This window comes from Choloepus didactylus, chromosome 12 (assembly GCF_015220235.1).
Source record: "Choloepus didactylus isolate mChoDid1 chromosome 12, mChoDid1.pri, whole genome shotgun sequence".
In the NCBI taxonomy this organism is placed as follows: Eukaryota; Metazoa; Chordata; class Mammalia; order Pilosa; family Megalonychidae; genus Choloepus; species Choloepus didactylus.
The window spans coordinates 84,981,056-85,125,234 of NC_051318.1; the positions used below are offsets into that span (position 1 = coordinate 84,981,056).

General features: G+C 35.5%; 1 protein-coding gene across 1 annotated transcript; it reads left to right on the forward strand.

The window, feature by feature from the left end:
- The first annotated feature begins 2,248 nt into the window (after positions 1 to 2,248).
- On the forward strand, positions 2,249 to 118,856 carry LOC119506903 (Golgi apparatus membrane protein TVP23 homolog B-like). The gene is made up of 2 exons (XM_037799924.1): positions 2,249 to 2,345; positions 117,651 to 118,856. Exons 1-2 carry the CDS (start codon positions 2,249 to 2,251, stop codon positions 118,571 to 118,573), a joined length of 1,020 nt encoding a protein of 339 aa, XP_037655852.1. The 3' UTR covers positions 118,574 to 118,856.
- Positions 118,857 to 144,179: the final 25,323 nt, after the last annotated feature.

Here is a 144,179-nt window from a genome sequence, read left to right on the forward strand (position 1 = left end):
CTGTAAGGATTAAATATGATCTTGAATGGAGGGCATTTGATGCAGGACATGGTACACGTAAACACTTGATATGTGTTAGTGCACACATATGCACACACCTATGCCATCAATGTGTTAAAAATAACTATATCAGTTGGAAAGTCCAGTAGCATTTGCTCTTGCAGTTTAATGGAAAAATGTTCAAGAGAGTTTTCAAGTCTATGGAAATAGCCTCTGAGTGTGTTCAGTGAAAAGACGAAAATCCCAGAAAATAATGAGACTCTATTAATGTTATGTAACTTATTATGGATAATGGAAGATAATCTAGGGCAAAGACCATCAAATAGGCCATTTTACAACAAGTCATATGATGGAATTACCAAGCATCTAGGTGTTTTCAAGTTTACATTAATTCAGTGGTACACAATCAATAGAAAGAACATTTGAATTGTGTTGGTATTTTGGATAAAAATAAAACAGTTGAAGAAAAGTTTCATAAATCAACAAAATCAATGACCTCCCATATACCTTTAATATATAATAGAAAGAAGAGGTAAGAATAAAAAAGAAAGAAAAGAAAAATCCCTCATATATTTATTTTATCTTGCAGTAAAAGAAATGAAATTTATTGGGGAACACAAATTTCATGAACCATGAAGGCTTAGAATAAACAATATTATCAATAACAAATAATAGTACATTGCATTTTTCTTTTTTATGTTCATAATTCCTCATTAATATTGTAGTGAAGTATAACATAGTAGTGCTTTCTTTTTATACAAAACCTTTTAACATTCTGAAAAATGTCTCAGTAAATGCCAGAATAAACACCCTCAAGTCTTTCTGTGTTATAGCAGTCTTGAAATACAAAATAATAATGGCTAACTTTACTGAAAGCCTGCTGTGTTCAAGAGATTATGCTAAAATCTTTGCCCATATTTTCCCATTTAAACTTTCAGTATTTCTACATGGCAAATACTATTGTTGCCCTAATTTCTCAAATGAGAAAACTGACACACGGAATTGTATGTGATTTGCGCAAATTAGTGGTAGAACACATATTGAAATCTTGGGACTTCCAATTCCAGAGATAGTGAAAATCTTCTTTTTTTCTTTTTTGTTTCTTTTAGATATCCTTTTTCTTTTCCTCTGGGACCTACAGTATTTGTAGAAGAGTAGTTAAGGGGAAAAAAAAAACCTAGAAAGATAATTTGAATGTTCTGACTCACAAAATGGAAGTTCAAAATTAGGTTAGTAGGCAATGAGAATTTGTGAAGACTTTTGGATAAGGAAGTGATATAAGAAAACACATGAGGTAAGTTGTCAACAAGGATGTATTAAAGGCTGATTTAGATTTGGAAGAAGGACAAAGAAACTATTTAATAATCTTTTATAAAACCAGAAATAAATAGAGAGGCTTATAATAGAAAAGTTATAGGCAGAAATTGAACAAGAATTATGAGAGTAGATTTTAGAAGGGTTAGCAACTGATAATGGAGAAACATCCAGACAGAGATCTTAAAAAACAAAACAAAACAAAACAAAATAAAAAAAACTGATGAAAATGTGTAACCAGAATTATATGAAAGAGGTCAGTAAGATTTAGCTACTAAAGAGTAAAGGGAGGTTATGGAGAAGGATGAAACTAACAAAGGAAATCATTGTGAGTAGAAAGTATAAACCTGAGAACAGAATCATAATTTATAGGAGACATAAGGAACAAGTAAATAAAAGTCAGTAAAAGGTACAAAGTATGTTATACATGAGGAAAAAAAAATTGAAAAACATGAGTCATTGAAGATCAAGAAGTTAAAAACAAGAGCAGCAATATAGCACAATGTAAAATTCAGAGAGAGCTCAGAGAAGATGAGATAACTTGAAGTCAATGCCTTAATGAGTTATTTAGAGGCGTTAAGTAGAGACAGGGTCATCAAATAAATACATATATATTGTAGAGAGTCATGAATCAATCAATTTAAGATGAATAAAAATATAAAGAATCAGTGAATATAAGTGATTTTATGATCTTTCTTGTGCTAGTCAGTAGATGTGGTGAAAGAAGATAAAATGGGAAATGGATATTAATGAGGACCAGGAATTGGCCAGTTAAAACGTAGATTTTCAGTTCTGGTGATATGATCTAGGCTATTTGTGACCTTATTGTTGAAATGGCTGACACTGAGTCCAAATACGACATGCAGGTAAGTGAAATCACAAAGGAAATGAAGGACTGGGTAACTGTTAAGGGTTTGACATTTTGTTGATAATGATGAGGGTGAAGAAGCAAATCAGTGGAAAAGAAAAAAAGAAACAGGTTGAAGACAAGGACTTTGAATTTGGAAGAAGTTTGAATCTGGGTAAGGAAGGTAAGGGCAATTTTAAATGGTAATGTTGAAACCATTGTGGTTAGTCAAAGTGCGATGAATAGGAAAGTCAAAGGCCTAATGGTACAGGAAAACAATGAGTGATAAAAGTGGGTTAGAAAAGTAAAATTGGAAGGTATCGATTTAGAGAAAAATGATAAAGAAGCAAAAATAGGAGAGGGTAAAAGGAAAGGCCCTATAAGAGCTAAAAAAAATGTTATGTTGTAAAAGAATAAGTCTTCATTTATAGTTGCAGTAATCAAGACAGCATGGTACTGCGGAAGGGTGGACACATAGATGAACAGGATAGAATAAAAAACCAAGAAATAGATCCTCAATAATATGCCCAATTAAATTTTCAAAGTGGCAAATGTGATCAAATAGCGGATGGATAGCTTTTTCAACAAATGGTGTTGGAGCACAGGACATCCATAATTTAAAAAAAAAAAAAAAAAAAAGAATCCTGTCCTAAATCCCATACCTTATACAAACATTAAATCAAATGAATCATGGACTTAAGTGTAAAACATAAAACTATAAAACTTACAGAAAAGTACATAGGAGAAAAATCTTTTGGAACAAGCACTAGGAAGAGTTCTTAGATTTGACACCAAAAGCATAATCGATTAAAAGAAAAAAATGACAAATTAGAACTCATCAAAATGAAAAAAATAAATTGCTCTATGAAAGATACTATTTAAAGGATGAAAGACAAATTACGGAGTGGGAGGTAGTATTTGCAAATCACATCTCTGACTAAGGCCTTGTATTTAGAATATATAAAGAACTCTTGAAGCCCTGCAAACAAATCAATTAAAAAAGAGCAAGGGAAAAAAAAAAAAAAAAAAAAAAACATGCACAGACATTTCACTGATGAGGATCCAGAGATGGGAAATAAGTACATGAAAAGATATTCAACATCATTAGTCATTGCAGAAATAAAATTAAAATGACAATGAGGTATCAAGACACATCTATCAGAATGGCCAAAATGAAAAATAATAATAATACCACATGGTGGCAATGATGTGGAGAAAGTTAATAACTCATAAGTTGCCAGTGGAAATGCAAAATGTAAAATGTTTCCAGTCACTCTACCAGCTGTTTAAATTTAATAGCTGCTTTTCATGATATGACCAAACTGGAAACTTTTTAAATACCCTTCAACAGGCAAATGATTGAACAAATTGTAGTGTCTCCATACCATGGAATACTATTCAACAATTAAAAAACGAATGAAATATTAATACATGCAATAACTTGGATGAACCTCAAAGAAATTAAATTGAGAGAGAAAAGATGATATCAAAATATATATACTGCATGATTCCATTTATATAACACTTGTGAAATAACATGATTGTAGAAATGGAGAACAGATTGGTGGTTGATAGGGATTTCAGGAGGGGATGGATGTGGCTATAAAGAGGTAACAAAATAGTCTTGGGGTGATGATACAGTTGAGTATCTTGATTGTTGTGGTGGTAATGCAAAACTACATATGTGATAAAATTAAATAGAGCTATACACACACATGATGCATGTAAAACCGGTGAAATCTGAATAAGCTGTATATACTTGATATTGTACAATAATTGTATAAGCAATTAGCATTGTAGGATGATAGGAGAAGGTTAATTGGAACCTGCAACTTCCTGTGAATCTGTTTTTTTTTTTTATTTTTCAAAATAAAAAGTTAAAAAAAAAACATAGAAGTTAAGAAAATATTGACAAAAAGAGGCTGGGAGCTTTGGACAAAGCAGGAAGGTTTTGAATGTTGGTACTTTCCTCTAAGGTAAAAGTAGAATAGATTGAAACAATGGACAGGATAAATTTTGGAAGAATAGAGAGTATAGGAATTTTTTAACAAAGGCAGTTAAGAATAGTTTCGAGGATTCTTATTTGGAGGATTGCTATGTGCATTTTTCTTTTCAGTAACAGGAACTGAAAAGGATAGCCACTTTTCAAGAAGATAGTGTTTTCAGGGGAAATCAAAATCAACAGAGAGTCATGCCTGTAGAAAGAATGAGAACATGAGAAAATCCTCGTAGGAACTTTATATCGCAGCATTAAATAACATGGCACTATTTTAAGCAAGTAAATGGACTTAAGTTAGCCAATGCCCTGATATTCAGTAGAAGATTGACAATTCAAGTTGCTACACTTTGTAACAAAAAAAGAATGTCCTGCTTTTTCCTATTGGTCTTGCAAGGAAGCAGGCAATATTTCTAAATGAATTAATTTTAATAAACATGAATTTAAGTAGAACATGTTATTACATGATGTGTTTGTGTATTGGCAGATCAAGGAAAATTTTGTTGGTAGACAAAAAGATAATGAAGATTGATAAAGAATATATTTTCAGATAGTTTTAGTAATATAAACTAATTCTATAATAATAATTGATATCAAAATAAGTTGTCTGATCACTGATGATAATAGCAAAATACTGGAATATGAGAGATTGTAGTTTAATATGTTAATTATGAGTTTAGATTGATTTTCTAGTGGAAACAAGTTATTAAGGCAAAAAATATAAGTGCAAAATGGAGTTAAATTCTCAACATATCAAATGATAAAATAAACTATACAACTCATTTTTGCTTGGGAAGTTGTAAATATAGAAAAATACAATAGATTTTTCATTTGACACGTTTTTCTCCAAATGATTTGGTGGGAACCATCAAACTGTCACTTTTTGTTGCAAGATTATCACTACCGTCTAAAAGTTATTAGAAGTGCTTTAATACACAAGAAAGCATGATCTCCATTTATTATAAATAATGCTTTTCTAGAAGCACAGTTTTCTGAATTACGAGTAAAGTAACTACAGTTCATTTGAAACATTTCAGAAACATTTGACTGCTACCTTATAAGAGGGAGAAAGTGCGAAGCATTTTTGAGATGCATGCATCTTCATGGGTAAAGAAACAAACATTTTATAGCAGAGAATTATATATATTTTAATATTAGAAACTATTTGAAAATCTTACTATATTTTATTCCTTGGGAGTAAATTGTGTCTAAAGCTTTGGTGTATTTAATGGGTGGAATATGTTGAATACATTTTATCATCTTAGTGCACATGTATATTTGCATTTTTCTGGTTTGCTTAGGAATATTCCTCAATTTATTACACTATAGACAAATTTCTTCATCAACGTAGCCTTTTCAAATGGTGGGCTATATAGCTATGCTATATGTAGAGGGTAAAGCAGCTTTAATTAAATATAGATCCTAATGGGAAATACAAGAAAAAAACCACAAAATATTGTGGTTGATTCAGTACAGAGTATTTAATAAACATAAAGTTAGCTATTCATGGTTTTTGTCCTCCTTTGCTAAAATCCTAGTTAGAAATTTTATCTGTAATAGAAGTTCACTATTTTCTCTCTGAAGCTGTAGGATGAAATATGATTCTAGAAAAAATGACTGATTTCATTTATGTATATACACATATATATGTATTTTTTTTTGATCAGGATAAAGGTCTAAGGAAGCAATGGGAACAAATGACCTATGTTTAAATTTCAATTCATTTGCTAACTACAGGTAGACCTGTAGAAAGAAATGAATAAGTAAATAGTTGGATACATGCATGAAGACATACATCCATACTTCCAAAGAGATAAACATATATTCATATACATAGAAAGAACGAGAGAGAGCAGGACATCAATTTGTATTACCTCAATATTCTTTTATTCATGTGACACACACAGTTTTTTTCCTTGAATATCTAAATAATGTGTATTTAGTTAATTTTGTTTTTGTGGCACCCCTCCATCCCCCAGCCTTGCACACAATGCTTTCGTTTTTCATCTTCTTCTAATCCAGGTTAACTTTGAAAATCAATTCCAATTTTTTCTTGATGTGACATATGGCTCATTCCCTTTGACTCTAATCCCTTCCATAGCTTCTTGCTGATATGAAACCTCCATATAAACTTCAGTTTTGCACAACATACTGTCAGAGCCTTAACAACCTTTCCACCCTAAAAGCTAATCCAGGTATCACTCTATTCCATCTTATTTTCCTGATCTGAGACATGTCTAACACTTTGGGCAATGGAGTTAATATTTACCCTATTAGTCACATGATAAAAATGTTAATGTTAACATGCATGAGTTAAGGGCTCTAATCTCTTATAAAATCTAGGTGTCAGTATTATCCAACTGCCATTTCATAACCTGTCATAAACTGAAGACAAGACCAGAGAAGATAAAAAATGTTATGACACCAGCAGGGAAAGCAACCTACAGTTCCTTCCACATTGTTTTTCTACTACCTAGCAAAGAATCAACAAGTATCTTAATTTTCTTAGGTAAATATATACTCTAAAGCATTTATTCACAGAGATTATTTTATTTTAAAAGAAAATTCCAAGTAAAAGAAAATCCCATTTTGATATTGTTGGCATTTTATAGTCTAGATATATTATCTAATATTCCTTCCAGTTCCAGAAACTATTAAAATATTTTGTAAGATACGTAATACATCATTTATATACATAATTATAAGCTGTTAAAAGTATCCATTATAATAGCATAATTCAACATATCTTGTGTTAAGAGTTACAATATGCATGTTTAATACAAAGTTATTAGAAACCATGGTACATTGTTAAACTGTTCTTCTGAAATATCTTTTGTCAAAAAACAAGGATTTTGCTATTAATGACAGTATATTTAAATCATTATATTATATAAATATGCAGTATTCCTTGTTAAACCACACATTTTCCAAATCATCCCAAGCTTCTCATAACTACTGGTTCCCAGGGAAAAGGAACAAAGTATAGGCCCATAGCAAGACAAGTAGTTCATTTATGCACTTTAGGGAAAAGTGGATAAAATTAGATAAGAATGATTTTCTTTAGCAGCATACATCAATGTGTAGAAAATAATCAATCAAATATCAGAATACTGGTCAAGAAGAGTAGGGAAAATGAGAGAGAAATCAGTCAGGGAGCTAATTTTCAGTGTTAGCTGTCAGCAGCACCAGAAGAAAACTATTGTAATTTAGGGCATTAGAACATAAAAATAGGTATAATCTAAAATGAAGAGTTAATAATATAATGACACTGAAATATCTAAACAAAAAATACTACTATGTAAGGATTTTCGGGACCAAGAATAGTGGGATGGAATAAGAGGTCTTTACCAGGTCTGTGTTTTGTTTTGTTTTGTTTTATAGGGAGGAATAGCAAAAAACACAAGAGAACCTAGAAAAGTTGTTTTTAAACTATTTTAGGTCATGGATTCTTCTGAAAATCATATGAAAGCTATGCATCTCCTCCCTAAAAAAGATCATATATGCCCATAATGACAGAGTTTCTCTAACTGTCTCAGGGAGGTATAGAGTCTATGAATCACCTTATGCTGCTTGATAAATATTATAGTTTTATAATGTATGAAAAATAATTTTAACTAATATAAGAAGAAATTAACAATTTTTGGATACCACAGGACTGTACTCTTGATTTCTATCAAATAACATAATGGGAAAATCAAAAAATTAGAGTCATAATTTCATATCTTAACAATTATAGAAATATATTATTTCCAAATGCCACTAAAAGGACTATAAAAAGTGATCAGATATTAGGAAATAAAGAAAGTCACAATGAATTCCAAGAAGCAGGGGCTATATATGTCAGATTCTCTGATCACACTGATTCAACTAGAAATACATTACACAAATAGAAACCATGAAGGAAAATAGTCATTTTTGATAATACAAGTTAATGCTTTAAACAATTAGGCAAATGGTAGAGTTGAAAACTATTTGCAGCATTTATGTCAGAGAAGGATTAACCCTGACATGGAAACAGTTACTTTAAAATCAAAAATCAAAGCCAAACAATCTAACTAAAAATACCTAAATTAAATGAAAAAGCAATTCACAGAATAAAAAATACAAATGGCCATCAAACCATCAAATATAAACTCAAAACTAAAAAGTAAACTCAAAATATGCAGGATAAAAAGGACGATGAATATAATAAGATAAATAGAAAGATGATAGCCAGCCAACTAGATAGATAGATAGATAGATAGATAGATAGATAGATAGATAGATAGAAAAGTAGAACTTTAAAAAAAAGACGCCTATCACAATTAAAAATCCTTTGTCAAATGCAATAATAAAAGGTAAAAAAAAAATTTTTAAATAAATAAATGCAACATTTTTAAAAGAGGAAAGTAGTATCAAGGAAAATTAAAGTTGTAGAAAAAATGATACACATATTTTACATTTCCAAACTTAAAATTTTTAATTGTATGAAAAATTATCAAATAATTAGAAGATTTGACATAGCAAATATAGGTACAAACGGTGACTCATCCACTCCTCGGTACTGCTGACTCACCAGGGGCTGTGGAGAGATGAGAGGGAGTAGGGGCATCTCAGTTCAGGACTCCCAGAAGCAGGGCTTTTGAATGAATTTCATGTAACAATGATCTGTGGAAAGAATGCCCTTAGTAGAGTCCCATAAGGAAGTGAAGGAAGCAGGACCATATGGAGGGAAGGGAATGCAAATGTGGTTTCCACTGAAGTCTAGCTTCCGCCTAATCCCATTGGGACTCTAGACTGTGAATGACAAAATTGTAGAGTTAGCTCCCCTGGGTGTAAGAGGACTGGCCTTTCATAGATCAGTCATTGGCTGTGATATACCCTCTAGAGGGGTTGTAACCTCCCAGGAATATCCAGGTGAGACTACACCTGTTGGTCCTCGGAAATTCTCTGTGATGAGTACAGCTGTGAGCTCTTAGCAGTCAGTGTGGACAGCAGCAGGAGGATGTGGGAACCTCACTAGAGAAGGGGATCTGGGTGGTATCATGTTAGATAGATGATAGATCAGCATCAATTACTGGCCACAACTAGAAGAGATACTGTTACCATTTTTCTTTTCTTTTTTTTTTTTTCTTTTTGAGCATCTACTTTAAAGTATCAGAATAATGAGAACATTTTTTGCCAAATTTCAAAAATTAACAACAATCATCATTTAGAACAATATATTTTCACTCTTCATTTAACCCCAGGCATGCTTTACTTTAGAGTTAGAAGAGAGACTAAACTGAAGAAAGATGTATCTTAGCTTAAAATAGAGAGGTTGGGAAAGAGTTAAAATGAAAGTGTAATGAAAACTAAAAGCAAGTCAAGCAGAATCAGTGACTGAAAATAAGTGGAGAAGGTTATGGATATGAAAAATGATGGAAGTTGAAAGGAAGAACTTTCAGAATTGAAAATGCCAACAGCAGCATCTCTGAACTGCCTGAGATAAAACTGAATATTAACAGTTTACCCAATATAGAGATGGAGAACATCATTCTGTGTAACTGAAGCAATAAAACTGAACAATTTCTAAATGGCAGGGGTAGAAAGTCTATAATAATAAAAAAGGATAAAAGACATCATGCTGCTGTATGATTCCAGTTATATGATGCTCTAGAAAGAGCAAAAGTTGGATATGATGGAAAAAATCAGAGCAGTTGTTGCATGTAATGAGTGGGGACAGGGATTGATGGGGAAGGAGTATAAGAATCACTCAAGGGTGATAGAAATGTTCTATATTCTATGTAGGGTTTGGGTTACATAGATGCATGTGTTATCCAGTTATACATTTGTCAAAGGATGTATGTTTATAAAATGTGGACATTGCATTGTATGTAAAATATAATAGGGAAGTTTGCTGAAATATTTAGGGGAAGTGTAGGGAAGCCTACAATTTTCTTTAAAGTTCATCAAAAAGTGAAATGGATTACGGAGGGATAAAGGAATGGGTAGAGGGAAAACCTGAGAAAAGCCAAATATAATAAAACATTGAAGGCAAAATTATGATGCTGGGTATATGTGGGTTGTAAAATTCTCAACTTATAGGTTTAAAAATATCCATAAGGGGATGTTGAGGAAAAATGCTTTAAAATTGTTGAAAATTCATTTTACATTTTCAAAGGCAATTTTAATTTTGTTTAATTTCATATTCTCATGAAAGAGAAGAAAAGCGATCATTCATCCTTGCCCCATATTTTCTGCCTAACAAGTGATGCATATTATAATACTAATGGATTAAAAAAAAAAACAGGACTCACCCATGAATGATCTCTCTAATGTATTTGGAGCATTACTAGAAGAAGGAATTCATATTTAATCATCAAGGCCACTAGCAGCCGAACATTGGGACTTTTGTCCCCTTAGATATCTTTTGGTGCACTGTGGATTGATATAATATGCTGAATTTGACAATTATGAAATGCACAGACCAGAAAGCTGATTTCATATACATAATTGTGTAATATTTGAACTTCAAAACTGTTCCTGCCATTTCGACAATCCTGGTATTTAAACATACCCGAAATACCAGAAGGCTTCATGATGTAGTGGAAAATCTGGTTTAGATTCTCTTCTCTTTGGAAAGCAAGATTTGTTGAACTTTTAACCTGTAGTCTAAGCTTTCTGATCATCAGTTCATTCATCTGTGAAAAGTAGTTTCCAAATCTTCCCCTACATGGCCCTTCAAGTATTAGAGTATATAAAGCCCTTGGTATATCATAGGTTTTCAACAACTGTTTACTTATTTTTCCATTCTATTGATATTAAGCAATAAAACACAATATTAATTAATTAACATTTAACATAACATTAATGTTTAACAATATTGATTAACTGATCGACATTTCCCCAAAACTTTGCATGACCCTTTCTATTCACTAATTTAAGACCTGAGGTTTGATAGTGCCTCTGTCCCTTAGGACAGTCATGTGATTTCTTTGAGCAAGTGGAGTTACATTTTCTGAGTATTAAAACCACATTTGAGATTTTACCATAGCAATATTCTGAGATGCACATAAAAGTGTCCAAGTGACATTATCAGCCACTCCAAATTCACATCTTAATCTTGACAATTATATTATGAAAATTGTCAGGATTTGTACACTGTCTTTGAACCAAATTTTATAAAGGGAAAACACATACATGTGCTTATGCACACACACAAAGAAACAATAAACAAACACAAAGAAGATGCTGGGAAAAAATCTGTCCTCAAAAGACATTTCCAATTCATCTGTTGTGAGTATGTGAGGTTTTTCTCTTTACCACACCCAAATTAAAGCATATTTTAAAGGAGAGATATAATGAAAAATTTATCAGCTTACTTGTCCCTATTTTGGGAAACAGACAAAAAGGTGGCAACCCACTAAGCCAAGCAGTATGAAAGTGCTTATTTGCATAGCATGGAAGTAACACACTTCAGTCACAGCTAATGAGTTTAAAATGCCTGGCGGTACTCACCTTTTCCTAGTGTCTATACGAGTCGGATCTCTCAGTGAAATATTTATCTATTTGGTAACTCATAGAGAATAAGAACAATGTAAACTAAAAGAGTTATTTTGTAGCCTTGCTAATTAAGGAGGAGAAATAATATAAAATAAAACAATGAACATAAATATAGGCATAAAAATGCTTTTTCTTAGATTAAAAGAAATAAAATATAAGAGGAAGTTTCTAGCCTTAGTTGTAAAATGAAGTCACGCTAACCATGGGGTGAGAATAATCGTGAAACTCAGCTGTGAGTTGCCATTTATTTTTTTAAGGATTTTTCATCACAGTTCAATATTTGTAAAAGTCTATTAATGAAAATATAAAATGTAATATAATGAAAATAAAGGAGAATGAGTATGGTTAAAATTATTTGGGAAATATGAAACAACCCAAAACTTGAAAAACATTATAATAATAAATAAGATATGCCAAACAAAACCTGTTTTATTTTTGCTTGTTTGTTTTTGTTTTTTTCTCACCTATGTATTTGCTAGCTGTCTCCAGCTCTTCATTCCCCTTTGGACCATAAGGAACTTTTATATCTTGATCAAAAGTTTCCTGTTATACCATTATCCATGACTATCAATTTGGGTGTTGTACTCTCAGACAATAAACCTTCTTCATTCTTTTAAGGAAATATCTTTCATTTTTGGTGATCTTTACCGATATTCTGCCTTAGCAACTCAATCTGGTAAGCACATCAGGAACTTGGTGCCAACTAGATCTCTCACCTTTCTACAATTTTATGACCTAGTATCTCAATTTCTGACCTCATATTCATAGTCTTCATTTTGTTCCTCATTCCTACTCCACTTATATTTGATCTTTGCCTTTATCATGCCATTTTCTCTTGGTTTAGCAGCATATTCTGAAATTTATTTCCTTCAATTTGAGGCCTAAGACACAGGGTCCATTACGTTAATCACAGCTTTTCTAGAACCCTTTGTTGTTTTCATACCTTTTCTTCCAGATACTCTCCATGAAAAACTCAAAATTTTAAATCTTCTCAGATAACATGTTTTTCTATTTCTACCAGTAGAATAGTATGTGCTACCAAACAAACATAATTATTGCCGCAACTTGTACTCGATGTTTTCTAAATCCAACCAGAATGTTGATGTTGTTTATTAATCCATTTTCTTATACCTGATCAATGTTTTATGTTTCTGGACATATCTGCCACCTAAGATCCTTAACTTTACTGCAGTCTCTTCTCCTTCTCAACAAAGAGAGAGCGTTTCTTCAAGTCCCCATCATTTCTGCTTATAAATCCCTTTCTGCAGTTCTTCTTCCTTTTCCTCCCTGTCTCATAGAAAAAGGGGTTCCTCCTCCAACCGAGCTTGATTCCTCATGCTATGCCATGGATACATCTGTCCTTCCTCCACTGAGACCCCAAAGCAAAATTTCTCCCCTCCCTATCTTTTATCTTCATCATCTCAATCTCCCCTGTCTTCCAAGACATGGTTTCCTCTGTGGGCTGTCGTCGTTTCTCATTCATATTATCCCATAGAGGTTTTCCTAACTTTTACATTTTTAATCTTTCTAAAAGTAGAAATTAAGTACATCTTGCTAAATCATCAGATGACTGTATAGCAATAGTACCTATAACACATAAACCCATGTGCAACATATTTATAGAGATATAAAATTGTTTTAAGACATATGGTATGATCAGTAATACTCTGGGAGGTGTATACAAGAAAGAATAATCAGAATTTAATTATATTTTTAAATTGAAAGGGAGAAATAAAAAAGAAAAAATTAGAAAGAAGAAGAAATTCAAAATATTTAAAGTATGATAATGAGTTTCTAAAAGATTGGTGTAAGGTGAAATACAATGAGTCAAACATTAAGTAACCAAAGCGTTCTTCAACAGATGAGTGGATAAACAAAATCTGGTATATACATGCAATGGATTATTATTTGGCCATAAAGAGAAACGAAGTTCTGATTCATGCTACAGCATGTATTAATCTTGAAGACATCAAGTTGCGTGAAATAAACCAGACACAAAAGGACAAATACTGTATGATTTCTCAAACATGAAATAATTAGAATATGCAAATACATAAAGTTAGAAACTAGAATATAAGTTTCCAGTGGCAGGGGTGGGGATGGGGAATTGGGAGTTAAGGCTTAATTGGTGTGGAGTTTCTGTTTGGGGTGATGGAAAAGTATGGTGGTGATGGTGACACAGTATTGTAAATGTAATTAATACCACTGAATTGTATACTTGAAAGTAGATAAAATGGGAAATTTTAGGTTGTATCTATATTATCGGAATAAACATTTAAAAATATCCATATAACTATACAATGAAAAGAGTGACCAATAAGGTGAGCTATGAACTACAGTTAATATAATTATCCTGGTTCAGCAATTGTAACAAATGTACCAAGCTAATGCAAAATGTTAATAATATGGAAAACTGTCCATGTTGGGGATGTATATGGAAACCTGTACTATCTGTATGATTTTTCTGTTAACCTACAACTGCTATTTAAAAAGCCCATATTTAAAAAAAAACATGAGAAATGTCATGTAAAATGATAGAGAGATAAAACCAACATTCTCCTTACTGCTGTTTTAAATTAACACATCTATTAAATAATTGGTGGAGAAAGGGACTGAAATTTATACCACTGGTTCTGCAAGCTATGTGCATAAGTCACAGACCTAAAATTAAAGACCCTATGTCAACATTATACAATGTCATACTCAGTGTAATTAAAGTTGTAAAGAATAATTATACCAAAGCCTTTGATAGAGCTTTGAATGAAATTATAAATGTGTATTGAGGAAAAAGTACAACTATTCAGTAATGCACAGTTTTCAATATCAGCTATTCAACTTGAACCTATTTGTAAAATGCTATTGTGTTTCTGACTTCTTACTTCATCGAATTAATTCTAGAGACTGAGCACTAAGTACGAAGCTCTGTGAATCTTTGCCAACAGTTAATTCTGGCAAAATCTGCAAAGATTGTTATTGTTATTGAGCATTTTCAGGACTGAAATTAGTATGTTGAACAAGACAGAGATAATTAACCTAAAAAGTAAAGACTGTCTTGAAATTCGTGTGTTGTCTGTAATTTACAATTTGTCGGCAACTTGCAGGAATTGTTCAACTCCATAAATATCTTCCACTCTTCAATGTGTTACTTTTGTTCTATGATACACTGACAATGTGACTATGGAAGAACCAATGAGAAGCTAACTTATTTTGATCCCTACTAAGAGCATCTAATTGGATTTTTCTCTTTCTTTCATTTTTGAAACGTGTTAGTTATTCATTTCTCACTTACTCAGCATGAGCATCTCTGCTTTTCTAATCTTGTCTATAAGAGATAATGAATTATTAGTTAATGACTGTAGTTGAAGGTGGTATTCACTCTAGAGCAATGCAAGGTAAGGACACCAGTGTCAACAAACAGAAAAAAACAATTAAAAGAATATGCCCTTTATAAATGTATCATATAAAGACATAGCAGGTTGAAGATATGCAGGGCCAAGTAGCAAAAATGCATGAAATGTTCAAGGTGGGTCTTAATAGCTTTGCTGGTGTCCTCTGTGAGAGGATAAAAGGCAGACATTTTGGAGAGAGCTCAGAGAAGCTAAGATATGTAGTCCAGAGTTTGCTCCCGGGAGGAGCTAAGAGAGAAGCTAAGACAGAAGCCCAGGACACTTTGGAGAAAACCACAGAAATCAGAAGCTAAACCTGGGAGAGAACCAGCAGACTCCAGCCATATATGTCTTCCCATGTGACAGAGAAATCCCAGATGCCATCGGCCTTTCTTCAGAGAAGGTATTATTCTGTTGATGTCTTAATTTAGACATTTTCATGGTCTTACAACAGTAAATTTGTGAACTAATAAACCTCCATTGCAAAAGCCAAAAAAAAAAAAAAAAAAAAAATGCATGAAATGGCCTTGTTGCCCTTAATTGTAGAAGAAAAGTAGAGACGTAAAAACAAAATTGATCAAATCATTTTCAGAATTGAGGATTCCAAGAAAACATGAAAAGGACAAACTCATCTCTTTAAAAGGTGTTCTTAAAAGTATATGTATGTTTGAAAGTCAAATGAGGAAACAAACATGTATATATGTTGCATTATTTTAGAGTTGTTGACCTTTCTATTTGGATGATTGTAATTTGAAGGAAGCAGGTGGAAAAAATATCTCATTCTGAAAACTTTAGAACATACAAGGACATAATTCAATAAAGAAGCCCAAATGAAAGAATCATATCCCTGCTTTACATCCCACTGACTAGTGATATTCAGGAATATGAATGATCCTAGTTTTTTTAAGTACATAGGAAGCCTGTTCATTGTAAAGCTATTCTATCTTGTAAGACTTCTTTCTCATTTTACTTCTATTCTTTATTAAATTCCTATATTCAGGCACTATTAGAAGGTGAATTTTGTGCATTTGTTTGTCCTTGTTGTAAAGGTGTGATTTTGAGACCTTATAAAAATCTGGAGCACTTAGCTTTAATGTATTCATGTTTTGTGAGGGTTTCTTTTTCTTGCTTTGCATCCTTTGCCACTTAGTTTATATTCTTAACTTCTCACGTTCACACACATATTGCTTTTGATGTAGAGGGATGTCTGCACCTTGCCATCTACATTGAGTCAGTATATGTGATCCGAAAACTGAAGAAAACCCAAGACAATATACCCAGTCTCATTGCCAGGACCTATTTATATGCTGTTCCAGTTTGCTAAAGCTGCCATTATGCAAAATACCAGAAATGGATTGGCTTTTATAAAAAGGGGTTTATTAGGTTATAAATTTACAGTTCTAAGACCAAAAATTGTCCTGACCAAGGCATCAATAAGAGGATACCTTCACTGAGGAGAGGCTGAGGGTGTCCAGAACTCCTCTGTTAGCTGGGAAGGCACGTGGCTGGCCACTGCTGGTCCTTTGCTTCCAGGTTGCATTGCTTTCAGCTTCTGATTCCAGTGGCCCTCCCTTTAAGCATCTGCAGATTCTCACTTAGCTCCTTGGGGCAAACTCTGGGCTTCATCTCTTAGCATCTCCAAACATCTGGTTTCAAAATGTCTCTGAGCATTTTCTCTCTAAGTGTGTCTATCTGTGTCATCTCTTGTGGGTTCTCCTTGCTTCTCCCTGGGACAAACTCTTGATTACATATCTTAGCTTCTCTCCAAAATGTCTCACTCAGCTTCTTTGAGCTCTTTCTCTCTGGGAGCTTGCTTAGAGAAATCCAGTGAGCTAATTAAGAACTACCCAGAATGGGCAGGGTCTCACCTCCATGGAAATGATCCAATCAAGAAGTTTCACTTACAGTTGGGTGGATCACATTCCATGGAAATAACCTAATCAAAAGGTCCCACCCTAATCAAAAGACCAATAAGTCTGCCTCCACAAGATTGCATTAAAGAGCATAGCTTTTGTGCGGTCATAATAGATTCAAATCAGCACATATGCCTTGCCATATTGTGAATGATAGTTTATTCCTAGATCAGTTTAAATACCTAACCATTTGCTCCACAGAGGATCCAATAGTAGAAACAAAGGGCAAAGGACTTTAATTGTCAGATTGGAGGAGAATCTAAAAATGGTGTATCAAGTTTCATTCATTTTATAGATGAGAAAATATACACTTTTGTGAATTCTTAAGTGTGGACATTGCAAATGAGAAGGTCCCTTAGGAATGCAGGCTAATTAATTCTGAACAACCCAAACATATCATAATAAACAATTTAGATATAGCAGATAGGTAGGTAGGTAGATAGATAGATAGATAGATAGATAGATAGATAGATAGATAGATAGAACCAGCATATAAATATTGAACTTTCTCCCTGTCTCAGTTTTGGATGAGGCATTGTCACAAATGATATTGAATATATACATTCACTATGTAAATACTGATATTGAATATATACATTCACTATGTAAATACTGATATTTAGCAGGGAATGATTAGGGAAAGGATCTGTGTAGACTATTTCTTTGGAGAGGGCTGTGCTGTGAGAACCAGCCTTCTAGTGGGAAAAAATGGGGTCACTCTATTTTCACTTCTTCAAGAAAAAGGCTACAGGGACCAAATGGAAACTTTGACAAATATCTTCACTACATTGAGAGGGACACATTAGACGTGTGCCTACCTCCCACCTAGGAAATCCAGGGGGACAGGAAACAGGAAAGGAGAAAACATGTGGCCAGAGGTTTTGGCAGATGATTGGAAAAGAGATGATGCTCTTTGAAATGGCCAACACTCCCAGAGTTTGTGCAATCGAAGTGTATGTTTCTCGTCAGTCAATTTTAAACGCTTGGTAGGCTCCGAATCTGCTAAGCCAGATTGTGACAGGATAAGGTAACAACTTTCCTGTTTCCTGTAATTCATCTCTCTGCACCTGTCTTAACCTGGCTATGGTCACAAACCTTAGTGAGGTAGATGCAAGAGACATGAAGGCCTAAGGGAAAAGACACCACCACTCTTTCCTCCTCCAAGATACCAGCTAGCAGCCTGTCCCAAAACAAACAAGTGAAAGTTCTCATTTTAGATAAAGCGTGATGTTTTGATTACTATGTGAACTAGACACATGTAATTACTACATTGAAAATGTGTGGTGACAATGCAACTATAAGTCATTTTATAATTCAACCAAGAATAAGGGAAGAACTTCATCACTGAACAAATTTTTAAAAGACAGCTGGAGAGATAAAGATGTTTTCTAATTATAGCCACGAGCACTGGTTGCTCGATGCCTCGTGACTATATATAATGTACAAACCATTGTGTGTCAACAACAAAAATGTAGAAATAAGTATGTTCAGAGGGGATAAAATTTAAAGGCCTCCATTAGATTCAGGTGTGTAGTGAAATCGCTATTGTTTTACTGTTCAAATCTTTAACTCAGCCCTTGCTCTCTAAAAGGTTGGACAACATATTCTAGTTGATTTTATGTGCCTTCTCTCTCCCAACCACATTCTCAGGCAACCCAGGACATATAATTCAGTCTTTTAAAGTAAATAGCCACTTCAGGGTTCTTTCCCTTCATCTGACCCTCTCCTTGGGGTGATTTCAGTTCCTAGGAATTGAAGCGAGGGTTGGCTTGGGATGAGGTGTAACTCACCTTGTCTCATCTTTGGGTGTATGGCGCTCATCCCTTTGCATCTGCTGCTGAAGTATCTACAGGACCCATTGTACCCTCCAGCAGCTGGCTCTACACGCCCTTGGAGTCCTTCCCCCTGGGGCTGTGAGTCTACGTTCAGGACAGCGAGTCTACTCCCAGTCAATTTCCACAGCTCACTCCGTGAGACCCAGGGACCCTCTCAGTGCTTTCCTCTCCATGCCAGGGCCACAGAGGTGGCCTTTGCAGGCCTCCTACCCAACTGGAGGTTGGCTTTCTACTTCACCAAGTACCAAGCAGAAAGTTGGGCACATCTCAAAATGATGCCAGGGTCTCCTGTATCTCACTTGAGGTTTTATTTTCAAGATGGAACAAAAGAGAAGTATTTTCAGGGAGTTGCAAGAAGGACACCATCCCTGACACCCTTTTCAAAATATCATTCAACTATATTCCTTTTTATTTCAATTTTTTTATTTTTTTATTTTGAGATATATTCACACACCATATATGCCAAAGTATAAAGTCAATGGTTCACTGTATCATCACATAGTTGTGCATTCACTACCACAATCAATTTTAGAACAATTTCATTATTCAACAACAACAACAACAAAAAAAACAAAACAGAAAAAAAACCCATCCCAAACGGTTATCCCATTATTGACACTTAACATTGATGTGGTTCATTTGTTACTGTTGATGAAAGAATATTAAAATATTCTTTTTCACTGTAGTTCGTACTTTGCAATAGGTGCATTTCCCCCCATATAGCAATCTGTTATTAACTTCTTGTAATAGTGACATATATTTGTTCTGGTTCATGAACTATTGGTACTGTTCAACACAGTCATCATCCTCCACAGGGTTCACTGTGTTATACAGTCTCATATTTTAGCCTCTAGTTTTCTTTCTAATGACATGCATGACTCCAAACTTCCCCTTTCAACCACAATCACACGCATAATTCATTGCTGCTATTTACACATAACGTGCTTCCATCACCTGTATTTATTTCCAAATGTTTAAATTCAAGCTAGTTAACAATTCTGCACACATTAAGTATCCACTCCTCATTCTCTACTCTCATTCTATCTCCTGGTAACCTATATTCTAGATTTTAACTCTATGAGCTTATTATAATTAGTTTGTATTAGTGAGATCACGCAGTATTTGTCCTTTTCTGTCTGACTTATTTTGTTCAACATAATTTCCTCAAGGTTCATCTGTATTGTCATATGCATCAGAACTTCATTCCTTCCTACTGCTGAATAATATTCCATTGCATGCCTATACCACATTTTTGTTTATCTGTTCATCAGATAATGGACACTTGGGTTGTTTCCATCTTTTGGCGATTGTGAATAATGCTGCTATGAACCTCAGTGTGCAAACGTTTTCTGCATCCCTGCTTTCCGTTCTGAGTATGTACCTAGTTGTGTGTTTGCCGGTTCACATGGCAGTTCTATCGACTATATTTTTGTTTTTATCAAATAAAAATACAAAATGCATGGAGATAATTTCTGAGTAATAAACATGAAATTATTATATTTTAAGGTAGCAATGTAGTATAAAGTTACAGAAATCATGTGATATTTGAATATACACTAATATGGGTAATTTTACTGTCATCCAAGAATTTAAACTGCTGTAGAAAATCATATATATGTATAAATACATCCACATATACACATACAGTATTACTTTAGGATAATATGTCTTATTGTTTGGTCATTTCTTTCTGCAAATAAGCAGGCTGTTCTGGATTTCACAAATATATATATTTATACATATATTTATATTTACATTTAAATTTATATTTATCATATATATGTATATATAGTTTCAATTTGTCAATATTACAGTAACCAAAGAAATGGACCAAAATTCAGTAAAATGAAAACCCTACTAACACCATCACTGAGATGCAAGTAATTAAAACTTTATGGTAAATGCAAGAAAAAAATGTGATCACAAAATTAGCATTAATCAAAAGACAAAAATGTTTTTTAGTTTGCAAACAACATATTAGGCCTCATATAAACCAAATAGATATCAACTATGTTCCATTTAACTGTGTGCGTATTTAAGCATCAATTTCATAAATGTATATGAAATGATTACACATAATAATGTAGGCAGGATCCCCATGTTCCAGCCCCTTTCCTTACCATTCTCAGTTACTCTGGGGTCTCTTACTCCCTCCAACTCTCTTTTCCTATCACTAGCTTGCTGTGCATCATCTTCTCTTTTCTAATCCTAGGGAATACTTAGCTGCTTTGCTTAGATTGTATATTTATCCTCAAAAGCAAGGAAATGGATGATCTGACATCAATGTGTGTGATGGATGTCTAGGGGACAAGGAGTGGAAGGTAGAAAGCTGCAGGGAAATGCTCAGCAATAGACCTTCAATCCCTTCTCTCAGTTTTTAGGGTTGAAACCTTAGGGAAAGAAAGCAGGAAGGTAGTCTGGTCACACCCCTTGTAAACATGCTAATGACAGTCTTCTTGGAAAGCACGCTAATGCTATTTACTAGGAAAGACTCTTTATTTAGGAAGGCTTTCAGCAGGATGTATCTATTTGTCCAGATGGCTTCTGGTGAACAAATCTGAAATGTGTGAGTTAAAGAGCATAGCTCCCTGGAAAATGTCACATAAGCTAGGTAACAATCAGAGTATAAAATAAAGATGCTTCAGAACTGCAACATTTCCATTTTGTGTATGTAATACAGACACATTTATTACTTAAAAATCTAATATATTAATCTGGGCAGAGCATATCCTAACATGGCAGGAAAATATACATGGAGGTGTGTTGGTAGTCTCAGACTTCCCAAGTTACATGTGGCTTGTAATTACTATGTACTGGAAATGATTATCTTATCCAATGATATTGGGTAATATCTCTGATTCATATGAATCTAATTTTACCATTTGATCCCTTCTGTTATCTTGGATAACACATTCACTTCCCAGATACAGAAGCAATAGTCTATAAGATTTACTTTGACTTCAGTACCTACAGCATCATAAAACAAACAAAAAACTGTGATTATAGTGATTTAGTTAAGTTTTAATTATAATGGTGAGTCAACGATCTTACGCTTTACAAAAATTGAAAAGGAACGTGTTTTGATAAGCATCTAATATGGAGCAATATGCTACTCGGCTATTTTTGCTATTTTATGTTTTCCCAATAAATTTTATACAAAAATGTCAAACCTACTTAATAGTCAGTGAACACATATATACCCTTCATCCATATTCACTGTTAACATTTTACCATGTTTGTTTTATTTCTCTATGTAAATACATACTTCATTTTGCTGATCCATTTGAAAGAAAAAGTTGCAACATGTACTTCATAAGAACATTATTTTACATAATCAATTAATTTAATTTGTATACTACATTATCTTATATAAAATTCACATTAAGATTTTCTCAATTTTCCCAGTATCTTTATAGCTATTTTCACATCCTACAAGCAAATTTTTGAGGAGTCTCTCACTTGTGGGTGACACACACCTAATTCAATGAATGAAATGTATTGTATTGGTATGAAAATGAAATGTATTGGCTCAACAACTGATGAGATGGGGATAGATTTTTGACAGAGCTCTATAGAAAGGCTCAATATCATCATCAAGTCTCTCCATATTTAATTTTTACTTTCTTCTTTGTTTTTGTCTTTCTCAGACAGGATTTTTCAATATGGTGCAAATATAGCCTATGTCATTCTTATAGTTTGCAGTCCAAAAAAAAAGGGTTCCTCTCACCTGAAAACTCCAGTCATGGTCTTGAGAATTTATTTTCACTAGCCAAGTCCACTTTTGGGTCATGGACACAGTCATGAACTTATTATGTTCAGGCCTTGGGCACAGGCCCACTCCTTGCATCAAGTATTGAAGTTAATTTCAACCTGAAGCATGGGACTGAGGAAGGAGAGGAGTGATTATCCAAAAGGGATAACATTTCAGACTGGTTGCAAAACAGTGGGAGGTGTCAATACAACCATGCACTGAGAATTACTAATGGATAAACCAAGTCCTGGGCCAAGGAACTCACACCCTAGTAGGGGAGCCAAACATGCAAATACAAACTCAGCCAATATTGCATACCAAGTCCCATAATAAAGATACAATTCAAAGTGAAGTCAAAACACATATGATGTTACCTGTGTTGAGCTGAGAGAGGGCTAAGCTAAACTGCCAGGTATGAAAGAGAGCTGATTAAGACCATCAAGCCAAAATGGAAGTAAAAGCCAAACTGTTGATCACTTACCGCAATGGTGTAAGCAATAGGCTAACCCAGAGGAAAAGCACTGGATCCCAATATTTTCTATTTTCGCCAATAGAATAATGCCACCAAGCAAGGGTCAGATAGATCAACACAGATGTGGGGAGCATCTCTCTACTGAAGGAGCCCTGGACTAAAGTCGACTGCACTTTTATGGACCCAGAGGCTGGGAGGAGGGAGGGGTGTGTTCTAGAAGTATAAACTTTCTGCGAACTTATTCAGTATGGGGAGTGTCTTCAAGGATACTCTCTCCTTCCCCCTATAATGAGATCTCAGCAAAAGCAAGTAAAAAAGACCTCAGCTTAAGAATGCAGATATGTGTTAGAGCATGACCAGCCACGGGGGTCTGAGTCCTTGACTGCAACACCTTCAGAGACTGTGCTGGCTGTGAACCAAGTCTGGTATGTGGAGGGTCTGGGGCCACCAGGAAAGCTTTGTAATGGCTTATGGTTGGTACTAAAAGGTGACACATAGGGTTTTGGCCAGGAGCCAGACTTCTCAACCAAAATATTCACTTAGATGTTTAGCAATCCAAGATATCTACCTTCATGTATAGAAAAAATACTCATTGCTGCTCCTCATTCAGAGAAAATTCAACTATGTCATTATCATTTATTTTGATTTGGAAATTACTTTTGACATTAAGTGTCTAAAAGTCTTCCACACAGGCTTCCTTGGACTTAAAGGGTAAAAAAGTCCATTCCTCCAATTCTAATTTTGAACACCTATTATTTCCACCCATTCTACCAATCATGGAATAAAAGACGGTCATTGCTCTTGAAAGGCTTATGGTTTAGTAAGGCTGCAATAGCAAATTGCCTCAGTGGTGATGCCTTTCCTTGTTTATGAGTGCCAAGGGATTATTCTTCTACTTGACTTCACCTATTTCTCATTTATTGCTGATACTCTGCATGTTATCAGTACCTATTTTTCTCTGATTCCTAACTGATATGTATCTTTTTCACTGTGTACCTAAATTCTGACCCGCTGGCTTTCTTGACCCCAATTTCTCATGTGTTTACTCTGTTCTGTTTCCCCAATCCAAGAAAGTTGTTCTCTTGACTTGCTTGCATGAACACCTTTGTGTGTCTAGGTTTTGAAAAGCTCAAATCAGGACTGATGTGACTGATGTCTAACTTTGCACCTCCACAGCAATGACAACAAAAAGTAATATTATAATGTCTTTAACTATGACAACTTTACGTAAGTGAATTGGTTCTAGATGTAAACTATTTTTCTGACCAAATTTTTACTGAAAACCCCATTACTTAAAAAAAAATTATCATGTTAAGAGTTGTTTCATTAGAAATAGCATTATTTTGCAGACTCATGTATATGTTTTAATGTCCAATAAATTATTCAAAAAAGTAGGACAAAATACATAAAAATTTTAAGGACTTTCATTAATCTTGGCAAATAGCTCTTCAAAAGATGGACTAAATTTTCATTCTCGCCAGTAGTACATTAGAATGTCTTTGTCCTGGAACCTCATTATTTATGTTATAAATTATTTCAAATCTTAGCAAACTTGAAAAGAAAAGATGTATTAACTAGTTTCAATTTACATTTATTTGATTATTTATGGCAGTGAGCATTTATAGATACATTGATTAGATATTTCGATATTTTCAGTCATTAATTGTTTATTTTTCCATTGTCTAAATTTATGTTAGAATATTAGTGCTGATCTTATGAATTTAAATATACATTGGGAGGCACATAAAAACTAACCTATTGTCTAACATGTTCCTGATACATAGTTCTCCATTTTACTTTTTTGACTTTCAAACTTAGCACTTTTGCACCTATCATTTGACAGCTACTTTATATCTTGCATGGAACTTTTGGTTTACTAATATTTCATATACAGTTATTGATGGTTGGATTCTTGCATAATTCATTTTGTAACAGACTGCTACTCATAGGAAACATACTAATACTATTCCATTAAACAAAAATATATTCATATCACAGTAAATAATGGAAATTATTTTTTTTTATATGTGACAAAAATATGGTTGGCTTTACTGCAGATAGAGCTAATGGCAAACACTGACAAGGAGACCCCAATGGTTTTGGATGGTAAAGGCACTTGCCTATCCCTTTTCATCTACTATTGAATTGTCTAATTTGTATTTTGGCCAACATGAAGGACAAGGTGTATAGTTAATGTGGATATCATATCATTTTTTAAAATTCATTACAGCATAGAGATGTGATTGGGTTGACTTGACATTTCTTTCATAATCCTTGTCATTTATTCTCATAATGTCTTTAGTTATTAAAATCTCTTTCACACAATTGCTTCCTAATAATTTTAAATTTGACATTATCCATATTAATAGCGCATTAACACTGATTAGGTGGATAATCCACCTGGGCGTTTTTTCTTCCTTCCAATTCAACCTTGGAGTCCTATAAACAGTTACCAAATAATAAGAGATGAAGAGAAATTGACAACTACCTTGTAACTTATGAATACCCACTCAGTGTTTTCCCTTGTACCTTTAAGACCTAGTGGGATATCTAATATGTAAGTATGGAAGATGGTTAAACAAAAGGCATTTCTTTTCCTTAAAAGTGAAGAATAGCCTTATTGTATTCCTGAATTGTTGTTCCTAGACCTGTCAACTTCTATTCAACTTAGCTTGGCAGACAGATAGCTACAAAATCAATTTTCATGTCTAGTACTGGCTGTCACTCCTTGCTGTGAGTACTTAAGGAAAGATGAGACAGAGTTTAGATAGAGAATTCTAGTAAATCCCAAATTTCACTGGACAAGGAGAGGAGAATGAGTAACTCCTCTCCGTTGGAGAAAGTAGTTGTGCTGGTTTGAATGTATTATGTCCCCCAGAAAAAGTCATATTCTTTGATGCAATCTTGTGGGGCAGACATACTAGTGGCGATTAAGTTGGAACGTTTGGATTAGATTGTTTGCATGGAAATGTGCTCCACCCATGTGGATGATAACTCTGATTGGATAATTTCCATGGAGATGTGGCCCCGCCCATTCAGTGTGGGCCTTGATTAGTTTACTAGAGCACTACATAAGCTCAGACAGAAGGAGCAAGCTTGCTACAGCCAACAGGGACACTTTGAAGAATGCACAGGAGCTGAGAAGAGGAGCTGCAGATGAAAGACAGTTTGAAGACAATGGTTGAAAGCAGACTTTTGCTCCAGAGAAGCTAACAGAGGAAAACACCCCAAGAGCAACCAAGAGTGACATTTTGAATAGGAGCTGTGGCCTAGAGAAGAATGTCCTGGGAGAAAGCTATTTTGAAACCAGAACTTAGAGCAGACGCCAGCCATGTGCCTTCCCAGCTAACAGAGGTTTTCCGGACGCCACTGGCCAACCCCCAGTGAAGGTACCTGATTGTTGATGCCTTACCTTGGACACTTGATGGCCTTAAGACTGTAACTGTGTAACCAAATAAACCCCCTTTATAAAAGCCAATCCATCTCTGGTGTTCTGTATCCTGGCAGCATTAGCAAAGCAGAACAGTAGTGATGGCAGAAGAGGCACTAAGACACACAGTACCAGGTAGCTGAGGTGGAGTCTATAAGAGAGTGAGTACAACAAGGTTTCTGCTGAATAGTGGGTCCCTGGGAAGGTAAAGGCTATGAATTGAGTAGCTTATCCAAAGTGTGGAGAATCTTTCCTCAAGCATATTATCTCAGACACTGAAACCATCAGTCATGCCACAATAGATTGTTCTCTGGGTCAAACTGACACATTATTTTTACTTCACAGGATAGAAATAGAAGGTACCTATAGCTCTAATCATCCATTTGAAAATGGAAAGGCTCCATTTTTTTGGCTACAAATGCAGGCTTTGTAGTAATGCCAGAAAGCAATTTCTCAAGCAAACTCTATAGAGCCTCCTTTGAAAATCCATCCAGTAATAACTAATGCCTTTAGAAATCCAAATTGCATCAAAGGAGACATGTGTTTACTATAAACTCTCCTCATGATACACTCTTAGCTGACACCATCTTTACGGTCAAAGACTCTTTGAAGTGCCAATTGTTAAGCCAGAGGCTTTCGGGCTTTGGAAATTTGCTACAGTGTTTCTTATCAACTCCATTCTTTCTGAAAGAGAAAAGCATCTATACATATAGAGTGTTCATATATTGTAGATATTGAAAAAAATTACTTAGCTTATTACTGTTTTATTCCACAACTAATATCTAACAGGGCATACTGTAAAAATATTTACATAAATATACTACATACTTTTCTTACAGAACACATATGAAAAACTGAAAATTATGTTAAGGGGAAAAACTTCAAATATTCGTGTCTTTTGAAGAAAACAGTATCGTAAATGGAATACATTGAAAAGGGTGTCAGAGAATTGAACTTAACTCTGATTTGGAATGGCGTTTAAACATCATAAAAATAGTATGCATTTATAAGACACAAAGTAGAACTTGCAATTACTTTCCCTCATTAAAATGCAATCAAGGATTTGGTCCCTTTTATTGAAATGTCACTGAGGATATGTCACCTTTAAAAAGATACAAGATCACTAAATGGGTTTCTGGACAGATTTTAGGTACATGCTCAAGTTTATTTCCAAATACAGATTTTGGCTTCACACTACTGATTGGAAATGTGGCTTTCATGGTTTCCTGTAGGTTGTTCAAACTGTTAAACTGTTCCAGGAGTTACCATATGTGTTGGCATCTTTCTCCAATCTGGTTTTGAAGGACAAACTAAATCTAATGTGGAACCTGTGAATATGAGACTGTAGATCCTTATAAAAATAAAATTAAAAATAAATAAGACAAACAAATTTAACAAAGTTTATTGCAACATCAAAAGCTGGAAAGAAGGGGAAAGAGAGAGTCAGAAACAGAAAGAGAGAGAAGTTCCTTAAACACTTGTTTTCCTAAATTGGTAACAATGAAATTGAGGCAATAGAAGAAGTTATCATAATGCAATAATAGATAAGCAGCACCCAATTTTGACTATGGTTTGTTTTCTTAATTAAATGCTAGATTGCTTTACCTGGTGCTTAAGGGTGACAATATGAACCTTATTTGTTTTATATCAATGATTGTAATTCCTGGATGGAAGATCTCGTTCAAGGAAAATTAAACAAACATATTCTACTACTATGTATTATCCATGACATTTGGAAAAATTAACTTTTCTAAAACAATTTCAGAAATCTCTTATGAAATTCCAGAGTAATGAAAATTTACAATCTATGTTGTACACCAGCCAGAAAACCATGTAAAATGCAGAATGAGCCTGGATATGAATAAGCAAGATGTTATTCGGCATTTGAATCTGGGTAGGATACTGACCAATACAATGTAACATCCACCTCCCCCCAATTCTCATTAAATAAGCAAGGATACTGTGCTAGTAATCTAAGGAAGGCAGATTAAAAGGCAGAATGAGTCATTAATTAAGCTGAAAGGAATGTAAAACACAAGGGACCAACCAAGAGGCTCTAACAAGTTAATCAACTGTTAAATTCCTAATTTCTGTGTGATGAAAAGCAAATGCTTGCCCCTCCCTTTCTCCTTGTCCTACTTCTTTGACTTTGACACAATGCTCCTCCCACTTCCTCTCCAAGAAAATAAAACAGAAGAATTAGAATTTCAAAAGCGAACTACTGTAAAAAAAAATTTGCCACTATAAAAACAACAACATTTTAAACACATAGAAGCCAAATACAGCACAGGTTTTAAAGAGACAAAGGCAACTTCCAATGGCTGAAAGAGAAAAAAAAACACATTGCTAATTTTTTGTTTTCATGACGGTGATGTAGGTCATTCCTAATAGTATTTAGGGTATATTGGTGAAAAATATCATCAGTTTATCAAAATTTTACCAAAAGATTAGAAGTTAAGATCATGGTATTTGAAAAACCACGGATCTACATCTGCATTCAAATCCAGAATTTTTTAATTCAACACCTTCACATCTATATGCTTCATTTTTCCCATGCTTTAATGAGAATAAAACCTATTACCCACCCTGATTTAAGGTTTATATAAATAGAATAGTTAGGCACATGTGGTAGACTATTCTAGTTTTCACACCTATTGGACATCCCTTGCCTTAGGGAGGGTTTAGTTCCCTTCCCCAAGGACATCAGGATTTGCTTTGGTCTGCAATATTTGAGCAGAAGTCTTGTGCATCACTTCTGAGCAGAAGCTTTGAGAAAAGAGTGAGATTTTTCCATCATATCCCTTTTACTCTTCCACAAGATTCATGGTGCTCTGGACAGGGTGCTTGATCAGCCTGGGTTCCAAAGTGGAGATGATGTGGAGCAGAGCTGCAGCCAACCGATGGAGGGATACGTGGCATGAGCAAGATACACACTTTTGATCTTGCAAGACAGTGAGATTTCAGGGTTGTTTTTGCAACATGAAATAGACCATCCTGAAATGTATATTCATTTAGCACTGTGCTGGTGCATAGGAAACCTGGGAACTATGATACTTAATAACAAGGAACTTCAATCATCAGACATTTGTGTCCTTCAAAATTTCATGAGAAGGTAGGAAATTTAAAATAGAAAGGTGTCCAGATTACAGAAAGCTGTTAAAAAAAACCAATCACCCAAAAATTAGTTCTAGAGTGAGTCTTGAATTTAGCACAGATTAATCCTAATACCATGCAGTGAATTTTGTATCTGTGCAGCACTTACAAGTTGATTTAAAATTCTTTACCTATCTCATTTTATAGATAAGAAAACGTATACCTATTGTTTTATAGCAAGGGGATTTCCTAATATCACTCAGCTAGTATAAAATCCGTATCTAGAATCCAGGTCAAATGATTCTAAGATGCAAATCATTATCACTGAACTACAATTAAAATATAACACTGTGCCATATATTTCATGGTTGAGAGAGAGAGAGAAAGAGAGAGTGAGGGAGACTGAAATGCCTCCTATTTTGCATCAAGATAGGGTTAATACTTTTAATGTCTTCTTTCTAAGGTAGCAAAGTGGGAAACATAGTTTATTTATGTTTCTATGTATGTTTATATGTTTTATGTACATTGTATTAGTTAGGGTTCTCCAGGGAAACAGAACCAACAGGAGATATCTGTAAATATGAGATTTTATAAAAGGGTCTCAAGCAACTGTGGGGATGCACGAGGCCAAATTCCGTAGAGCAGGCAGCCAACTGGCAACTCCGATGAAAGTGTTCAACCACCTCCCCAGGAGACTGGCTAGCTGAAGAAGAAGTGAAGGTCCTCTCTCTCCCTTAAAAGTCTTCAACTGATTGGATTAAATCCAGCTGACTGAATTCTCTCATTGTGGAAGCCATGTCCTTTGTTGATGTAATCAGTCACAGGTGGTCAACTAACTAATGATTTAATAAACCAGCCTTCTGATTTATTAACCAGCCACAATTGTCCTTGCAGCAATGGTTATGCCAGTGCTTGCTTGACCAGACACCCGGGCACCATCACCTGACCAAGGTGACGCATGAACCTAACCGTCACATACATGTTTACACAAATTTTGTACATATTAGGTTTTTTTCAAAGTGGCTTCATACCATGACATAACATACTACTAGAGAATCATGCATGTGATGATACTGGGAATAAAGGATAATTAAATTAGTTGTTTAATTTCAAAACCAAAGAAACTTTTGTGAGGTCTCCTGGCCAGTGCTGGGCTCCAGACTTTACTAGAAAGACATGACCAAAGGTGGAGATTTATGGTACAGATGGAAAACCTTGCTGCAGATTTATTCTCCCACTAAAATAAGAAAATCCAGAAAACATGCATAAAACATCTACTTTATGGCAACAGAAAAAAGAGGAAACAGGACTAAAGGATTCAACATTCCAGTGTAGAAGAATCTTAGGGAGGTGGGAAGATGACTTGTAGTCAAATACATGAGGTATGTTTATGGATTTCAAGCCTGGCCACAGGGCTAGGAATCCTGATTTGGCATGAGAAAGGACAACTGCTTAGGGATAGGGGAAGCAGTAGAGTGGAATGACAAAATTGAAGACTTGAGGGTCCTCAAACCCATGATCAATTACCTTTTCAACACAAATGCTTATTTCTGAATCTTCACAGGTTGAGAGCATAAAGAGCAAAACTGAGTATCTCAGAAGAGCAGAACAAAATTTTGCGTAGATGAGACAAATATTAGTATTCATTATGCACCAAAGTGTGAGAGGGAGGTCTCTTCTGTAACTCCTAGAGGGCTGAAATAAAAGAATTGGGTAAACCAGAGGAAAACTAGGCCTTATCAAAAATATAGCACTGACTCAACACAGCTCAGTCTCTGATAGGATTGAGGTGATCAGGATGGGAAGCTTTCTCTGGAGCAAAAGGCCTTGTTGAAGCCTTTATAATTTCAAAAAATCTTTATTGAGATATAATTTATATGCCATGAGCCCCACCTTATATAAGTGTAAAATTCAGTAATTTTAATGAATTTCTAGGTTTATGCAACCATCAACAAAACTCAGGTTTCAAACATTTCCATTACCCAACAAATTCCCTCATCATCCATTATATAAAATCTTGTACAAAGAACATTTTGGTCCAGATGGCTTCACCAGTACAGTGTTCCAAATAGTTAAAGATGAAAAGTAACACCAATCTTACACAACCTATTCCTGAGACCAGTTTAGAACATAACATAAGGGAATATTTCTCTTTATGACCTTGAGTTAGCAAAAGTTTCTTAAACAGGACTCAAATTCTTTTACCATAAATGAGAAAACTGATAAAGTGTGCTGCTTTAAAATAAATAAGTTCTTTCATCATAGTTGATAATTAAGACAGTAAAAAGGAAACCATATCATGTAGGAAATTACTTGTAGTAGGAATACCAGACTACATGAAGTATGCCATTAATCCATTTTTAAAAGGCAGACAACTTCATAGAAAAATGGCCAGTCTTCAACAGGCATTTTTCTAATGGATTTATCTGTGAACCCTTCTTTTTCCACATGCCACCACTGAGGCAGAGTGGAGTCAGGCATTTTTGTTCACAACTAATTTATTTTGATACTTTCTCCTTATGTATGCACTTAATATCCATATTAAAGTTGTTTTTATTTCTGTGTGAAAATTTTGGAAAATACTGTGATTTATCTCCAGCCCCACAATATCTTAGGGCCATCCAAGAAACCTAATGATTGACTAATAAACATATGATCGGTTGTTCAACTTCATTCATCATCATGAAAATGCAAAATTGAAACAAATTGTGAATCTATGATACATCAACCAGAATAGCTCAAATGACAAAATATATAGGCAATGCCAAGTATTGGCAACATTGTGGAATAATTTGTTTTCTCAAATACTGCTGATAGGAGTATAAACTGGTACCAAAAAATTGGAAACTTTAGATTTTATTTACTAAAGCTGAACATAGTCACACTTTATTATCCAGAAATCCAACGGTTAGACATATACGCAGTGGAAATAAAGACAGGTACTAGAGTATACTGAGTCAATATATTTTTAATATTCCAAAATGGGAAGAACTTAAATGCCTATCAACAATAGAATGGATAAATATTTTGTTACAAATTCATACAATAGAATAATATTCAATAATGAGAATGAACAAACTATAACTACATACAACTTCCTGGATGAATCTCAGAAACATAATGTTGAGTATAATGTTAAGAGACAAAAAAGTACACATTGATTCAAAAAGACCAAACACAGACAAAGCTTATATAAGGAGTTAGAAGTCAGGATAGCTGTATTAGTCAGGGCTCTCTAGGGAAACAGAACCAACGGAAGATATCTGTAAATATTTTGAGATTTTATTAAAGTGTCTCACACAACTGTGGGGATGCATGAATCCAAATTCCATAGGGCAGGCTTCAAACTGGCAACTCTGATGAAGGTTTTTGATGAATTCCCCAGAAGCTGGCTAGTAGAAATAAAGATGAAAATTCTCTCTTCTGACTCCTGAAGTCGTCATTTCTCCTTTTAAAGCCTTCACCTGATTGGATTAAACGTCTCCTATTGCTTGAAGATACTCTCCTTAGTTGATTGTAGATGTAATCAACCCATAGATGCAATCAATGATGATTTAAGTCCATGAAATGTCCTCTCAGTAACAATTAGGCCAGTGCTTACTTACAAACAACTGGGCACCACTACTTGGCCAAGTTGACACAAGAACCTAACCATCACAATAGTCATTATCGTTGAAAGAAGAAGTAGAAATTAGAAGGTGCCAGGGAGGAACTTCTTGGGTCCTGGCAATGTTTGATGCCTTATTAGGTCCTAATTAATTTGGTATCTTCACTTTGTGCTTTACTCATGATTTCATGAACTTGCCTTTATCTATATAATTAAATTAAATGTTTACTTAAAATAATTCAATATAAGTAACTTATTTACAAAATTTAATTTAAATTTTCAACTCTAAGATATTTAAAGAGACTTAAAGTATCCTAATCACAAAATCATATACCCAGGGGAATAACTGGCATTTGACATACATTAATCATGGATTCACAATCAGTGTGGATAGTTAGTGCTATAGTTACTCTAATCAGAATTTCCCACCCAAAAAATAACAAAGTATTTCTAATGAAATTTGTATTGTCCTAAAATTGGCATATGATGACATCACTGCCAGCAAAAACCATTGGTGAAATTAGTGGTGTTCCAGATTTATGCTTGGATAGGAACATTTTATAAACAGTCTTGAACACGAGTGAGTTTTAAGAGGCAAGCAATAACAGTCAGTGCTCTCACTCTAAAGTCCTGTTAAGTTCTGTGTTACCCTCACTTCACAGAAGTGAAGAGTATTGGCTGATTCTGCTATGAAAATATTTTGGATATCTCTAGTGAGCCATTTGTCTAAGGTGTTTGTCAAAATGCCTAAGGGCAGCTTACAAGAACAGTCTGAGGGACTGCTTATGTGCTTTCCTGCTAATAAATTTTGCAAATTTGGTCTAAGGTTAATTTTCATTGTAACCTATTACTTGGTAATGAGGTTTTGGTTTAGGGGACCTGTAAGCTAATGCTAGTTGCTGTAAAGGATAAACCCCAAATCTAAGTGGGTAGCATAGAAGAATTTTATTCAAAACCAAATCTAATGGCATTTCTACCACCTTCCCCAAAAGGCTTTCAAGATGACTGAGTTATTAACATCAAGTTGACTCAGTGGAAAGGAGAGTGTGTGATGGATGGTGCAGAAGAAGGCTGCTAGGAGTGAAGCTTAGAAGTAGAATACATCAATTCTACCAACACTCCATTGACCATAATGTAGTCATATGGTCCCATATAGAATAAAAATATAATAGAAGGTATATTCTCATGCTGTATATATATATGGAACTATATATTGTGTATCACTCTGCTATGGTCCCTCCTTAAGGCATCAAATACTCCTTCCAATATCCACTTCACAATCTCTCCTCAAGAGGAAAATGGAAAATATCATCCAAAAGTACCATCTAGTTCTGTTTCCAGTTGTGCAAGTATAGAAGGCCAAACTTTTGTTTTGACACTCAGGTACTCAAAGACTTTTACAATTTTCTTTTGTAAGATTTATGGTGTCTTTCATAATACAATTTCCTCAAAAATTTAGTGGGTTTTTAATCAATTTTCTTCCTATTAAATTCATGTGCCAACATGACACCAAAAGTTTTATCTAAGACATAATTCTCAAGTCTTATATGTTCCATTGCCTTCTCATCCTTAGTATCTTAAGACTTAACAGTGGCTATTGTTAAACTATCTGAAATGATAGATTGCAAGAACCACATCCTTAATGTGATTTTTGCCACAGGGCTGAGTTGTACTGGGCCTTGCAGCTCAGATATTTTATGTGTTTATAATGTATACTTTAGAGATTAGAATTACTTAATACCGGACTTCTCAACTTGCAAAAGTACAAATTTCTGGATTTTTCTCTATTTTGATTTAATTTGGCTTGCAAACTAACTGAATTTTTAAAGTATATCTCTTTTTCAAACATCTTTTTAATTGCTACCAGTAATAATCAATACATATTATTAACAATCTGTTTTTCAATATCTTTCAACAGAGCTACAGGCTCAGTTGGCATATGGTCTGCTTTCCAAGTTATCTCAGTCAGTTTTACCAAATATTTTGCTACTAAATAATTTGCAGCAGTTTCTGGTATTACAGTACCACAATTCAAGTTGCCAATTTCAGTACTAGTTAAGGTGAATCTAGCTGGTGCAACAGTTCAGCCCTAAATATTTAGTGACTTGTCACAACCATTTATATCTTGCTCATCTAAATTTCATTGGGGGGTGGGGGGTGGTAGTGGGAAGGTGGAGAAGAAGTACAATATTCAAAGCAGACATTCAGGCACCCAAGATGACAATGGGTCTGGTATCTTCAATGTGTAGCTCTCAAAGACACCCTGAATTTCTTCTCAAAGCAATAAGAAGAGAGATTATAGAATCACTTTTGGGTCCAGGTTTCAAAATAGCTCACTTCATTTCTGCAGACTGTTCTTTGGCTGGAATGTAGCCATATGGCCCACCAGATACCAGGAGACAAGAAATGTAGAACAACAACCCTACACTAAGCAAGGGGAGCACATATCCTTGCTGTAAGGCCCAATATTTTTCCCCAAACCCAATGCTCATCCTGAACTGCCAGAGATTACTGATATTTGCCATAAATACCTTGACAATTCCTCTTCAGTCAATTAAGTTGAAACTAATGAAAATGTAAGTGCCTGAAATGAGTGTTGTGTATTCTTACGGGGTAGGGCTGACAAATGGCAAGATACATTTGCCTCAAGGCTTTCTATGTCGTTAAACAAAAGGGTATACAAGCAGCAATGTTTCAAGTCATACACAAGATAAAAACAAATGCATTGCTTATAAGTAAAACTATTTCTAATTCAGAGATTGCCCGAAATTTTATCATAAGGACTTTTGAAAGAAGACTCCTACAGTAAATAGGAGCTTCATTTCATGTTTTTATAGTGTCTCTCAATGTGGGCTGACTGCAGGATTGCATTACTAAAAGCACTGAAAAATAAGTAATATAAATGCTGCCTGCTAATGTCCTGGCTTTATGCACCGGGAATGATTTGACGCTCTAGAGTTGGAATGTAGACCTGTCAGGAATCCTCCATATATTTTATTTCTTTCAGTTGGATGTTATTAGTGGCAGTGCATTTATGATGATCACCCTGAGAAAGAACTGAAGTACAGACAGCCAATCTTACATTTAAGTCCAGATACATATGGTTTAAAAGTCAGCTGAGCGTGGAGAGAATTAACATTTTCTTTCAGTTGAGGATTCTAAGGCAGACACTATTTGAAAGGAAAATCTAACCATTTCCGGAGGAAATTGGGCCAAGGAAATTCTACAGTCAAGGAAAATATTTTCCTAAAAGATGACACTCTCCTGTGCCCACCAAAGAATAGAAAAATTAACACCAAACAGTTTCTGCCATGAAGTTTGACTGTAGAAGTATTAGCTTAAAAAATCTCAAAGTGCATCTTATCATAGAGCATCACTGTCTATACTAAGTTCTTACAATTTTAGTCCAATGAGTTTTCTAGTCCACTGAATCAAAATATTTGAAAATAGCTAGGGTTTTTAAATATCCATGCCTTAAGCCACAAACAGATTCACAGTCCAAAGAAAATCCGTTTTAATGTTGGTGAAACAGTTAAGGAATTTTTTGCAAAATACAGCCTATAGAACTAAAGGAACTGGTTTCCTCCAAAGTTTTTTATGTTTACATTTTTTCATTTAAATATTAGAGAACTTATTTCAAAATGATGCCATTATCCCATTACTCTGCCCATAATTAGATAGTGAAGCTAATTGTCTGAGGTGGCAAGGTGTTTCGTCTTTTAATTTTTATTCTGGTAACAATGATCACCATATCATTTTTGTATGGAAAGATAAATAATAGATAAATGGGTAGATAGATATACAACATACATATGTACATAGATTATAGAGAGAAGGGGGTGTTTTACTATGTTGGAAGCAATGGGAAAGTAAGGAAAGCAAGCAAAATTGCAACAAACTACTGAAATACAAGGAAATTCTAAAGCCTTAGAGGGATATAAATGGAATCTCTGTTTTGCCTTTTGGGAATTTTACTTGATTCATCTTGAGGATTTTAATCCTGATTGTAACTGTCCTGAAGATTTTAGATGCAGTCCTATAGAAGTGTCAATGTCTACACTGAGATCTTATGGTTAAAAAAATATAGGCAAGATGGTGACATAGAGAGATGTGCAATTTAGTTAGTCCTCCAGAGCAACTGGTAAATAGCCAGGAACAACTAGTAAATAGTCTGGAACAACTGTTGGGGGACATCTGTGAGTGGACGCACATCATACACCAGCCTGGAATGGGTGGAACAGCTGAGATTGCAGCATAAAAACTATAAGTAAAGCTCCCCAACTGTGGAGCTGGTGCCTGTCCCCACTGGCGTGGCAGGCTGAGCTGAAACACTTCACTGTAGGAACAAAAACCAATTACATGGAATGAGGGAAAGTAATTCAATCAAGCTCCAACTGTGGTTTTAATTAACAAATTTGGATTATTGAATACAAGCTACAAGCACAGATAAACCTGGAGCAAGCAGGAAAGGTACCTGAGGTTCTTCCGGGCAGTGAGGGGACAGGGCTGATGGGAAAAAAAATGCATAAATATAAAAACAGAGGCTTTTGGAGACAGCTGATCTCAGAATAAGGGAAAATGGCTGCATCCCAAGAAAAGGGGCACAAAGAACTGGGTACCAACACCAGTCAGCTGGCAAAACTGGGGGGCTGGAGACAGGCTCTGAAAAGGGGCTTTCTCTCTTTTTTTTTAATTTTTTTTTGCTTACTCTAAGTAGCTCACTGGAGAAAGCCTCAGGCATTTTCAATTTTCAGTGCTGACCCAGGAAAGGGTAGGGTTAACAGAGTCAGAGAGATAAATGAGGATTTCAAGTGTAGAAGATAATTCCCTAAAGGGTGTATCTTCCCTAAGAAAATGGTGGTGGGGGCCCAGCTCGAGTGGCTGCCTTCCCTCAGAGAATTCAGACCCCAGGGCCTGGGGGTGGGGGGAACACAAGAAACAACATAAGCTTGGCTTCTGACACCCTTGACCCTGGCCATGACAGGGTCCACTGAAAATTAAAGGGACCACACTTCTTTACACCAGTGGGGAGCTGTGGGTTGACAAGTGCCACCTGCTGGGCAGGACAGGAAAAGCACAGAGACTAGAGACCTCACAGGAAAGTCTGACAATCTGCTGGGTCTCATCCTTAGGGAAACCAGATACTGAATACAGCCTCTTCCTGAGACCTAGTCCCATCTGGCCTGGGAAAATCTGACTGGGGTAATCAAGGAAATGAGATGCCTAGACAACAAAAAATTGCAAATCACACTAGGAAAAATGAAGATATGGCCCAGTTAAAGGAACAAACTTACAATTCAACTGAGATACAGGAATTGAGACAACTAATTATTAATCAAATTTCCTAAATCAATTAAAAAATTAAATCAATGAATTAAGGGAAGATATGGTGAAAGAGATGAAGGATATAAAGAAGATACTGGGCAAACTTAAGGAAAAACTCTGAAGTTTGAAAAAACAATTAGCAGAACTTATGGGAATGAAAGCCACAATACAAGAGATGAAAAACACAATGGAGACATACAAGAGCAGATTTGAAGAGTCAGAAGAAAAGATTCATGAACAGGATGACAGGACATCTGAAATTCTACACACAAAAGAACAGATAGGAAAAAGAATGGAAAAATATGAGTAGCAGCTCAGGAAATTGAATTACAACTTAAAGCACACAAATAAATGTGTCATGGGTGTTCCAGAAGGAGAAAAGAAAGGAAAAAGGGCAGAAACCATAACAAAGGAAATAATCACTGAAAATTTCCCATCTCTTATGAAAGACAAAATTACAGATCCAAGAAGCACCACATACCCCAAACAGAATAGATCCAAAAAGACCTATGCCAAGGTACTTAATAATCAGATTACCAAATGTCAAAGAGAATTCTGAAAGCAGCAAGAGAAAAGGGATTCATCACATACAAGGGAAGCTTGAAAAACGATGTGCAGATTTTTTAGTAGAAACCATGGAGGCAAGAAGGCAGTGGTATGATATATTTAATATACTGAAAGAGAAAAATGGCCAACCAAGAATTCTATACCTGACAAATCTGTCCTTCAAAAATGAAAGAAAGTTTAAAATTTTTTCAGACAGACACTGAGAAAGTTTGTGAACAGATACCTGCTCTACAGGAAATACTAAAGGGAGCACTACAGATAGATAGGAAAAGACAGGAGTGAGAGGTTTGGATGCACAGTATTGGAGCACAGTATTAGATGATGGAAGCACAATAATGTAAGTACATTGAACAAAGATGACTGAGTATGGTTGAAAGAGGAAGGTTAGGGGCATGTATGACACCAGAAGGAAAGATAGAAGATAAAGACTGGGACTGTTTAACTTAGTGAAACCTAGAGTGGTCAGTGATTATGATTAAATGTACAAATATGTTTTTACATGTGGGAGAACAAATGAATATCAACTTTGAAAGGTGTTAAAAAAGGGGTAGTATAGAGGAAAAAAACACAATCAATGCAAACTAGAGTCTATACTTAACAGTAACACGGTAATATGCTTACATTAATTGTAATAAAGGAAATATACCGAAGCTAAATGTCTATATGAGTGGGAAAAAAGGAGGGGTGTGGGATTCTTGGCACTGGTGGTGTTGTCTGACTTTTTTACTGTATCTTATTTTAATTTTATTTTTTCTGTTGTGGCTTTTTAGTTGCTATTTTTTTCTTTTTCTTTTTACTTTTTTTTCCTCTTCCTCTTTCATGTGGAAGAAATGGAAATGTCCTTATATAGATAGCAGTGGTGAATGCATAACTATGTGATTATACAGGAAACCGTTAATTGTTTACTTAGGCTGGAATGTATGGCGTGTGAATAAAACCATCTAAAAAATAAACAGATACAAATGCTGGAGAAAATGTGGAGAAAGGGATGTACCTAATCACTATTGGTGGGGAAGTAGAATGGAGCAGCCTATCTGGAGGGCAGTGTGGTGGTTCCACAGGAAGCTAAGCATTGGGTTGACATATAGTCCTGCAACTCGGTTATTGGGTGGTCTATACTTGGAAGAACTGAAAAGAGGAACATGAATGGACATTTGCACAGTGGGGTTTTTGGTGTCAGTATTCACAATTTGCAGGCGGATGGGGTAAGGGTGGTGGCTTAAGGGTAAATTATCTGATGAATGGAATGGCAAACTATAGCGTATACATACAATGGAATATAGATCAGTCACAAGAAGGAATGAACTTGTAAGGTGAATGGACATTGAAGACAGTATGTTGAGTGAAATAAACCAGCAGTGGAAAGAAAAACATTATAACGCCTCACTAATATGGACTAACTATAATGCGCAAACTCTGAGAATTGAGTCTGAGAACATAGGTTATTAGGGGAAGGCTTATTGAAAAGTTTCCTAGATTGTAAGCTCTTACAGCAATTACATCTATTCCTGAGTTGTAATCGCTATTTCTAAATTCTGAGATGCTGAGCTCTTTGTGTATAACCTGGTCAGTCCCTGGAACTTTGGGTATGTGTATGACACCTGAGACTCAGAGTGGGGGTCTGGCTGCTGTGAATGTCAGCATTACCACATACAGCAAATGTTAAGGAGTCTGAAAAAAGACATCAGACTTTAATTAGAGATATGATTGAAATGGACTTGGTTAGGACAAAGGTAAATCAGACTAAAGGGTAAAGGACAATAGTGACAGTGTTTTTAAAATTTCAACTTCTGTGCCAGCCAGACCAAAGGAAGAGATGTTCATTAGGTCAAAAATCTATATTTTTGTAACACAATATATAATTTAACTTGCATGGTCAGTTTATTCAAACAACATAATTACATGGAACGTTGAACAGGGAGCGAAATCTGGTTGGTTTGTACAGGTTTGTGTTAATTCCCAATACATCCAAGAGTAATTTGGGCAGAGAATAAAAATGTATTTGCAAAGTCCCCTTGAGGAACTGGGGGAAAATGTGGAAATAGTAAATTTCCTCACCTGAAAAATGAATGATATTCTCACAACATTGGGGGCTACCAATTTAGAAGACTTGCTCTTATGAAGTTTGTTACTGCAAAGGAGAGGCTAAGCCTACTTACAATTGTGCCCAAGACTTGCCCTAGAGAACCTCTTTCGTGGCCTTTCTCTCTAAGCCACCTCTGCAGGAAAACTCACTACCCTCCCCCATATGTAGGACAAGACTCCCAGGGGTGTAAATCTCCCTGGCAAAGTGGGACATAGCTTGGCCTTGGCATCATGGGATTGAGAAAGGCTTCTGGGACCCAAAGTGGGAAGAGAAATGAAACAAAATAAAGTTTCAGTGGCTGAGAGATTTCAAATAGTCTAGAGGTCATTCTGGAGGTTATTCTTATGCATTGTATAGATACCCCTTTTTAGTTTTTAGTGTATTGGAATAGCTAGAAGGAAATACCTGAAACTGTTGAATTGCTATCCAGTAGCCTTTATTCTTGAAGATGACTGTATAACTATATAACTTACACTGTGTGACCATGTGGTGGTGAAAACTTTGTGGCTCCTATTCCCTTTATACTTTTATAAGGATACTTTTATCCTTTATGAGGACAAAAGTAAATGAATAATAGAGAGAGAAGAAGGGTATGGGATGTTTTGGGTGCTCTTTTTTTACTTTAACTCTTATTCTTATTCTTTTTGTGTGTGGTAATGAAAATGTTCAAAAATTGATTGTGGTGGTGAATGCACAACTATATAATGTTACTGTGAACAACTGATTGTACATCATGGATGATTGTATGGTATGTGAATATATCTTAGTAAAACTGAATTTAAAAAAAATATAGAAGTCAAAGGTTTGCAGAAAAATCATGTAAAAACTGCAGCATCCTCAGACACCCCCCCCCCATTATGAACATTTTGCATTAGTTAGGTACCTCTTTTCACATTTGTTGAAAGAATATTAGAATTGTAGTATTAATTATAGTCCATAGTTGACATTATGGTGTGTTCTTCCCCCATATACCACCCTATTATTAACACCTTGCATTAGTATGGCTCATTTGTTATAACTCATGAATGAACATTTTTATTACTGTACTAATAACTATAGCCCATCCTTTACACTAGGGTTTGCTGTAATGTACAGGTCTATGTTTTATCTTTTTTTTTAATTCTAGTAACATATCTATGATCTATAATGTCCCCCTTTAACCACAATCACATATATAAGTGCTGTTAATTATACTGAAAATGTGCTACCATCACCACCATCCATTCCCAAAACTTTCCTTTCAACCTGTTCCAGTTTGCTAATGTTACTGGAATGCCAAACAACAGAATTGAACTGGCTTTTATAAAGGGGGTTTATTTAATTACAAATTTACAGTCCTAAGATCATAAAAGTGTCCAAACTAAGGCATCAATAAGAGGATACCTTCACTGAAGATCAGCCAAAGGCATCTGGAACACCTCTGTTAGCTGGGAAGGCATGTGGCTGGCATCTGCTAGTCCTTTGCTCCTGGGTTGCATTTCAAAATGGCGTTCTCCAAAATGTCTCTGGGTCTGTCTTTGCTCCTCTCTCTCAGCTCCTGTGTGTCCTTGCTTCTTTCTAAGTTTCTTTCTAAGTATTTGGGGATCCTCTCTTAACTTCTCCAGGGCAAACTCTGGGCTTTATCTCTTAGCTTAGCATCTCCAAAAGTCCTTCTGTCTGCATCTCCAAGCATCTCTAAGCATCTATGTTGGCACCCAAGTGTCTCAATCTGTGTCAGATCTTACCTCTTTCAGGACTCTAGTGATCTAATTTAGATCCATCCGGAACAGTTGGGGTCACACCTCCCAGAAATAATCTAATCAAAAGGTGTCACCTATGGTTGGATGAGTCATATCTCCATGGAACCAACCTGATCAAAAGATTCATAAGTCTGCCTCCATAAGATTGCATTAAAGTACATGGCTTTTGTGGGGGACAAAATATATACAAACCAGCACACAACCCAAATAGAAATTCTCTACAAATTAAGCATTAACTTCTCATTCCCTACCCTTTAGCCAGTCCCCGGTAACTTATATTCTAGATTCTAACTCTCTGAGTTTGCTCATTCTAATTATTTCATGTCAGTGAGATCATACAACATAGTCCTTTTGTGTCTAGCTTATGTCATTCAATATAATGTCTTCAAGGTTCATCTTTGTTGCCACATGAACCAGAAATTCATTCCTTTTTAATGCTGAATAATATTTCTTTGTATGTATATACAACACTTTTTTTATCCATTCAACAGATGATGGACACTTGGGCTGCTTCCTGTAATTCCTAAAACCTTGCCTGGAACTTAGCAAAATTTTTTTTGGTTGTGTTATTGTTGAATGATTGGATAAATGAATAAATGAAACATCATCAAAAATGCCTAGTAGGAGTGATTATAAATTAAATAACTGATAAAAACATAGATTCATAATTATTAAATATAATAAATGATATAAAAGAAAGTTAAAGGGACTATAATAAGGGCAGTCTGATTTATATTGATAAGGGAAGGTTTAGCAAAAGTTATCTTGAAGAGGAGATATCGAAACAATACTATGAAGAATAAGTGTGAATTATCCAACAAGAGTAGAAAGAATAGCATTTCAGAAAGAAGTAGAAATGAGGCTAGCCTGGTATCTGCAAAATTTGGGGGTAAATTAAAAAAAGTCTTAGTATCACATATTATTAAAATACAACAGATTACTTGTAAATATTTGTTGATGAGTTAGAGGATTTAGACCAAATTTATATGTTTGTAATTGAGTTTAAGCATCATGGGATTAAAGATCAGATACTAGATTCATTGAATATTAAAATATATCTCCTTCAGTTTTGACAAGAAAGTAAGAATTAGATAAGAAATATTAATCCTTTTGAGGGAGTACATCCCCCAATATTATTCATATGCATTTATTTCTAACCAAACCAAAAGTAATAGATGCCTATTTTAAAATATGTCAGAATAGCACAGAAAATGAATGCTTCCTATAATTCAGTCTATATTCAAGGAGTTGAAATTTTGATATGAATTTTCCCACTCTCTTACTATGTATTTTCTCTAAATATCTATCATATAATTATACAAAGAAATACATATACAAATAAATATAAATTAAAATAATATGAATGAATATTTCTGTTTTAAAATATTTTTTGTATTTTTCAATATATTGTAAGCATTTTCATATATCAATAAGTATTCTCACAAAAATAAAATTGAATGGTTGTTCAGTAGTCTATCAGATTGCACAACACATCATAACTGTAACAATTGCACTCTTCTTGAAGATTTATTTTATTCCCAGTATCAAGCTTATAGGAAGAGTGTGTTCAAATACATTAAACTCTACAGTAAACTTTTTGTGTACCTATTTTATTATATCCTTAGCCTTAATACTTAGAACCATTTAATCCAAATATATGAACAATGTAAAATTTTTCAATGCAGGCTTTCTCCTCAGCAACAAGTTTTCACAATAAAGTGGACATAAGATTGATTAAGTAATACAGTATGCATTTTACACACTTTTGTTATAGCAAAAATGTGATATAGATCTAGCAACCATGAGAAACTAACACTGTAGAAAAATGGTTGTCCCAATATCATGTGAGCCTTCTTTTTGCATTGTGTATTATAACCATATGGGATATGGCTATTAACATCTAAAGAATGGATATTATGAGTCCTGACTGATAATGTTGAAAATAATAAGAAAAGACATATTTGAATAAAAAATAAAATGTTATACTCTGGTGTTTAGACTTATAGTGGTGTTTAGACTTATAACAATAAATGTATAAACATTAAAAGTGCATTTATTGATGAAATTCCCAGAAGAATAATTGTGCTTATTATATTGCATCATGAAAATAATAATTACACTGGGTAAAAAAGGTTAGGAACTGAAAAATCTAACTCTCTAGTTCTTAACACATTTTTACCCATTTACTTTTTTACATCAGATTTTTTGATAATAGGAAATTTCTTATAAATATAAAATTATGTCATAAAACAGCAAGATTATACATATTCCCAAATTGGCTTTCTGAATGGAGGAACTAAGTTATACTCTTACTAGTCATACTGAGATGGGCCATTTATCTGCTTGCTTATTGACTTGAATAATGCCATTTTGAAAATATAAAATGGAGAAAATATTTCATTGATCTAATTTGAATTTCTTTAATTTGTGAGGTCCAACTTTTTTCCTTACTTGCATTGTACATTGTCTTTTGTGCTTTTGTAAATACAATGCTGTAGTCATATCATTTATCCATTTCTCTGTTCAATGGCTACTTTTTAAAATAGATCTTATGTATACCTTTTAATTGGATACAAGAACAGAAATGAGAAAGACTAGAAAACTAAATATATATAATTGAAAAGTATGGATGTACCCAAGGTAAACAGTATAGATAAGAAGCCCAATTTTATAGGATATGTGTTTGACTCTAAATTATAATTTGTTAGATGATAAACATTTACTCTTAACAAAATGAAGAAACAATGATGTTATGTGGGTGTATATTTGTTCTGTCTGATGTTCAGACATGATTCAGTATACCTCCTCTAGCAATTGAAACAACCTTGAACTCAACTGGTCTTTTCCATCAGCTCTGGAGTTATGGGTTTCATAAACACCTTGTCCCATTTTGCATTTGTGCCTCTCTATAAGCAAAACAAAAAGAAAGAATGTTTCTTTATTCAATGCAGTCATTCCATTCTAATGGCTTTACAACATCCACAGCTTTTATTTCTCATTAATTACATGTTTCTATTGGTATATAGTAACACAAATATAATTATAAATTCATTAGCTGTTAATTCATGCATAGTGTTCCCCATTTTTCAACAGCCAATCCAATTTCCAATTACTAACATTCTTTGCCTCCACAATGTATCATAGTTGTTGAACTAATTTGAAGTTAGTGCAGCTTATATATTTATCAATATTTGAAAAACTGTGTCACTTCTATTAAATTCAGGACTGAACCAGAGTATAAAAACGAAACAGTTGCACTGTAATGTATTTGAAAAGATGTTATACATATTTTTTTTTGTAAAATAAACCAGAAATATGTTTTGATGGAACAATTACCAAGGGCTACAAAACGCACATGGTTAATTAATGATTAATAATAAACCAAATACCCTAAGATATTCTCATGTGTTTCAGATTCATAGAGACCCATAATTGTGTTCTAGTTGGAGGTAGGGTCATAGATGAATGAATGATGCTGGTGATAATCTTTACAAACCTAAATTTGTATTTAGATAACAAAGATTTAAAACAAATACTAGGGAGAAATGTGAAAGGAAAATGACATCTAAAAGGATAGAATAAAAGGAGAAAGATCACCTACATTTTTCAAGGTGAGGTCTTGGGAAGATGGAGTACCTCAGATTCCTGCACCATATTAGCATACTGTCCTGGCTGAATTTTCGTCATTTCCCTCAACGTCACCTGAATCCCATGTGCAGCTGCCTCTGAATGGGGACAGGACTACCTGAAGCCAGCAAGGTTCTTTAATGGAGGCTTAGAAATAATGAAACAAAGAAACAAACATTTCAAAGCTCACAAGATCACGTTCCGAAAAAGAAAAAAAAAGTATAAAACTAGATTTCCTAATGATATGGTACAGTTAGAGATCTCTCTTGGAATATGGTTACCTCCAACCTGTTCTCCATAGCTGAGTCATCCTAGACTTCATTTCTACTTGCTCAGCTCTGCACATACTTCTGCCCCAAGAGAAAGGATCTGCTTTTGGATTCCTATTCAAATTTATATTGTTTGAATTGGATTTTTTTTTTTGACACTGCCATCCAGGATACATTCAAAATAAATGAGTTGTATTGATATATAATTGGCAAACATTAAATTGAACATATGAAAGTATGCATATTCACCCATGAAATCATCACTGCAATCCAGATGTTGTCCCTTCCCCTTTGGAATCTCCTTCCCATTCCACTTAGCATCCCTCTACTGCATCCTAAGGCAACAACTGGTCTGCTTTCTGTCACTATAGATTAGTTGGCATTTTGTGTAGTTTTATTTATATGAACTTACATGTGTTTTATAAATATGTATTTATATAAAAAGTCTATGAACTCTTTTTATTGACTTCTTTCACCCAGCATAATTAATGTAGCATATACATACATTTCTTTTTGCTGTGGAGTGATATTCCATCGTATGAATGTAACACAGCTTGTATATACATTTACCTGTTGGTGTATATTTGGGTTATTTCCAGTTTCAAGCTATACAAATAAAGTTGCTATAACAAAAAGCCTTTGCATGGATATATGGACATATGGAGTGACTGGGTCATACGCTAGTTGTAGGAAAACTTTTTAAGTAACTGCCGAACTTCTTCTAAAGTAGTTTTATCATTTTATGTTCCCACCAGGACTTAACTAGCTTCTCCATATCCTTGCAAACAGGTCGTATGATGAGTGTTTTTAATTTTAGCCAGGTCCTTAGGTATATATTGTAATTTCATTGTTGCTTTAATTAACATGTCCATAATGACCATTGATACTGAAGATTGTTTCCTCTGCTTATTTGCCATCTGTGTATCTTCTTTGATGATGTGTATATTCAAGTCTTTTGTCCAGTTTTGAGTGGTTTCATTTGTTATTATGGAGTTTTGAAAAAGATTTTGGATTAAAATCTTTATCAGATATAAAATTTGAAAATATTTTCTGCCAATTGTTACTTTTTTTTTCATTCTCTGAATTGGGTCTTTAGAAGAACGGAAGTTCTTAGTTTCAGCGGAATCCAGTTTATCAATTTCTTTTCTTAAGGTTCGTGCTTTCTTGTGATGTACCTAAAAATCTTTTTTTTTTTAAATCCAGATGTTTTCCCTTCTTATTCTAGCAGATATAAAGTTTTATATTTTACATTTAGATCCATGATCCATTTTGAGTTAAGTTTTTATACAACGTGAAATATACATTTAAGTTCAATTTTTGCTTTAGAATATTCAACTGCTTGAGAACCATTTGCTGAAAAATGTGTTCCTTCTCCCTTGATTTGCCTTTCTACCTCTGTCAAAAATCAATTGTCTTTGTATATGTGGGTCTATTTTGTTCCAATTATCTATTTGGTTATTTAACATCAATAATGCACTGTCATTATAGTCATTTTAAAATAATTCTTGAAATCAGGTAGTTAATTCTCTAATTTTGTTTGTCTTATTCAAAGATTTTTTTGGCTAGACTAATACTTTTGCATTTCTGTAGAACTTTAGAATCAATTTGTCAACTTTTACAAATGTCTATTATATAACTCTCCCTTATTTATATCTTTACTTTCTCTCAAAAATGTTTTGTAGTTTTGAATTATGCTTTTGGATGTACTTTGTCAGTTACAACTAATTCTTTTACATTTTTGATGATATTGTAAAGAGTATTTTAATTTCAATTTCTCATTATTTGTTTCTAGTAAAATAGACATGCAATTGATTTTTGTATGTTGATTTAACATCCTGCAATTGTGATAAACTCACTTATTATTTCTAGTTGAAATTTTATAAATTCCATCATTTTTCTATAGTTACATTATCTGTGATTAAATTATTTCTTCTTTTACAAAATGTATACTTTTATTTCTTTTTCTTCCCTTATTGCAATGACTGGAAACTCCAGAATTGAAATTATGTGAGTGGATATCTTTTCCTTGTCTTTTAAATTAGTGGAAGAACATTCAGTTTTTCACATTAAGGATAATGCTTTGTGTAGATTATTCATAAAATCTCATCTATCAGATTGAAGTTCCCTTCTATGGCTAGTTTGTTGAGAGTTATTTTAATCAGTAATGAATGTTGGATTTCCTATATGTTTTCTCTACATCTTTTGAGAAGATCATGATTTTGTTTTTGTTTTTTTTTTTGTTTTTTTTTGTTTTTTTTGTTCTAGTATGTTAATAAGGTGAATTACATTGGTTTTTTTGTTTGTTTGTTTGTTCGTTTTAATGTCAAACTAATCTTGTATTCCTGGGATAAATCACATTGCCCATGATGCATTATTTTTTTAGTACATTGTTGGATTCAATTTGCTGAGATCTCTTCAAATTTTTACATCTATGTTCATAAGGGATATTGATCTTCTTGTAATTTCTTTTTCTGTTTTTTTTTAATAGTGAGGTAATTCTGAATTCATAGAAGGAGTTACAATTTATTCCTTCTTTTTGATTATTGTGGGATAGTTTTTGTTTAATTGGTTTCCCTTCTTCCTTAAATATTTGGTGTATATACCAGTAAAGCCATCTAGATGCAGAGTTTTCTTTGTAGGGAGTTTTTACTACAAAATAAGTTTCTTTAATAGATACAGGACTCCTCTATCTTTTTCTTCTTAAGTAAACCTTGGTAGTTTGTGTCTTTCAGAGAATTTTTTCCATTTTATCTGTGTTTTCAAATTTATTGGCAATATCTGTAGATTCTGTCTCCTATCTCATTCCTGATATTGATTTGGTGTTTCTCCCCTTTTTGGTGAAGTGTCTGATGGGAGCTGTATTAATTTTATGATGTTCTCAAACAATCACCTTTCAGTTTTATTGATTTCTTCAATTTTATCCTGCTTTCTATTCAATTGCTTTCAAACCAGATCTGTATTATTTCCTTTCTTCTATTTTGGGTTTATTTACTTTTCTTATTTTTTCTTAAGATGGAAGCTGAGGTCACTGATTTAAAACTGTCCACTTTTCTAACATAGGTGTTTAGTGCTGTAAACATCCTTCAAAGGAATGCTTTAGTGGCAGCCTACAAATTCTGATATTCATTTTTATGGACTTTTCAAACTTTTGGATTTTCCTTTGGATTTCATATTTAATCATTTGTTATTTAGAGATATGCTATTTTATTTCCAAATATTTGGAGATCTTCCAGATATCTTTGTATTTCTGATTTCTAATTAAATTCCACTGTGGTCAGATAACATACTCTCTATGATTTGAATCATTTTAAATTTATTTTGTCTTTTTATTAATATAGCTTGTTTGATTTAATATAGCCACCCAGCTCTCTTGATTATTGTTAGCATGGTATATTTTATTGTTAACTTATTTGGATCTCTTTATTTAAAGTTGGTCATTTTAGGCAACATATGTCTTGCTGTTTTGTCTAGTCAGACAATCTCTGCCTTTTAATCTGACATATTTAGACATTTTACATTTGATATGAATATTGATGTGGTTAGGTTTAAATCCATCATATTGCTATGTAGTTTCTACTTGAGCCATCTGTTCTTTCTCCCATTTTTTCTTATTTTTCCTCTTTTGGATTGATTCATTGCAATTTTTTATGATTCCATTTCATCTACTGTGTTGGCTTATTAAATATTTAGGAATTTGGCAAGCACATTGTAAAATCATATGTAGTTTGAAATAGACCACCCATTGGGGGTATTAATGCCACAGAAATTGGCAAATGATAAAAATCAATTTTCTGAGAGAACTAGTTTAAAACAGTATACCAGTTGAATACCATACCACCAAACATACTGTAATATGTATAAGTAATTTCTCTAATTCCAAACACTGAAAACCCGGTTAGATTATCTCAGTGAGATAAAAATTATATAGCAAATTTCACAAACTGGCAGACAAATTATTGGCTCTTATACGGAGAACAGGCAGCAGAAGAGGCTGTTGTTCTTGAAATCACTTTCTGTAGTTAGCTGACCTTGCAATACAAAGTTGTATGCTGATGTTCTCACAGCAAGTCCAAGGGTATTCACCACATTACATCTAGCAGATAACTTAATATGTGAAATATAATGCATGTTTCTTCCTTGGAGCTTTTTCATGTCATCATTTCAAGTGTTTCTTTGGATAATGAAAACATGCTTTTCAACTCCACTGCTCACATATAAACCTAATTAAAATATGCAATATCATGTCAAAATTGTTCATAAATTCAATCAATCACTTCTTCAGTTACTGACAGATTAATAAAGTATCCTATGAGCATAAAAGGGAATCTTAGGTATAAGGGAATCTTAGGGATAAAAAAAGTTTATAATAGGAATTAATAATGCTGAGGGACAAATAATGAAAATGCATGAAATAATCCAAAAAGAGTAGAGAACATACTATCCAGATGTAGAGTACAAGAAGTGAGCTAGTGATTAGTCCAACTGAGCAAGCCATCATTGTGAAATTGTGATGACTGTGAACTAGAATTTTTTTAGCTGTATAGTTATTTAATGCCTGCCCTCAACATTCTCAGAAATGTCTACAATAGTTGGTAAACCAATCTTTTGGGTGATACATCATATATGTGAAACATACTGACTAGAACTCCACAAACAATTCCTTCTGAGAAATGAAAGGAGGGGTTCTTTTATAATTAGGAGTTCTTTTATAATTAGGAGAGTCATTTTCCAGTTTTAAAAATCCTGTTTTCTCTCTTCTGCTATTTTTTAAAAAATATTTCCTGATAGCTACAAATTTTGCTTGTGAGCAGATAGCATTTCCATCTTTTTCTCCCTTGCTTACTGCCACAGTAAGAAATGCCACTCATTTTCCTCACCTCCCTCATGTTAGGAATTGTTTGTGACAAAGTTCTGCCCAATGAGAGCCTGTCTTGGTTTCCAAAAGCTGCCCAACAAAGTACCACAGTCTAACTGGCTTACACAACAGGAATTTACTCTCACTGTTTTGGAGGCAAGAAGTCCAAAATCAAGGTTTCAATTGGATCATGTTTTCTCTGAAGTCTGTGATGTTCTGGTGGTGACTTGCCACCATCTTACCTCCATCACGTGGTTGTTTGCCTTTTATCTGCTCCTGTCTGTGTCCAAATTTTCTCTGATAAGAGTTACAGTCATGTTGGGTTAAGGCCCACCCTGATCGGTTTGGCCTCACCTTAACTAATAATATTCAAGGACACTACTTACAAATGCGTTCACAGCCACAGCACTGGGATTAAACCCAATCTTTTTTTTTTTTTTTTTTTTTTTTTGGAGGGCATGATTCAATCCACAACAGTCCCAATGGAAATCCATGTTAAGACTTGGGAAAATATTTGCTTCTTTATGAATGGGATTGCAATGCTCTAACCCCTTTCTCCTGCCCCAAATGCAGATATGATGCCCCACCCTATGGAAGTCATAGGGTCACCAGCCACAAAAAGTTTAAGGACAAAATGCCAACCTGCTAAGGATAGCAGAGGATAAAAATAGAAATAACTGAGTTCTTTTAATGGTGATATTACTCTGCTGAGCAAGTTCTGGACCACATTAATCAAGATTCCTTCTTAAGTAACTTTAGGGTTTAAGGCACTATCTAGGTTCTCTGTTCTTCCAACTGTACCATTTCTAACAAAACAGTAGTTACAGGTTAAGATCTGCCTAAACAGGTGATGGGAAATATAAATCTAAAGAAACAAGGCCCCTGTTCTTACTTCCCCACTCCCTCGGCCCTCTCAATTCTTCAATTTCTTTCAAAGCTCAAGTTTGGGAAAGGGTAATTTATGTAATTAGTCTCTACTTTCCCAGCTCCCACACCATCCTCTACTCACTCCAATCTGGTTTCCATCTGTAGCTCTCCTTGAAAGCTTATCAAGTCCTGTGGAGTCTTTTATGTCCTTATCTTTCCCTACTTCACTGAAATACCTGAATAGTCATTCATGTATTCCTTTTTAAGGCAATCTTCTCTTTTACACTACATTAAACCATATCTCATTGTTTTTTTGTCAATCTTCTTTGCTTGCTTCTGCTCCGTAACTGAAATCTAAATATTGGTGTTCAACAAAAAGTTGTCCTGACACTTTTCTCATTGTTCTCTATACTCTTTCCCTAAGTGATATTATACTTCTCTTGCTAATAAAAATATCAATACACTAATGACTCACAAATTTATATCTCAAGCTCAGACATTTTTGCTGCACTTCAGACATGTATAACCAATCCTTCACTTGACATTTCTACTTGAATATCCTACAATCCCTCAAATTTATTATTTTCACTAGTTGCTTCACACTCTTCCTGTCTATTCCTTCCAAATTCTTCCCATTTAAAAAAGGCACTCTTTATTCGAAATCCAGCTATTTGTTCAAGCTTGAAATCTGGGGATTCCTGATGTCTTCCCCCATGTCAAACTTCCTATCAAATCCATCAATATTTTCCGTTGATTCTACCACAATCACTATTTTCTACCTCTATCACTGATGTCTCTGCTAAATTACTGCAGTGACAACTTAACATGTTTCCCTTCTTTCTATCATTGTTCACCCCCAGTCAATTTTCTATCATACAAAAGTCAAAAGAATATTTTTTGTAGTTAAAAAATATAAAATAGTAAATTCAATCATTTCCCTGCATCAACACTTTAATGTCTTCGTATTACACTTGGCATAAAACTCAAACATCATGCCATGGTTTACAAGGCCCTGGATATTTCATTTATTTGGCCAAACCCAATTGCCCCATCCTTAGCATGCTTCATTTCTGTATTCTTTAGTGAGTACTTAAATGGTCGGAGAATAAGCCCATGCTGTTTCCTCCCCCAGTAAGATTTTATGTAGGTGGCTGGCCCCTTCTTATTCTTCAGCTATTAATATGAATTCTTCAGAGATTTCTTCCCTCTTTACTCTAATTAAAATAGACTCCTCCTCCATTCTCTATTATAGCACTCTACATGTTAACTTTGTTGCACTTTCCACAATGAATAAATATTTGTATATATATGTGTATGTATGCATGTATGTATGTATATATGCAACTATCTATCTATCTATCTATCTATCTATCTATCTATCTATCTAATCTATCAATCTATCCTATCTGACTGTAAGCTTCACCTCTAACTTAATCACCAACATATTTTCATTGCTATCACAGGTGCCTAACACAAAATTGACCATGTATTCAACAAACGTTCATTGAACACCTGCTATATTCCAAGAACAGTTCTTGGTGTTAGTAATATAATGGAGAATAAGAAAACTTACTGGTTTTCATTAATTTGTGTTCTGCTTGGAGGAATACAAAACATAAACAAATAAACCAGGGAGTAAAAAAGGTAATTTGAGACAGTGATAACTGACAATAAAATAGAGTTCTGTGCAAGTGACTAATTGAAGCTGGGAGAACTTCTCTTAAGAGTGCAAATAAAGAAAGCCTCTGTGAGAAGTTAAACTGTAAATTGAGACCTACCTTTGGTGGCAGGGGCAGGGGGTGTGCTGTTAGGTGTATTGAAGGCCAACATAATACAAAAATGGAAAGCCCTGAGTTACATTTGTTAGGAAGATGAAAAGAAGACCATATGGCTGGAAATCCTGACGTCGCAAATCACAGTTCGTAGCTAATGCTGTGGAGTTAGGCAGGGTCAGCTTGTGAGGAGGTTATAAACAAGGGGTTGATGCTTGGAAGGAAAGAAGGAAGTTCTGGAAGGCAGTAGAGAGGGAAGGAGTGAAGGAAGGAACAGAGAGAGGAAGGAAGGGAGGGTGAGAGGGAGAGGGGAGGAAGGAAGAAGGGGAGGAAAAGAAGGAGGGGAGAAAAGAAAATATTGGCACTGTGCTGATGATATTACCTGCTGATTGAGAATATGGCTAAAAGATAGTTAAGTAGTCTCCTGCTACTGCCTCACGTGACGTGATTTCATGGCATTCTATAGGTTTATTGAACCTGCCACTTCTTGTTAACCGACATCTGAGCAAGGGGAATTTCCTAAACTCTAGCAGCTCTAATATCCTCATATAATTCTGGAGCTTCATTTTAGTAACTTGATGCTTCAGCGAAATGACTTCTCTACGCATGTTGTTTTGACAGAAAAGGTCAATGTCAGGCAGCTCTGGAAAGACAGCTGCTGTGTAGTGCTTTGCTGGTGAGAGGAGCTCAGGCAGGAGCCATTATCATGTCCAGAAGCAAATCCCTCAGGACAGCCTGTAAACCCATGGGCTCCAGGGACTTGGTGAGCTCGGGAAGTTTGTCCCTTTGCTAGACACTCCATAGTCTCCCCACTCCATGTCATTTCAGCCTAATTGAATCAGAAACCTTTACTAAAGATTTTTTAGCCAATTGTGCTTTCCTATTCCCCACCATGCTGGATACTACTTTGAAGTTGCTTTTTTTTGTTTGTTTGTTTGTTTGTTTTGTTTTGTTTTTCAATAAAGACTGATAATTTGAGAACCAATTGTCATTTTCAGCCACTAAAGCACCAGCCAATAGTTTGCAAACAGAAAATCTGTTTGCTAATTCTTCAAAAAATACTGTTTTTGCAGTCTGGGCTATATACTTTCATCCTAAATATTTTGCTAGTGAAGACAAAAGATTTTTAATAGATTTCTCTATAATTTGCCTTTGTTTTTTTGGATTTGAGTTTACGTATTTTCTAAATAACTATTTTTTTTAAGAAAATGTATTAGCTACAATTTCCCTATTCTAGTACACTTTTTTTTTAATCTCTTTGTTTCTTCCTTCCATTTCAGAGAATATTTGCAAGCATGTTTATTTTAGTGTGCCTGCATTCATAATGTAACTTCTATTATAATAAATGCTATGATATATTTAATACTTGTTATGTGCTAAACATGGGTTTAACACAGTTTCAGTTTTCCTCACTTAATCCTCAAAAGAACTCTATGAGTTTGCTTTTATCAATCAAGCGGAAAGACACTAAGTAACTTTATCAAAGACTTATACTTAATAAATGATCAAGCCAAGACCAGGATTTGACCCCAAGCAGTCTGATTCCAGATTCACCAATAAATGGGGAAAATTTGGCCTTTGGGTTTAAAGAATCTTACTATGAACTCAGCACAAGAATAACAGAATTTTAAAGATGGAAAGGAACTCAGAAATAATCTAAACTAACCCATACTGTTTGTAGAAGAAAACACTGAGCATATAGATGTACCTTTGCTTGTCCAAAGTCACTTGGTTAATGGAAGACTTAAGACCATGACTAACTCCTATATTCTTATCTTTACCCTATTTTTGCCTCTTCAAAGTGGATTATTTATGTTATCCTAACATATAACAAATTGAATACTCTATAAATGCAGAATAACACCACACATAATAGATAAAATTTACTATAGAATTCCCAATAAACATTGACATTATTTGCTTTAGATTGCTCTTCTTTTACCCATTTGTTCTCAGCTAAAAAAAATCTATTACTAAGTTTACTAACAAATAACATATTTGTTGTTTAAATTGGAATTGACTATGTAGCAATAAAGGATCTTTAAATGTCAAATGGGAATCTATGGAAATAGATTGGAATTCCAATCTCTGCACTAAAGGTCTTCTATGGAGCTATAAATGAAAAACAGTGTGTGGAAACATTGTTTTAGCACCTGTTTTATTGCCTGCACTTGATGTAATTAGTGTATTTAAAGACAGCCCTATTGGTTACACCATATGGTTTGTAATCATTAGTATAATAATAGATGTACCATTTAAAATGGAGCACAACAACTGAGCACTATTGTTCCTTTATGCTACCCTATTAGAGTGTTTTCAGACAGTTGACTGAGCCCCTCTTCTGAATCTCTGATGCAGGTTTGCCATGAGAAGAAATTTTAGGTGATGAAAAAACATATTTGATACTGTTATTTGATTTAGATATTAGTGAGTATTTTTACGGTTTTGACATATCTGACCCCAAAGTAATATTTTAAATAAACTATTATTTTAAACAAACTATTATTAATGATGACAAAGAATCTCATTAACATTTTCAAATATGAAAATGTGTTATCTTTTGCTATACTAAAACTGTTTTCAGTGTAAAGGTGTAATTAGCTTATTATTCACACTAAATTCAGTTGTTATTAAAACAAGAAAGATGTAAAAAGTTCAGCAGGAGGTAGGAAGGTGATATAAGTCTTTATAAACTATAGAAAAAAAGACATTTAAAAGACTAGAAAACATCCTTTGTGTTTACAGTTTGCTCCTACATGACAACACCTAGAAGCTAATCAGTGATTCTATTTTCTCACTTAGTAAAAGCTACAAGAGGTGACAAAGGAAACAAGAATCCCATTGGAGATAAAATTTTAAGCAAAATAAGTGACACTCTTTTCCAGTGCTGTTAACCAATACTTCATATGTGCATACACACAAATTTGCAGACGTAAGCAGGCAATGAACCTATATTTGTGGCATATATTTATGTATATATAAAAGACAAAAATTTTGAGAGCATACATTACTTGCAAACAAAGATGAGATTAACGTCCATGCTGAAATTCCAAGATTGACTGGAAAAAGAAAGAAGTTTATACTTAAAAAGGGAAGCCTAAAGCCTGTTTTCTTCCAACATATAAAACATATTTATGTAAATTACCATGTCCAGATTACATACCTGAATACATATTTGTTCTCCAACATTCTGAGCATGAAAATTTCTTTGCATTAACAAAGACAAACAATACTGCCCTGTGGCACAATATTCATATTCAGCGTTTTCTAATTAATAACATCCCATCAAAAGAAAAGCAGGAGCTTAGTACCACCTTCCATTCTCTGCCACCCCTTCCCTACCTGTGCTGTTTTGTGTTTTGTTCTTCAATCTCATATCCACAGAGGCCAATTGTGCCACAACATATTTGCTAATTAACAGACCTTGATTTTACTAGTCCCAAAGCAGCTGTCCCTTGCTTCTGATTTACAGTTGTGTTGATCTTGGGTATGTATTTATCATTTGGCTTTAGTCAAAACTTCCACCACTAGTGGGAAATTGGACATACGCACGAGAACATACCTACACTATCTAATAGTTCCTCTGCTTAGACTGACAATAGCTGCCCCAGTTGTTCCCTTATTGCCCACTCCAAAAGGAATAAGTAATGCTTCCCTTCCATGAGTTTGGCTTATTTATAGAGGCATATAATGGGGGGTTGTTTCTTAAATTGTCAAAATTCTATGAATTTTACACAACCTTGGTAAGGTGAACTACGTAAGAGCCATCTATTGTCCAATACATTGCTATGATTTTCTTTATGCCTTATTATAACTCCCAACTCGTCTTCCCTGACCACCACTCCCTTCTCCTAGAAGTGCTTCTACTGTGCCTCCAACTCCTACCTATTCCATTATACAGGGACACCGTACTGCACAATAGCAGTGGAAACCAGGAATTTTTTTGTATATGTCAGTTGATGCAAACACATGAGTTAGGAAGACTAATTAATTGCTTAGTGTTCTAGTTTACTAATGCTGCCAGAATGCAAAACACCAGAAATGGATTGGCTTTTTCAAAAGAGGGTTTATTTGGTTACAAAGTTACAGTATCAACAATCAGGTACCTTCACTGGAAGATGGCCAATGGCGTCCGGAAAACCTCTGTTAGCTGGGAAGGCACATGGCCGGCATCTGCTCCAAGTTCTGGTTTCAAAATGTCTACCTCCCAGGACGTTCCTCTCTAGGCTGCAGTTCCTCAAAAATATCACTCTTACTTGTTCTTGGGGTGTCTGTCCTCTCTTAGTTTCTCTGGAGCAAGAGTCTGCTTTCAATGACCATCTTCAAACTGTCTCTCATCTGCAGCTACTCTCTCAGCTTCTGTGCATTCTTCAAAGTGTCCCTCTTGGCTGCAGCTCCTCTTCAAAACATCACTCTCAGCTGCACTGAGTTTCTTCTGTTTGTCAGCTCATTTATATGGCTCCAGTGATTTAATTTAGACCCACCCTGAATGGGTGGGGCAACACCTCCACGGGAATCATCCAATCAGAGTCATCACCCACAGCTGGGTGGGGCATATCTCCATTGAAACACTCAGAGAATTACAATCTAATCAACACTGATAGGTCTTCCCACACAAGATTACATCAAAGATAATGGCGTTTGGGAGGACACAACACATCCAAACCGGCACACTTAGCTTAAAAGAGCTAACTCAACTGAGAAACAGCTAGGATATTCTGTCCCATGAGCAGCTTAAATGCCCTAAATAGGGAAATGAGTAAGTAAATGTGGAAATTTTGACTAAATGGACTATTATGCAGATATTAAAATCACAATGCTAATACATATGTGAAAGAAAAAAATGTAAGTTATTTGATTGCATAAAATTTAAAATTTATGTTCAAATATTTTTAAATCTCTCATAATACTGCTTGAAAATATGATTACTTTCAGGTCAGCTCCGCCCACCTGCCAGGCCCCGTGGTCCCTCACATCGCACGTGCCCCCCATGCCAGCCACGGCTCTGGCTCTTGCGCCCTGATGGAAGCCTGTGGGCGCTGAGACCCGGGCCACAGTGGCCGGGAGATGTCGATGTGAAAATCAACCTTAACGCATAGATGAGAGGTAACCAATACATACACAGGTGTAACCACATGCCAATTAACATACAGAATATTTCCATTAACCCACTAAGTTCCCTTATGCCCCTTCAAATCAATTAACACAACCCACAAATAAAACCACTAGACTAATTTCTGGAATTTAGCTTAACCTCTTACATAATTTAAGATTACTGAACTCAAGTAGTATATTTTCTTTTGTTTGTTTTCTTTTGCTCAACATAGTCAGTGTAAGATACACTTTCCATGTTTTCCAAAGTGTTTTATCATTCATTTATTTTCATCTTATCATAACTATGTGAGCATCCTCACATTTGGAGTTTTCACTCTTTGGGATTTTATCCATTGTAGTAGGAATGAAGTAGAACTATATGCCAATATTTGTGAATTTATAAGTCCTTAAGTGGATTTTAATTTTAATAAATTCCAATTTAACAATTTTTTTTCTTTTATTGTATGTAGTTTTCATGTCCTAAGAAGTCTTTGCCTACCCTAAAGTCAAAAATGTTTCCCTGATTTTTCCCTGGGAAGTTCTATTGTTTTAAATGTTGTGTTTAAGTCTATCATCCATCACAATTTTTGTATATAATGAGGTTTATCAATATTCCATATGGATATCTAGTTGTTCCAGCACCATTTGTTGAAAAGACTATCTTTTGAATTAATTCAGTTGAATTATCTTGTACCTTTCTGGAAATCAATTGACTCTTTTTTGTTCTGTTAATCAATTTGTTGATGCTTATGCCAAATCAGTACTATGACTCTGTAACTATATAGTAATTTTAAAAACCAGGCAGTAAATATTTCTAATTTTGTTCTTCTTCAAGTTTATTTTGGCTAGTCCATTATCCTTGCTTTTTCACATGACTTTTAAAACAAACGTCAATTTTCATGAAATTCAGAAAAGCATATGCTTGGGTCCTGCCTATTTATCCAATATGATATGATTCCATTTTAATTTGAATTTTTAGTTCATTTACATTTAATGTAATCAGGACTGTATATTTTTTAATCTGTTTTTTTGTTTAACTCTTGCATTTTTTCCCATCATTCCACCTTTTCTATTTTGCATTAGTTGAGTACTTTTTACATTTCCATTCACCTTATTTATTAACTTTTAGCATATATTTCCTTATGTTATTTTATTCCTTGTGGTCTGTTTATGGATTACAATATGCATCTCTAAATATGGATTATTTTTTATATAATTTGACATGTAATATAAGCGACTTACAATATTATGTACCCATTTACACACCTTTCCACACTCAGCGCTATTGCTTTAAAAATAGTTTATGTATATTAAAAAGCCCTCATAATCCTCCTTTAGTTTTGCTTAAAGCAGATAATTTTGTAAATTTCACTTAATAAAAGAAAGAAATATAGTATTTTATATTTGCTATCCACTTATTTATCATTTCAAGTTCTTTCCTTCTATAAATCCAAATTTCCTTCTGATGTCAATTCCTTTTACAATTAAGAACTTTTTTTTCATTTCTTCCAATGTGGGGCCACTGGTGACAAATTATCTCAATTTTAAAATACTTGAATATGCCTTTACTTTTATTTCATTTTAGGAAGATATTCAATCACATATTACATATTGTGTTACTATTTACATATCTTGAGAACCTGAGGTTCTAATATATGAAGGTACTTAACCATAAATACCATCAGGGTTTAAGAGATAGAGTTGGAATCATATGCAGGTTTATTTGACTCCAAATACTATCTCTAAAAATATAAAGAGAGGGAAACAAAACTTCAAGAGAAAGTAACATATTTATTCCATACTAATGCAATACATTTCTGTTATTTTCAGCCACCCAGTTTTGGGTACTTTGTTATGATGGTAGTAAGAAACCAAGACAACAGGTATCCATTAAATATAAACTATGTAGAGCAAAAGATATATTTAGCTATTACAGGTACAAGAAAAAATTTGTACAGATAGGAGAACTTTAATCATTACAAGCATACATTCATGTTAAATTATCTGTGAAAAGGTCAGACTGTCACTCATTAGTTGTGTGAATTAGTTCAACTACCTTAACCTATATGATCCTCAATTTCCTCACATAGAAACTAGTGCAATAAGAAAACAAGATGTAGTATACACAAGCTAGTGGGAAAATAGACAACTACAATAGTGTATGAAAAGAGTGACACATATATTGCTGATTTAGGGGTCAGAAAAGTTAACACAGAGGAAGTGCTATCTAAACTGATGTTGGAAAATGTATAAGCATTAGCAGAGAAAAGAGAAAAAGAAAGTGTTAAAGATAGAAAAAAAAACATGTGCAATGGATCAGAAGAAAACCATAGAACGGTGTGTTTAGAAACTAAAAGAAGTTCAACCTTACTAGAGTGAACAATGCAAAGGAGGTAGGGGTTGAGAAATGAGACTAAATAGAAGCAGCAGCCAAATTTATATGAAATCTAGGAAGTTTAATAAATACTATTAACAATTTAAATATCATCCTAAGAAAGAATGGAGGCCTTTGAACATCCTGAAACAGCAGTAGTAAAAAATCAGGTTCAACTTTAAAAATATCATTTGGCTAGGATGTGAAAAATATATTGGGAGCAGGGAAAGAAATGTATTTTTTTCTTGCTGAAATAATATATGTAATTTGCCCATCCCCATGAATGCCAGAGAACAATTGGAAATAAATAAAATTTTCTTCTTTCTCCCTGTGATGGTTAATTCCATGTGCCAACTTAGCTAGTTATGGTGTCCAGTTGCTTAGTCAAGCAAGCACTTCCCTGATTGTTACTGTGAGGGTATTTCTTAGATGGATTTAAATCATTAGTCAGTTAACTGCATCTAAGGCTGATTGCATCTACAATCAAGAAAGGAGACTGCCTTCAGTAATGACAGGAGTGTCCTCATCCAATTAGTTGGAGTCCTTAAAGCAGGACTGAGCATTTCAGTAGTCAGAAAGAAGAACTCCTATCTCTTCTTTGCCAGCCAGTGTCTCCTAGGGATTCAACTTCACTTTCATTGAGTTTCCAACTTGCAGTCTGCCCTGTGGAATTCTGCTAATCCCCATGGTCATGTGAGCCCATTCCTATAATAAATCTCTTAATATTTACCACACACACACACACACACACACACACACACACACACACACAAAGATGTATTGGTTCTGAGTCTTGAAAGAACTCGCACTTACTTGTTAATTATTGCTAACAATTAACAAAGATACAGCCTCTGCTCAAGGCCTTCTGCCAAACTCAGTATGTTTCTTTGTTTAGCTGAACTCTATGCCTGAAACTGTGTTTCCTTCTCTTTGCTCTTGTAAATTCTAATCCCATTCAAATCCTACCTCTTCCACTAACTGAAAATTTTAGCTAGATGGATGTCAAATAATATTGTGTTGCAAACGGTAATATTGACTACATTTGTATTTGACATGTTATAAATTGACTCTTTGGATCCCTTTTATGACAACACCTGCTCCTTTCTCTTGTATTTCACTGGTGTCTCCTTGAAAGTTTGTGTTTATGGTGGGTTGGAGGAGGGTTTCATTTTTTGGGATTATTTTCCTCTATCCATATTTTTACATGTAATTGAGCTCTATCTTTGGCCATTCTTTTCTGATGCTCTAATTGGGAAACTTCATCTACTGTGAAGGTGTTATCAACCAACTTGCTTTTGAATTCTAAGACCAGCAACTTAAAAAAGGCTGTATATCTCCATGCAAACAAGAATTTCAAACCAAACATCATTGTTTTATCCAAATGCCATCTTCTTTATTCATTCTCTTTATTGGAAAATGATATGAGCAACACATGGAAATTCTTCACTTCCCCAAATTCTCCAACCCAAACATCAAGTTTGTCAACAAATTATGATTTTAGCATTATAATATCTCATGAATTCAAACTTTCTTCTCATTCACAGTCCTACAACATGTGCTCATTATATGCACCTTAATTATTCTCCCTGCTTGCAAGCCTCCATTTCTTCCTCAATTGATTTTCCATTTGTTTTCAAATAAGCTTTCAATGGTCTCTCTGCCAACATTCATATTGCCCCTGGACTAATCTTTCCAAAATAAAATTTGGATCATGTCCCTTCTTCTGCTTTAAATTTAAAGATGGTATTCTTTTCATTTAGGTTAAAGTGTCATCAAAAATGCAGTTTCCTTCTCTCATTTTGGTTAGCCACCCATGGCCTTCATCCCAAGTCTCCCTCTTGAGCTAAAAGGGCTGCTGGTGCTTGAGGCACTGCCCCTATTTTCAGAGCAGAAGGAATGGGAGAGAAAGGCAAAAGGGCTTATTATTTTTTCCTGTTTTTTATGAGATTTCCAGAATATGAACACAAAAGTTTAGCTATATTTCATTGTTCCTCTCAGTTATTTGGCCTATCTAGTTCTGGGAAGACTGGAGAATGTGGTACTTTGACAGTTCACTTTGAAACCCTGAAGTAAGTGGGGTTGTCCCACTTAGCAGAAAGGAAAGAATCCTGCAGTCTTTGCCACAATGAAGCAAATCTTGGAAGAACTGCAGAATCCCAAAACTATCTTCCATTTCTTTTCTTCATAAAATTCCCCATGAGTAAGTTCAGGAATTCTGCAAACTCTAGCCAAGTACCTGTTTATGGACATATTAGTTAGAAATCTTAATTTGGGTTCTTGATATTAATTATATATTTATAAATTGTTTATACCCTAAGGACTTATTTGTTATGCATTTATTTAGCTATTCACTTATAATTCATTTGTATACTCTAGTATAGGCAATTTATTTAAGTTTCAGAGATATAAGCACATGGAGGGTGTTTTAAAGCCCTGAATACGGATGGGATTACTATGAAAAGGAAAATAGATGATGAAGAAAAATGTATGAGGACCAAAGCTTGTGGTACTCCACCTTTTAGAAGTCAGGGAAATAAGGAGAGTTCAGGATAAGGAGCTGGAGAAGCTGGTCAAGTATGAGGAGAAAAGAGAGGGTGGTTTCCAAACACAAAGTGAAGACATATTTCAATTCCACTCCTAGCTATGTACCCAAAGAAAATGAAAACAGGGACTCAACCAGATATCTGTGTACCAATACTCATAGCAGCATTATTCATAATAGCCAAAAGACAGAAACAACCAAAGTGCCCCTCAAGAGACAAATGGATAAACAAAATGTGGTATGTACACATTTTATAATATTAATAATAATAATGAAATATAATCCAGCCATAAGAAGACATGAAGTTCTGAGACAAGATGCAGCATGGATGAACTGTGAAGGCATGCTGAGTGAAAGAAACCAGGCACTTAAGGACAAATACTGTATGAATTTGCTTGTGTGAAATATCTGGAAACAGCAAATTTGTAGCAACAGAAAGTAGAGGTTACTAGGGGATTCAGGCATCAGGACATCAAACCTATCCAACTCAAAATATGCCTTCAGTTGTGCTGTGTCACTGTAGTAGTTTCCTAGGGCTGTCATAAAACATTGCTACAAACATGGTGGCTTACAACTACAAAAATGTATTCTCTCACAGTTCTGGAGGCTAGAAGCCTGAAAGCAAGATGTCAGCAGGGACGTGTTCCCTCTGAAGGCTCTAGGTGAGGATCCTCCTTTGCCATTTGCTAGCTCCTGTGGCTCCTGGCAATCCTTGGCAATCCTTGGCTGTTAGCTGCAACTCTCCAATCTCTGCCTCTGTGTTCACATTGCCTTCTTGTGTCTCTCTGTGTTCCACTGTGTCTTATCAGGACACTCTCATTGGGTAATGGCCCACCCTAATCCAGTATAATCCCCATCTTGACCTTTACTTTAATTATGTCTCCAAAGATCCTGTTTCTCAATAAAGTTACAAGCTCAGGTTCCAGGTGGACATGAATTTTAGGGGAATACTTTTCAAAACAGTGCAGTTACCTATACCCACATACCATCTTTACTGTTGTTTTGAGAGAAAATGCATTTCCACATCAAATTTGTTTTTTTAAAAAATTCCCTATCTGCAGGTAATTATTTGCACATTATCAAAATTGGGGTGTGATACTCTTTTTCAGGGCCCAAATAGGGCATATGTAAAAAAGTAATATTCATTCTTTGAACCCAATATCTTGTCAATTTTGTCAATTACAGCAATTGCATAAGAAAGATCACTCCTTAATTGTTCTGCATTTAGGAGTAAAAAGCAATTGCCTACATCTGAAATAGAGCAATATTTTCTGAAATAAGTAACCCTGACATCTTTGAATAGCCATTCAGACCTTGATCATTATTGGTTCAGGGCCTAAAAAAAAATATTTTGTGTGGTAAAGCATGCTGAGATATCTGCATTAATGCTAAATGGCGTATTTTCTAGCCAAATAGTTCTGCCAATATCTGTCAGCTAGAGTACATAAATTGATTGGGATTTGTTTTAGTTTGCCAAGCTGCTATGACAAATATCACACAATGGGTTGCCTTAAACAACAAGCATTTATTGGCTAATTGTTGTGGAAGCTAGAAGTCCAAAATCAAGATGTTATTCCTATTTACAAATGGCTTCACCCCCATAGATGTGTGGATTAAGTTTAAGAACATGTCTTGAGAGGGACATAATTCAATCTACCACAGGATCATTTGCAAATGATGTCCCTAAATATTAGCTTGATACATAAAACACACACAGGCACACACACACACTATATATATAATATAATGTATATTATACTATGTTATATATATTATAATGTATGATAAGCAATATATATGTAAAGTAAGCCATTTATATAAAAATTAGAAGAAATCAATTGTCCACTAATTTAAATAACCCTTTGACTAATGCAAAATATCTTAAGCAACTTAACAAAAATTGTAACAAATCTTTTAACATTAAATGTACACTATTTTATTGGAATGAGTCCAGACCAATTGTCCATAAATCAAGAAAATATCCTAAATTATTTAAACATTGACCTCCTCCTACTTATATAGAAAATAAAACCCATAGTGTGTGTATCATTAAATATACAGTTATATTTATTTTTTGCAAACTTCTCAAATTTTTTTAGTGTAAGATTCCAGACTATTCAACTGTAGCAGGTAGTAAAACCTAGCAAACAGTGTCTGTTTTATACATGCATCCCTTATAGCTCCCAAGGCACTACAGAGATGGAGGAAAATGCTAAATAAAATTTTTAAAAAAACAGCAACAATAAAATACTTGTTTCTAAATGTGTAAGGAAGACAGTAAACAAATTACAAAATGTATAATTAATACTATATAGTACCCTGTATTTCATCACTAACAGCCTAACCACTTCTATAATACCAAAATAATAATAATGCAGATAGCTCAGATTGACATGATACGATATGTTGAACTAATTTAATGTATATTAATGAAACTAAAATACCCTTCAAAGCTATTAAAGAATGTGGCATAATTCATTATAGGAAAATAAATGGTTTAAACATGCTAATATGTATTCCTATCAGGTTGGTTGGGTAACTAAAATCTGGGACTACATTGAGATTAACCCATCATTAATATAACTAATGCATAGAAGTTATCCTCTAATAAGATTTTGAATTAGGTGACATAGTTATTCTATAAGGGGTTCTAAAAATAAACACACATATTTAGAGACTAAAAGGAAACACACTGCACTTAGTAAAGTCAGGCAACAAGTCTAAAAGAGATATAATGTGCTTTTTTTTCTTTGTTCTATGTAGTCAATGTCGTCAGAGATACATAGCATGTTCATTGCAGCAGGACACTTAGTTCTTTAACCAAATAGAGTGATTTTGCTACCTAAAGGAGGTAGCAAGACAGAAAACAATGTCATTCACACTTTGAAGAGAGAGATGCAAATCCTATGACCCAAAAGCTCTAGGAAACATTGCTCTCTTTTAAAGAGTAACTTTTCTTCATTTTCAATCTCTATCTCCTTTAAGCCAAGGAATTTTCTCTCCACCAGCCACTTCTGGCACTTTCTCAGGTGCCTGCAGTGCTCATTCTGGCTGTACTGTATCCCACAGTGTGGGCAGATGGCTCCAAAAAATTGACTGATGCAGATAGCAGTGGTCTCTTTTGACACATTGTGAATGGGTGATACTTCAACCAAAAATAATGATTTTTCCTTTCCCAAACCCATGTGTTGGAGTTCTTATCAAGTGTTCTCCATGGAGGTAATAGCTCATTGTTCTCAAAAATTTTGCTTCTTTTCAGAATTAGTGACAAGTTAAGAGGAGAGGGAAAAAAAAAATACTTTTGAACACTTTATCCTCGGTACAGAAAGAGGCTACAAAGACAAGAGATTGGGAAATAACAATATGTTAAAAAGATAGATTTGTCATTTTTATGGTATCATGAATCAAGGCATGACAATGTTTGGTAGTTAAAAAGCAAGTAAGCTAGAAAAATACTTTTCTTTAAAAAAAAGTGGGTCTTGAAAAACTAAAATGTGCTGTATGATTTCCCACCTTGAAAGTGTGTATCAACAGCAATATAATTGACACAAATTAAGTTTGACAGGTAGCTCAAAGAAAGCTTAAAATTGCATTCTTCTGCTTTCACAGAGTGTACAAGGGTATGCATACAATCTCAATACAATAATCTCTAAGCTGTCTCTCATTTATTTCTTTAACCTACAAAATTCACTTTGGGACAAGGAGATTAAGGAATGTCACATCTACACAGACAAGGGAAGGGACAAGTAGAGTTACATAATTATGGGTATTTATGAAAAAAGGTGGGAACAGAAAAAAAGGTTAAGGATTGTATTATTCCAAAGTAAAACCACATAAAAGATACTAAGCAGTCAGACAAAAAAACAAAACTTGTTTAATTTAAGGAAATCAATTATGCATACATCTTTCGGCAAGAAAATAGCTGATTTTTTTCCTTATATTTTCACTTTTTAAAACCTTTAAAATGTTATATAGAATAATTTAAGGAATTTCCAGAGGAAATACCCTAACCCACGCTCAGGTCAAAAAGATATATACCTCAAAAGCAAAAGCACTGTTCAGAATATCATGTATCATTCAAACAAACACATGAACAAAGAGTTACAGAATAATTACCACAGCAATCTACCCTGAAACATCTACAGTAGTATATGAGTGAGGTGGCATTTTAGAGAATACCATCCAGATTGAGCAAAATGTGTCTAAGAAGTATAACTTTCAATTAATGACCTGGAGAAAGTTGAAGTTTAAGCATCTATATTTGCAAGAATGATGTACCACTTTTGGGATCACAGAAAATTGGTTGAGTCCATAAAGAAAGAGCCATTCTTCTGATGAATGGGATTCAGGAATAAATGAACCTTACTTAAGGAAGAATTAATGTGACACTTCTAACTGAATGACTTTGGGATGATGAGGCAGTAAGCAGTAAGAAACTTCTGAAGACAGTGAACAAAAATGAGCAGCACAAAATTATGGAAGTACAGATTCCGCCAAGAATATAGCAAGAGTGACCCAAAACTTTTCTGTCCAGGTAATCCCCAGACAACATCCATCAATCTCTCTGGCTACCATCATCCAAGCCCAACACAGCATTCTACCTGCCCATCACTATCCAAGCCCCACCCCCAACACTTCGTGAAAAAAGGCTAAGAGATTAGAAGGTAGTCAACACAGCTGAACCTGAAGACAGAAGGGAAAATTAGCATCAGTCTCACATATCCACTTGGAAGAAACTCTAGATTGTGAAAATTTCCCCCCAGGTTGTTGTCCCCTAATGTCTACTCCACTCCACCCCTCCCCCAACAAGGTTTCCTCTTCCTCTTCCAAGGATCTGAGAATTTTAAACGTTCAGTTATGTCTCTTTCTCACATCTTCAATTTGAGCCTAGTATTTCATACTCATTTAAGGCTGTTTACAAATAGTCTGTTATAAATAATTTTGCTATAAAACTTATGGTACATATCGCTTTATGATAATATGAAAATACTCCAGGGTATAATCCAATAATGGACTTGCAGTATCATAGGGTATCTATCAGAGGTTTACTAGATCCAGCAAAGTTGTTTTCCAAAGTAATTGTACTAAATTATATGCTTATCAATCATGTTTCCCTCAATGTTTCATATAATTATCAATACTTAGTATTGTCAAGTGTTTTATTGTTTTGACAAATAAATGGATGGAAAACTATGAATTTGAAGAGACATAAGGTGACTCCTCAGGTAGCTCAAAAAATGAAAATGAGGTACTCAAATATTTGTAATAATGTCTGCATAGGCTAAATATAGTTTTTTTCAATAGAATGGCACTTATATTGTTGCTCTACTTTATAAACATAAACATATATATGTGTGTATGTATATACTTATACATATATGTGTCCATATAGCCTTTCATATCTAAACTCAGAATGAATATTTTATTTATAGCTGCCATAAGCTGCATTACTTATATATTTTTATATAAGAAACTCAATAAATACCCATCAATCAAGATATCAATTCAGAAAACCTGACACAAATATTATTTTCAATTTCATGAAAGAAACAAGAAATATATTTACATTTTTCCAAGATAAAATATACATGACTGTAATTCATCCCATAGGCATTTGAGGATATAAATGACAAAAAACAGCATGCATATGGTAGGTTGCCCAATCATAATAAAAGCTTAAATTTTCTGTAGGTGTCACAATTTGCAAAGCATATGTGCATAGATTATTAACTACCACGATACTTAAAATAAACCTCTAAGTTAATAGGAGGCATTAATGCTTCTATTTTAGCACTAAGGAAACAATTTCAGACAAATTAAGTGAGTTGCAGCACTACATAGCTCAACATGTCAGTGACTATATACACTCGCATATGCATCTATGTGTGTATATATATATAGATGTACATTATTCTGGAAAATTCATATAAATGACTTCCTGCAATATATGGTCTTTTGTAACTTCTTTTATTTACTTAGCATAATGCTTTGAAGTTTCATCCATGTTCTAGCATATATTAGTACTTCATTACTTTTTTTGATGAATAATATTCCACTGTAGGATATATCACATTTTATTTATCCATTCATAAGTTCAGGGACATTTGGGGTTTGTGGGAGCCCTGGGTTCAGGGCCTTCCCTAGGAGTCTTGAAGACTGTGCACAGAGCAGCTTGCATGACCTAGGTTAGTTAAGGTTTAACCTACCCTCCTTGTAAAACCAGGACTCCTACACTAAATGTTATCTATAGCTTACCTCCTTTCTGAACTCCCTGAGCAATCCTTCCCTATGTCACATGACCCCTGTTCCCACGCTTATGCTCCCAAACCCATTGGAATGTCTTTGTCTCAAGCCCCTATAACCGGCTTGACCAGTTACCCTGTCAAAGTGCAGAGCTCTGAACCAGCTGCCATTTAGAGCAGCTTCACTGACTTTCCCTTCTACTCCTATAAGTAGACCCCGAGTAAAAGCTCATGTATCAAACTATGCCTGACGTTTTTTTTGGCCTCTCGGTTGCAAAAGCTCCCTTGGGCCGTGACAGAGTTCGTTACAATTATCAGCTATAATGAATAATACTGCTTTAAACATTTGTGTAGAAGTTTTGCTGTATATGTTTTCATTTCTCTTGAGTATATATCTAAGAGTGGAAATTCTGAGTTATATGTTAACTCGTTAAATATTTAAGGAACTGCCAAAGTGGCTGAAACGTTTTGCAACCTCACCAGCAAAATATAAGATTTCCAATTTCAACAAAACTTCACCAAGATTTTGTATTGTCTGTTTTTTTACTTCAACTATCCTATGAGATGTAAGTGGTATCTCACTTTGTTTTGATTTGCATTTGCCCAGTGATTACAGACTAATGACAAATAACTTGTGTGTGTGTATGTGTGCGTGTATAATATGAGATTTATTTATTGTAGTAATTGACTCACATGACTGTGGGGATGAGCAAATCTTTAATCCATAGGGCAGGCTGCAAGCTGGGAACTCTGATGAAAGGTTTTCAATGAATTCCTCCATGAGAAGCTGGCTGACCAAAGTAGAGATGGAAATTCTTCTAACTGCTGAAATTGTCAGTTTTTTAAGGTCTTCAACTGATTGGACATTGTTGAAGGCAATCTTAGTTGATTGTAGATGTAGTCAGCCATACAGGCAATCACCTTAATGATGATATAAATCCACAAAATGTCCTCACAGTAACAATCAGGCCAGTTCTTGCTAGACCAAACAACTGGACACCATATCCTAGCCAAGATGACACATGAACTCAACCATCACAGTCCACTCCTTGCCGACTTGGCACACCTACACATCTCCTTAAACCACACTTATCTCAAAACTAAAAACACAAACACACAGAGGTTTTTTGTGCATGACATAATCATCTGTCCTACATACAACTGAAGTGCACTAACTCCCGGGAAGAAAGTCCAAGTGTTTGGGTAATATTCTTAAACTTGATATCCTATAACTTAAATACCATGACATAAAGTTAATACAACTTATGCTATATGATATGGGGATAAGTTAGGGAAGAAAACTAAGATATTAGCCTTGCATATATATACAAACATATTAATGACAAAAGAGGAAAAATATTTGTAACTATTACAGTCCTTGTTTCTGTAACTGACCACATGGTTGTACCTTATATTTATAATAATCTTTTTCCATTACTCATTCCATATTCCCTTTACCCTTGTTAAGCATTTCAACTGGTTATGGTTCTTTGCCTGGTGGGGTGACCCATACCCTTATTCCTGAAGTTTCTGGGCCATTAGTATTCCTTCCTGAATTGGTTTCTTACACTTTTCCACTGACTTTAATCACAAGGCTTGGTAGTATTAAGAGATGTCCAAGGACAGCTCCTGTATTCCAGGCAAACTCTTCTTTACCTCCATTGTGTAGTTGAAGTCCTGTTTTACCTTGATAGTGTCAATTACTCCTGCCAGTTGATTCAGAGTCATGAGTTGGCCAAAGTGGCCTAGTGGCGGTCTTAACTTCCAGCTCAATGAATTCATTGCTGTTTCTCCTGGTGGAAGCACTCCTCCTTTTGGAATTAAGATCTATAGACCGACAGAACTTAAAGTTCAAGGGAAAGGAAGCAAAAATGTTTCTAGCAGATCACTAGGGGTAATAGTGAGTGGTGCCACTCCCATTTCATCCCTTGATTCCTGGACCAGTGGATTCTAGCTGTAGGAGAGTGGACACTGATTTAGAGCACATAAAACCTATGGGAGAACATTGCCCCATCCCTTCAAGGTATTGCCAACCAGTTGGCACCATAATTGAGCTTCAAAATTCCACCATCCTATCAATCCAGCAGCTTCAGGATGATGGGGAACATGGAAAGACCAGTGAGTTCCATGAGCAGGTGCTCATTTCCACACTTAATTTGCTATGAAGTGGCCAGCCTTTTTTGTCACAACTGGTATTGACACCTCAGGCAACTACAATGTTTATTCCCAATGATTGTTTTCAATAAATACTCTGGTGATAGGACTTTCTTTAAAGAGACAAGTCCTGTGAATGGGGCTTTTTAAAGGAGTTGCCAGACAGGTCAAGTAGTGACAATTTCCAAAGGGTAAAGTTTTGGGTGAAGCTGTTAACAAGTTTTGTCCCCTCAGGGCCTGCTAGGCTGCTGTTTCCAAGATATTAGAAGCTACCATAGTTCCTTAGCTACTGGTTTCCAAGATATTGTGGAGCCTGTGAGGGGGGATGGAATAGGGCAAGTGAAAATGACACAGAACTTAATGCTTTTACCCAGATTCACCCATTTTCTTGAATATGCTCCCTGGATTGTTGCAAGATCTGGTTAATTTCTTGAGTTCTGAAAAGGTTAATTTTGACAAATTTTGCCAGCTTAATATAGCTTTCATGTAGTACAGACATTTAGGAGTCATTATTCTACCATTCTTGAAGTGCTTAGTGGCCATATTTTAAATTTCACTGTTTGATTTCAACTTTAAGGCTATTTTTGCTATAATATATCAATATGAGGAAAATGCCAGGAAAATAGTTTGGGGAAACTGTAAGAACACATATGGAAACCCAACTAAAGACACTTGAGAAAGTCATGGTATTTGAATCATGAGTATTTGAGTTATGGAAATGTCTTTGTTCAAATTCTGGTTATTATCTCCATTAACTTGAAACTTTATTTTTAATCATTCATGCACTTTGGTTTCTTCCCATACAAAATGGGGTTAGCAATATCTTCTGAAAGATTCTTGTGAACAGTAAATAACATATAGCAGAATTTTAATAAATTGTACTTTGGTTTATGATTTTTCAAATATAGTTAAACTGATTAATGCTAAGATATGAAAGACCAATATGTCATTAGAATCTTAAGAAGTGCTGATTTCTATATCAAGATTCCATATTTCCTGATAGAGAAGAATTTGACTCACATTAGCAGGCTTAAGTAGGAATAGAAACCACAGATCAAAGGCTTTAATTTATGGGATAAAGTGTGTGTGTTTTTCCAGTCACATATTTTCATCTATAAAACATTTATTTAATGACATCAATATCAAATGTGATTCATCTATTACTAATTATGATACTAAGGACCATCAGGATTTTGTAAGGTTTTACATGCTCAGAGACATAAAACTGATTCATCCTGGTATTTCCAATCTGAGCTTTTCTGAATCTGCTTATGGATTCTTTGATATTTATGTGACTTGTCTAGAAGCTGGACTTCAAAAAGGAACCAATGCCATTAGGAAAAAAAAAAAAAAATTTTTCCTCTTTTCTCCCTATCTTATGATCAGGTAAACTTTTAAACTCAGCTCTGAATTGAAAAAAAAAGGTGTGTTTGAACTTTTTTTTTCCCTCTCTGTTTAAAGAAAGATTGAAGGAAGACTTCAAAGACCCTGTCACAAAGGCGTCATTTCTCGTGTTGAAGGTATGATTTCTACAGACCTCAATTCAGCCTTCGGGGATACATATGGATCTATCTCCAAATGGATACAGGGATGTCTTAGATCTAGTCATTTTTGAAAAATAAATGTAGACTTGCAAAGACAAGATATAGAAAGTCGAATTTAAAGCACCCAGTGTCACTATACAAACTATCAAAATTGAATATTACTATTCCTTCCATGAAATGTAACCTCAGTGCTTTCTTGTTTGCACTGGTTTTCATCTTCTATGGGAAACAAAATCTACTTGAAAATCCAACTCTAGAGAATCCAGTGTTTCTATCGACAATGTGGACAATACCAGGGAATTTATGCAATCCGTTTGGTTCTGAATTGCAAACTTCAGAAAGAAGGGGATGGGGAAAGAAAGGATAAAAAGGGGTGCAGGTGGGAAAGAAGATCACATTTCCCAGAAACTGATAAAGATTTGCCAAATATATGGGTATATATGAAAAATCTAAGGGAGCATCAGACTTCAATTAAGAACAGTTTTGTTTGTGAATCACATGTAATTGAGACTTAACCTATTAGATTTCAGTGGGATTCCACTCCTCTACAAGTTTTACTTCATAAATTTTTATTTCTTCCTTTTTAATAAGTGAATTGATCCCATTACAAACCAGCTCCTCTGGCATATAGATGCCTCATTGTATCCAGCTATCTGTTGCCCATGCCACAGCAATAGCCAATTTCTGACAATGTACCCAAATGTTCCAAATCTTCTTTTATCCAATCTTGTTTTTAATTCAAAAATGTGAAAAAATATAAGAGGACAAAAATCCTGCATCTTTGCCAGCTTATCCCTTATCAAATTTCATTCATTTCAGCTGATAGTCATCTGTAGCAGGACAATCCTTTACTTTCCACAACCAATTTCTTCTCTCCTACCATCAGCTTCTAGGAAGGACAACGAAAGGCTCATTCATTCTTAATAAATAAGCCCTAATAAATGAGTATCGGACTCAATCGTTGCCCATATAAATAACAGAAATCCTAGAAATGCTCCCTCCTGTTTCCTTTCCTGGTCATGGTTTTTGCATATACATGTGGGATTGCATTTTCATGGACACCAATACCAGCCATAGGAGCAGAATCTTTGCCACAAACAACAATGAAAATGTATTGCTTTACTATAGATTAGTAGTAATCCCAAGACTCAATAATTTTAATAATTTGAGAGTAAATAAATATTTATATTAATTAAAATGAATCAAAGAAAATTTAGCAAGTAAAACTATGGCAAGAACTCAACAGGCTAAATTTAAGGAAAGCATTTAAGTAAAGTGGCTCTTGAGCTTGGTCTTTAAAGAAGGGAGAGGTTAAAGTAGTAGAAATAGTAGTGATAATAATAACAGTAATGTTACAATAAAAATAATAATTGCTGGCAGATTTTAATGGGGCAGGCTTGGAAAAAAAGCCTTGAGGTAGGCAGATTCACATTTTTTTAAGTCTGGCTGAGGCCTGCATTGCCATCATAAACTTATGCCAAAGATTTATTCAAAGTTCTCCCTCTTCTACCTAATTGATTTTCCTTGTTAGTCTAAAACATATGATGCTACAAATGCCTCTTCTCCAACTTCCCTTCTTCAGCACGATTTCCAAATGTCACTTTTAAATGTCTTTACACTTTAGTGAGTGTGGTAGGCTGAATCAGGTACCCAACAAACACATGTTCTTAATCTTAATCTGTGTCCCTGTGGGTGTGAAAATATTGTGAGTAGGTCCTTTGAAGATGTTATTTTTAGTTAAGGTGTGGCCAACTGAAGCAGGAAAGGCCTAACTCTGGATTACTTGAAGCCTTATAAAGTGAACTCAGAAGTCACAGAAGCAAGAAAAGAGAGGACATCACCATATGACAGGAGGCAGAAATACAAGCAAGGAAGCACCAAGGACTGCCAGCAACCAGTATTACAATGCTGCAGACTCCAGGAGAAAGCAAGTCTTGCCAATATTTTAATTTTGGAGTTCTTCTAGCCCCAAACATATGAGCTCATAAATGTCTATGGTTTAAGCCAACCCATTGTCTAGCATTTGTCATAGCAGGCTGGCAAACTAAGACAGTAACGTATTCTTGATCTTGTAAAGTTCTTTGGGAGAGTTCTTGCATTTACAAACACATAGAGGTATAAACATATTAGAATTCAAGCATCAAAATTAAGCAACACTTTCTTTTATAATGGGGGCTCTGAATGAGATTAATAGCCATAACATAATATTATAAAAACCCATTGTAAGTTTTACTGTAACAAACATGGTAACATGCCAAGCTAATTTTAAATCTTTTCATTCATTCTTCTAATCATTCTTTAATAGCTGACACAGGTGGTTTGCATATAGGTAGCCAACTCTCTCCATCCAACTGGGAGTGATTGACTATAAAGATTATTACATTTAGATGTATATTGATCCAAATCTGCTTTTACTTTTTTATCTTTTTTGGCACATTTCCACTTTCCATTTATATTCTTACGAGCATGGATACTGGAAACTTCACTGGCATTGGAAACCGGCCATTTGTTTGTAGCTTTTGTCGTTTTTGCTTGTTTTAATATACATGATTTTTTTTTTATTCAAAAATAATTTCACTCTGATGCATAATTGGTTTTTTCAGCATAAAATCTGGACTATGTGAATATAACATGAATTTTTATAAAAGCATTTGCTGCATTCATTTAGATATGTAATCATGGCCATTATACTTAGAAATGTTTAAACTATATACATCTGTGCTTCAGTTACAAAATCCATTTGATTTCTACTGCTGTATCAGTTAGGGTCCCAGCAATTATACAGATTAGGAAATTTGAGGAGTATTTAATAGAGGAAAATGTTGACTTAAGGATAAAGTATTGGAAAATCAAGTGGCATAGTGTTGTACCCAAGGCAAGTAAAATCTAAGTGCCTGTACCACTCAAGGGTGATGGGAGAGAAGTGTCAGAAGGGACACCCTAGAGGAGTTTTGGACTTTAGTTCAAGGACACAGCCACCACATAGGGAGAGAGCCACACTTCACTCTATACCCTCCCTCAAAACTCTTGCCACTACTTGCTGTTGCAGAAACCCAACCAGAAGCTACAGAGCAAGGAAACAGGTTAATCTCCTCAGACACAGAGTGGGATGCAGAAAAGTAGAAAGTATATCTGGGATGGGCAAAAGGAAGGTATCCAACATACCCACCTAGACTATTTATTATGTTCAGCAAAGTTTCAAACCTTTTTATTTCATATAGATTCAAGAATGATGTAACACCAAATATTCTTCAACCAAATCAATTATAGAAAGGAAATAGTATTATATTTCCCGTATCTCTTTCTTATCCTACTTGGAGCTATCTTGAATAAACTTTCTCTTGTATTTCCCCCCTCAACTCCCACCCCTCAAACAAATAAAGTGTTCTTTCCAAGCTTTTAATTCCTCTGACTTCTGGAATTTGGTGTCCTGTTTGCCTTTAATTTCTTTTTTACCTGACTGTTCATCTCTTCCTGAAGGTTGTGTTTTAATAACATCTTCTTAAATATATTATATGAGTCAGGGGAACAGGGACACTATAGAAATTACGGAAAAATGGATTTAACTATAGGAATTCAAGGCTATATAAATGTGGGAGGAGAAGTAAGAGTCAGAGTTTCTGAGAAACAGTCCTTCATGGGTTCCCCTATAGCACTGATAATGAGTGGAAAAATTAGAATTTGCGGGGACATCTTAGAAGCCAAGCACAACCAGATGCTAAAGTGGGACTTTGAAGAACTCATGGTGAGGTCTAGGGGAAACTGTGGCCGCTGTGTAGCTACCATATTTGTGTACCATACCCAAGCATGTGGTGGTAGTCATTTCAGAAGAAGATCCAGACATGGAGCAAAGGAGAGCAATGACTTTTTTTTTTTTTTTTTTTCCCGGTAAATTTCCCATCACCTCTGCCTCTGTATTTGAACATAACAAGCTTTAGAAAATCATGTCTGCTACTTCATTTCTTCTTTCCATATCTCACCAAGTTACTCATTTTGGCTAGCTCTTACTGGAAGGGAAGGGGACACTGGGAATCATAGTTTCTGACTCAAGAAGATTAAGGTAGAAAAACTGAATGTCAAGACCTTCCCAAACTATCCTAATTAACTTGGCCTGCCTCTTCCATTACCTCTATCACAACATCCAGTTTAGTTCCTTCATAACTTTCATGACAATCTGAAATTATCTTGTTTGTTTATATATTTTCCATGAGAGCAAGCACCTATTCTATTTTGTTTGCTGTCACTCCATATCTATCAAAGTACTTGACTTATAGTAGGCTCTTCACAAATATTCTTTTCATTAATAAATGAATGAATGTTTGCATGCAAGGGTAAGTCAATGAATCAATCAACCAAAATTATTCTAAATGAATTATATAGTACTAAATGAATTATTATAGTACTTTAACAGGTGAGATCTGGTTTAATTTTCAAAGTCATCTCATGCAAAATATTGATTTGTAATCTTAATAAGATTAGAGAAATCATGTCCCAGCCATATATCATTCCTCCTTTCCCCTCCCATGTCATAATCTGTAAATTCAGGTACAATTTACTCCATTTTCTTCCAGCTACATCCTTTATTATCTATTTCAGTTTGTGTTCTCTACTTTTATACCACTGTTTCCCATGAAATTTTCTCTACTCTTTATCTGTTCATGGATATACAAATTAAAACAATAATCAGGTGAGCTAATTCCATGCAAAATTCCATATTTTTTATACAGTGCTACAAAGTAGTATCTTAGTAGTCTGAAAGAATCAATTCACTCCTCTTAGGACTTTTCACTCCCTGGAAATAACATAGGTCCCTGAAAGATGTTAGTTAAAAAACAACCCTCCCCTTTCCCCCCCAAAACTGGACAAAACAGCTTTGGTTTTTTTTATTAAACCATATTTTTCTTCAATAGTATAATGATTATAATTAAAAACCATAACTTTTGAGCCATGAAAAAGAACAATAATCTATATTTCCCATTAAACTTTGTTTAACCTTGGATAAAGCACCATAGCTTTCAAACAATGCTAGATCATAAAGGCTGCTGTTTCAGCGTAGCTGTAGGTATTTGTAAAACTTGAGCATTATTTCAACTCAATGCTCCTCCTCCAACATACATACAGAGAAGCCAATGAAATCAAGAACATATTCACAGACATCAAATGAGTAAAAACAAATGATAAGACAAATTGGTCCCAGATTTATAATCCTTTCAGAAAGAAATCATGTTATGGTGGACTAGGGCAATTAAAGAGTTTTCTGATTTTTAATTTGAAGGATGTCTGCAAGGGGCTTCTAAAAAGAAGATAAAAAGTTTAAGGAAATATTAGCCTTTCTATTATATTTGGGCCTATTAATCCCAATGGATGCTTTTGATATTTTAAATCCTGGGTCACTGTGTCCAAAATAGGGCTCATTATTGCCTTGTTCAGGAAGAGTTCTCCAAATAACACACTGAATTTGATAAACTCATTTATTCCACATTACAATCTAATTCTTCTATCTTGGCTTATAAGGCCAAGAAAAAAAAAACATTTATTTTAAAGGCTTAAATAATATGCAGAAAAAAAACAGTCATGCACACATGTACATAAAGAAACAATTATACAAGACTTCAGAATATTCTAGAGAGTTTGTGGAAGATCAAGGACCACATTTTCATTGAACGCTTACAGAGGTAGGCGGAATTTAATTTTAATTCTTTGTCCTTGTTTCTTCATTTGTGAAAACTTCATAAGGTAACATAAGTATAATATTTCTCACAGTGTTCAAAACATAGTTAATGATCAATACATGATAAATCACTTTTCATCCCTTCAACAAAATTCTTCTGTATTATACTTCTATACTATGACCAAGTGTTTTTTTTTTTGTTTTTTTTTTTTTCTGGATGTTCAGGATACACCAGTGTACAACATAGTAAAATAAAAATCAAAAAATAAAACAAAGAAAGTAACTGACATCATAAAATTTATATTCCAGTAAGATGAAATGCATTTAAAAAATCTATTATCTCTCTCTTATCTTCTACTATTTTCTCTCTCTCTCTGTGTGCGTGCACGCATGTGCGTACTATGTTAGAAGGTGAACAAGTGCTGTGAAAAGAAAAAATAAAACAAGGGACTTGAGGTAAAGAGTGCTGGTGTTCTAGTTTGCTAATGCTGTGGAATGCAAAACACCAGAGATGGATTGGCTTTTATAAAAAGGGGGTTTATTTGGCTACACAGTTACAGTCTTCAGGCCATAAAGTGTCCAAGGTAACACATCAGCAATCAGGTACCTTCACTGGAGGATGGCCAATGGCGTCCGGAAAACCTCTGTTAGCTGGGAAGGCAGCTGGTGTCTGCTCCAAAGCTCCGGCCTCAAAACGGCTTTCTCCCAGGACGTTCCTCTCTAGCAAGCTTGCTCCTCTTCAAAACGTCACTCACAGCTGCACTCAGTTCCTTCTCTTTGAATCAGCTCATTTATATGGCTCCACTGATCAAGGCCCACCCTGAATGGGTGGGGCCACGCCTCCACGGGAACATCTCATCAGAGTCATCACCCACAGCTGGGTGGGGCACATTCCAAGCAAATCTAATCAGCACCAAAACGTCTGTCCCACAAGACTACATCAAAGATAATGGTGTTTGGGGGACACAATACATACAAACTGGCACAGATGGGTAGAGAAGGGATGTGTGGCAATTTTAAATTGCAGTTAGTGAAGGTGTCACTTTGACATTTGAACAGAGATCTGAAGGAAGCAAGTGAGTGAAAGAATTCAGGCCCTGAGATGAGAGCATGCCTTGAGCAGCAAGGAGCCAGTGGGATGGTACTGGGGCTGCTTGAGTAAAGGGAGAATGATGGCAAAGGAGGGCATCAAGACAGAGGGGACAGTCCATATAGAAATCCATAGGCCAATATAAAGACAGTTCTGAGTGAGCTAGAAAGTCATTGTGAGGACTTGAGCAGAACAGTGAAAGAATGGGAAATGTTCCTCAAAATAACACTTTGGTCTCTGTTTTGAGAATAGAATATAGGAGAAAGGGTAGAAATGTGAGACTAGAAGACTAATTGAACTAATCTATGTAAAATATGGTGGTGGCTTAGCCCTGGGTGCTAATAGTAGAGATGTTAAGACACAGTAAGATTCTGTATATATTTTTTAACTTTTTTATTTTGAAATCCTTTCAAACTTACAGGACAATTACATAAATAATACAAACACCATACAGAGCACTCTAACATACTCCTAACCTCCCAGATACCCAGATCCACCAATTTTTAACTTTTGCCACATTTTCATATCATCCTACCTTCTCTAGGTTCATTTATTTTGTTAAATGTGGGAGGTTTTCGGACATCAATTCTTTGAATATTCTCTCTGCTGCTTTCTCTCTTTCCTTTCCTTCTGTGATTCCCCAAATGCATACAGTGCTATGCCTGATGGTGTCAAACAGGTTCCTTAGGATCCATTCACTTTTTTCTTTTCATTCCTTCTTCTTCCTGCTCCTCAGACTGGATGATTTCAATCATCTTATCTTGAACTTCACTGATTCTTTCTTCTGCCAGTCCCATCTGCTGTTGAACCCCTGTAGGGACTTTTTCATTTCTGTCACTGTGGTCTTCAGTTTTGTTTCCTTTTCACAATTTCCATCTAATGATGTTCTCTTTATGTTCATCTATTGCTTTCCCAATTTTCTTTCTTTATCAATGTTTCCTTTAGCCCTTTGAGCATAATTAAGATCATTTTTTAAATGTCTTTATCTGGTACATCCCAGGTATGGACTCCTCACTGATGGTTTCTGATGCTCTAATCTTTTTTTGTCTGGGCTATCCCTTTCTTTTTTATTTGTATATCTTGTAATATTTTGTTGAAACCTGGACATTTTGATATGATAATGTGTTATCAATAGAATTTAGACCCTGGGGAGGGGTACCTTAATTTGTATCCAGCTAGTGTAATGACAGAGCTTTCCTTCAATGCCAGGAGCTACCAAAACAAGGAGTGGGGCATCTTTTCTAGTCTTTGAAGATTAAACTGTGCTAGTGCTCTCCTTCAGAGCTTATCCATAAAATGAGTTTAGAGAATAGCTCCAGGCCAAAGCACAGAGACCTCCCTGATGCTTTCTGCTCATGGGCCTTCCCTTGGGCATGTACATGTGAACCTAGGAAAACCCCTGAGTGCTGATTTGAATCTATTACCTACCCCAGAAAAGCCTATGTTCTTTTAATCCAATCTTGTGGGGGCAGACCTATTGTTGGTGGGATCTTTTGATTAGGTTGTTTCCATGGAGATGTGACCCCAGCCATTCAATGTGGGTCTTAATACCTTTGCTGAGGTCCTCTATGAGAGAATAAAAGGCAGAGACAGTTTGGAGAGAGGAGAGAGAAGCTAAGAAAGTAAATGCCCTGGAAGAAGCAAGAAAGACACACAAAAAGGAGAGAGCTGTTTTGAGACTCAAACCCAGGAGAAGGGCCAGCAGACATCACTGTGTGCCTTCCTGTGTGATCGAAAAGCCCTGGATACCATCAGCCTTTCTTCCTTACATGGGACGTTTTCATGTCCTTATAAATATAAATTTGTGAACTAATAAGCTCCTATTGTAAAAGACAGTCCATTGCTGGTATATTGCATTCTGGCAGCTTTAGCAAACTGAAACACCCATTTACTCAGATACATATGACTCCTCTTCCCTAGGAAAAAGTTTCTTCACAGTCATGGGCACTGATCTTTAGGTCCTATAGCCAACAATGCCTTTCTCCTGGCAGCCATGACTTGACTGCTCTTCCACATCAGTCTGTAGGAGAGCTCTGTTAGTTGCCTTCTACATGCAGAGCAAGTTATGGGATGACAAGCCCATGATGAGTATCCTGGTTCAGTCATTCAGGCCACCACCAAAGAGACTGGCTATGGGCCATCTCTGCATTTGAGTGGTGAGGGGTGGAGGAGGGGATAGCCAGGGCACCATAAGGTCCTACCACTTATTTTTTGAGTGTGAGAGAAGTTGTGGATTTACAGAACAATAATGCATAAAATACAGGATTCCCATACCTCAACTCTTCACCAACACTCTGCATTGGTCGGTTACAATTGATGATAGTACATTTTTACAATGGTACTATTAATGAAAGTCTATGATTTAACTTAAGGCTCACTGTGTACTGTAGTTCCATGGATTTTTAAAAATTATTATTCTGTTACCATATATACAATCTAATATTTCCCCTTTTAATCATATATATATTTCAGATATATATATATATATTTCAGATATATATTTCAGATATATATTTCAGTTCTGTTAATTGCATTCACAATGTTGTGAAATCATCACCACCATCCATCCTACCATTTTTAAGTATCCTCTGTCATGAATTGTCGCTTGCCCTGTGACTAAAATCTTTTAACTTTTCTGGATCTTTGAGAAAGTTGTTTCTACCAATTGTTGCTGGTTGCTCAAAGTTTCTGTAAAGGGGCAGAGCCTTAAAGCTTTTCACTCCACCATCTTGATTGTGGTGAGGCTTCTGTCAGTTTCTGGTATATTTTGAAAGGATTTGCTAATGTGAATGTAAAAGTAGCAGAATGTGGAACTGAGAAAATGAGTAGAATCAAGCACGATACTCAGATATTTGTATACAGTAATTGGAAAAATGGGGGAGAAGTGGTTAGAACAAGGTTGGGAAAATGACACCTGGAGTTTAGTATTGGCCTTGTTCAGTTTTCTAAATGTTCAGGTAGAGATACTGAGTTGATAATTGGACCTATGGATTCAGACTTAATGAGGGAATTCTGGAAAGTGCATTTGGATATATTGAGAATACTTAAATTCAAGTACAAAGAAGAGATCTTCAAGTGAAAGTCTATCTAGATAGAAGAGTACAAGGGAGAGCAATGGGTAGCTCTAACATCCAGAGGTTAAGGATATTATTGGTTCCCACAAAAGAGCCTGAGAAGGAGTAAAGTATGGAGGAGTAAAACCAGAAGACAGTGGTATTCCAGAAATGAATTGCTGAGTTGTGGAGTATTGAGTGATTAGTTGCATCAAATGCTGTAGATAAGGCAACCAAAATTAGAACCAAGAAGCTGTGTGCTGGAGTCTGCTCATACTAGCTAGCTAGCGCTAATAGCTGGCATTTCTTCTAATCTGTTCATTGACATGTTGTAAGCTTGGAATTGGCCATGGTTGTAGTATTTACACCACGAAGATCAGAAAGCTCTCAGAAATAATTTCCTTCCTCCAAGAGTCATTGTTAAGCATCAACCAGCTTGCTACTGACAAAAACATCATCATTGGCTTTAGTAATGTGAAGGTAATTGGAGCTCTTGAAATTAGCATTTTCAATAGGGTGGTGGGGGACAAAGTCTAAATGAAGTAAGTTCAAGAAAAGAGAAAGGAAGTAAAGGGCAACAAGTGAGTATGGTTTCTGTAAAAGAGAAAAGTTTCTATAAAAGAGCAAAGTTTCTGTAAAAGACCAATAACTAGAACAAGATGTGAGTTGAGGATAGTTTTTTTTTTTGTTGTTTTTTTTTTTGTTTTTTTTTTTTTGTTATTTGTTTTTTAGTAAGAAGAGGGAACTTACAGCATTATGATAGATTGATGGGATCAGTTGAGGAGAGAGAGGGGAGAGGTGATAATAAAAGAGAACACAATTATAACCTTGTGATGAGGTTAGAATTTAGTGCTCAAGTGGAAGGACTGTTTTAAGAACTGGACAGACTTTTCACTTATGATGACAGGAGGGAAGATGGAGTATATGGGTTCGTACGTATGCCAAGGAAATTCTACTGTGATTGCTTCTTTTTCCGTGAGTGACATCATCAGCTTGAGGTGAGAATGGGCAGAAAGCAACTAGGGTTTTGAGAGAGAGGAGGAGGTATGAAAACAGCTGTCTGAGAAAGTAGATTAATGAATGGTCTAGGGAAATGTAGGAGGTCTCCCTATAGCTCTAATTGTCCACTTGATGTAAGTATTCATGATATCAAAATAAAGCCTATAAATATAGCTGTGATTTTTTCTAGCAACAGTCCATTTTAGCAGTAGGTAGAGAGTTGGATTTAAGAATGCATAAGTATAAAAGGAAGCATGACAGTTACAAGGAAACTGACATTGCAAAAGATAGATTAAAATGGTGGATCATGAAATCAAAGCTAGTTAATGAGGGAAATGAGTACAAAAGGAAGATGAGGGACATTAAAAAGGATTAAGATCCTGATGAGGCAAAAAAATAATAGACTTGGAGCCAATAAACTGGATAGATAATAGGAGGTGCAAAATAGATCCTTGAAATTGAATTTATGTACCCATTATAGAAAATGATGTCAAGTTATTGAAAAAATAGTCTGCCTGAATTTATAAATGCCAAGAAATATAACAGAAAGAATTTTCAGATTTATAATGAGCCAAGAATAAGGAAGAATGACCTGGATAAGCAGATGACTGAAAAAGGAAGTGTAACTAAAATCACAACTAGATACCATTTCACACCCACCAGAATGACTATAACCATAGCATATTGGCAGGGATGTGGAAAAATGGAACTTCCATGCATTGTTGGTAGGAACGTAAAATAAAACAGCCACTTTGGAAAACAGTTTGGCAGCTTCTTAAAAATATTAAACATAAATTTACCATATGACCAAACAATTCCTCTCCTAGGTTTCTATTCCCCCCCAAAATGAAAATATATGTCCACAAAAGGACTTAAAAGCAAGTTTAGATTGTAGCATTATTCATACTAACCAACACACAAAAACAACCCAAACACTCATCAGCTGACGAATGGATAAAGAAATGTGTACAGATACAATGGAATACCACTCATAAATAAAAAAGTAATGTGATCCTGATATATGCTACAATATGTATAAACCTCTAAAATGTTATGCTAATGCACATGGAAGGCACAAAAGATGGCATCGTGAATGATTCTATTTTTATAAAACATCCAGAAAAGTCAAATTATATATAGAGAAAGTAGACTGGTGATTGTCTCAGGCTGGGAGTAGGAAAGAAGAGTACACAGGCATGAGGGATCTTATCAGGGTGATGAAAATGTTTTAAAACTAGATTATGGTAACAGCTGTACAATATGGTAAATTGACTAAATTTACTAGATGATCTTTATAATCATAGAATTGTACACTAAAAATAGGTGAATTTTAGGGTATGCAAACTGATTTCAATAAAGTTCTTAAAAAGAAAGCTAAATAAAATGGTTTTAAAAAGGGGGAGTAATGGTATCATTTAGTGATATAAAATTCAAGGCTTGTTTTTTTTGTGGGGGGGGTGGGGTGGTAGAAGGTAAAGGAAGGGAGAGTTATGTGGAAGCAGCAATGAGCAAGGGGGATCTTTACCTTACTTTGAGGTCCATGGTGTGGGAAAAAAGTCATTTTCCACTTGAGAGAATCAGTGTCTTCAGGAAGGATAAGGGTCAGAGCAGGAAAATAAAGAGACCATTCAGAGAAGGGTTTGAGAATATAGGGAATTTTGCCATTGACTGAGAGCGAGTTCCTAAGGGTGCAGTGAAAGTGTTTTAAGAGTCGTAAAGGAATGGGGAATGGGTCAGAAAATGGGATGTGTAGAGTTTTAAGGGGGTGAGAGCTAGTAAGAATCTGGGAGTCCCTGTCTTCACTGATAACTGATACAAACCAAGATAAAGGATATCATATACTGTAACGTGTCTGCAATTTTACCTTGTTTGCAAGCTGACAAGTTAGCCTACCACCGTTTCATGGATACTTCATAGTGCAGAAAACACTAGAAACTTGGGTCAGAGATCAAGGACTTCAGAAATTCAGAGCAGCTGAGATGGATGGCTGTGCATGCAGTGGGTTTGGGGCACAGATGAGGAACACGGAGGAGGGAAACCAAGTCTTTTACACTTGACTCTAAGTAAATAGCCCTGAATTTTGCACTGGAGAAAGACATATTTAATATACTAGACAGTAAACAAACTTGACCTCTCCTCCAAAGGTGACATAAACTCTACCTTCTAAGACTGTTCACCAGAGAAACATTCTTGAAAAGATGATCTTTAACAAATGTTATCAGCACCTCTACACTCAAAGCATGCAGAAATGCAAGGGACACGTGGATTATCTCCCAACAAAGGAAACCATGAAATTAACTCCTGTGTTCTCAATCTGATTGTGATGGTGAGACACTTATTTGTTGGGGAAGCACAGAAAGTGGTAAAGGGCTCTTGGTAAAATCACATAAGAGTTTCAGGCCTCCTCTTTCCTTTTGGATGTTCGGAAGCCAAAGAAGCAGTGGGTTCGGTGGAAATACCTGGAATTCTGAGACTCTCTTCCTTTCATGCTAGCTACAAATTGAACCATCTTTCAGATTTATATAAAGACTCTGAAGACAGATTAGAGTTTTGTTGTTTTGTTAAAAAATGTTCACTTCCTTCCCCTCAATCTCCTGCGATACTGCGTACAGCCTTGTGATTTCTCTGATGCAAATGGGATATTAATACACATAATGTAAGAAGATAAATATTTGAAATGTGTTGTACAATTGAGATTGCTCTGTCGAGCCTCCACCGTCTCCATGGGAGAAACTGGGAGTGGTTGTTGTGGCCAGGACAGACAAGTCAACCCCCAGAGACAAATGTCATTTCAGCTGAAGTCAGCAGAGCCACCCAGGCAGGTCAAACTAGATCAGCCAACTGCCAGCCAACCTGCTGAGGGTAGGAATGAATGATCGCTACTTTAACCCAGTGAATTTAAGGGTGTTTTTTGCAATAGTAGATTGATACAACAGCCACAATGCAGAAAAGGAATTTTGACAGAAGTAGTACTTTTGGAGCGTGGAGTACCAGAGGGAGGCATAGTTTGCTATGGAAATCACATTTGGGTTGATGTGTTTTCACCATTCTAGGAATGGTGATGCTTTCAGTGACCACGGCTCTTTATAGTCCACAATCCTTAGCATTTTTCAGAGTGGAAAGGGTTGAATCACAACTCAGTCTATTACATTACTTTTTAGCATTATTAATGATAATATTTAACATTATTTAAGAATAGTATTACTAGTAATATGATGATAGTAAAAAAATGAAGATGTGATTATTATACTTAATGACCTGTGAACTGATTCATGGACATAATTGCAGTTGGCTCTTAACTCAGAAAACCGTTTGATTTAGAAACGAGCTCTGTAAGAAAATGGTATGTTAAGAATCAGGCAGCAGAATCCTTGTTTGTATGCCTGTGAGTAAAATGATCACTAAGTTTGAACATAAAGGATTAGATTAAGAAGTCTTTTGTTTTGCAGATGTTTAGAGTTAATATGTTATTAACATTCATAAATAATGATCAGACCGGAAGTCCAACCAAAAAACAACATATAAACAAACAAACAAAAAAATATATTCAATGTCCTATATATAAACTGGAAATTACATTTTTCACAGAAGCAATTCTAATATGTGATTTGTATGATTAAATTAATAATCCTTTTATCATCTTTTACTTTCACGAAAACAGTATGAACTGAGATGAAAAGAATCAACATTTATCCTGCATTTTATGTACACAACTGTATCCTGAGTTCCAAATCATCAAATTAAAAAAAAAACAGTTTTGTACAGGAAAGAAAGAACAAGCATAAATTTTGGGTCAGACAAATGATTATATGAGAAATTATATGAGAAATTATATGAGAAATGATTATTATCTCATTTCAACCTCACAAAAGCACTTTAAATGTACCATTATTCTATTTTTAATTTGAGAAGGGACAGGAAGATGATTATCATAATAGTTATCACTTGGCTGTGGTCATAGATCTAGTCAGGAATGCCTATTTAAAAAAAAAAAAAACATTGGACCCTGGATCAAAACCCATTGTATATTTTTTACTTATAGATACTTTTCTATACCAAATACACAGACTAATTGTGCTACACTTTTTGCAAAAGTTTTAAATTGTTTTACCCAAATAAAGGCTAATCAAGAAAAAAAGTTATTAAGAAACAAACATGAGCCAACTTTAATTTATCATAATGATGGTAATATTATCATTATTATCACCTCAGACACACAGGGTAAAAGAATCATTGCATATGTATAAATTAAGCCATTTTCCATTTTGGTGTATTATGCATCTAAAATTTAAATTACTGTATAATAATAAAATCTTAAAAATTTCACTGTATATAATATTTTGGTGATGGAAATCAGGTTAATTGAAGGGAAAGAATCAATGTAATGGAATTAAGCATAATAGTTCTTGTTGACAGTGGAAAGAAACAGTTTTGGAAGAAAAAGAATTATATATACGCAAATATAAAAATGTATTGACATTTGGTGAAATTATCAAAAATATGAGTTTTCTGAGAGTCAAATTTTGAAAATATAACATATGTTGCATTTCAATATTTCAACTAATTTAATTCCTCATAGAAAATAAATGGGGTAAATGAGTCAATTTATTTTTTAATTTATTAAGATAATCAGTTATTTAAAAAGTAAGAATATATTTTAAAAATGCAAAATCTGTTTAATATATCAAATGAGTAATAGAAAAGTTTGGAAATTGCTAGAAATATTGACAAACTTCTTTTTACCATTTGAATCCCCATTCGAATAAGCAAGGAAGTTAAAAATTAATTTTCTAAAGCCTTGCATTAAAAGAGACTGCTAGAGATTTTAGCAGGCTGTCCACTAATATAAGAAATGCCAAGGTATTATCAGAGGGATATTTTAATATGATATATTTAATGTGAAATGTTATACATTCTAATATGAAAGATAATTATGAGAAGGGAAGAGAGAGTTCTAAATAGGATTTAAGGCAGCTATATATAATATGTTCTTCTTAATTTTGGGATGAAATCACTTCTTTGTATTCATACATGTTCATGGAACATAGTTCCATAATGCTTGCATCAAGTGTAGATAAGGCCTAGAGAAGTACATCAATGTAGAAATATTCCTACCTCTAGTGAAATTATTAAAATACTGGTTCCTTAAATAATATGCTCAAAATTCATAATATTAGTTTCTAGTATGTCAACTAAATTATGTGCCTGGCCATTTGATCATCTGAATTGTTATAACCCTCTTTTGTGAGACTAAAGAAACTGCTTTTGAATCTCTTGCAAAGTTAGAGTAAAAAAAACTTACAATAAAGGTAAGCCAATTCACAGCACAATCCCTAAAGTTCTGTCTTATACAAAAACATCATATCTTGTCCAGAGGGACTTAAATGGACAAGAGTTGGGAGTGAATATAACCTGCCCAAGATGGTAAATACAGCAAGCATAAAATGTGCAGCATTTTGAGAGTAGGTGTGTGTATATTGGATTTAAATATTAGTGAGCCTATGGAAGCTTGCATGAAGAATTCATAGGAAAGATGATTCGAAAAGAAATCTGGGAGTGTATATTGCAAAAGAGAAATAAAACCAGAGAATTAAGAGATGAAAAAATTATATGCACTTTAAAGCAGAAGCATTTAAATCACTCATTTGATTACCCTCTAACTCCCTCAAATCAGATTCACAGGAGAAGCTTAATTCCTGCTGTTTTATTGTTTCAATGCTGCTCTTTTTCTAACCTCAGTATCTTCTAGTGTATTTTTACACTTGCAGCTATAAACACTAACACTTTGGTACTTGTAATTATTGTTTCCTGCATTTAAGGGTATTCCAACTTATAGCTGTTCTAAGGTATAGAGTGACAGAACACTGAAAATTGCCAATTCCTGTTAAAGAGTTACATGTACAACAGGTATTTTGAAGATTTAATCAATACTACAAAAAAAAAAAAAAAAGGATTGCAAGAAATAATTAACATAATCAAAAAATTTAATCCACAAGTTATCTCTTCAATATCATGCTTGGAATTAATAAATCCTTCGTGTGTGTGTGTGTGTGTGTGTGTGTGTGTGTGTGCGCGCGTGTGTGTGTGTATGTCCAAATTAATGGACAATGCATTATCTGAAATGCAAGAAAATCTTTCAAGTTTGAAATCAGATAATATGTCACTGACTGGCTGAATTTCCAAGTGAAGAAACAGCAAAGACCTGATATTGACCTCTCAGTAAAATTTCTTCTGAGATCCTGCTTCAGGAAACCAGCATTGTCATCAAGTAATTATGATATTATGGGAAAAGTCTTATGTTAATATACAGTCTACATCTGGTTACTTCTTAAAGAACTCATCTATAGCATATAAACAGTTTTCTTGGAGCTATAGAATTTCTCTAGGCTACAAAAATTATCCTTGGATTTATTTGTTAATAGATGTAATATCTACAACATGATATTAAAATTGGTGTAGCATAATCCTTGAAGAAAAAAGTAATAACTAGTTGCATACAAATTCTATTTCATATCACCTACCACTATACAAAAATAAGTCTATAAAATTTGGAAAATAAGGAATCAATGAGAAAAGTCTGTTCTTTCCCACAGCACCAACAATGAATTTCACCAAGGGTGAAGGAAGACCAAAACCAACCTTTTAAGATTTGCAACATGGGATTTTTACTTGTATTAAAGGATCTTTCACCTCTAGAGTGTTCTTGTGTACCCTCTTCTCCCTTTTCATTGGCTTGTGTTCTTGTGATACTTAGATGTCATCCTCAGTGAAAAAAAGTCCTCTGCAGCACCGTTTTCTCTCTCCAATAATAAATTCTAAGAACCATGGTTTTGAAATTCCTAATTAAAATATTAGGCTATGTTTTAGATGCATTTAAGAAGAAAAGTTTTATTATCATGTGCTGAATATTATCCATCTGGGTTTGAAATTTTTCAATGCTATTCATAATTCAATGATTAACAAGGGAAGGGCAGAGAGAGTCAGAAAAGAATAAATAATTTACAATAATTCATAATATACATTGTTCTTAGTTCTAATCTGTAACTTTTCATAACTAGGGGACATTGTATTCTTTCAAATCTAGTTACACTTAGAGAGTGAACCTGATGCAAGCTTGAAAAAAAGAACATCAATATCCTTGGAATCCATGCTTACTGAACTCTTATTTAAGCTAATGTGGAAGTTTAACATTTATTATGCAACTACTGAGAATCTGGAGAACTCCATATAAAATAGAAGCCATATAAATTTTTATAACAAACTGTAAAGGGTACCTCAATGTCTATTTCCAAACTGATTTGACGAATACAGAAAAGGTCAAACTAAAAATAGCTAGACAGAATCAGTTATAAGTGTAGTAACATATGCCTCATTTAATAATGAACTCGAAATCTGCACCACAATTTAAGTAGTATCGTGAATGTTAATTTTGACAGCCAAGGGTTAGGAACTACCTGTCTACTTGTGCCCAGCACAAGGTCAGGCTGTTACGAGCTAATGAAACCCTGAGGTGGCAGAAGGTGAATGATGATGTGAGTGGCTATCGGGAGGAAACTGCTGCAGCATCATGGCACATTTGGAATGACATGGCGTCCTCAAACAGCAGCGACTGTGATCCCATCTGTTTACAAAGTCTAACTGCTTAAGATAAAACCTCCCTAAATGGGTGACAAATTTCCTAGGAGATATATTTTTACATCCATAAACATTCAGATGTTACAAATGCTAAATATTTTCAGGTTCCCCTTACCTCCACAGTTAGCTCTTTCTAAGAGGTCTTATTAAACAGTTTTGACCTGTGGAGCCATAATGAAGACTTGCACATGGGGAATGTAGTTTAGGTAAGCAGTTTCACCCAAGAGCAGACTCAAAATTTCTGAACGTGAGGATATCTAGGAAGATTTGTTTTTAAAAAGTTGTGCTCATGATAGCAAATAGAAAAATGATATATCTTGTGAAAATGCAGAAAATCAAAAGAAACTGTAAATCCTAAAATTCTGATAGAAGTGAAGACCATTAATGTGCACATATTTTTGCATTATATGTAATTACCAAGTCTGCACTTTTACCATACACTAACCATTTGAAGCTCAAGAAAACCAAACAAATCAGTTTCTATCACCTCTCCATAGCTCTAAAATATTTTCCCCCTTAAATAGTTGCCTTTACAATTGTACTTTGGGAGTGAAAGATAAACAGCAATAACAAACAAAAGTGTGACGTGAATGACTTCTATAAAAAATCCTTTTGCAGACAGCAATATTAAGACAAAGAGAAAGTAGATGATCTAAAAAACACATATACACATCACTCACATGTTAACACTAGAGGACATTTAGGATATGTATTTTCAAGTGCTAGTTCCCTGTTCCTTTATGAAATTTCAATAACACTGATATGACATCACACTATCAGGGTTTGTTATACTTTATATCCTTTTAGCCAAGGAATGACTTCATGTTGAAAAAGCTTGTTAGGACTTGAACCATTGGAGGAAACCACAAGACTATTAATCCTTGCATTAATTCTAGGTTCTTTTTTCTAATGTCCTAGCTATAATTATGACATTGAATTGTAATAACCCTTATACCTATAACTGGGTATATTTCCAATTTACAAAATAAAGTATTTTGAGTAATCACTAATTGTCTTAAGTTTGGGGGCAAACTATATACCTCGTAACTAAAGCAGAGATGCTCAAAAAATATGTTTTATGCATCTACTATGTGTTTGGCACTAGGAATAAAATACTAAATAAACACAAAATATCTGCTCTCATGGGTATTATGGTTTAGTCAGATGTTAATCAAATAATCATATGAATAAAAATGTAAAAGACAGATATTTATATATAAAATTCAGAAAGGTATTAATCAAATAATCACATGAATTATTATATAATTAAGAATAGAAGTACTCCCTTCAAAGGGTATATGAGAGAGTTGGGGAAAACATTAGGGATTATAACCAAGAAAATTGATCAGGGGCAGAGGTTCAGGGAAGGTGTCTGTTCTGGTTTGCTAATGCTGCCCATTATGTGAAATACCAGAAATGGATTGGCTTTTATAAAGGGGGTGTATTTGGTTACAAAGTTACAGTCTTAAGGTCATAAAAGTGTCCAAGCTATGGCATCAACAAGTATACCTTCACCAAAGGAAGGCCAATGGTGTCCAGGAAATGTCTGTTATCTGGGAAGGCACATGGCTGGCATCTGGTGATCCCAGGTTGTGTTCCAGCTCTTCTCTCAGCTCCTGTGCATTCTTCAAAGTGTCCCACTTGGCTGTAGCACCTCCTTCTGTCTGTGAGTGCTTTTATAGGACTACAGTGATTCAGTTAAGATCCACCCTGAATGGGTGGGATAACAACTCCATGGAAATTATCCAGTCAAAGGTCTTGGCCACAGTTGATTGAGTCACATCTCCAGGAAACACTCGGTCAATAGGTTCCAACCTAATCAACACTAATATGTCTGCCCCCACAAGATTGCATCAAAGAACACAGCATTTTGGGGGACATAACACAACCAAACTGGCACAGTGCACAAAGTACATCATCATTTTAGCTGGTATTTAAAGTAAAGGAAGGAGTTAATTAACCAAGTGGACATTTTTAAATGAAACCTCTGGGAGAGAAACTCACTTGTGCAAAAGCACCATGCTCAGAAGGAACAGGGCATGTTCTAAGGAACTGAAGGAAGGCCAGTCTGGGAGAGAGAGAGCATGACCAGGAGATGCTGGAGAAGCAGGAAGGGGACAGGTTCTGTGGAACATGTGAATCAGCTTAAAGATCTTTCTCTTTACCCACATTCCAGAGGAAAGCTATGGGGAAATGTTAACATGCTAGAGCCATTAGACACAAACATTGATGAATATAAAAGAAGTTTCTTAACAGTTAAGGTAACTGCATGTGGTGTTCATAGCTATTAAGGAAGCAAAAAGGCTCTCTATGTTCCAGGCATTTATTTTATAACACTACTTAGGTTTCTTAATAAACCATGAGTTAGGTATAGTCATTTCCCCCACTTAACAAAAGAGAAAATGAAAATGCAGAGAAGTAACTTGCTCAAATTCACACAAACTTGTAAGTGATGGAGAGAAAATTTAAACCCAGGCAGTTTGGAATCAGTCTTTTCTTTATCCACAGGACCATTATGTTTCTCAGAGAAATTTGATCTAGTTTTAGAGTAAGGGGGGGCTTCCCAAAGGGTATTACTTAAATTGTAATCTGAAGGATGAATAGGAGTAACCCAGCTAAAAGGAAACGTAGGAGAAGCAGGATTAGAGACCCTATGGTAGAGAGGAGCTTGTAGAGACTGGAGGACATGGCTGGAGTGGAGAAGGAAGGAGTGTCAGTTTGAGATGAGAATGTTGGGGATGTTTGAGATGAGGCTGGAGAGAAAGTAGGGGTCAGAATTTGCAAGGCATAGTGGTATAGTACTTGAAGTGACAGATAATAGTTATCAATGAAGACACTACTGGGACTGTTTTGGGGAGACTGTGAAACAGAAGTCATAATTAATGGGTTGAACAGTGAATGGAGGGGAAAGAAAAGGAAACAGTGAATATCACCAACTCTTTTTTTAAAATGTTTCTGTAACAGAGAAGATCCAAAGCTGGAGCTGGTGTGGGGTGAATGGGGTCCCTTAGATCTCTTCCATTCAAGAATATATCCCATCCATGGATATCTTTCAAAACTTAAAGCATGGCACTGCTGGACATAAAATCATAAGTAGTTCTCTATTAGGTATAAGATAATTTGGAAAGAATAAAGCCCAGTGTCCTTAAGAAAATCTTGACAGAATAATTATCTGCATCATAAGAATGACATTAAGAGCTTCTAATAGAAGACATCCATCTTATCTCATCAACTGCTACTGTACTGCAGTTCCCAAATTTATATAAGTACTATTCAAATCAAATGAAACCTGCCATTTCCAAAGCTATCTAATATGTTCACTTCTGTGTTCAGAATATTCTTTTCCTCCTTTTCTCCCTTACTAATATATACTGTTCTCCAGAGAAATAGAACTGACAGAATATATATGTACATATGTAAATATTATGAGATTTATTGTAGGAATTGGCTCATGTGATTACGGTATTGGTAAGTCCAGATTCTGTAGGGCAGGCTGCAAGTTGGGAACTTGATGGTGGTGTTAAATTTCCCAGGAGAAGCTGCAAATTGGGAACTCTGATGAATATATTCAGCAGCTGGCTGGCTGAAATAGAGATAGAAATTCTTCCTTTTTACTACTGAAACCCTCATTTCTGCCTTTAAGGCCTCCAACTAATCAGATAAGGAAATTCCTCTCCTTGCTGAAGGCAAAGCTCCTTTGCTGATTGTAGATGTAATCAGCTGTAGATGCAATCAACTGACTAATCATTTAAATCCATGAAATACACTCATAGAAACAATCAGGCCTGTGCTTGCTTCAACAAACAACTGGACTCTATAACCTAGCCATGTTGACACATGAAATTAACCATTAGAGATAGATAGATAGATAGATGGATAGGGAGATAGAGAGATAGAGAGATGGATAGCTAGACAGATAGATAGAGTACTGCTTCTGCATAGATATATATAGTAGTATGCTACAGAGCTACAGTGTCCAATATGTTACCCCTAGCCACATATGGCAATTGAGCACTTGAAATGTGGATGATTTGAATTAAGATGTGCTGGAAAGGTAAAATACACACTGGATTTCAATGACTTTGTATGAAAAAAAAGGAATATAAAGTATCTCATTAATAGTTTTTATATTGCTTATATATTGAATTGACAATGTATTCTAAATATAAGTTCTAGTTATAAAAGATATTACTAAAATTAATTTCACCTGATTCCTTTTATTTTTTAAAATGTGGCTAATATTAAAATTGTTTGAGGTATACGTATTTCTGTAGGACAGCACTGATCAACAGGGTTAAAATACACTGAGCACATCCTATTTCCAAAATACTAGTCTGTACTTACTACATACATTAACAAGACATCATCTCATTTTGTACACAATAAGGATTAAAATGCTTTTTGAAGACTAATGTGAACTTCTATTTTTGTATCAAAATCACTGATGCATCTTAATTAAGATTTCATGACTTAATTCCAAATGTAATATATGCAACATAAAATAAACTCAATAAACAAGAAGCAAATACTTACCCTTTAGGATAATTAGTGTAATTTCTCTGTCTGCTTCTAGATACAATGTGGTATTTTTTTTCAGTTGATAATACAGAAAATGACGATGCATGTATGATCCTTCTCTATGGAACTAGCTTCAAATATCTGCAATTTTGAAAAAATAGAATACATGCTTTTAAAATCTAAGCCCAAAAGGAATTTAAAAGTTTCTCATTTGCCCCCATCTTTTTAAATCATCCAATGATTCCTTCCTATTTTTCATTATACTAAGTCATACTGCAAGGACACAGATTTTAGCTGCAATAGGGCATTTGAAAAGTAAAACTAAAAGAACATCTACACTAATTCAAGATATTATGAGTCTGATTAGTATCATATCAAAATGTTAATACTAAAAGATCTTAAAGTCATGAAATAATGTAATCCAATTTAAATGATGAGAAAGAAGAGGCATCATCGATTTTTTGAAACAAAAATTAAGAATTAACCATGTGCTAGGCAATGTCCTTATCCTTGCCTTCAAGGAGCCTATAGTATATTGGGAAAGCAAACTATGAGATGACACATACGGTGCACTGTGAGAAGTGCTGTTACATAGGGAAGACCAAATTGCTACAGGATCATATAATAAATACTAGGGGATCTGGCTCAAGCAGGGTTGGTTGGAAAAAGGACTAATTAGGCTTCCTTCAGGAGAGGACATCTTGCAAGGTAGGAGTTAGGAGATGTTTATTTGGAACACTAATGTCAATGTCTATTTACCTGAAGGGGTGTAATTCCTGAAGAAGTTAGCATTGAGTCCTACTGACTCCAGAGTTGCTACTGGAGCCTAGAAATGTGGTTAGAGTTTGGGATGTCCTCACTAACCCAAGGGTTCTTTTCAGTGGGGCTATATCACATGACTTAGCTAGACACCCAGGATGCAAGGCTTAGTGATTTCTACAATGCCCCTCTGCCTTCTCTTGTTTTTCTGACTTCCTTCTTGTCATTCCCACTAACTGAGGCAGGTTCTGTTCTCTTCTTCTTCTGTATGAGAATCAAAATCAGAATATGCTTCTTCTGTGAATCCTCTGATAGCTAATCTAATTTGCATTACACTTTTAACTCATATTCCTTTCATCTCATGTATACATTATGTACAAAAACTGTAACTAAGAGAGAACAGTTACCATATCCAAACACTGTACTAGGCATTTCACATCCATGATCTTATTCAGTCTTCTCAACCATCTCATGGGACAGGTGCTGACAGAATTCCCATTTTACAGAGGGAAGTTTAGGATAAATGTAGCTGCTTCATGCTCCTACAGCTAGTGAGTGGTGGAACCAGGACTCTGAAATGTACGTCTTTACCAATCCAATGTTTATTTCACCCACTATGCTAGATTGCTAGTATGTCATTTTATTTTATGCAGTCCTTATATCTTTGTAAGTTTGCAAAGGGCTGAAGAATAGAAAATGCGTCTTTTTTTTTTTAATTTCCTACCACCTGGCTTTTAATACTCAAGACATTTATACTGAATGAATTTGAAGGAAATGCCAAGAAGAGGTCCGGTCCAGAAACCTAAGCTGAAAAAGAAGTACAAGGTACAACAGCTGTACATGAAGATATTAAGTATAGATAACATAGATGTTCTAATGAACAAGACAATAAATCTCTCAGTTTGGGAAACCAGACCTAATATATGTTGTGGCACTTTCTGGAGAGAGCTAAAATATACAAATAAATCAATAAACAAACAAATAAGTAAATATTACTGGAACAATAGACTTTTACCTGGAGAGATAAAAATCCTAAACAAAATACTAAAAGTTACAGCTAAAACCTCATGACCTAAAACCTTGTCACCAATCTCCTATCTATGTCAAATATTTATTACCTTCAGTCTGCCCCAGACCTATGCTTTAATAATCTTTACCTAATTTACAGTATTTATTCTACTGGCATATGTCCTCCACAGTCTTGATTGAGGTAGGAGGATAAAATGTGAAGGAAAGTTGTGGATGGGCCAGGTGTCTTTCCTGCTGCTTTAGCTTGCAGAGGAAAAGAAAATACTATACGTGCCTTGAAATGAATTCAATAGATTCTTGCTCCATAGGCTGGGGAAGAAACCAAGGATGTTGACATTCTTGCCATTGAGATAGACAATGGACACAAATGACTTCCAGTTGCCTATGGCACTTGATCAGTTTTGCTAGCATTCTACTAGCTAATAATAAGAATTCAGTAAGGTAGAAATCATTCGAAGACAAATAAAATCAATGCTGATGACTGTTTCTACAGTAGCTAAAGAAAAACGTCCTGTCGGTGATTTGGGTGTGGCTGATACTCATTTATAAGGATGAATCCATTTCCACTTTCCAATCTCTAGACATTATGTTGCTAACTGTGTTCACGTGCAACAGGAACTCTGCCTAATAATTTCTGATGGGTTTTGCAGAAAATGACTCATTACAGAGTCTGTAATGCCTCCAGGTTGCTTTAGCTTGTCCTTCAACCTCTTCCTTTCATAAGGTCAAGCTGTATGTGATTTATGATCTACCCATCTGATTGCTTTAATTTGAAGCCAGGAACTATCTCATAAAATAGAACAGTCATACTAAATCTATCAAAATATATTTCTAGAATGAACAGCCCATTCCAGCTGTGTATACAAGGTTTGGCTGTTTGAACTGAATTAACTAGCTGTATTTTACAATGTGGACACAGAAGCAGAAGGTAAATCCCCTATAAAAACACAGTGTACCTGGAAATGTAGCTTTAGAGAGGAAATGGGCCTTAGTTATAATCTAGTGTGACACGGTTACCCTGCAGGTAAGGAAAACAATGCCTGGAGATGTTAAGCAATTTTAAAGTTCCATCATGAGGTCATGATAAAGCAAGGGCTAAAACATTGCCTTCTGTCTTCTAGAACAAACTTTTTTTCATTGAGCATGCCTTGCTGTATGGACCACAGCTATAGCCTATTACACCTGTATGTATCCATAAGTCACTGCGGGCTCAGCCTGTGCACACAGGCTACTTGGACCTTCAAGGGTCCTGCCCTCTTTGCTCTGACCTGCACCACTGGCATCTTGAGTGCCATGAGGTGTTCAGTGCTGAAAGTTGCTTCCTCAGGGCTCCAGGTATGAAAGACCAGCTAAGACGTTCACTGCATTCATGGCCTCATGGTGCTAAAAGATGCTTCTCTAAGACCTGACAGCATAGCCCCCACCTCTAGCTCTAGCCTGCTTGTCACCAAAGGTCTTGGAAGCCCTCACCTCCACTCTCATACCTCAAAAGAGTCTTGGACCTAGGAGGAAGCATGGATATCAGAGTCCAGTGAGGCTCTGTGGCCTATAACTAGCCCATTCCCCTTCCTGGACCTGGTGTCTGGAAACAATTTTTCTGAGCTCACACCCCTCTTCTCCTATTCTCTTATCTGTTACTTACTCCTACCCCACCACATCCCTGCATGGAGATGCAGTGAATAGTAATTTCTGTATGAATATGTTTGTGTTTGTGTGTTGAAGTTAACCTAAGTAATAGTAAAATAATAGTACCAGTGATAGTGATAATAGTAATTGTAAACAGCTACAATGAGAGCAATAATACTCTTTGTTTGAAAGTCAGAAGTAAACTAGAATATACTTAAAAAATCTGAGAACTGACAAAAGGTAAAATAATGTAGTAACCCAGTGTATCAGTTAGGATTAGGTTCAGCTATGTGCAAGAATAAATTCAAATTAGCTGTGACCAAAACACACACACTTTTATTAACTTGCAGATTTGGTCAGAGGTGAGGAATCCATGGCTTGCATGAGTTCCACAACATTAAAAGAGACCTAGCTCATTCCATCTTATAGATTTAGCATTCTTACCCTGGTCATTTTCTGCAAGGTCAAAAATGGCTGCCAGAGCTCCAGCCCCTACATCCACATTCCAAGAGGAAGAAGGGAGAACAAGGAATGTCTACACAATATCTCCACTTAGCCAGAAATCAGTCTTGTAGTCAAAATATCTCTAAAGGATATTGGAAATAAAATTTACCACATCCCTGACTAAGATTTGGGGATTTGAGGGGAGTAAAACTGGCAGACTCTGCCTTACCGTTTAATCCTTCACCAATGACAGATATGAACAGGAAGTGTCCCAAGATCAAGATATGGTGATTTCAGCTGAGAGAGATGAAAACTTTTTTCTGAGGAAAATTCTATAATCAAACTACAGCTCTGTCAGCAAAAAGCTGCCCGCTCCATGACTTCACTGAAGAGGTTTGGCCTCAAATCATGCAGGTAAGGATTGGATAAATTTGAGTGAATAATCATAGCAATTTGAAATCAGTGAATTATTACTTTAATTCTCCTTTTCCAATCTTGTAATTATTCTCACGATTGAGACTTGAAGCCCCTGGTGGGTGTCATCTCTAATGTGAAATGTCCCTTGTCACGTACCCATGTTGTCTCCTCACATCTAGAATGTCTTCAAACTGAAATACTTCTTACCATAGCCATCAACCAGCCACACACAGAACCAAGTGTGCCATGACAGACACATGAGTAAGAAAGCACACAGAAATGAGAAATGGCTTAATTTTGACTGAACAAAGAAATCAAGACCCCATTCTTACTTTTCTTGGAGGGTATGAACCAATTATATTATTATATAGCTCTATATACTACTCCACTTAATCACCAAATCTTGACCTCTCACAGTGTTTCCTAATACTGATTTCCAGACTGCCTGCCTCAGAATTGCCTGTGGTACTTTTTAACAGATTTTTGGATTCCAAAGCAGACCTACTAAACCAGAGTGGGTGGTAGTGTTTACCAGTTAATTCAAATTGTTTTTCAATCTGGAAATATTGGCAAAGTAGATGGAAGTAAAAGAGCTAATGCTTGGTGGATAATAAAAACATGTAAGATAGCTTATTAGTTGAAAATTATAGCTAAACATGAATAGAAATCTGAGTGATGTGATGTGATTGGCTCTGTGGTTCAGCGTTGATTTGAAAGTTTGGAACAGTGGGCCAAGGTACATTAATTACTTTTTCATGAGAACACCCATCAAACATTTTCCACTTTTACATCATTGTGGTGCTGAATATATCATAGCCTTCAAAACTACTCTTATTTTCATCTGTCAGCCAACATATTTCCCCAATCCCTCCTTGTTTGTTAGTCAAATATTCTCTGTTTATAGTATGATACAACATTTATATTTGAGTCTGAGAGCACTTTCATAAATCATAAGAATACATTATGTTGGTAGTTGTATAAATTATGCAAATTTTCTCTATACCAGAACTCTAAAAACAAATATGGAAATGGAACAAAAATTTTAAAAAAGAAAACCTATATGAGAAATTTTTTTTTCCTAGCCCATAGGAATATACATTTGTTGATACAAATATCAACAAAAAGTTTCTAAAAAATTGAAAACTAAAGTATTTCTTCTATGTCTATTCTATTACAAATGTAACAATCTAGATTCAGTTTCTCCTTATCATGCTAGGAATTTGTGTTCCTGTCACAGAGGAGAGAGACAATATTTTACATATATTATTCAGTCAACATATTTTACTGGATTCTTGTAATGAGCCAGGCATTGTGCTATACTCTGAAGATGCAAGATAGAATGAGGTACATCAAGGTTTTTTAGTTAGAAAATAAACAACTAAATAACTAATTATAAAGCAGTATTTATGGAGCTATAATGAAGTAAATAATTCAAGTGCTGTGGAACATAATAAGGAAGTAAAAACTATGCTTGAGGGCATCTAGAAAAACTAATCAGAGAATAGAAGTGGGTTTGGAAATTAAGTTGGAGTTGACCAGGCAGGGTAGGGAGCAAGGACATATGCAAAACAGGGGACAACAAAGGACATGAGTACATGCAGGAACATGGCATATTTAAAAATAATTGCCTACAAATTTGTTTTACTAGATCTTAAGCAATAAAGCAAATGTGTTCTTCTGGGCAAGATGGATTTACAAAGACAGAAATTACCCTCTGAGGTAGTCTGAAGCTTTTAGGTACCCCAGGAAAGGAAATATTCTTTTAATCCATTCCTGTGGGTGCAGACCTATTATAGGTGGAAACTTTTGATTAGGTTATTTCAATTGAGATGTGACCCACCTTATTCAAGGTGGGTCTTAATCTCCTTACTGCAGTCCCTTAAAAGAGAATGAAAGAGACACAGAAGCTAAGAGAGGAAATTAAGAGACGCTCACAGAAAAAGCCCCAGAGGAGTCGAGAGGAAACCACTGAAGCCAGAGGCTAGAAGCACCAAAACCCAGGAGAGAAAGACCAGCAGATGCTGACCATGGGCCTTGCTATCTAATAGAGGAGCCCAAGCCCGCAGGTTACTGGTCTTCAGAGAAGGCATCATCCTGTTGATGCCTTAATTTGGACATTTTTTCATGGCTTCAGAACTGTAAATTTATAAGCTAATAAATCTCCATTGTAAAAGTCAATCTATCTCTGGTATATATTGCATTCCACTAGCTTTACCAAACCAAAACACATTCCAACCAGAAACAACTAAAAAAGCAGGCAAAAATACATGGGAATTTTTTTTTGAAGCATTGAACTTGAAATGGTGAAGGACATTGACCCCAGAGAGACCTGAAACAAATGAGGCGAACTCTATGATTGCCCCAATTCTGAGGATATAATCCCAGACTGTAGAGAAAGAAACCAGATGAGACCAAAGGAAGGTACTGAAAACATAGAGAACCCCTGAGATCTACAGAGCATCCTCCTAGGGTATTTAGCAGAGTACTGAGAACCACATACATGTGAAGAAATTGTCTGAGGCTGGGGAAAAACCACCTGACAGGATGGGAAGGAAAAGAATAAACCTCTCATGCTCATGGAGACTTGGAATAGGGCCTGCTCCCTACAGCAAGTATGTATGAAGCCTTATGATTCTTAGGGCACTAGAAACAGCACTTTAAAGAATATTGCTTTGGTAATTAGGAGAATTAGTCCTAGACTGAAGGCTGCTCTGCTCCCGACTAACAAAGCTTAAAAGCAAAACCCAACTAGATCATTCTGTTCCTGAATAATGTGGTCATATCCAAGCACAAAACTCAAGAATATTTTTTAGGAATACAAAAATGTCCAGCACACAATACCATGAAATTCACAATTACTAGCAGCTAATTAAAAATTAGAAGGCATTCAATAAAAAACAAACCAAAACAAAACAAAAACTACTTTCTGTAATCAGGATAAAAATCAATTGATTGTAACTGTCCCAGAATTGACACAGATGATAGATTTAGTAGATGGAGACATTAAATCAATTATTATATATAGTACATACGTTCCAGAAGATAGAGGATAGATTGAAAATGTTAAGTACAAACAAAAAAGGCTTAAATAAACACCCAAATTGAATTTCTAGATTTGAAAACTGCAACATCTGAGGTAAAATAGGTAGTATTAATTGCAAAATAGAAGAAAAGATTAGTGACATTGAGGGCATACAAATAAAGCCTACTCAAAATAAAACAGAGTAAAAAATAAGAGTGGAAAAAAATAAACAGAAATTTTAGTGAGACTTGGGTTAACTTCAAGCAGCATCCTGAGAGATGGATAGGGGAACAAAACATATATCTGAATAAATAATAGCTGAAAAATTCCAAAATTTGATAAAAATTATAAAACCACCGATTCAAGAAGCTTTATGAACCCAAATCACAAGAAACATGAAGAAAATTATACAAGTCACATCATAGTCCAAATGCTTTAAATGTGGTAACAAAAAATCTTGAAAATAGCTAAAGAAAAAAGATAAATTACTTACAGGGAAGCAAGGAACATAGTTCTCCACTAAAAAAGACGTAAGTTAGAAGAGAAAGGTGATACATCTTTAAAATACTGAAAGAGGAAAACAAAAAGCAATTCTGTCAAGCTAGGATTTTTTGCCCAGCCAAAATATCTTTCAAAAAGAGAGGTGCAATGAAGACTTGTTCAACATACAAAAGTTGAAAGAATTCATCACCAGCAGGCTTGAACTAGAAGAAATGTGAAAGGAAGTCCTTCAAGCAGAAGGAAAATATTAGCATATATAATTCTGAATCTGCACAAAGAAATGAAGACCACTGAAAATTATAACACCATTCATAAATTTAAAAATTTCTTATTTCTGAAATAAAGAGAATCAATTGTTTAAAACAAAAAATGATAAAAATATACTGAATGTCTTATAATATATGTAGAAAAGAAACACATATTAAAACAATAGTACAAAAGCCAGGGGGGCGGAAAATGGAAGTGGACTGATATAACATTATTATACCATAGGTGATATGTTACAGTATCACTTGAAGTTAGGCTGTGATAAGGTAGATGTATATTATAAATCCTAAAGCAACCACTAAAATAACACACAAAGAGTTATAACTAAAAGGCCAACAAATAAATAAAATGGAATTTAAAATAATCTAAATGAAGGCAGAAAAATATTAAAATGTGAACAAATAACAGGAAAGCAAGTCCCCATTATCTGCTGTCTTTTTAAAATCCACTTGAAGTATAAAGACACAAAGAGGTTTATTTTAATACCTAAACCTATAAATAGCTCAAATGCCCATCAACAGATGAGCAAAAACAAAATTTGATGCAGCCATGAAATGGGCTACTATTCAGCAATAAAAGAATAAACTTTTGATATGTAAACAACATTATGAATCTTAAAATAATTAAGTTGAGTGAAGAAACTCAGACAAATTCAGTAATAGTGTATGATCCCATTTATATCAAATTTTACAAAGGGCCAATTTACCTATCATGATGATAGACAGAAAGAATTGGGGAGTGTATGAATAGAGGCAGAAGGTAACCTTCCGGGGTCATGGATATATTCATTATCTTGATTGTAGTGATGGTTTCACAGGTGTATACAAACGTAAAAAATAATCAAATGGTATAATTAAAATGTGTGGTTTATTGTGCATCACTTATACATCAATGAAGGTATCATTAAAAATACAAGGGAAGAGAGAGGGAGATGAAACTAAATGTATAGACTGCAGAAAGACTGTGTAGAGTTCTTTGGGCCATGATTTTTCACATGGAGAAGGCAATAGGACATGGGTGTAGGCAGTCCATCATTGCTTTAATCGGATCAGCCCTGTTTTAATTAGACTGTTTACAGTAAGAAAAGTCTACAGCTGAAAAAAAGCAGTTTGGAAAACTATCACCTTAGTAATAGAGGAAGAGGGGACCAATGTTTGTATTTTATATAAGGACCAAACATAGCTTTGATTGCAGAAAAGTGAGAATGGTGATAGTCTATTCATTCCTCTAATTCTTTCCTTCTCTTTCTCCTAGCTCCATAAATCCTTCACTAAGGCAGCAAGAAAGTATGGATACCATGTTCTCTGTGCTCCTATAACCCTATTTTACTATCCTTTTATAGACAATGGATCTTGTAATTTAGGTATTTGATTATTATTCCTAAGATGAGTGAGGGTTTACTTATTCCTGATTTTTTTTTTCTTACTCTATATCTTGGTTACCACCAAAGTGTCTATACAAAGAATTGAACAAAAGAAAATCTTCAAAATTGGAACAAATTTAAATTGTTCATCATCCTGGAAAGGGAATGTGTTATAAATTTATTCTGACATATAAACTCCTTTTATATTATCCTTTCTTTAACAATGTGTTTGAATTGGGGTTGAGATAAAGAGTGAGGGTGTTCTGGTTTGCTAATGTTGCTGCTATGCAAAATACCAGAAATGGATTGACATTTATAAAGGGGATTTATTAGGTTACAAATTTACACTTCTAAGGCCATAAAAGTGTCCAAACTAAGGCATGAACAAAGGGATACCTTCACTAAAGAAAGGCCAATGATGTCTGGAACACCTCTGTCAGCTGGGAAGGCACGTGGCTAGCATCTGTTTGTCTTTTGTTCTTGGGTTGTATTTCAAAATGCCTTTCTCCAAAATGTCTCTGGGCTTTTGTCTTAGCTCCTCTCTCTCAGATCCTGTGCATCCTTGCTACTTTCCGCCAGGGCATTTCCCTCTAAGCATCTGGGAGTCCTCTCTTTGTGTCTCCGGGACAAACTCTGGGCTTCCTCTCTTAGCTTAGCATTTCCAAATGTCCTCCTGTCCACAGCTCCAAGCATCTCTCAGCATCAGCATCTACGGTGGCTCTTAACTCTCTTAAATACACCAGTGAACTAATCAAGCCCCACCCTGAGTGGGCAGGGTCCACACCTCCATGGAAATAATTTAATCAGAGTTCTCACCCTCAGTTGAGTGGGACACATCTCCATGGAAACATTCAATCCAAAGGTCACACCCTAATGAAGACTAATAAGTCTGGCCCCACAAGATAGCATTAAAGAACGTGGCTATTCTGGGGACATAATATTATCTAAACTGGCACAGAGGAGAAGGAGAAATATCTTAGAAAGGGGTAAACAGAAGTATAAAAATAAATTGTTTGCTTACTGTATTTGTCAAAAGTTAGTCCTATTTTTAAATATTTTTGATTCCAGAGACAATAAATGAGAGAGAGAAAAGTGTGTGTGAAAGAGAATTACTATACCGAAGACTTACTGCATTAATGAATTTAACCCTCATGATAGTCTCATAAGTTAGTCTTTATGTGGTGGATTGAAGCTTTATGTACTCCAGAAAACATTTTCTTAAATCTAATCCATTCCTGCAGGTGTGAACCCATTGTAAGTAGGACCTTTTGATGCAATTACTTCAGTTAAGAAAGTGTGGCCCACCTCATCAGGATGGGTCTTAATCCTATTACTGGAGTCCTTTATAAGCAGAGTTAAATTCAGACAGACAGAGAGAAGCCACAGGAAACAAGAGACTGGATATTAACAGAACCTGGAAGAGAAGGGAGGGACCATGAGATGCTGCCATGAGCTTTACCATATGACAAAGGAGCCAAGGATTGCCAGCAGCCAGCTTCAGAATTCCAGTCTTTGGGAAGAAAACATTGCCTTTATGATGCCTTGTTTTTGACTTTGTTTTAGCCTCAAAACCACAAGCTAATAAATTCCCATTGTTTGAACCAACCCATTTGAAGGTATTTGCTTGAGCAGCCTAGGAAACTAAAATACCTTTTTTAGCCTTTGTGATGGTTAAATACATGTGTCAACTTGGTCAGGCTATGGTGTCCAGTTGTTTGGTCAAGCAAACACTGGCCTGATTGTTAGTGTGAGGGTATTTGGAGGGCTTAAGTCATCAGTAAGTGGATTGCATCTATGGTTGATTGTAGATACAACTGAAGAGATTGCCTTCATCAATGAGAGAAGACTCATCCAATCAGTTGAAGACTAAAGGGAGAAGTGATGTTTTTAGCAACAGAAGAGATAATTTCCATCCTCACTTCAGCCAGTCAGCTTCTCCAGGGGAATTCATCAAAAACCTTCACTGGAGTTCCCAGCCTGACCTATGGAATTTTGACTTGCCCATCCCCACAGTCATATGAGAAAATTCTTAGAAAGTTCTTGTAATATTTACAGATATCACCTGTCATTTCTGTTTCCCTGGAGAACCTTGAATAATACAGCCTTCTTTTAGTGATAAGTAACTTGAGACTTTAAGCAGTTGGATATCTTTTACAAAGATCAGAATGCTAGAAGAACAGACTAGGTTAGTGTGATGGTTGAAGCAGTATGTCCCCAGAAAAGATCATATTCTTAAATTTAATCCATTTCTATGGATGTGGACTCATCCAGGTAGGATCTTTTGGCAAGTAGGATCTTCACTAGAGGTGTGATCCACCTGATTCATGGTAGGTCCTTACTGGAGTCCTTTATAAGAGGATAAAAGACAGAGAGAATACAGAGAAAAAAGCCCTTGCAAAGTTCAGAGAAAGAAGCTAAGAGAGGACACCCAGAAAACTAAGAAGAAGCCACTGAAGCCAGAAGCAATGAAACCCAGAAGAGAAGGAAGAGTCCAGCAGGTGTCGCCATGTGCCTAGCCATGTGACAGAGGAGCCGAGGATCACTGGTGGCTGGTCACTGGGGAGAAAGCATTGCCTGTTGATGCCTTGATTTGGACATTTTCCTTGCTTCAAAAGTGTAGGTTTTAAGTTGATAAATACCCGTTGTAAAAGTCACTCCATCTCTGGTATACTGCATTCTGTCAGCTTCAGCAAACTAAGTTAGGATCGGAACATGTATATGCAACTTCTCTTTCTTGTAGATCAATGTTTGCAAAACTTGGTTTCCTGGGTCATCACTGACTAGATAATCCCAATGAGTTTCACACAATAAGGGCTGCACTTTCAAATTAGTTTAGAAAAAAGCTAAACAGTAAATTGGGTGTTTGCATATTAAAGGTTCTGTTCTCTCCTGAAGAAAAATTAATCTGCATGCCTTTGTTGAACCCAGCATTTCATAAACTTCTTTGATAAGGGTCCTGTATAAGTCACCCTTTCACATAGAATGAATTATTAGCTTTCTGCAGCACATGGTGTAGGGAATATTGCTCTTACAGTATTCCAGCATACATTATTTGAAAATCACTATATATAAATCATATATATGATAATTCAATTTGCAAGATAATTGGTGTTAATTTTCTGTTGGTGAAGCTCAAAATACTACTTTTAAGCAGTACTTTTCAAATTTTTGACAAATTATAGCACCCTTTCTTATACTAGGAGGAAGGAAAAAAAAAGATGTAGCAGACTCCAAGAAAGAAAAAAAACTTAAGTAGAAAGGAGTAATTAAGATAGTCAAAAGCCACCAAGAAGTCAAATGAAACAAGAACTGAAAAGGTTTGAATCTGGTTCTTAATGGGAGGTGAGAAAGAAGAAACAGTGAACAAAGATGCTTTTTTAGCAGTTTCTGAAATGGAGGAACTGAGGTAGCCCAAGAGGAAAAGGTCAAGAAAGGGAAGATGTGAAAATGCTTATTAACAGAGAAAGGATCCAGGAGAGAGCTGAAGATTAAACATGTAGAAGACAAAAATTTTAAGCAAGTTCTTGTAAGGTACAAGAATGGGTTGAATGCAAACAGCAGGTGAACCTATTTACTGCTGGGAGAATATAAATCAATACAGTATTTTTGGAGAACTAGTTAGCAATAGAAGAACAAGAACCTCAATATTGATGACACCTTTGGTACGCAACTCTACCTCTGATAATTTATCTTAAGGAAATCATTCAGGAGGTAGAGATTTTTCACAAATAATTTTGTTGCAATTTGATTTACAATAACTTAAGCAACTCTTTGACTTCCAAGTGTCTTTTCTACAAGGAAAGGAATATCCAGTTCATTTTGTACTTTGTTAATGCACAATTTAATAATATTAAGAAATATTAAACAATTGACATTTTAAAAACTTTAATAATCAATTGTACTCTAACTAAAAATATAACTATTGAATTTAAAGTTTATTTTTGAGCATATATTAAAATCAGCTTGTAAAGTTAATACTATGGATTTAAATTTGATCCTGTATCATTTTCATTCTTATTCTAATTATCATTCAAATATTAATTCTTATTAATGTCCTTCCAGGTGTGTTCTGATAATGCATCAGTGATTTTATCATTTTTTTCCTCATCCTGTAGATTCAATAAATTTAATAAACTTAAAAAGTGCCATCTCATATCAGTCAAGGCTCAGGATCTACCAATTTATGCTTTGTGGGGACACAGGGCATTCCAGTTGCATTTACTCATAACCTGCTCAGGCCAGAATCCCTCGATCATTAGGTCAAGAGTTTCACTTCTTACGTAGGTTTTGCTTCTTTTATATAGAATTCTTCTTTTGAATCTGATGTTTTACCCTAACAGTATGGCTGAAATACCTAATCTGTGGTGTGTCATTATAATATTTGGACCTACTTTATTGGTAGGATTGGAAGCTTGCAAGTGTTTGCAGTATATCCTTATAATTAGCAGGGTCATCTGGAGCTTGATATACACGGAAGCGATGTATACAATGTACATCGCCTGCCTTTACTTTGGCCCTCTGGGTTAAGGCCTCCAGTTGGAGCATGCGCTGTTGCCTGGCTCCCCTGCCCTGGTGGTTGTGATTATCCACGCCTCTTCCTCGGCTAACCACCGCTCCCAATAAAAAGGCTTTATCTACTCATCATGATTTGCTGGCCCTAGTAAACATTCACAAATAATCTGTTAAATTAATTTCAGTGCTAATACTTCCATGGACCCTAGTCAGCTACTGTTTTACCCACTTTACTTAATACATTTCATCGAAGGCAATGTTTAATCCCAAACAATGACGTCGTGGATGAAAATTTTAGGTAGAGATGAAATCCTTGTTGGTCAGGGAGCATTTTGTCCCTGAAATCACAACATAGGGACAATCACCTGCTGTAGGTAAACGTAATCAAAATAATGATGAGGATTTATGGAAAAAAAAAAACAGAAAAAAATTTTTATTCTAATTTTAGACTTATTTCTCTACTTTATTCATTTTGAATTATGTTATGACTTTGTTTTTGTCTTAAATGATAAGTGTTGTGATCAGTTTTATAAGACCATGAAATTTTATTGCTGCCAAATGCCATGCTTCTGCAAATTCTCCAGCAGTTTTTTTTTTTTCTATTGATAATTATAGCTTCCATGTTACTAGGTACCTATTATGCACTAGCCACTGTAGATAATCTAATTCATCTATATGACAAACCCATGAGAAGGTATTACTGTTACCACTTTGTAGATAAAAAACTGAAGCTAAGACAGGTTAACTAATTTGATAAAGGTCACTCAGCCAATAAGTGCCAAAGTCAAGATCTGAAGCCAGAATTATTTGAGTTCAAAATCAGTATATTCTCCCATTATATTTCCCTGACTCTGTCTGATGACTAGAATCCAAAGATAAATAGGAAGGAGCTATGAAGGAGATGAGCTTTTTTACCTTTTTGGCATTTTCAGAGGGTAAAGAAAAATAATATATTATGTATGCATACACACTCAATTATATCCAAAATTATATATATATATATATATAACTTTAAATGTTGAATTTTTAAACATATACAGGTAAATGGTACATATATGTACACAGGTATAATTTTTAAAGGCTGGATTTTGAAATGTTGAAAAATACATTGAACCAAGCATTAAAATCTTAAAGCTAAGTTTAGGTATTTACTTGACTATACAGTATTTGGCCTAGGGTAAAACTAGATATTTTTCAATGCCACACGGGCACTTAATGTTTCACTTGTCCAAAAGAAACTGAATTTTTGAGACAGTGTTGCAGAATTTTAGTACACTTTATAATCATAGATCTGTCTCAGCTTCACAAAACTTCTTCAGTTTTCTCACTTTCTTCTTTGGTGTAACAAATTCCATAAAAAGCATATGCTTACAAAATGTTGATTGCATCAAGTTGCGTGAAATGGGTAACACCTTGGAAGATGGTACAGTACCATATTATAATTCAAAATAACTTCAAAATGCAGAAAAGTGGCCATAAACAAATAGGATAAAATGGTGTTTCTTGGTGAAGAAATAAAACCAAGTAAAATGTATTGAAAATAGAATATGATTAGTTATTCATTTCTTTATAGCAGAAGAAAATCCAAAAGGTGCCACTAGTGTTACAGGGCTGCTTTGGGATGCCTGTGCAGCCTTTTTGCATATTAACAAGGGCATATGGAGGGGGCAGAGAGAGGGTGTCCTTGCCATCTCAGTTGCTTTGTCAGGGATGACCTCCCGTGATTCCCTGTGATGGTCATACTGGCACCCTCAAAGGACTCTTTGACATGCGAAATTCCATGGGGACACAGTCCAGCAGGAAATCGTAACTTATTTCCATATTAGCAATGGCATACAAAGTTATTCTTCTGTGATTCTGAGCTGGGTGACTCAAAGGAGGGAATCAGAAAGTTTTCTTTTGTCAGCATACAAATGATAATACTAGTATTTAAAATGCTAATTGTAACTAACATTTATTGAGTGCTTTCTATGTCCTGGTGTCTTGTTTGCATTAGCTTAATTGTGTCCCATAACAATAGTCTATACATTCAGCTCCATTTTATAAAAGAGGGCGCTGAGATTTAGAGACATTAAGTAATTTACTAATGTCACTATCTGGTAGGTGTTGGAGTCAGGATTCAACACAGGTATGTTTGGACTCCAGTGTCTATATTATAACCCAACCGCCCCCCCGCTTCTGGACACTGCCTTATCTGGAAGCTTCCTAAACCTACCTTTGATTTTATCATTACTGGAAACTGATTCATCCCTATGGAAAAGCCAATTGCTTCCAAATTTATATCATTATTATTATATTTATTAGTATTTTATTATTATCCCAGGTATTTATTTTCAGAGCTACAGGCCTACAGTTCTAATGGCCTCTCCAACATCTCTAATACATTATTTTTCCTCTCCTGTGTGATGACTTAGTAAATGCATTTACCAGCTATCCAATTTTTCAAACTGGAAATGGGGATTCATTATGGACTCATCCCTCTCCTCATCTACACCATCCAGTCAAAGACAGCCATTATTTGTTTCTTTTAAACAGCCATTGCTTACTCCTTCTCCATTGCCAACACCTTTGTCCAGACCACAGGACTGTCCATGACAGGTTACTTAAGGTCTCTCTTTTCCCATAGCTATTGCACAGTTCCTGTAAAAATCCAAATTGACAAAGTAAATAAATTTTCCTGCTGAAACACCTTCAATGATTTTCCATTGCTTTTAGGTTAAATATAATTTAATTTCATGTTTACATAAATATATAGTACGGACCATAGTTTTGTGAAATCTGATGCATTTCTACATTTCTGTCTTTCTTTAGAGTCACTGCTTCTGCTGCTTTTTCTTTTTTTGTGCTGGCCTCTTTGGCTTTTTTTCAGTTTCTAGAACATATAATTATTATTCTTTCCTTTTCCAGGTCTTTGAGACATGCTTTCCCTCTGACACTTTTTCTTTTCACCTCACTCATTTTACCTATGAATTTCTATTCAACCCTAAGTTCTCAAATTAGATGTCACTTCCCCAAAGAGGTCATCACTGATATTCCATACATGTTATTACAATTGAATTGTTGTTCATTCATTTAAATATATTTACCAACTGCCACCTATGTTCTAGGTGCTATTTATTTTTTTAATGATAATCATAAAGACAGTGACCATATATGGGCAGGTCATAGATGCTAGAGGGATACCTTTCCCATAATAAGTGCCAAATAAGTATTTGTTAGACTGATTTTTATTGGTTTGCAAGAAGTTAGCCAGGCAGAGAAAGGATATGAGGACATTTCAGACAAAGATTGCAGGGTAGGTAAAGCACAAATAGATGCATGATTGAAGATGGAGTGCATATTATGTGGTTCAATAAGGGGTCCTGCTGGATAAACAAGTACATATAGTAAATGTACCTGATGCTTATCAAGTACATTGGCTGAAAGAGGGGAAGATAATTGGGACAGTAGCTAGAAAGGTAGCTGAAAATTAGAGTTGATACATGTGATTAATTTTTTTTCTGTATGATTTTGAGAGATAATTTTGATATTAGGCAATTGAGCAGATGAGGAAGGGGATTTAATTCATGGAGAATGACACTGTTGTGGGAAAGGATGGTGATTAGAGCCTATATGGAAAATATTCCTTGGTCACAAAAATAAAAGAAAGGAAGAAAACTCTTTTCAGTGAAACTGGAGAGAAATTAAGGATTTTGGTGTTTTTATTGGTTGCCCAGAAATAAAGAAACTTAAACAAAATTACCTTTTGAGAAATTTTAATATCTCTATGAAGAAAACATCATTGTTTGCTGATATGACAGAAAATATATGGAGAATGATGAGGTTTGAAGTAGCCAAGGAAGGAAACAGAATATAGGACTAAAAAGAAACAGATAGTTGAGCAGCGCTGAGGACTGGGTTGAAGCTGGGAAATAAAAGTGTTTCTGAGGTCTTGGAAAATGGATGATTATGAGCAATTCTTGTATTTATCTCCAATCATTAGTTTTGTTATTGACAAGTTTTTACAGTTTTCTGAGTTCTATTTTAGTCCTCAGTACAAATGGAAACTATACAATTTCTTTCATAGAGGTGTTATTAGCTAAACTAAAATTAACAAATATATGATCAAAAGGGAGAGTAAATGTGTAAAGTAGAATAAAATTCCATCTACTTTCTTTTCACTTCTAAAAGAAAGTAGTCTATGGCAATGCATCTGTGGTCAGAACTCTATTATTCCGTTAAACCCGAGTCATAGATTTCTTTCAGCACATCTTAATTTTCAGCTAACTAGTTTCTGAAAGCTCAGTATGTTTGTTTTATTCATGGTTGGAGATTTGCATGTATTATATGATTGACACAGAAAGAAATATTCTGCTGAACAATTTTGTGGCAGACATGCCATAGGCAATCCAGATGAGAGAATTAATAAAATGCAGGAAAAAGAAATTTCTTATTACTACTTTGTTAAACTGAATATAATTCATTAAGGATTATATATTATAAAAACCTATCATGCCAGTGGGGACTTCCATGACAATTTTTAGCAAATTTTACATGACTTTTATGCTCTGAAATTCCTTAAACATTAGATATTTTATATTGTACCAAAATAACTAGCACAAAGTATATAACGTCATCAAATTCTGCAGGCATTTTAACATTTCAGAAAGTAAAAAATAGAATCATATTTAAAGTTCTTTATGAAGTCTTTTGTTCTGATAATAAAGCTAATAGATGTGTAATAGGAAATTTGGAAAAATGAATGCAACCTCTTGATTTAATTGTAGTTTCTCCTGTATTTTACTGTGCATATGTTTTTCCTGTATTAACATCTTACTAAATGTAGCAAATAAGAATTTCACATTCATATGGACTAAAGTGTGAAATAATTGTAACTTTCTTTATTCCTTTATAACAGGCTTTCACCACATCTAACTCTAGCCTCTATTCTGCCAGATAACAGAAAACTTGATGTAGTTATTTCAGGTTATATTCAGTCCCCTTTGTGTAAGCTGAAGTCAATTTAAGATTCTTTCTCGGTGGGTTAGCAATTAAGTTCCCAGGGCCTTCCATATTATCTGGGCATCGATGGGAACAAATGACTGGTTTGTCACTTCCTTTGGCAACTGATACTATTTAACCCATTCTATCGGGGGTTTGATTTCATGGCAAAGACTCTTTTAAGTTTGCAATATCTCAGAATAATATCCATGACATTTTATACAGAATGAAAAAACAAATAAATACTTTTCACTCCCCATTGAGGGGAATTTTCATGAGACTGACCTAGATCCATACAATGGCATTCTCTAGTACACTACAAGTATTCTACCTTGTGATGCTAATATGGAGATATTGGTAAGAATCGATGCCCTCTCTTAACTACAGATGGAAATGGTTACGTGTAAACGGTAGCTATAGGCATATTAACTCCTAGCATTCTAGACGAAACAACCAGTTGCTTTCTATTTTTGCATTGCAAAATGTTAAGACTTAGCCATTCCACTGAGAAATAGGCTATCTTCCTTGTATAATCACTCTGATGTTTCTAACTAAGCCAGAAAAAGATACCACAAGAAAAATAAAACTACAGACCAATAATTTTTATGAATATAGATGCAAATATTCTCAACAAAATACTAGCAAACAAAATCCAACAGCATATTAAAAGAATATTACACTATGTTCAAATGGGACTTCTCTCAGGTGTGCAAAGTTGGTTCAACATAAGAAAGTCAATTAATCTAACACAACACATTAATACAACGAAGGAAAAAAATCCACAGATCATCTCAATTGATGCAAAGCCATTTGACAATATCTACCTTCTCGATAAAAACACTTAGAACACCAGGCATAGAAGGAAACTTCCTCAACATGGTAAAGGGCAAATTTGAAAAGCCCACAGCTAACATCCTACCTAATGTTGAAAAACTAAAAGCTATCTCTCTGAACAAGAAAAGAATGCCCACTGTCAGCACTACTATTCAACATTGTACTAGAAGTTCTTGCAGAACAATTAGACAAGAAAAAAGAAATAAAAGACATCCAGATTGGAAAGGAAGAAGTAAAACTTTCCCTACTTGCAGGTGACATGATCATATATATAGAAAATCCTAAAACCTCCACAACAAAGCTCCTAGAGTTAATAAATGAATTCAGCAAAGTGAAAGGGTACAAGAACAACACCCCAACATCAGTAGTATTTATATATGCAAATAATGAACAGTTGGAATTAGAAATCAAGAAAAAAATTCCACTCATGATAGCAACTAAAAGAATCAAATAACTAGAAATAAATCTAACCAAGGATATAAAGGACTTATACACAGAAAACTACAAAACATTGTTAAAAGAAATCAGAGAAGATCTAAATAAATGGAAGGACATTCTGTGTTCATGAATTGGAAGACTAAATATTTTTAAGATGTAACCCTACCCAAAGAAATTAATAGATTCAATGCAATCCCAATCAACATTCCAATAGCCTCCTTTGCAGAAATAGAAAAGCTAATCATCAGATTTATATGGAAGATTAAGGTGCCCTGAATGGATATATCCACCTTGAAAAAGAAGAATGGCCTTGGAATACTCACACTTTCAATCTTAAAACTTATTACACCTTTTGGGGGCGGGTCGAGCGTCCCGGAGCCGTGTGTCCGCGACCCCGCCCGCCGCCCAAGCTCCGGGAGGAGCGGGCCGGGCGCGGGGGAAGGGCCCGGGGAGGGCCTGGGCGGGGTCCCGGGCTGGGCACTCCACGGCCTCTCGCACCCGGCGAGCTCGCCGGCTTCTCCAGAGCTCTCCGGAAAAAGTTATTATCTTCCTCCCCTGTGCTCCTGTTTGCACTTATATTTCTCCTGGACAGTGTTGATGGCACTGAAGATGTTTCGCTGTTTGATGCTGAAGAGGAGACTGCAGATAGGCCAAAAAAATCCAAAGTCAGACACCCAGTGGCGTCATTTTTCCATTTATTCTTTCGAGTCAGTGCAATTGTAGTCTGTCTTCTCTGTGAATTGTCCAGCAGCAGCTTTATTGCCTGTATGGTGACAGTTATCTTGTTGTCATGTGACTTTTGGGCAGTGAAGAACGTCCCAGGTAGACTAATGGTTGGCCTACGATGGTGGAATCATATTGATGAAGATGGCAAGAGCCATTGGGTGTTTGAGTCCAGGAAGGCATCCCCTCAGGAGAATAAAACTGTTTCGGAGGCTGAATCGAGAATCTTCTGGTTAGGGCTCGTTACCTGCCCGGTGCTGTGGGTGGTTTTTGCCTTCAGTGCCCTCTTCTCCTTCGGGGTGAAATGGCTGGCGGTGGTTATCATGGGCGTGGTGCTCCAGGGTGCCAACCTGTATGGCTACATCAGGTGTAAAGTGGGCAGCAGAAAGAACTTAACCAGCATGGCCACTTCCTACCTGGGAAAGCAGTTTTTAAGAAAAAACTTGGAAAATGGTCAGACTTCCTGAAGAGAGACAAAGCTTATGTGTTCTGTTACATTGGGGAAAAACTGAAGAGATTTTTGACTGAACCGTTTAGAGCTTAGTACTTGTTGCAAAGAGGAGGGTTGGGTTCGTTTCTCTATTTAAAATGTTTATTTTTAAAAAAGGAAAAAAATAGTTTGTTTTTTCTTTTTAGTTTGAAGGTTTGGTAACACTAGAAACATTGTCATAATTTATTTCATGATATATTTAAGTAGGTGCATAATCTTGTCATCTCTGTATGTCACAAATTAGTGAAAGCATCTGTGTACATTCATGTGGGTAATGGAGACCTCTGCATTTTGATCTCTAGTTATTCGTAGAAGATGTTCTTAGTCTGTCTCAAAGCTATGAGTTTACATACTATTTCTGTAGATTATTTTCAGAAGAAAGTTTTCTTTCCACAGTTAAGAGTATGCCCTTTGGTTTATGTTTAACTTAGAAATAGCTGTTAATTTTACAACTGACTATGTACTTCATGGCAAAACATCTTATCCTGGATGTACACAGGAAGGTAAAAACCCAATTTGGGCCAGTGGTGTTAGTTACTTTCTGAAATTTTATTTTTATTTGCAAAAGGTCATGTACTTAAGTTCCAGTTAATATAAGCAGAATCTTCATAGTTTATGTTTAAGGGATACCTAGAGATAGCTGCTTTTCTATTTATTTTAGGGAAAGGATAGCCAGGTTATACTTTGGAACTCCTTGGATGCTTTTCAGTGGTCTTTGGCCTAATGAGCTCTTTTACCACTTAAAGAGGATTATTCTTATGTTGTAGTGGGAATAATAATTTAAATATTTGGCATAATAAATGCCTGAAAGATTTTATTTTAGGAATCTTATTTTTTTTCTTTCTATTGTGGGGATACTGTAAATCATGCACTTGTATTAATGGTACTTTTTAAAGCAATTTATGTCATTATAAACTAAGCCAATCTATACACTGTTATAAGGATCTGTAAATTCTGTTGTAGGTTCTATAAAGTTTGTTGGAGTCTTTTATCAACAGATTATTTTGTGAATGTATTTATACATTGTTAACAATTTTTAAAAGATGTTTTGTTTAATTCACTGAGTGTCTTTATTGGAGTGATAGCTTTGGAGGTGCCTAACTTTATATTTGTATAAAACTCTTCTGTTTACAAAGCAAAAAAAAAAAAAAAAACTTATTACAGAGGGTGGGGCAAGATGGTAGAGTGGTGAGGTGTTGAATTTAGTTATTTCTCTAAGGCAGCTGGTAAATAGCCAGGAACTATATGGAACAGCCATTTGGGGGTCTTCTGTGACCAGTCATGCATCGTCCACCAGTCTGGAATGAGTGGAATAGCTGAGATTGCAGTAAAGTCCTGTAAGTTTCCCTGGCCAACAGGGTTATTGCCCCTTCCCCTCACAGACTCAGAGGACTGTCTTGGAGCTGGTTCCCCAAGGGAAAAAAAGAAAAACCTGTGCTGGGAGCAAGGAGTGGGCTCAACCAAGCCCCAGGTGCAAAATTAGTTAACAAATTCAGACTGCTGAATTGAAGTTCCAAGCACAGATAAATCAAGAGCAGGCACCAAAGGAACCTGAGGGATTCTGCCTGACAGAGAGGAGGTAGGGCTAACAACAACTGCAAAAAACAAACAAACAAACAAACAAAACAGAGAATTTTGGAGGTGGAGGTGTTCAGAACACTGGAAAAAGGCTGGGCTCCAAGAAAAAGGGGCACATGGAAATGGCACCAACTTGGGCTCTCATTTACAAACCCAGGGAGTTGGGGTCTGGCTCTGAAAATGTTTTTGTTTTTTTTTTTTTCTTTTCTTTTTTTTTTCCTTGCTCACCAACTCTTTATCTTCGTATTCTTCAATAGCTCATCAGAGCTCCTGCTTCAGGACTGCCCCAGGCAAGGGAGGAATTAAAGTTGTCTGAGACTAAATATTCAGGTGAAAGAGATAATAGCCTAAAAGGGTATCTTTAAATAGTCTATACTGGGACTGACAAAACTTGGGGGCTGGGGAAAGGCCTTGAAAAGGGGTTTCTTTTTTCTTTTTTTTTTAATAGCTATTCTAAGTAGCTCTTTACAGAAAGCCTCAGGTATTTGCAATTGGCCGCTGGACCCAGGCAAGGGCAGAACTGAGATAGGTCTGAGAGACAAAACAATGAGTCTACTTGGGGAGACAATTCCCTAAGGGGCATAACTTCTCCAAGAAAAAGGAGGGGGAGCAGGGCTCAGCCCAAGTGGTGGCCCTCCTTCAAAGAACTCAGACCCCAGGGGCTGGAAAACAGAAATCAGCTTGAGTCAGCCATGCCCCTGCAGGGACAGGGTCTGTGGAGAATTGAAGACACCTGTGGCACCTCTTTACACTTGTGGGGAGCTGCAGGCTGACAAGCACCACCTGCTGGACAGGATAGCAAAAACACAGAGTCTAGAGGCTTCACAGGAGGGTGTGACAAACAGCAGGGTCTCATTCTCAGGGAAACTTCATAATGTCTTCTTGAGTCCTGGGCCTGTCTGGCTGGGAAGAAATGATTGGGGTCAATCATAAGTGGGGAGACCATTTCACGTAAAGGTTACACAGAGGCAGGGCAAGAACCAGAAAACAAGAGGTGAAAAATTCTGATCAACTAAATAGAAGCTAGGTTAGAGGACTACAATAAATTGAACCCAATGATGAAGAACAGATAGAGAACAAAGACAATCAACAAGAAAACCCTAGGTAAAAGAGTGAAAATGAGCTCCAGAATAATCTAATCAAGAAAATCAAATGCCTAGACAGCTAAAAATAAGGAGCAATACTAGGAAAAATGAAAATATGGACCAGCTGAAGGAACAAACTAAGACTTCAACTGAGATACAGGAATTGAAACAACTAATTAAAGATATTCAAACAAATCTCCTAAATCAAATCAATGACCTGAAGGATATAAAAGAAATGAAGGATATAAAAAAGACACTGGATGACCATAAAGAAGAATTCATAAGCTTGAAAAACCAAATGGTAGAACTTATGGGAATGGAAGGCACAATAGAAGAGATAAAAAACAAAATGGAGACGTAAAACAGTAGATTTGAAGAAGCAGAAGGGAGGATCAGAAAAAGACTGGAAGACAGGACATTTGAAATCATACACACAAAAGAAAAGATAGAGAAAAGAATGGAAAAATATGAGCAGGGTTTTAGGGAGCTGAATGACATGAAGTGAACAAATATACATGTTATGGGTGTCCCAGAAGGAGAAGAGAAGGGAAAAGGGACAGAAAATTTCCCAACCCTTATGACACAAAATTACAGATTCAAGAAGTGCAGCATACCCCAAACAGAATAGATCCGAATTCACCTTAATCAAGACACTTGCTGATCAGACTGTCCAATGTCAAAGACAAAGAGAGAATTCTGAAAGCAGCAAAAGAAAAGCAATCTGTCACATACAGGGGAAGCTCAATAAGACTATGTTCAGATTTCTCCACAGAAATCATGGAGGTCAGAAGGCAGTGGTGTGATATATTTAAGACACTGAAAGAGCAAAAATGTCAACCAAGAATTCTATATCTGGCAAAACTGTCCTCCAAAAATGAGGGAGAGATTAAAATATTTTCAGACAAACAGACACTGAAAGAGTTCATGATTAAGAGAACTGCACTACAAGAAACACTAACGGGAGTGCTACAGGCTGAAAGGAAAAGACATGATAGAGAGGTTTGGAGAAGAGTGTAGAAATGAAGACTATCAGAAAGGGTAAAAGGAGAGAGAGGAAAAATAAGATAAGATATATAAAATCCAAAAGACAAAATGGTAGAATAAAAAAAAAAAAATGCTCTTACAGAAATACCACTAAATGTTAATGGATTAAACTTCCCCCCAAAAAAGACATAGACTGGCAGGATGGGTTAAAAAACAGGAACCATCTATATGCTGTTTACAAGAAACTCGCTTTAGACACAAGGACAAAAATAGGGTGAAATTGAAAGGTCTCACCTTTGCACAATTGATCTTTGATATGGCAGTCAAGCCAAAGCAACTGGGACAGAGCAGCTTCTTCAATGAATGGTGTTTGGAGAACTGGATATCCATGCCCAAAAGAATGAAAGAGGACTCCTATCTCACACCTTAAAAAAAATTAACTCAAAATAGATCAAAGACCTAAATGTTAGTGTTAAGACCATAAAACTTTCAGAAGAAAATGTAGGGAAATATCCTAAAGATCTTGTGACAGAAGGTGGTTTCCTAGACCTTACACCTAAAGCACAAGCAATCAAAGAAATAGATAAATGGGATCTGCTCAAAATTAAACATTTTTGTACATCAAAGGACTTTGTCAGAAAAATACAAAAGGCAGCCTAAGCAATGGGAGGCAATATTTGGAAATCACATATCAGACAAGAGTTTAAAATCCAAAATATTTAAATAGATCCTACAATTCAACAGCAGAAAGACAAACAACTCAATTTAAAAATGGGCAAAATACATAGATAGACACTTTTCTGAAGAGGAAATACAAACGGCTCAAAAGCATATGAAAAGATGCACAACTTCACTGACAATAGGGAAATGCAAATCAAAATCACAATGAGGTAGCATCTCATGCCCACTAGAATGTCCATTATCTGAAAAAACAGAAAATCTCAAGTGCTGGAGAGGATATGGCGAAGGAGGCATGCTTCTTCAATGTCGTGGGAATGTAGAATGGTGCACCCACTCTGGAAGGCAGTGGGGCGGTTCTTCAGGAAGGTAAGTATAGAATTGCCATATGATCTAGCAATTCCATGAGTAGGTATATACTCAAAGGAACTGAAAGCTAAGACATGGACAGACATTTGTAAACTGATGTTTATAGCAGTTCATGATTGTGAAGAGATGGAAACAGCCCAAATGTCCATCAACAGATGAGTAGATAGACAAACTGTGGTATATACACATGATGAATATTATGCAGCTGTGCAGTTGTAAGACAGAACAAGTCAAAGAACATATAATCATGTGGATGAAAGTTGGGGATGTTATGTTGAGTGAAGTTAGCCAGAAACAAAAGGACAAATACTGTATGGTCTCACTAATATGAACTAACAGTGATGAGCAAACTTTGAGAGTTGAAGGCTTGGGCCACAGGTTATAGGGAGATAGAAAGGGCGTAGAGATCAGGTATTTGATGCTGAAGGCATATAGAATGTTCAACAGGATTGATTGTATAGATCCAGAAATGGATAGTACCATGTTGTGTGATGGTAGCACAGTATTGTAGGTAAACTGAACAAGGATTTCTGTGAGCAAAGCTGAAAGAGGATGGCGAGGGGAAGTGTGGCACCAGAAGGAAAGATAGACAGTAAAGACTAGGACTGTATAGTTAGTGAAACCTAGAGTGGTCAATGATGGTGATTAAATGTGCAAATATAAAAATGTTGGAGGACAAATGAATTTCAGCCTTGCAAAGTGCTGAAAAAGGGATGATATTGGGGAAAGGTATAATCAGGGCAAACTGGAGTCTATGGTTAAGTGTAACATTGGAATATTCGTCCATTAAGTGTGAAAAAGGCAATATACCAAAGCTAGATGTCTGTGAGAGGGTGATATAAGGGAAAAGTATGGGATTCTTGGTAGTGGTGTTTTTGTCTGACCTTATTACTATATTGTATTATAAGGTATTTTAATTTTTTATCCTTTTTATTATTTTGAAAATTTTTTGGAGTAATGACTATGTTCAAGTACTGATTGTAGTGATGAATTCACAACTATATGATGACACTGTGAACAATTGATTGTACACTGTGGATGACTGTATGGTATGTGAATATATCTCTATAAAATTGCAGGGAAAAATATAAACAGAGGGATACAAGTGCTGGAGAAAATGTGAGACAGGAATGTGCCTATTTACTGTCGGTGGGGAAGTAGAATGGTGTAGCCTATTTGGAGGACAGTGTGGTGGTTCCACAAGAAGCTAAGTTTGTGGGGTACATAAGGTCATGCAACCTCATTATGGGATATGTGCTTGGAGGATCTAAGAGCAGGGACACCAATGGAGTTTTGCACACTGGTGTTTATAGTGGCAGTATTCACAATTTGCAATGGATGGAGGTGGCCTAGGGGTACATTGATGAACAGAATGGTGAACTGTGGTATATGCATACAATAGAATATTGAGCAGCTGCAAGAAGGAATGAAGCTGTGAGACACACAATGAGGTGAACTGATCTTGAGAAGAGCATTTTGAGTGAAGAATGCCAGAAAAGAAGGGACAAACATTATAATGCCTCACTGATGTGGACTAACTGTAATGTGTAAACCCTGGAATTTGAATCTTAGAGCACAGCTTATCATGGGAACACTTATTGTAGTGGTCCCTAGATTGTGGGCTTTTACAGCAGTCACATCTATTCCTAAGTTGTGATGGTCATATCAGAATTCTGAGATGCTGAGCTCTTTGTGTGTAACCTGGTCAGTCTCTGGAACTTTGGGTATTTGTGTAACACCTGAAACTCAGAGCTAGAGCTCAGCAGCTATGAATGTCAGTATTGCCTCATACAGCAACTGTTTAAAAAGCTGAAAGGGAGTTCAGATTACAATTAGAGATGTGGATGAAGTGGATCTGGTTGGGATCAGAGCAAATCAGTCCAAATGGCAAAGGAAAATATTGACTTTGTTTTGAAACTTTGACATCTGTGTGATACCAAGGGAAGAGATGTTTGTTTGGTGAAGGACCTGTATTTTCTGCAGCACACTAAATAATTTAACTTGCATGGTCAGTTTATTCAGACATCATAGTTACATGGAGCTTTGAATAGGAAGTGAGATCTGGTTGGTTATTATACGTTGGTGTGAAATCTTGATACATCCTAGGATAGTTTGGGGAGAGAATAGAAATATATTTGCAGGCCCCACCCCCCACCCCTGAGGAACTAGGGAAAAGTGCAGAAGTGTTCGACTTCCCCACCTGGGTTATTCCTGATTTTTCACTAACATTGAGGACCAACAGTTTGGTGGGACAAACCCTCAGTCTCGGGGCTCAGCAAACCACTGACCTCAGCCGCTGCAGTGCTGGCACAATGGGCCTGTATGATGACATGAGGGAGGTTCTGAATGAGCACCTTCTCATCAAGAAGGATCTTTAATTACCAGAGCTAAATGAATAACCAGCAGCAGCAATGCAGAGCTTTCAATATCATCCCTCATGGAAACCAATTAATTGACGGAAGTTTGATTTCATTGTACATCTTCCCCTTTGGAGGGTATTGTAAATTGGCAGATACAGCTTTCCCTCTGATGCTCACCTTGCCTACAGTGGCACTCCAATCCCAAGGTTTGCAGAATACCTGATCTATGAAAGTACTATTTATAACATAGCCTCAAAACAAAGCATGATTTTACAAAGAAGAGTTGTGATGAACATGGAATGATACAGGATTTTTACCATACACCCAATCAGAAATAACTGGACTAATAGCTGCTGGTTAAGAACCATGATTCTCCATAGAAGGTGTTCAGAGAATGGACCACATTCTTCACCAACTTAGAATCACTTCTTCCAATTGCAAACCACAATTTCTCTACATGAGTTATATATGGGGGAAAAAAAACATCACTATTGCATTAACTGAGAGAGCAGTCCTATACAATAGCAGAAATCATGATAACCCTTGTACAAAAACATCTATTGTCTGGAACCTATCATTCTAACTAGGATCTTTCTGACTTCTTTTTTCTTAATCAGATTGCTCTACTTTTCTCTAATTCATAGTCGGTTTTTAGATGAAATCAATTATAAGAAATCCTGTAGCTACTTGATTATTTCAGAACTCTTCTTTTAGAAGCAAAACTCTCTTTTTGAAGATATTGCAATTAATAGCAAAAATATTTTGGCAATGTTATAAATAAGATTATTATTCAGATGTTCCTTCAGAAAAACCACTATAGCCAACCTCAACCTTGTCACATACTAAATGAACAAATGAGATGTAGTATTCTCACATAGTTTGACTTTTTTAACCCTAATTCAGAGTGATAGAGTTGGGCTTTTTGTCCAGAGTCGGAGATTCCCCACCCAGAACTGCATTTATCCATTTTTCTCTATTCTATTCCTTGCATTTACAAGCACAAGAAGCTCACATGTATCCTGACACTTAGTTTGGCTCAACTGATTATACTGGTTTGTATGGCAGCACTTCAGAATAAACTTGTGAGGAACCAACAGCCACAGCTCCAATGCTAATTAGACCTACTAGGTCTGGTCTTTTTGTGCTGTTTCTTGGCATTCATGGCCTGCCCACTAGCACCTGCTATCTCAAGCCTCCCCTCTCCCCCAAAAACATAAATTCTTTTTCCTCAAGACCATTTGCCTCCTCTGTGAGATACTTACAGATAACACAACAAATTGATTACCATGCTTACGTGATAAAAGATGCCAGCCAGTTACTGTGAAATTTTCTGCAGATAACACATATTTGAGGCAATGTTTAATCCCATGCAGTTCAACCTTTGGCAGGAATTTCAGGAAGGTTAGAGGGGAGAGATATTGTTGGGCATAATGGACTCGGTTCCTGAAATCACACCACGGAAATAATCAAAGTAGTGAAAATAATGATGATGAAATTAAATAAATAACTAAATATGGAATATTATTTTAAAATAAATTAGTTTTCATTTGGGCCCTGTATCTTTTTTTTCCTTTGAATCAAATGAGAGATGGAGGAGATAACAGATCAAATTGATTGTTTTAAAATCTTGTATAGAGTTTTTTTCCTAAAGAATAGTGACTAAATGTGTGTCACACAAATAATAGAGGTAAAATCAACCATGTTTACCTAACTTGCAACAAAATACTTCTGGTCATAATTTCTGAGAAATGACAGACAAAGGCTAGGCACTTGAACTAAGTCTTAAAAATAAAGTCTTAAATAAAATATGAAGAGTAATCATTTTTCTCTTATTGCTTCTAAGAGTTTGTCTTGGCTTTCAAAAGTCAAACTATGATGAGTTTAGCTGTGAGACACTTCTGATTATGTTACTTCAGTTTCAATGAGCTTCTTGGATCTAAAGATTAACATTTTTCATCATGTTTGGGAAGTTTCCTGCCATTTGTTCTTCAAATATTTTTTTCTGTATCTCTTCTTCTCTTCTCCTTTTCTGACTTCCCCTTAAAAGTAAGTTGGTATTCTCAATACTGTCCCACAGGTTACTGGGATTCTATTTATTTTTCTTCAATATTTTATTCCCAGGTTGGATAATTTCTGTTGACCTATCTTCAGGTTCACTGATTGCTTCTTTTGCCATTTCACATCTGCTGCTGAGCTCATATAATATATATTTTTTTTAATTTCAGTATTCATACATATCAGCTCTAGAATTTCTATACATTTCTTTTTTATAGTTTCTATTTTTATATTGAGATTCCCTTTTTCTTGTTGTTATCACCATATATTCTTCAATTATTGGAACATAGCTTATTTAATTCTTCGAAAATATTTGTAATAGATGGTTTGAAGTTCTTGTCTGATTACTCCAATTTATCTGTGTCTCTTTAGAATCCATTTCTTTTGACCATTTTCTTTCCCCTGAGTGTTGGTGGCACATCCTTGTATCTTTTCATGTTTTATACTTTGTTTGTTAAAAAACAAAGTATTTTAATAATATAGCAACTCTGGATACCAATTTTTCACCCTCAGGTTTTCTTTGTAATCATTCTTGGCTGTTTTGTCTGTTTTAATGTGCTTAGATTCAAAATGCAAAATCTGTCTGCTCCATAGTGTACAGCCACTGATGACTTTAGTCAGATTTTTTTTCTTTTAAAAATTATTATTTGCTGTTGTTATTATTATTATTTAAAGACTGGCTTTCTAGAGGTTGCCCAGTTTCTGCATGGCTTAATAGTCAGCCAATTATTTGGGTGGAAGATGTGCTTAAATATCACAAACCAGTAAGTCTTCTGCCCTCTGTGATCCTCTATGTGCACTTTGGGGAGCATATTCAAAGTTTAGCTAACTCTTAATCCATCGTTGGCTTTAAATTTCTCTGGGCTCTCTCTGTTCTCCCCAGCATATGTGCATAAATGTGCTGTCTGACAGGGATGTGTGGAGAGCTATCCTTACCTTCTGTGTTCTCTCATTCCCAAAATCTGTCCATTCGTTTTTTTTCTGGTCCACTGTTTGCCCCAATAGTAGCCACAATAACTGGCTTTCTGAGCTGCGGGTTTTCATCATTTCCCATCAAGTTCACTACATGTGCTGACAGTGGTACCAGGCTTTCTACCTCCACCCCCCAAAATCAAGCTTGTCTCCTCTGACACTAAAGTTGATGGTTTTCCTGACCAGGTCTGCAGTAAAAACACAAAACTGCTGTTCTCTCCTGTTGAATTGGGTATGGTGGAGGCAAGGAGGAAATGTGAGTAACCTCAAGCAAGAATGCCACAGACCCTAATTATTCTTACTGGAATATTTTACTTTTTTTATGAATAAATATTTCACAATTTGCTGTTTGCCTTTTTTCACTTTCTAGAACCCCAAAATGCTGGTTTTGGAAACTTTTATTCCATTTTATACTTGGTTTTGGTTGGAGAGGATATTCTGATCTCTTCATTCCATAATCAGAAGTAACAACTTCTCATTGATTTTTACTTTTCACCATATTTAGGGATCAAAAGAACTTGACTCTTAAATGGAAAGAAATGTATTTATATCTCAATCAAAACATAGATTCTAAAGTTCTTAAACAGAAGGGGAATAGAAAAATAAAATCATATTAAGTATTGTTTGAACTCACCGGCAAGATTTATACATTTGCCTTACTATAATTTTATTAATCCATTCATCACCAATATAAATCAGATTAAGTTTCCTCAAAAATAATTTGATCCCATCATGGAGCTCAGGAATAAGATTGTTAGGGGAAAGCTCTCCAGACTCCTAATGATTCCAGCTAACCAATGACATGTCTGAAAGCAAAGCCACGGGGTTGACAGCTGTGAAATCAAATCATTTCTGGCGTGTGCTCTTGGTGGTGGTGAGAGAAGTGGTAAACTGAAATGTAAAAAGGCAGATGCTGCAAATAAAACAGAAAAAGATTAGGAAAGATATAGTGCAGGAAAATGAAAGAGAAGTGAATTGTTCAAGTCCAGTATCATGGGATGCTTGCTTCTGGGAATGCTGTTTATTTATGTGAAGTACACAAGGCTCCCACAATTTTAGTTGGCTCTAAAGGTAAAGACACTTGTCGAAAATTTGCAACCGTAACCATAGCAGTAGATTAGGCACATTTGTGGCACATTGGAACAAATACATGTTTTCCAGGAAATTTAGCTAAGACTCCAAGAAACAGCCAAATTTATCCTTCAGTTTCCTTTAGCATACATCTGTTTCCACATTAATGTGTATGTACAACTGTAACTGGTCCCTCACCACTTCAAGATTTAACTGTTGTATTTAAAATACTAAAATGCAGAAGACATAATTGCCTATTTATTTCAGCTTACAATAGGTATCTGAAGGTTAACCCACTTAAATAAAAATTGCCCAATTTACTACAGTGTGACATGTGCTAGCCTTTGAATAGGTTATTTCCAGTAGTTTCAGGATTCAGCAAAATGCACAAGTATCAGGCAGACTTTGTTCCAAATAAGGCACAGAGCCATTTATATTTTATAAGGCAAACCAGACATCTACTGATAAACTTTGAAATGTAATAATTTTAATAATCATGTAAGAAATTTCCACAACTCTTATGAAGTTTTAGGATTACCACTAAAAGGCACAGTTGTCATTTATCCTGGTTTTCAGCAGAGCAGCACAGAACCTGATAAAGATTCTCTCCCCTTTTTATCTCTCCTAGTCCATTTGTGCTTTTATGACCTTCAGCTCTAAATTTTTTGGGTTGATTAGGGTTCCTATGAGTCATACTTAAGGGGCTAGAGTACAGTTAATCCCTTTTATATTGTCAATCAGCTAACAATTTGATATCTTTTTGTAAGTGTTAAATGCTTAACTAAATTACTTAAAAGGTCAAAAACAATGCCACTTTGAAACACAATTGAAAATGTGCCCTTCCATTCACTTGTTTAAAATGGCCTCTCTAGAAGTTTTGTTTTTCATTGGACTTACAAAATCATTGAATTTGAAAGATGACCTTAAATTTCTAAAATATTCCTTTATCTCTAAAGGCAACATGGAGAAAGGTTTGTTTTTTAGAATTGAATGAAGCACCCATTCAGTAAAAATAACATTAAACTGGCTCACAGCACCTGTGGCTGTGGAGAGGTAGCTGGGGGGCAAAACAAATCAGTGCACATCTTACTTCCGTCTTCACGGTCCTCAGTCCTCTTCTTTCTATTCTTTTCTTTTCTTTTTTTTTTTTTTTTCTTTGCTCACAGAGTAAATAAATCAATAAGTAAATAATAATCACTCTGAGTCACTTATGACAAGGACTCCACGACCACAGGGAAAAACATACACATTTAATTGATGTTTTTTCTGTTTATGTCAGTTTTTCTGCCAGTGTTTTGATAGTCTTCTCAGTCTGTTGAGTAAGATGTTTCTATGAAGTAAAAAAAGAGATTTATTTCTCCAAATAGCAGTCTCTCTCTGTTTTAAAATACTCAAAATTTGCTTATAAAGAATACACAGTGCATATCTTGCTTATATTCCAATCTCATGACCACTGAGATTGTCCCAGGTGCTCAGTGGAAATATGAAGTGTTTCCTCAGGGAGAAAAATAGAACTACTAAATACCAGTGTCTAAAACAGCGAGTGTGTGGTGGGGTAGGTATTATGTTATGTCTTCTTTGCATATTGCAAGCATCTGTCATCATAGTTTGCCCTTAGTAGCTGCTCAGTGAATGAATAAATGATTGAATATTCAGTTTCTTATAAGGCTAATAATCGAATTGTTATGAATTACTATTCTTTTCAAAATACCATGAAATTTTTAAAAACTGATGTTCCAACCCAGATTTGCCCCAAAACCGAAGAACATGCCTGGCATGGAGTTACCCATGAGTTTAATTAGGGACTTAACAAAACAGGAGAAAATTCTTCCCAATGGTGGCCAGTTGGGGAAGTAGAGTCAGCGTACCTCGCAGAGAGAGAGAGGAGTGCCGATGGGGTGGGGGTGGGGGTTTCAAATGTCTCTTAAAGGTTTGTGACAACAGAGTTTCTCATGAGATTTGGTTACAACAAGCTCTTGGGAGATTTGGTTATAACAGTAAACAGGGAGAGGGACGTTTTAATGCTTCCACCCCCTGGGAGGGAGGGGCCTGTCATCCTCCAACGTCTTTCCTGGTCATGTAAGCAGCTGAGTGCAGCTGAGGGGGCAGGGCCCCAGGCTCTGGATCCTCACAACTGATTAAAATGACTTTAAACTGCCTTTAATTACAAGGATAGGAAAGTGAAAGTTGTCTGCAAAATATTGGAAGCTGGGAAAAGCAGATGGTCGAGCAATAGCTAGCAGAGAGGAAAATTTGAGCCCTAAACCTGAAAAGTAGGGTGGGGCAGAAAATTCAATGCCAAGCAAGCTGTTCTGCATCACAGAACCCTGGGGATTTGGGACTGGAATGTGGGGCCAGACACTGGAAAGAAATATTGGAAAGTTTGTGGAAAACCATCACAGTGTATATAGGTCTTTTATAGCAGCTGTAACAAATTACCACAAACATATTAGCTTAAAACAACTCAAAGTTATTATCCTATAGTTCTATAATACAGAAACCAAAATCGGTCTCACTGGGCTAAAAGAAAGATGCCACCATCAGGGTTGTGTTCCTTTCTAGTGGTTCTAGGTGAGAATCCATTTCCTCATCCTTTCCAGTTTCTAGAGGCTGCCCACATTCTTTGACTTGTGGGCCCTTCCTCCATGTCAAAGCCAGCAAGAGGGGTAAAGTTCTTCTCAAATTGTGTTACTCCTTTTCTACTTCCCTCCTCCACATTTAATGGTGTTGTGATAACATTTGGGCCCACCTGGATATTTCAAGATAATCTCCCTACTGGGTCAGGTAATTAGCAGATTCAATTCCATCTGCTACCCTAATTCCCTTTTGTCATGCAATGTAACATATTCACAGATTGGGGGATTTGGGCATCCATTTGCATCATCCATCACACAGTGACTGCTTCTTTTCTTTGTTTGTTTTTAGACATGCAAAGATTCAATACATTCAATTTCCATAAACTTTTTCTTTATCAGGGAGAAGCTAGAGAATGGGCTCCATCAGATGAAAAAGTCATGAAGAAAAGGGAAGACAGAAGGTACAGGAAACAAGAAATCCAACACAAAAGAGGCGAAGAGAATTGTAAAAATTGTGGTGAAGGGGATCCTAGGATAAAAGCTTTGCATCCAGCATCAGGGGCAAAGATCCAAGTTTGATTCCATAATGGGTGGGCCCCAGGAAGCCAGTTTCCAAGGGAGAAGAATGAAGATAAATGTTCTTTGGTGTTTGTGACTCTATTAAGAAGAGTTTATAGCTCCTGTGATGATTAATTTGTTACAGGTATATAAAAAAGTAAACAAACAGGCAATTATTACTTCTAAAAAATAAAAGTTATACAAAATTAAATGTAATAGTGCCTGTTTTATTTATGAACAATGTTTACATTGTCATAATAATGCAAAAGTTGAATATAGATTTAATCACAGTTGTGATTAGCTATGACAGGAAGATGGGGTAGGGTGTGGAGTTTGGCTGTGTAATGAGAATATAGGTAAGAGAACTTAATCCTCACTTTCCATGGTGAGAAGTGAAACTGATTTGTAAACTGTTTCCCTCCAAATTGTCACATTATTCTAATGGATAACAATCTCTCTGTGTCTTTGATTATCCATGTGTAAGGACTGATGAATGGTATCTGTCCCCTCAAGAATAAACTATTGCTGATTTCTTTTGATTCATCATGGATTTGAATTATAGATGTTGATTGCAGAAAGTCTGTAGTAGTTCTGAAGCAGGCATTTTGAGAGCTTTTTTTCAATACTCCCTTCCTGAGTATACTCTTGAATTCAGTCCAACTATCTATTTTGCATATGGGGCATCAAATATTCCAGAAATGTGAAAATTCTAGGGCCAATTTGGTAAAGGTGAGTAATTGCTGATGGATATTTTCCCTTTAGATTAAGAAAACAGAGCATCTAGTTCTTCACATTGCCTATATTTCTACATAATTCATTAATTTTTGTCCTATTCAGTGACATGGCTATTTCTCTTAGTTCTTTTGTCCTTAAGAAATAAGAACTTTTTCAGTTGAACCTTGGCTGCTTTTCCTTCATTTAATAATCTTTCTCTTTTCCTGACACATAGTACAGGCAAGATGTGGAGAAACAGCTTCTTTGTCTACATACTCATGAAGTCTTATTCTGTGCACCTTTATTCCACAGTTTTTCACAATATCCCACAAATATCTCTATTCTAGAATTAGCTCCAATTTCTTGAAAAAGTCTAACTGTAAGTTGTCCTCGATATACCTTTCTTTAAGTTTTTCATTTGTAATTCTGAATCCAAAATCCTGGACACTGTACCAGCATTTCAGGTGAAATGTTCGCAGATAATTGGGCAGAAACCCAAGTGTTCTAGTTTGCTAATGCTGCCAGAATGCGAAACACCAGAGACGGATTGGCTTTTATAGAAGGGGGTTTGTTTGGTTACAAAGTTATAGTATTAAGGCCATAAAATGTCCACGGTATGGCATCAACAATCAGGTACCTTCATTGGAGGATGGCCAATGGCATCCGGAAAACTTCTGTTAGCTGAGAAGACACGTGGCTGGTGTCTGTTCCAAGTTCTGGTTTCAAAATGGCTTTCTCCCAGGATGTTCCTCTCTAGGCTTCAGCTTCTTTTCCAAATGTCACTCTCAGTTGCCCCTGGGGCATTTGTTCTCTCTTAGCATCTCTGGAGCAAAAGTCTGCTTTCAAAGGCCATCTCCAAAATGTCTCCGTAAGCCAAAGTTCCTCTCTCTGCTCCTGTGCATTCTTCAAATGTCCCTCTTGGCTGTAGCAAGTTTGCTCCTTCTGTCTGAGCTTTTATAGAGCTCCAGTAAACTAATCAAGGCCCACACTGAATGGACAGGGCCACACCTCCATGGAAACTATCCAATCAGAGTCATCACCCACAGTTGGGTGGGGCACATCTCCATGGAAACACTCAAAGAATCACAATCCAATCAATACTGATACGTCGGCCCACACAAGATTATGTCAAAGATAATGGCATTTTGGGGGACATAATACATTCAAACCAGCACAGCAAGTATACATCTTTCCTTCATAAATATTTTTCTATTATAAATTATTTAGATGAGACATTTTTATAGTTTATTTTAAAAACTAATGCCCTTTAAAATAAATACTATGTTTCCTCATTTGGCCAGAATGAGGGTTTAATCTGCCTTTGGCTCATTTATATTAATTTTATGATAGCAATTTAATATTATCCTGAGGGAAGCTCAAAGGAAAGCATGAATGGCTGTATACTGCAACTTTTGGACGATGTAATAAATTATTGGTGGTCTCACAGATTCAGAGGAATTATCTTGCAAATTTTTTCTTAAAAAAAAAGGATTTTCTGATGTTCTCTGGCACTAAGCAGGCACCATAGTGAATCAGAGTGAGATAAATATCCCCAGCAGATAACTTCCCATCCTTATGAGGGAAATAAATGAACTTTGGTATCACTTACTGCCCCTAGAAAGGCAGCTTTACCAAGAAGGATGCGGCAGCTGAGAGTGATTAATTCATGACTTAAGAATGAATGCTTTATTTCTTAAATACTTATTCCCTAGTTTCAGGAAGAGATAACAATAGAGCCAGAATGAAGAATTGAATTTTTTCAAAATTTTACCTCTGATGAGGTTTTTAAACTTGTGTAACCAAGAAGTTAGGATTCAACCAATGATTATGATTACTGAATCATATAGATATTTCTTTTTACTTTCTAGTACATTAGAATAGCCAAAGACAAATACCTAAAATTTCTGAACTGTAATCCAGCTGTCTTGATCTCTGATAATGACTGTGTAACTACATAGCCTTTATCTTGTGATTGTAAAAACCTTGTGACTGATCCCCCCTTGTATCCCCTTAAGCTATTTTTCCACTTAGAGTCTTATGATAGCTAAAGACAGCCCCTAATGTTTATTAATAAAGGGCCTTGAGTCAGCCCAGAATTAACCCTCCCTAGTTTCCAAACTATCTTGCTAGATAGTGCCAGAACTAACCAAAATTGGCCAACCCAACTTGTGCAGTAGCTTAAACTTTAACCTGTAAGTGACCCATACCTCATTATAATGCAAAAAATCATGAGCATTATCATATTAAGGCTGCCATTTTCGTACATACATTCAGTAACTAAGCATATAATCAATCTATGCATACTCAATTAGATCATTTCTTACCTCGTCATCTGGAGCCATTGTGCTCATTATCCTAAAACCTGCCCACTTTTTGATACTATAAAACTATTGGTATCAGTATCCCTCAGCTCAGGGAGACAGATTTTTAGGTCAATAGGCTGTCTGATCTTCTGCTTCATGCTTAGCAATAAACTCTTTCTCTCTTTGAAACCCTGGTGTCTCAGGAATTGGTCATTTGAGCACATTATGTGGAGAACCCACCACTTTTGATCAGTATCACTTATTGGTCTAAGAATACTGGCATGCCAAATAATCAATCTAAATGAGGAGTTATATTATGATATTACAGACTGAGGAAGAATATAGATGATATGCATGTGTAGGCTTCTTATATATTCACTTATATATTCATTCATAAATATATTAAATTAAAAAGATAATTTGTCTAAAGACAAGATGATATTTCAGCTGGTAAGAAATCTTTACTAGCAAGAAATTTTATAGTAAAACAAATTTCCACTTGACTAGAATAATGTCAAGGAGTAAGTTCAAGAAATAAATTCTTATCGTAGGGTTAAGATAAGAATGTGAGTGCTAATGTCCTTTATCTAATGAAATATGGCTCAAGGCCTTCAAAGCCCTCTCTGAAATTTAATCCCTTTTAAATTAAGACAAACAATAAACATCTGAGTGGATAAATTTAATTGCTCTTATGAAATTCAAAATGCCACTTAAATGTGAAAGATCACATCCCCAAATTCCTGAATTTTAAAGAAATCCAAATATTTTAAAGTTGTCTTTTAACTTCATTTATTTAAAATTAAAAAAAAAAAATCTCCCTTTTTCTAACTTGATAAAAGTGTTCTGAGAAATCCCTGGGGATCCCCTACAGGAAAACACACACACACACACACACACACACACAACACATGCAAACATAAGTGCCCTTACCTCCTCTTTGAACTCCCTCTTGAATTCCCTCTTGAAATTTTTTGAAATAATTTGAAATCCCCGCCAAGGCATCTGATCCAGAGAGCCAATCAAATCTCTGGTTAGCTATGTTTGACCCAATACAAAATAAAGCTCACCTGCCCTAAACCCACCCATGTAAGACAGACAAACCCCCATCCAATCAGTAGGACTCGTGGTATTTTCCTTTTTGTCTGTATAAAAATCACTTGCCATCCTTAGAAATTCAAAGCTTCTACTATTTTTGCAAATGATGTGGCTTCCTTGCTGCAGTAAAATTTTTGGTATCCCAAACAAAATGCCATAATCTGCCAACTTGACTCCAATTGGTCTTTCAACAAGTATGCAGACCCCAGGGAGATATAGAAGGTTACCTTTTGGGGCTGCGGGCACTGGAATCTAACCAGGTGAGGCACACATGCCAGACTTTTTGTGTCTACTGCTTGATGTCTGGGATTCTGGCATCCCCAAGGTAAATCTTCCTGTATCTCAGCTCTGCAGTTGGCATTGAATGCAATATTCATTTATTCGCAATTTTGGGTTTGATACCTTTAATTTCAGTTCCATCATCAGATCCCCCATTTGTTTTTATTTCATTCTTCCTTCTCACTCTGATTTTCTGTCTCTCTTGGATCCTCCTCTTCTGTCTGTTCAACTGCTTCTGTTTTGTTCCTGATGTTTGCTTAGTCCTTCTGCTTCCTGTGAGACTCCACTGAGGTTAGAATGGTTTCTGAGTGGTTGAGTTAAAAAGCTCAGGGCCCTGAGCCACATGACACATAAATAATATTTCTTCTGACCACAGCATTATGAACTATTCTTGCTCTAATTCTCCCTCTCCTCCACCTGCTTCTTGCGTGTACTTGCACTAAGGACCTGCTGCTTTCTCTGTGTGTGGGTGTATTTGACAAAGAACAATGTGTCTTTGCAGTGACTACTTTGGAGAACTGATACAAACAAAGTTGTGCATTTGAAAAAACCTCCCACCTCCCAGAAATAAATGGAGAGCATTCTTCGACTGGTGTGCAGAAGCTTCAAGACAACAATCTGCTTCCACAACAGCCCCACTTAAAGATTCGTTAGAAAAAGTAAAGGCCAAAAACAGAACAAAGGGAAATGAACTTCAAAGGGAACCTATTGTTTCTCCAACTAGTTTCTCCTCACACCCCTTTTATCCTCTACATTTTCCTCCTGCCCTCTTGAGGAGAAGTGATTTAGTCCAGGCCCCTTTAAAGAGTAAACATTCTACTGAACCTGGTGTGACCATAGCAGGAATTTAAACCCCGGACTCAAGTAAACTTAAAGCTATTGTAAAAGATTTCCCTAAAGCCAAGGAAAAATCAGAAACAATTTATGGAGGAGGAATTTGGAATTCTGGTGGGAACCTGTGATCCAGGTTTATGCCATTTGTTTCATATATTAGTTGGTCCAGGAGGTGCTAAACATTGGATGAATAAAGCTTGTACAGAAGAAACAAAGCATGACCTAGGGGACCCACCTTACCATGCTAGACCAGACAGCATAAAAAGGCTAAGAAAATACTCAGATCCTTATTATGAGTCATCCCTGAATCATTACCCATTAAGAATGGGTAAGAAAAATAAAAAATAAAATAAAATAAAATAAATGGATTGGATGTTTATCAAAACTTGTAAAGACAAAAAAGGATAGAAGCATCTCATCATATTAACAGGACAGGTTAGAAAGCACTTTTCAGCAACCTTCTGGAATTAAGGGAGGCCCAGGTACAACCCTGGCTCTATCCTCACACTCTTTTAATGGAATTAATCAAAGATAAGGGCTTTCATAAAGACACAGAAGATTGAGGGGGAACTAATTTCCCTTTCTGAACTATAGCAATTCGTAGAACACTTTAAAGGGTGCTAGAACAAAAATGAGATTCTACTAAAAAAATTCATGGCCTTGAAAATCAAGCAAATAAATGTCCCTCTGTCCCATCTGGCCAATAATTGAAATAATATATAAAGACATTGAAGGTATTGCAAACACAGGTGACTTTGGAAAATAATTCCCTTTTCAGAAAAAAAGGCAATGATGTCAATAGGATTTCCCAACAAACCAGCCCTGAAGGGGTTCCAAAGGAGAATGTGGCCTCTTCCCCTTTTCAACTAGATGAAAAAGATGAAACTCAAATCGACACAGGGCCACTTTCTTAACTCTTAATCCTACTGTATTTCCATACCTCTTCCTTGGAATAACCAAACTATTAGTGTAGTAGGAATTGCAAACAATTTACAGACTAGCTGTTCCAGTTTGCTGAAGCTGCTGAAATGCAAAATACCAGAAATGGACTGGCTTTTACAGGCGGTGTACCGGTTTGTATATATCACGGCCTGGAGGAAAAAGCCATGTTCTTTGACTCAGTCTTGTGGGGGCAGACATATTAGTGTTGATTAAGATGGATCGTTTGGATTAGGTTATTTCCGTGGAGACGCACCTCACCCAACTGTGGGCAAAATCTTTCATTGGATAATTTCCATGGAGGTGTGGCCCTGCCCATTTAGTATGTGTCTTGATTAGTTTACTGGAGCACTATATAAGCTCAGACAGAAGGCGCGAGCTTGCTACAGCAAAGAGGGACACTTTGAAGAATGCACAGGAGCTGAGAGAGGAGTTTCAGCTTAAAGAGACATTTTGGAGACAGCTTTTGAAAGCAGACTTTTGCTCTGGAGAAGCTAAGAGAGGACAAACACCCCAAGAGCAACTAAGAGTGACATTTTTGAGGAGCTAAAGCCTAGGGAGGATCATCCTGGGAGAAAGCCATTTTGAAACCACAACTCCAGAGCGGAAGCCAGCCATGTGCCTTCCCAGCTAACAGAGGTTTTCCAGACCCATTGGCCAACCTCCAGTGAAGGTACCCAATTGTTATGTGTTACCTTGGACATTTTATGGCCTTAAGACTGTAACTGTTTAACCAAATAAACCCCTTTTTATAAAAGCCAATCCATTTTTGGTGTTTTGCATTCTGTTAGCATTAGCAAACTAGAACAGGGGTATATTAGGTTACAAATTTATGGTTCTAAGACCATAAAAGTGTCCAAACTAAGGCACCAACAAGAGGATACCTTCACTGGTGAAAGGCCAATGGCATTTGGGGTTCCTCTGTCACATGGGAAGGCACATGGCAACATCTGCTGATCCTTCTCTCCCAGCTCATTTCAAAATGGATTGCTCCAAAATGTCTGAGTGTTTGTTCTCTAGGCATCTCTCTACTCTCTTCAAAATGTCTCTGCCTTTTATTCTCTCATAGAGGATGCCAGTAAACTAATTATAGACCTACCTTGAATGGGTGGGGTCACATCTCCATGGAAATAATCTAATCAAAATGCTCCAACCACAATAAATGTGCACCCACATTATCGGAATAAAAGAATATGGCTTTTCTGGGGTACACAATAGATGCAAACTGACACACTAGCCCTATGTCTCAACCATTGAGTGTAACTATAGTATCCTTACAAGATACACATCCATTTATTTTCTGTGAGAGTATGACAAAACCTCTTACATAGAAATTTAAGTAAACTATGTTGCAAAATAGAATGTAAGCCTGAGGGCTTATTCCTCGAAATTCCTACATTTGATTCACCATCAGTTAGTAGCTGGCTTCCATCACCCTAGTTCTGTTCTGCTGTTCCAGACACAGATCTTACTCATGAAGCTGCAATTAGTCCCAGATGCCTTACGGGCCAAAGATCCAACTGATATGGGTAAAATATTTGGAGCTGAGCCTACAAAGGTCCAGATAGATCCAACTAAAGCTTTACCAAAGTTGGCCTTAATATCTCCTCAAATCCGAAGCCAAAGAAGGATTAAGACAGATATCAGAGAGCCTCCACAAAAGCAGACTCCTTGTACCATGTGCTAGTTACGCAACACTCTCATACTCCCTGTTTAAAAAAAAAAAAAAGCACAGGAGGATGTGGTTGTTGGTTTGTCCAAGATTTAAGGGCTATAAACAAAATACCATCTTGCTTTCTCTCACTTGGGAATCCATCTACTTCACTGTCCAAAGTTAAAGTTACCTCTCAGGACCTTCTCGAAGGATCTTAATTAGAAGTGTGATAAAATGAAAATTATACAATAGGGAGAAAAATCACCAGTGATCTGCTCTTACTAATACATTATTGTATGAGAAAGAATTTAGACTAGGAAAACTAAGAGGATCTTGCAATTATATAGATCTAAATAGTGATTCATTCATTTCAGTGGATGTTACTATGCATCACTATGTGCCAAACACTAGCTTCAGCACTTCTGAAATTAAATTGACGTGTTTGGAAGGAGAGTTGATGTGGAAGGGATATGATACATATATTTAGATTATCCAATTTGAGGTAAATGTGGGAAATATAAATATGCATAATATGCAATATAATGTAAAGAGCTGAAATATAAAATTGAATTTCAAATAGGAACAAAAGTCAGACATGTTAATATAGATGTCAATAACATCATGACAGCACAATTTGAATGAACTTTTCAGAAATTACAGGCAGACCAAACTTTTCAGAGGAGAGAACACAGGAATTAGCTCTCCACCAGTTCTCCAGCCCCTCAATCCACACCTTTTTGACACCACATCAAAAGAAGAAGTTAAAGAAATGGTCTCCCAGCATGCACCTAGACTAATTCTTGGCACATCTATGTCCAGAGAATTTTTCATCTGAAGAAGAGAGACAGATGGTAAGATTTAGTATGCTGATCTATTAGCAGAGCAGTTAAGATGCAAATGATTGTGATGGTCCTATCTACACAGCCACCATTGCCTCAAAATGAAATATCAGAATCATTACCAGAGTTTAAACTATTTAAGGACTTCTCTATTTTCCAAATAAGTTTACACAGAAAGTTTTAGATTTGATAGGTTAGGAAAAACAAAGATCAATAAAGTAAAAAGCAATGATGAAAAAGTTGGCACTCTTGCAAGGATTTGAAGAAAATTTCCCAAGCAGAAAGAACATCATTAACAAATATCCTGAGAACTCACTTGCTGAATGTCAGAATGGTCAAGAAGCCAGTGTGGCTGGAGCGCAAGGCAGAATAGAGAAGAGAGTAGAGGCAGGTGAGGTTTCAGATAGACCAGGGCAAGCTCAACTATGAAACACAAGAGGTCATAAATGATTTGCAATGTAACAAGGATCCACTGGAGAATATTAAACTTGAAAGTGACATGATATGATTCATCCTGTAGAAAGAACACATCAGCTGGACTAGCCGTACTGCAAGAATGGGGAGAAAGAAACCAATTAGGACACTATTGTCAAAATTTGGAATGGAGATGGTAGTGTGTTGAAGATTGAGTCAGTGGTAAGAATAAAGGTTAAGATATATGGTGGAAATAAATTCTTCAGAACTTAGTGATGAATTGGATGTGGGGTATGAGGGAAAGGGCAGAATAGAAGATTATCTGATGGACAAATGGTGATGTCGCTTATTGAGACTATGTAGTTGGGATATGAAGGAGGGGACATAAGAGTCATTATTTCTCTTTGCATCTTAAGTCTGAGATGTCTATTTAAGTATCCAACAGGAAATGTTAAAATGGTAGGTCTAATTTATGGAGAATACTATAGCTGGTTTGTAAATATGGAACAAGAGATAGTGATAAATTAGGAATATTGATAGTTAACCCTAAAGCAATTGCATTTTGCTCAGAAAATATCAGTGAAGTTTTTACCTGGATGTCCTATGAGACTTTCTGAACACCTACTTCGTTTGAAGCATGGAGAACAAAGGGCCTCAAGGCTTTCCTTATTTGTACTCTGTGAATGAAAACTGTACTTACCTCTAAATATATTGAGTGCCCAACATAGCTTCCCCAAAGGCCTAGAACATAATGTAAGTGGGGAAACCAGATAATAAGGTTTTGAAGCACATTCTGTACAAACCAGGGCTCTAAGAAATTGGGTAACTCTCTTTGGTACTTGGGAAATGCTGGTAAATTATCAAAGGAATCTGAAAGATAATTAATATATTTACTCTTGTTATTGAAGTCTTTGGTGAATTGTCAAAGCAACAACTTACCAAACTTTTAGAAATGAATAAAATATTACCAAAACTATTATAAAGATTTATATTTGTAAAAAAATTAAGAAGCCACAATTGCACAATTGTAAAATTGGATAAGACAGCAGTCTTTTAAAACTGAAATACCAAAATGACAACAAATAAGCCTAATCCAAAATAGCATTTTATAAAAATTTATCACAGAAATGTAGAGATGATATGTTTTTTTCATCACTAGAAATTTATCATGTAATGAGAAATGATTTCAACATATTTAATTCATGCAACATCTTATTCACAAAGGAAAAGAAAAAAATGTCATGACTTCTTAATCAATAGAATTAAGCTAAATGATACCTTGAAATCTAAAACTCTAGGAAGTTCCAAACTAAAGAACTCTATAGTAAGAATGGGTTGTTGGTGCTCATTTATATATGCCTATTCTTGATTTCCATGGGGTATTTCTGCTGAATTTATAAAATTGCCAAGTTATTTATTTATTACTTTTCCAGGTGAATCTTAGCCTTCTACAGGATAATAAATATCTCAAAAGGTTTGCTCATTTGGGGCACAGTAGATTAAAAGTACTGAGTGATTTCATCACCAACAGTAATCCAGGAACATATTCATTGTACACATTATTTTAATGTCAAAATCCAGATGATAACAAGAGAAATTTTGGGGAGGAGTTTTTGCTCTCTATATATAGCTCTTGCATTTAATTTCATATTCCTAGACATTTTAATGAAGATCAAATCTAAGTTACCTGTGTGAGTTACTGAAGTCAACATTTTTCAATGATTTGACAAAACAGTCTTTCTTAAGGTATATCTGTTGTTCTGTTTTTACTGTTTTTATGCCATTGTGACTTTATATATCCTTTATTTCAACAGTCCCTTGGTGCTTCAGCTTATTTTTCAAGTTAAATAAAAACTCTAACAAAGAAACAAAGGAAGTGGTTATAGTCTTCTGATCCTCTTGCTAACAGTTCCATATATTTTGAAGTAAATAAAGAAATGGAATCAGGATTATGAAGCAAGCATTCACTTCAGAGAGATGTTTCATAAATTTATTGTTTGTGGTGTGCAACTGCCATAGTTTTTGATGGACAAGGACATATATTTGGAAAATGAAACAAAGATAGTGGCTTACTGTATTTCAGAGATAATAACTACTAGAAGACACAATTGTTCAGCAAATGTGAGATTATTGGTTTCCTAGGGATTTATTAATTCGATGTATTTTAATCCTTGCCTGCTGTAAAAGTAGAATATTGTCACTCAGAGGATGGGGTGGGGTCTCACT

Excerpts from the sequence above, each read along its gene's own strand:
- LOC119506903 (XM_037799924.1), top strand. The coding sequence starts at position 2,249 with ATGAGGGTGAAGAAGCAAATCAGTGGAAAAGAAAAAAAGAAACAGGTT. Across the intron at positions 2,346-117,650 it reads TTTGAATCTGGGTAAGGAAG|GTGCCCTGAATGGATATATC; the intron begins GTAAGGGCAATT and ends TGGAAGATTAAG.